The sequence below is a fragment of the Prinia subflava genome, chromosome 16 (assembly GCF_021018805.1).
Source record: "Prinia subflava isolate CZ2003 ecotype Zambia chromosome 16, Cam_Psub_1.2, whole genome shotgun sequence".
Lineage (NCBI taxonomy): Eukaryota > Metazoa > Chordata > Aves > Passeriformes > Cisticolidae > Prinia > Prinia subflava.
The window spans coordinates 9,720,668-9,864,846 of NC_086262.1; the positions used below are offsets into that span (position 1 = coordinate 9,720,668).

General features: G+C 40.7%; 1 protein-coding gene across 1 annotated transcript; it reads right to left on the minus strand.

The window, feature by feature from the left end:
- Positions 1-5,429: 5,429 nt before the first annotated feature.
- On the minus strand, positions 5,430-65,231 carry TRPC7 (transient receptor potential cation channel subfamily C member 7). Its single transcript, XM_063413701.1, has 12 exons — positions 64,461-65,231; positions 46,455-46,637; positions 32,115-32,279; positions 26,175-26,391; positions 21,149-21,382; positions 19,367-19,631; positions 13,036-13,231; positions 11,464-11,685; positions 9,342-9,422; positions 7,613-7,666; positions 6,281-6,356; positions 5,430-5,572 (listed from the first exon to the last, which is right to left on the minus strand). Exons 1-12 carry the CDS (start codon positions 65,211-65,213, stop codon positions 5,430-5,432), a joined length of 2,589 nt encoding a protein of 862 aa, XP_063269771.1. The 5' UTR covers positions 65,214-65,231.
- Positions 65,232-144,179: the final 78,948 nt, after the last annotated feature.

The following is a 144,179-nucleotide window of genomic DNA, read 5'->3' on the forward strand; positions in this document are numbered from 1 at the left end:
ACCAAACCAGCTTTTTAATTTCAGAAAGTTTTCATCTTCAGATGAAAATCTTGAGGTGAGTTACTGCCATCCCTGCTCCAGAGTCCCTGTCACCAGAAGGGATGCTGGCTGCCCTGCAGTGACCTGAGAGCCCTGCACAGTGCAGGATGCTCTCAGCTCAGGTTTCTATCAGCTTGTTTCCAAAAGCAGCTCTCTATGGAGCCTGTGAGCACCCAAGGGTGCCAAGGGAGGAACCCTCCTCCCCTCCCCGTGGCCACAGGACGTGCTGTGCTGCCAAAGCTGTGCCCAGCACAGGGGCAGCTGCTGGAGAGGAGCCTGGAGTCAGGGCAGTGGCTTCACACAGAAATTCATCTCCTCCCCAGATCCCCCATGCTCCTGCTGTGTAAGCCTGATTAAAACCTCACAGCACAATAATTGATCATTAGGAAGGGAATTAAATATTACTCCGTATCATGGTAAACATTAGTTGTATATTAACAGGATTGTCAGCTGTTCATTAACTGTTTAAGCTCTTCAAAGTTCCCTTTGTCACACTGCAGGTTTGTGTTAAATGGCTGTCTCAAATGACCTGAAGTGAGTGTCCTTTTACCTGTTGTAAAAGGCATCACAAATTCCACAACCAGTTTAGTTATTTTTCTCCTGTGGTTATAATCTCTATTTGACTTTATTTAAATTCAACAATAGTGAAGACATAGATATAGAGCCACTAAAATCTCCCAGGGATTGAAGGGAATGACTTCCCAAAATTATATATGATCACTGAGGCAATCATTCTTTTTTTTTCCTGTTGCTCTTGTGCCGCTGGCATCAGGCAGATCTTATCCCTCACTGAGGAGTATATGCCCTACAAAGATGCAGAACAGGGACTGAGAGGGCAAAGCTAATGAGTATATTTTCATTCTAATAAGATTCAGAACCACAGATCCATTTTTGGTCTCTTCCTTTCAGGTCATTAAGGCAAATCACTGAATTTCTCTGCATCTACCTTCCTCACTGGAAGCTAAGGCTATTTCATTTCCCCTGTGCAATCTTCATCCTTTCTCAATAAAATGTAAGTCCCTGAAGGCTGTAGTTTGTGCAGGTGTGGTACCTGCAGGGTTTACAGCCCAGTCACAGCCAAGGTGAAATGGGGGCAATGGGACCTGCTGCCTGCAGCATCTAACTCTGGAGTGGTGAGAGATTTGTGGCCAAAGCAAGGGCAGAACTGTTTTTCAGGTCACAAAGAAAGCATTAACAGTGTCTGGATAAAGGAAATGTCTATCCTGCCAGCCTTGCCTGTGAAGCTGTGGCTTTTCTTTCCCTGCCTGTTGGTTAGTCAGGGAACTGAGGAAAGAAATGCCCTGTTTGTCGGGCTCCTGCTTGTCCTGGCAGGCAGCAGAGGTGTTGTGTGGCAGGGAGATGCAGCCCTGCTCCTGTCCCCTCCCTCCCCACCTGCAGCCCAGGGCTGCAGCAGCAGAGATTGCTCTGAGCTGGAGATGTGTTTGGAACCCATCCACACTGCTCAGCTCCCTGCCTTTGTGTGATGGACTGTGTCCTGGCTCGTCCTTACTGAGTGATCATTCATTTCTTGTATCTTTTAATTAGGGCAATTTCTTTTGGCCTGCTGGAAATGCTTTCCTCATGTAGATTAATTAAAAATAAAGCCTAGCTCTGACAATTTAATATGAGCTCTGGTCAGGATGCAGGCAGCCTTGTAAGCCACTATCCATTACATCATTCATATTATTCTTAATATTTACTTTTAAGCCATGTTCTTCGGGAACTGAGGACAGTATTTGTTAGTCACTCTCCACAAAGTTACAGGCAGAATTAATCCAGCTGGAGAGCAAAGATGTGCATGAAGCTGCACAGCCCACCCCTTGCTGCTGAGAGCAGCAGGTGCCCTTGGGCAGCTCCTTGTGTTGGGGATTGCACCTCTGGGCAGCAGAGTTCCCTGGCTTAACACCAGGCAGTTCAGCCCCATCAAATATCAAGTCCTGTAAATGCTTCCTGCTGGTTTTTTCTGCTCTGTTAGCAGCAGCTGACTGGTTTGGCCTTTGCAAGGTGTGAAACAACTGTCTGGAGATTTGGGCAGTCAATAAATCAGTACCGGTTAGTGAATGACATTGTTCTGATCTTCCTCAGGGTGTCTGCTCAAGTTCCAGTTTGGTTGGCCTGTGGTGTTTGCAGAATTATGACAATCTCTTGGAGAATATTCACCTCTGTGTGGATGACTTCAGATTAGTTCTATTTTTATGTGACCTCTCTTATTTCCCATATAAAGTTATAATTCTGTATTTGGGTAAAGTTCCATCCCTTCACAGTATGAATTTGTCCAAGGAATACTGAAACCTACATTACAAAGCCCAAGGTCAGAGGTGTTGCAGACCAGACCCAATTCAGTGAGGTGGTTGCTGTGGCACTGCTCTGCCAGGACCTCCCCCTGCTGATGGGGAGTGGGACAGGGGACCCACAGGTCTAATCCAGTCTGGGACTCACCTGCCTTGAATTTTCCTCTTCAAACTCTTTAAGTTCTCTCAGAAAACTCTGTCAGTGAAGCTTCTTAATTTTAACTTCTTATAAACTGACCTTGGAGAACAAACCCTGCTTCTGCCAACAGCCCATTAATACACAGTGAGCAACTTCCTTGGGTGTGTTACTGGGGCCAGATGAGAAAAGTGCTCTGAGGTAGTGGGATTTGCTTGTCATGAATATTTATATAAAGTATCTGTACTTCCATACTCTCAAGAATATAAATGCAAAAAGGAAGGAAGCAGATTTTTTTAAGCAGTATTTTTAATACTTTTTTAGTCTATTTTTGAAGTCCTAGAAGATATTGTGCTCTTTCTTGGCAGGTTCCTGGGTGAGAGCACTGAGGCAGGACTGCACTGCTTCCCCTGTGCAGAGCCTGGAAGGGCAGGAGCTGATGGGCACAGCTGCCCCTCCACCTGGGACCCCAAAATTCAGCAGAGTTAGCCACAGTATGCTGTTCTTTGTGCTGGCCAGAGCAAGCATTGACTGAAATGTTTAGCAGTAAAAGAATATTCCTGTAGGTGTTGCTGTACTGTAGATCAGGCATTTTGCTGAGCTGCATTTAAATATACAAAATATAAGGGCATTGTAACAGTTCAACTAAACTCTTTTGCTGGACTTGCATTCAATATAATGAGAAATTTGAATTATGGTGGTCCTTGTAAGTTTGACCTAGAACGATTTTCCTTAAATTTCTGTAACACTAAATGGGAGGGGTGAAGGAATGCTTTGATCAGGAGCCAGGTGTAGAGCTGTAATCAGATTAAATTTTAAGACAGTGCTGTGACAACAGGGCTGGTTTTTCAAATGGAAAAAAAAATTACACAGTGGCTGGAAGGGTGGGGAGGGGGCAAGTAGTATTGCCATTAAATATATTCCTTCTTCTTCTGGGGAAAATTGAATAATATAACAACAATACCTGCTGTGGGGTGATCAGAGCAGATGCCCCCTCACTTGTCCTACCACCTAAAGCCTACAAAGCTTTCCTTACTCATTTGACTTTGATTTGCTCACTCAACACCACCAATAGGTTTGTCTGAAGCCAGCAGAGCTGAATTTCTCTTTTTAGGTGTTAATTTTACAAATGACACAATAATTTCAAATTAAGCGTAAATGAGGAGTCATTTTTGTGGACTGTTGTTGGAGCCTTTAATTCCCTAGTTTTATTAATTTTAGTTTAAGTGTTGCATTTTGTCTCTTTCAGGCTTCAGAATCCCTATGGTAAAATTGCTTCATATAGTGATGTCATTATTCACATATTGCAGAAACTAAAAAATAAAAAAAAAAAGTAAAATAATAATAATAATAAAAAAGGCTCTCTAGTAGGTAGTCAAAAGATCAAGCAAATATTTCACTCAGTGTACAACAAAATATTATGAGGTAATTTTATTTTTTTTCCCATTTTTAGGTAAAAATATTACAGTATACAAGATAATTTTATTAAAGGTAAAAATACAGGTCTTTTTTTTCTCTAAACAGATCTACGTACAGTACACTTTTTTATTTTGTTTTCTTTTATTTTTGTACAAATATATCTATTATTCTAATAGGCTATATGTATTCTCATCTGGCACTTAAGAACTGATCACAGGTCACCTTCTGGCTCTGCTTGTTTGTCTCAGCTGAAACCTAGATGTGATGTTCATTTTGTAGGTGTCTCATGTAAACAAACAGTCCAGTTCCGTGGTTCCCAAGTAGTAAGGTGTGCTTTAAGTAGTTGAAATCACATAGCCAACCATGAAAACCCAAACCATCCATACTTGCAGTTGTGGTGCACAGACTTACAACTCTCATGTTGAAAAAGTGATCCCTGTATTACCACAGCCTTAGAGCAGTTTGAATCCCTTTCTCATCCTCTGTAGGAGCCAAAAACATGACAACAGTTTCTACAATGATTTTTCCTTTATTTCCTTTTTTTTTTTTTTTGGTCAGAATGTTCAATTGAAGCCTTTTTGTGTTAATTTCAAGGCTGGAAACTACTGGGCAATGTTCTTCGTGATTGATCTCTCCCTATGGCTTGCAGTTTGACCTCTGGAATCTGAAAGCTGAGCTCAGTTGCATCTCTGTCTCTGGATTAATGCTGTTCTTTGAACTGGACACATTAGCACAAGGTATTTTATCTCTGGGTATTCCTGGGAAGTGAGTTTCACATCATTACGGAGATTTCAGTACACTGTTTCCGGAGATGGGATCAGCTAAGGATAAAAGAGAGGCTAAGTGCATACAAAGAGACCATATCCATCAGAAAACTAGCTAATACAGCTGGAAAAAGGTGGACAGGAGTGTTTGGCTGGAAATCCTTTCATCAGATTAAAGGGTAATTTACCCCACAAGCTTAATTTCATTTTTCCAATGCTGTCCATGTCTACTTGTAATTCACTGCCTTGGTCACTTCAACAGATGATTTCTCATTAGTTTTTCATTAGCCACAGTGCTGATCAGAGTTATATTCAGGGTTGCCAATGTAAACATAAAAGGAGAGAACACACCCAAGAATAGGAATTTTTAAAAATTTGCAGGGAATATGCTTGGCACATTTTTTCTTCAGACTTCATCCGTTTCTGGTCAGTACAGTCTCTGTTGGTGTTAATGAGCACAGTTACACTCTCTTCTCTGGAGTCAGATGAATGAAGATCTGGGGTTTTTTTGCCTTTAATTGGAGTTGCCTTCTCTATGGTGCATCTGTTTCTGATGTCAAGGGGCATAGATTTTTACCCCTAAGTCACTTTTGTATCAGAAAAGATTTATCTGGTCACTCATCAAGTGCAGGAGAAATGCAAAGTGCTCCAACCAACACTTGCTTGTCAGCAGAAGCTGAGTGTGCAGTACCCACTGTTCACAGGTTTTTTGCCCTCCTAAGATGCTGGTTGAGAATGAACAATGTTTAGAAAACAAGCTGTTTTTCTCAGTATTCACCATCAAATGTCCTTATTTAAGGTCTTCCCAAACTTGTCACTCAGCTGCTGTATAAGTTTTGCCAGCTCACCAGTAGCTTGGGACTTTTCCTCTAAGAGCTCATAGCGGAGACTGGAAATATCTTGTTTGATTTCTTTAAGTTCTCCTGAAAGAGGAAAATGTTCTAGTTAGCTATACTGAACCAAGTCAGTAATCCCTATGGTTCCCAGACCTGAAAGAGCAATTATTTCAGTGTGTTTGGTCAGGAATGTGTGTGGAGCTGCATTTGATCTCCCTGCATTACACACTTAATATCTGTAGTTACAGGTAATAACCTATACCTGCAGTAGTAGTACCAACAGCAAATATGTGTGGAGAGTTCATGTTTCTTTCTCAAATTTGTTCTCTCTTCTCAAACTGATCTCCACCTACACAGGGTATTTGCAGGAGGGTAGCAGTTAAGAGGTGTTAGAGGTTCTTTTCCATCTGCACACAAATCCCACGTGCCACCCCAACAATCTGAATCTGGAGCCCATTCAAAACTGTGTCCTTGGGGCAGGCTTGGGCAGTGCAGTCAGAAAATGCTTTATGCAGACCAAGGTAATGTTGGGTGTTGGCAATACCTGGTAGTTGTAGAGGAAGGAGAGTCAGAGCTACAGGGGTGAGCAGACCCTGTGAGATGTGTGTTCTGCTAAGAAAAAACAAGGACCTGGAATCTGAAGGGCACAAGGTGGCTCAGAGTCAGCTGAGTGTGAGCACAAGCAAGATCTCCCTCCACAGATGATCTTAACTAAACTCAACCCTCTTGCTGGCCAGATCAGCAGCAAAAACCAGCACATGCTCATTAGTGGATCAATTAGAAAATTCCACTTGCCTTCATTGACCTCGTCATTCTCCCGGTCAACCTGAGCCTTCAGCACATAGCGCTTAATCAGACGCTTCATTATCTTCTGAAAGGAGAGCAGAAACACTGTCTTAGTGGAGACTGCCCACATGCCAGGCTCATTATCAGCTATTCAAACATCTGGTTTCACTAGGGACAATTTATGAATATTATTTCCCATTTATTCTACATTTTATATTGTGAGCATTGTACTACAGTACTACAGTGGTTGATTGACAGCCACTCAAGCCCACCCCACACATGAAGCACTTTGGGGTACTTTGTGGGATGCATGTGAATGCAGGGCATGTCCCACAGACAGACAGAAAACACAGATGGTCCAATAGGAAGCTGAGAAAATGTGTTCCAGAGCTTCCTTTTAGCATGTTGCTGTCTAATAGTACTTCACAGGAAGAAATAAGTGGTTAATTAATGATGTTAGCAAACTCACAATGCAGCTGACCTGAGGTTCACAGACAGACTCTATTATCTTTGTCATTGGGTTTTTAAGAGAAAATAAATTTGGAGAAGGACAGAGAAAAGAGAGTCTGAACAAAGGTGGGGAACTTGGCTTAAGTGAGAAAAGTTTCTTATGGAAATGGTGGATTTTAATAAGAGACATATATGGTGAAAAATATAGAACCATGTAAACTTACAAAATGGAAGGTGATTGTTAGTAAGGAAGAGTAGGTATGGAAATAGATAATGGTCATGGATATGAGCCTGCAATGTGCTATTGTGCCAAGAATGTCTAAGTTCCATTTATCTACAAGGAAAATAACTCAGGCAGTTGTGGGCTGCACGCTGGGGTACAGCTGACAGCCTCGTCCTCACTGCACAAAAGACACCCCAGTGGGGGAAAAAATCTCGTGATAAAAACATTTAAACTATAAAAGGAATAAAAATATATAAACAAAAGTAACTGGTTTTTCAGAGACAGAAATTTAGATAAATCCTCTGCAAACACCAGAGAGCTCAGTGTCTTTGATTGACCAGATGTCCAATGTTAAGGGAGCAGCCTTTGCCAGCATGGACTCACTTCTTCACAGAACAACCACATCTCTGCTTGGAACACCACTGAAAAACGCTACAAAGAGTCTGAAATACTGATTAAGAACACAGTACACCTGCTCTTTTTTTCTGAGTAGCCAAATAAGGATTACAGCAGTGCAAAAGGCTTGTGAAGATCAAAGAAAGATCCAGTCATTTGTACATGCCATGCAGCCATGGAACATGGGGTGACTAAGACTGTCCTTGCATGTCAGAGGCGTGTGGCTAAGCAGGTGAGTCACTAAGGCAACAGAGGAGGCACAGAGCACGTACGGTGTGTTGGAGATGGCCAAGGTAGCAGAATCCAGAGGGAAGTAGGGCTGTCACCTGAGAAAACATAAATGAAGTAATGTTTGGGGAAAGTAGGGAAATCCTGGATCCAAAAATAAGTAATTTTTTCCAGAGCAGAAGTCAGAGGAATTTTAGACTAAAATAAGGAGTCAGAACACAGGCTCTTAATACCTGGAAAAAAATGATACATCACCTCTCTTTACACCAGTTCCCATATTCTCTTTGATAAAGGTATACTTTTTCTTAGACTAGTTATTCCCAGATGTGTTGACTTGTTCCTCATGCATTTCAAAATGTTGCATGTTTAAATTCTGTGTATTTTTGTTATCCCCCTAGAGCACTGTCCATATGTATTTTTAAGGACACAGACTGCACAGGCTGCAGATACATCACTCGATAAACACTGCTGGAGAAAATAGTTCAGCAAGAAGCAACTCCTTCAGAGGCTTTCTCAGATGTAGAAGAAAAGCTTGCCAGCCAGATTATCACACTGTTCCTTCTTCTTTATGTTCAGATAATCAAGACTATTACACTCTCCTTATACTATTTGGGCAATTTCCTCCTGCAGCAACCAAAATGTTCTAAGGCAGTTTGAAAACAAATCCGGCACTATTGAAACCAAGTAACAAGTACTTATCTTTTTCTATCTATTTTTCACAGTCACCTTTGGCTTTTTCAGTGTTGGAAATAAGGTTTCTAATCTACTACAAACACTAGGTGGTCTCATTGTGAAATAATAGCTACAGGAAAAGATCCAGTCAGCAGAGGCTGACACATCACCTGTGGGTCTGAACGGGTGGGAACGTGTCAGAAGAGCTGAAATGCTGCTTTGAGCAGGAGACAGTCTCTCATCCCTTTTCCTTTGATGGAATCAAGCCAGCTAACTCCAGATGCCAGAGTGATTGTATCCCATTTCTAACTTAGATTTTTAGACACACCTCCTATTGTGGCACTAAAGCATGAAAAGATTCTAAAACCAGGAGGAATTTCTTATTGTTCTGCTGAACAGCTTGGGACCCAGTTATGCTGGAAGCTGTACCAACACTAGACAAACCACTTCTAGAATTGCCATTGCACATTTTAGCCAATTTAAATATTATTTTCCTCATCTGTCTTTAATGTCTGTCCCTTCAGACACAGCACAGGCCATCAGATTCCTTTTCACTTTATGTTAAAAAAGAAGGCAAAACTCCTGCTGGGCACAGTCTGTTCACTGTATAGCCTTGGGACATATTTGCACAAGAAATAACACCTCTGCTGGCACAACACCCACGCTGGACAGACAGCTGTGGTTCCTGTGCCACCTCTGCAGGCACAGGAGGTTCTGAACCGTAGCACATTGCAGGATCAGCTTGGCAGGACAGCCACTGCCAGGGGAAGCACATGCAGATGGTGATGCAGCAGCTGGAGGGATGGCTGGGAGATGAAATGCTGTCAGTACAAGATGGGAGGAGAAAAGGTTGGATGATGTCTCGTGTATTAAGTTAAACACCCTCGAGTGGAATTAATTAGCATGATAAATGCTATCACAGTGCTTCTTTCCAGGGGTGACAGGCTGCCTTTGTCTCTGAAATTCCCCAGCCCAGCCCTGTGCCTGTGGCCCAGCCTGGCACATCCCAGCACGACTGGGAGAAGGCAAAGAGACCCTGGCAGGAGGGAGCTGGGCATGGCCAGAGCTCTCCCCTGGCTCTTGCTCTCATGCTGTGGTTACCTGGTATCTTGTGGGCTTGTTATAAGCGTTCTTCCCAGAAAAACTCTCTGTGTTTTGAATGCTAGAGTGAAAACGAACTTTCTGAAATTATAAAACATCATGATATGATTAAATCAATGATAGCTTCTCATACCCACACAGCCCCAATCTAAGCTTTAGAAAAACAGTAGGAAATGGTTCTATGTACAGTGGAGTAAAAGCCAAAACATTCAGGCCAAAAAAGGAAATTTTTGGGAGACAGAAAAGAACAAAAAATACACAAATGAATGGAAAAATCTAGATTCTAAATTATCTAGACAGAAATGGTATTCACGCACGAGGTTTAGACAACAAGGTGTTAAGAGGCACAAAATACTTTTATCTTAATGAGGTTGATGCTTATCAATTTAGAACACTACTTAAGAAATTTAACTACTTGTGTTTGGAAAGAACAAGATTGTGGTACAAAAGCAAATTCTGAAACACAATCGATTTTCACTGGTCCTTTTGAAACTAGAGGTATCCCTTGCTACTTCTGGCTCAAGAAAAAAATGTATTTTTAAACAGACCATTTTATTTTTATCAGAGGCATCACAGCTCTAGAAGCTTCCAAGGAGACTTTCTGGACACTACACACAATATTTGTTGGAGGTTTCTTTGACTGTCATTCACCTCTGAATTTTTGGTCCAACACTAACAAAAAAACAAAAAAACCAAAAAAATAAAAAACACCAAAAAACCCAAAAAAACCAACAAAAAAATCACTTTTTCAGAGGAACAAATATCATAGACTACTGCACTCATATGCAATAGTATGTAGAGGGAAGGCCCTGGATAAGGGCTTTTCTTCCCTGGTTGAACCAGAGATCCTGATTATTTTTTTTTCTTTCAAATCAGGATGTCTATAATCATTAGATTAAAAGTCTGAAGTAATAATGTAATTTAAAAAAAATTCTTTCTTACTCATCAGGTGTGTCATGAGCTTACAGAGACTCCTGAAGATGATATGTGAACAAAATCAATAGGCAAGCAAGAAATGACTGATACTCTTAATTGTTTATGCTAAAGCCATGGAAAATATGAATTTTGCATGAGTTCTATGAAAAAGGTCAAGCCAGACACTTTCACTCATCTGGCTTGGGGAAGGAGAGGCTTAGAGAAAATTTTATTACTTTGTTTTAGGCTTTGAAGCAGAAATTAAATTTCAAACAAAGGAAGCTTAGTGCGGTCTGATTCAAATAACATTTTAAAAACATTTTAAAACCATTACTTGAGGTAGTTGAAGGAGAAACACTCCTTTCATTTCAATACTCCACTGTTCTAGTGGTTCTTCCAGAAATCAATAGCAGTGTTAAATCAATTTGTAGACATGCTTGTCTATCTTGGCAGTGCTCCCCACGTTGGTAGTTAAATTATTTGATAATACAGAGTAAACCCCATGGACAGACTTCTCCCTTCAATTTAGGTGCTGGCAGAACACCAGCCCGAGCAGTTCTCTCACACTCCTGCTGGGATGATCTCTTTGAGGCCAGGGCTTTGCCTGGAGCTGCATGGCTCACCCTGGGCTGGATGGCTCACCATGAACTGGAGGCTCAGCTCTTTGCTCCTCCAGGAGATCCAGGCAGAGCTCAAAGCAGCCCACACATCCCAAAGGCAAATTCTGCAAAGCCTCCTCCAGCTTCCCTTCCCTGCTCCTCAGTCTCTCTTCCAAGGCTGCAGCTGAGGGTGGGCTGCTCCCATCTCAGTCTCTCTGTGTCACACAGAGTGTCACACATCTCTTCTGGGACAGCCTGGAACAAGGGACCTGAGCCAGACAAGCTGGGAGCCTGCTTGTGCCTCTGCCCCTCTCTTTCACCTTGCTCATATGGCCCTGGAGTGCCCTCATTCACAAAAGTTTAAAAAGTGTATGATTTATAAAATTGCCCTGGTGCCTGGTGCAGTGAGGCCACACCTTTGGCAGGACCCAAAGATTGCCCTGGTGCCACACCTTTGGCAGGACCCTCTGCTTGCAATGTGACAGGAACAGTGACAGGACCACTGACGAGGTCCTGGAGAGGCTGTGCTGTCCCTGGGTACCCCCTCCAGGAGCTCCCTGGCATGAACCCTTCCCACAAAGAAGCTGAAGAGTGCAGATAAAACATACCCGTTTTTTGGAATTCAGCATCCCCATCTCAAGGTCATTTTCACAGTTTTTGGCCTTAGATTTGCAGAGTTTTATGAGGCACATTTTTATTCTCAGTATGAGATAATAAAATGATTTAGGGCTTGGCACTAGATTAAAAGGAGCAGGTAAAGTCCTTCCTTCATCAAAGTAGGAGAGCCAGAGCTTGGCACGTGCAAACTTCCACTCCACATCCGCATCCTCCTTGGGAAGGGAGAAGGAAAAACAAATCAACACCCAAATTAGAAAATAAGAAGGAATTTAGTTGTGACCAGGACAAATATACAGGTAGGAATTAACTACAACCAGATAGGATGACACAGCATTTTGCCAAAAAAAGGCCATCACGAAGTTTAAACTGGAAAGTCAATATAGGCCTTCTATTGAGATATTTTCAGAGATCTTTTTTCTTCAAGAGCATCTCTGTCTACCACAATAAACTAGAAAATGCAGTGAGGCTGAGACTCCTTCTGAAATAAAGCTTGTTTCAGGTGATATTCAGGGAATTGCTTGATCCTAAGTGATTAGAAACCTTTGGAGAAAGGACTCTGATTTCTGCAGTCCTGAAAGATTCTGGGGCAGAGAACATATGTAAGGTCCCTCTGACATTTAGACTCAGTTACAGCACGCACAGGAGAGAGTTATATTTGTGCTACAGTTCATGGATGAATCAGACATTACAGTGAGAAAATATTTTCAGCCCTGGCCTTTTTCAATGTCAGGTTCTGAGGGGAGATTAGGACAAGTAATTAATACAAACCCAACTGCAGAAGTTTGACATTTAACAAATCAGAAGGAAAAGGTGACTCAACACGAACATTATCCAAATAATGTATTTTTTTCTGCCTTTATTTAAATTAGCAGGGAGTTGTTTATGTCCTAAGCATTTAGCAAATCCACTCTGCTAATAGGCCCCACTACTGGGCAGGGCTGGGTAAACCCTGCAAATGCCTTTCTGCAGAAACATATTCATTCCTTGAGGGCTCTGTTTATATGCCTTAAAAGATGGGGTTTGTAAATGTCCATGAAGTCATGTTTTGCAGACCCTAGAGACTCCTCAAAAAAATTGTATCAAGCTTTAGGCCTGGTAATTGGAAAATATGGAATTTCTAAACATTTTCATGAATGCACATGAGCTTCAGATCTACATGGGTTTAAGCAGTAGAGAACAGGGCAAAAAATCAGCAGAAATATTATTCTGTCATAAGCAAACAATGCAGCTAAGGCAACACACAGGGATAAATTATCATAATCAACAAAGGAAATAAAAACTATTCACAAACTACTTTCATCAAATACATGTGAAGGAAATTGAGTTTACTCACAGAGGATCATTAAGAACAAGGAAGCTGAAACAGTTATAGAAATTATGCATTGTTGAATATTAATTCAATATAATTTGGGGACAGACTCAGCCTTAACTCTTATGCTGTGTAACAAGTTTTCAGGATTCTAACTTTGGCTGTAGAGTAAGCTACAGCCTCCTTGGGTGTTCAGCATTTTCATTATCAGAAATAATTAAATACATTGAGTTTGTAATCTGATTTATCTTACCTCAATTTCCTGATAGGAGTTGTTGATCATGGCTATTAGCATATTAAGCAGCACAACCACCATAGTCACATTATATACTCCATAGAGTACATATCCAATATTCTCAATGAATTTATGGTCGTACTTCAGCACCACAGATATCACTTCAGATAAGCCAAATATTGACCAGAATAAGGTTTTAAAACTTTCTTCTACCCTAAAAATAAAGCAAACAATCAGTTTATAGAGTTGACACTGGGTTAGCCAAGCCACATGCTAATAATAAAAGCAGCAATGCACAAATATAAATATATCTTGGCACAGTTATTGTAACCCATTATCCATCACTTAGGGATGTGCCAAATCATATTTCCTGATTTGATAAAGAAAGATGATTTCTGATTAATTCTACAAAGTTACAGTGTGCCCTGATTTGCTCCATCTGTTCTTATCAGGGACACTTGGAGTTTGTGTCCCTAATAGGGATGACAAATCCATGGGCAACTTGCAGTTTGAAACTTTTTTTGTAGTTTTGGCTTTTTGCTGGCTTTTGCTTCTACTCACTCACTCTTTTCTCATCCCGAGAAGACAGAACCAAGTCTGACCTCTTTCTATGCAGTTTCCAGGGCAGAAGAGAAGCATGTCTTTTACCCAGGAGAAGGGATTGAAAAGTTCTGCTTTGTGGCATTAATATAAAGAACAGAGTGCAAATATAGCCAGATCATAGTCTGATTTTTTTTTTCCCATCCCGTTTTGGGACTGCAAACATGTCAGGCACCCAAGCATTTGTAGGAAAAAATTTGATTTAAGGTGTGGTAGAAGATGTTGTAGTGAGGCATTTTGATTTGATTATTATCCTTGCTTGAAAGCAGAAAGGAACAAGCAGAAAATTAAAAGGTTGAAAGATAGGAAAAAGGGCAATAAGCCAATGACAAAAAGAAGTGGGGCTGGAAAGAATGTGGCCAGACTAACAGGTCAAAAGGAGAGTCTGATCCAAGGAATCAGGGCTGTGACAGGGGAGGGGAGCAGCCGCAGCTGAAAAGGACAAAAGGAGGAGGAGAAGGAAGAGGAGGGATGCTGGCACATTCTGAAAGCATTTTGCCTAGTATTTAATTTAAAAGGCATTTTGCCTTTGCCCAGCAATCCTTAACCTGTTAACAGTTAATTGCCTCCTTTCTCCTCCTGCCTGCCAGGAGGTAACACCTTCAAATGAAACAATGCCATATAAAAATTATTTTGATGAAATGATTTTTAGTAGGGTGGCAGACTAATCCAGCTAAATCTGTTTATAAAAACAGCTTATAGACACAAACCACGGCATATTCAACAGAAAAAAGAAACTTTACATCAATTCCAGCATCCAGTACACCATTCATAAAAGCAAGAGAAATCAATTTCAACCCTTTGAAAGGCTGGTGCAGATTCCTGGGCATTTCCTTTCTGCTGCAGCAAGCTGGTGTTTAATTCCCATCATAATTTGTGGTACTCCATATTTCATTTACAATATTTGTAAAACTGTGGTAAAGAGTATAATGTTTACTCTGTATATTGTGGGGAGTAACCTTGAGTGATGTTTCAAATAAATATTGCACAACCTCATTGATCCCAGAGTCACTGGTACCACAGTCCCTGACCCTGTTGCTCTGTGTGGCTGCAAAGAGACCCTTGGGGGATGATCTCTGCCCGTGCCACGCTCAGGTGCCCTCACTTTTCCACCTGCTGCTCCTTCCCTCTCCTGCTTTCTCTGCTGTTTTCTCCTGCCCTCATCTGCAGCCAGGATGAGCTGCCATCAATGTGTCACATTCCCTCCACGTGCAGCAGCAATCTGGCCACTGCTTCTTCCATAGGTGTTGTACTTTCCAATAAGGAACACATATTGCACCCATGATCTCTGGCACTGAAATTCACCACCAAAGAGATTTCCCCAACCAATAAAAACCATAAACCCCAGCCTTGAGCCCAGCTGCACCCTGCTATTAACCTTCCTTTCAATTTAGAAAGTTTCCCTCAGTTTTCCACCCTGCAGGCAGATTTTAATGCAATGTGTCAGCTCTGCACCTTTTCTGCAGCTCAAACACTAACAGAGGTTAGTGCCAGCAGTGCCTGATTCTCCTTGAATGTTAATTGAGAGCTGCAAGCAGCCTTGACCCCCCTGAGACCCAGAGGTAAGGGCAGGGGTGCCAGGTTCCTCTGCAAGTCCATAAACCTTATTTCCAGTGTCACACACCAGTGCCCGTGGTGGTGGGGCTGGTGGAGAGGTTGGCCTAACCTGTAGCACCAAAACGATTCAGCAGTGCCCCCAGGCAGGTGCAGGTCTCCCTCTGTCAGAGGAAATGATTTAAGGAGACCTTGTACTGGTCCATCCCTACCCTTCAAAAAGGCTGGATGACTCTTTTCTTCTCCCTGTTAAATCACTGCCAGATTGCACGAGATTTGGCACAGGTTGCAGTTAACATCAGCTGGGTTTGTTTTTTTGTGGTTTTTTTTTTTTTTTTTTTCAAGAACATCTCACTAAAACATGAGAGGAGGACGTTGGGAGCCAAGTTCTCAAAAGCTCCAAGATGCCTCTGTGTCTCCTTGTTGCCAGATAAGCAATTTACCCCCTTCCTGCAAGGTCAGCAGGTGTTTTATCCTTCTCAAAGGCAAACAAGGGAAGGATTTAGGAATTCAGGAGTCCTGCCCAGACTGACAGCTCCTGGCAGCAGGAGGGGCTGGCAGTGACAGATTGGCTGATGCTCCTTGTGGAGGTGGGCAGGCAGCAATCACCCTCTACTGTGGTAGAACTGACTGCTGCACTGGGGAGACCACAGACGTTGTTTGTTTGTTTCATGACATTTATTTCAGTAAAACTGAAAGGGTTTGCCTCGAGGAAGGTGATGCTTCCTAACAGACCATAACTATTTATCTATTTGCAGATTTTCCTCGCTTTTTTAAACAGCAGTGTGCTGTTCATCAGGAAGGATCATGGCAAAGCTCTCATTTCATATCAGTCTTGTGCCCTCCTCTTTAAGAAAGCTTAAGGCATCCTTTCAGATTTATCTCCTTAAATGAATTGGAGAACTAACTCTGCCAAAAAAGCAACACAGTCAATGTAATCTACAAAACGATCACATTTTGACAAAACAAAACAAGTAGAAAAAAGCCTTCAAGCCTTGAAGTACTTTGGCACTGAACAGTGAGTCACTCTCTCCTTTGGGGAGAGTGAGACAGAAAACCTTGCCTTGTAGCCTTCAGCCTGATTTCTGATGCAGAAAGCAAGATGAGCACAATCAGCCTTGCCTCCATTTCGATTTTGTTTGCATAGCATGTTCTTAATTACAGGCTGTTTCAAGAGCTGTGTGCTGTACACAGCATCTGATAAACACATAAACATAGCTGGCGTGGTGGCAACTGCTGTGGAAATGATCTGCTCTTCAGCACTGAAGAACTTCCAAAAAATTTTGAAAGTATGGTTAGTTAAATAATTTCTATATTTAACTGTATGGAGTAAAGACAACTGCATCCTTATTTTCTATGCATCCAGAACATCAAAATGAAAGAAATGACGGAAACTTTGTATAATAACTCAAATCAGAGGCCACTGGGGGGCTGTGTGCTTGCTCTGTAGATGACAACAGAGGAGAAATTGAGTACACAATTTCAAAGTACAGTAGCAAGGGAGGGGGAAAGTTAAACCAAACACTCACTGTTATCATTAGAACTAAGCAAGCAATTCCCTCAGTGTACACTCTTTTTTTCTGCTTACGCACTGCCCTGGGAAGGTGTGCTTTTCTTAAATGTGGAGTTATTTTAGTGAGCAGCTGTTTGTCTAAGGTTTCCCACTGAGGCCATCCAGGGAGCTGTCAATGCTCTTTGGAACTGGCCACTGTTAATTATGTGCCCAAATCCAATGGGTGCTTTTCTGTCCCAGCTGTCCAAGTGACCTCTGAGAATCAGGTCCCACAGTTAGACAGTCACATTTCTGACTACAAAACTCACTGTAAAATTTCACCCATCCTCATCAGAATTCACAAACGTGCTCACAGGAAATGCCTTTTATGATGTTGCTGAAGTCACAGGAGGGTTATAAGGACATCAAAGCAAGCATTATCCCTTTTTGCCCCAGTGATTTTTCAGTGAATGAACAGCTGGGTTTCTTATCCAGCTCTAACACTGAAACCTTCCTCCTTTCCGTGAGTAAATTAATGGAGAAGGAGACCACCACCTTCAGTAAGACAAACAAGCAGCCACAAAAATAGAGCAGGAAGCATTTCTATTACTGGTATCTGCCCATCTGCCAAAATAACCTTGCAATTAGCCTCCTAAAATTGTTTGAGACTGTCTACCTCAGGGCTTCTAGTTTGGTGCATGGAATGTCCAACAAGGATTTTCAGAATGAATGTAAATCTATTCTCTTTGTTTCCCATCATGAAGGGACTCCTTTTCACTGATCATCATTTGCTACTCCTGTGTGTTTAAATAATCAGAATAAAGTATTTTTAAAGTCTCTTCCAAATTCTTAAAAGGAAAATTTATGCTCATGGAAAATTCACTTTATAATAACATGAAGTCCCTCCAGGGTAAGTAGTCAGCAGGCTGAAGTTAAGGAGGATCTCTCCCCAGTCCAAATATCCCTTGGACATTTAAAGCAATCTTTAGTCCAGTGAGTAGTCATCATTTTAGTGACTATTTGATCATTATTTCAATCAAAAGACAGTAACTACTGGAAGATGCACTTAGATAATGAGTGCTAATAAGAGAGCTCCTGTGCTGAATTGCACCAGCCACTGGAATTTGTCAGAGCTGCTCTCCAGGGATGTGCCTGGGGGATGCCATAAGTGAGGGCTGCTGTGCCACCAGGCAGTCAGGGATGGTTCTGACTTGATTCTCATTAAGTCTTGTGCTTCAAGGGCATCTTCTTCTTTTCGGCTCTGAAGCAAGTCACATCCCACACACTCAGTTCTCCCTAACTACTGAGCACAGAGAGATGTAAATGCATCTGGTCTCACAAATCCTTCCATTAAAATACACCCTGAGGCTCTAGGAGAGGTCTAGAAGGCAAATTTGGCTCAACGAGGGAAAATAAACATTGTGTTACAGGTTACATGTCACACAAGAGGGTGGTGTGGAAAAACTGGAAGGCAACAGCCACTTGCAGGACAGAAATTATGCTGGAAAGGTCATTTCTCCAAGAGGAGTGATGAGCTTAGCCCCAGGCTCACTGTGTAACATGTTCCAGAATTGACACATCAAATGCAGCATCAAATGTGCACACAGTAACCACTGTGGGCTCAGGCACTGTAGCTTGGGAGTTGTTTCCTGGAAGTCAGCTCACAGCAAGGGGAAAACCTCCTGCCAAGTTTCCACAGCCAGGTGTGTGGGAAGGAAGGACCTCATTGTGTCCCTAAGGCAAGTCAAGGTGGATTTGTGAGACACAAAACTGTCCCGGTGCTGTGCTGGTGCCACATTGCACTGCAAGGGAGGAGGCTTCACCTGGATGCAGGGGACACATCCCTCATACTCAGCAGGACTGTCCCCTGCTCTGGAAACTCCTTCAGGACCTCAGCTCTCCCCCACAGGACTGGGATTTGTGTTCCTGGGGTCCTGGAGAATCCAGACTGCATTTTGTCCTGCCACCAAAGGGCTGTAAGCTCAGAAACAGCCTCACTCCAAACCTCATTCCATTGGCATTTGCCAATCTCTTCCCAACATTCCTGACATTGTGAAGGAGGGACACCCAGCACAGACAGCTCTGCAGGGCTGTGAGTGCTGCCAGGTGAGCATAGCCCAGGTAGACCCAGTGGAGAGGAGCCTGGTGTGATGCTCTCTGCAATTTTCACACGGGAGAAGTTCCCAGTCAGGACTTAAACCCCACATCCCAGGCACCCAATAATCACAGCTGCACTCAGATGATGTCCTAAAACTGATCACACAATCACAGAATATTCTGAGTTGGAAGGGACCCCACAAGGACTGTCGAGTCCAGCTCTTAAACAAATGGCCCCTACAGGAACTGAACCCATGAGGCTGGCTCTTGGAGAAGCAAAAGCCTTCCTTATTTTACATACATTTCATCTTACAGATTTAAGAACTTAGGTTTAACTTTTCCACTGCTCCTCTTGACACATTTAACTGAATGTCTCACAAAGCATTTCCCTGAACTGCTATTTTGATTTCCAGAGATAACCAGTTCTGAGCTGCTCCTCTCCCTACACTCAGGTGAGAGCTGGCTGCCAGGGCTGCAGTACAAGTTTCCCTGTCAAAACCTGGGTGTGATTTCCCCACAGAGCTGCAGCAGGAACTGCCTGAGCAGCCCTTGCACCATGGGAAGGGTTGGAGCCCTGAGAGCAGCCCCTTCCCCAGGGCTACTCACGTTGTAAACGCGGGGTTGTACTTTGCACCAAGGTAGTAGGAGTAAAGGTTGAACATCCCAATCATGAAGGCTAGGAACACCATGATGAAGATGACCATGAACTTGAAGATATCCTTCACAGTCCTGCCCAGGGAGATCTGCAGGGGGCCGAAGCTTTCGTTGGCTGGAAGAATGTAAGCAATGCGGGAGAAGCTGAGTACCACAGCTATGGCATACAGGCCTTCTGAAATGATCTGAGGATCCGAGGGGAGCCACTTGTTCCTGGCTAAAACAACACAGGTACACTCGGTGTTAGTGACAAAAAGGGTTAGATGGAGGCTGCTGTGATAAATGACCCCTCCTCCAGACTCAATCTTGCATTTGGGTGGGAGTTGAAGAGAAAAAAAAAGAACTTTGGGGCAATTGTTCACTGGATCACAATGAGTTGTGCAAATGTGGTGAATTAGTTGTATTTTTAACATGGAAAAGGCAGGAAATTACCAAGTCACTGGGATTTACTGGAGCCAGTGAAAAAACCAGCAAGGCTTTAAACAACCTTGGTATTTTCTGTTTCCTAATTGAGTATCAGCTGTGCTGTGCCTTCTCCATTTGAAGCTCTTGAGATGGAGAACCAAAACCACAACAGAGTGGAGTGTAGCTGCATATTTGAATACTGTGTCAGTATTTAGAAAGGAAGCATTAGGGAGACCAAGATCTCTATCCCCACCATTAGATTAGGATTCGTTCAGATAAAGCAGGTATAAACATTGTGTACCATTTCATGTTATCTCTAAATTAAAACCAGTTTCTGAAGTCTAGTTACTCCAATATTTTTACTTTAGAAAGCTCCAGATATGCATAATTTACCTAATCTGCTCAAAATGTAAACATTCATATTAATATGGCTTGTAAGTGTCCTAGCATCAGCTGAGGTCCCTAAGACTGTGACTCACAGTTAAAACATGTGACATCTTCAGGGCCACAGAAGTAAACTTAGGCATTATTTGCAGTAATCTGAACCAAAGGAAAAGCAGCAGATGGAAGAATTCACAGGATCTCATTGGGATATTTTGTTCTGGACCCTTTGCACCTTTGTATCATGAACTCACTTTAAATGAGTGACCCTTGGTGCCCAGCTCTGGAGCTCCTGCAGCCCCCCTGGAGCAGAAATCCCCATGGGTTTTGCCCAGGGTGTCACCTAGAGCTTGCAGGGGTGTGCAAGGTCTCCAGTTCCCACACAAGTGGGAAGCTCTGTTCATTTCTGTATGGCAAAGGAAAACCATTTCAGCCATCCAAAATAACAAAATTTTCAAAGCACTGCTGCAGTTTGCATTTCCCAATGTCAGCATTTATAGATGATACAGGCTCTACAAAAATGTAGGTTCTGGCAAGCAGCAGCTTTCTGTATTGCTATTTTTATTTATTTTTATAGAGGTGTTGGATGTAACAGAAACGCAGAGTTACTGCAGCCTCAGATTCTGTGTTTGTTCACACATCTCCCTCCCCTCTCATTTGGAAAAACAAGCAGATTAATTCATCTGTAATTCTGCTCACTCTGAGTTCCTGTATCTGTTGCTCAAGCTACATTTTCAGGATGTAGCTGTAGCACAAGAGCAGAGGCTGAATGAAGTTCAGATCCTTTCTGACTGGTAAGGAAGATGGCTGGAATGGATAGATCTAGGGAAAATAATTTGGTTCATTTAGAAAAAACTATATAAATATCACAAAAAGAAAGCTGCTTTCACTAGTGCCACACATTAACCTAAAAGAACAGGAAGTATTAGACAGCAAAAAGCATCTTACCATAGGTAAAATAAGCAACTTCAGGGGGAAGGGTGACATTATTGAGGTCATCATCTTGAACGTACTGGTCTACGTACTGTTGTGCCTCAGATGCCTTAAGAAAAGCCATGAACCTGGCAGTGAAGGATGCCACGAAGATGGACAACATCCCAAAGTCCAGCAGGTTCCAGAGATGCACCACATATTCACGTGGACCCTCTTCCCAGATCTCCTTGCACTCCGACCATATCATACCTGCAGAGGGACCAGAGCATCTTTAACTGGCAAACACAGGAAATATTTTTGTACTCACACAGATCTGTTTCCTGTTTGCAGTGGCTTCTAAGACTGAAGCAAAAGACTCTTTAATTAAACAAATTTATTGAGAATGGCTTATGTCATCTTTTCTTAAAAACTGATACAGCCTTTTAGTTTGTATGTCCTTTTGTGCTTATGAAGCAGAAATCTGAAAATGCCACTATGTAAGTCAATGGAAAAGCTGATTTCTGATGATGACAGAAAAAGCACTGTTCAGAAATTCTGATGACTCTAGAAAATTCTAGTGCTGATGTAGCTGGAAAAAAGGTAGATTTCCTCTCTTGTCCCCAAAATGACCTTTCTACACCATGGCACTGAAGATGGCATTGCCCGCTCTGCTAATCTTTTCCTCCTTCCCTAAAATACTGCGAGTGTTCATTTTGAGAATGCAAACAGAACTCTTCGAAAGTAAATCCAGTATGGTTAAAAAAGTGTAAGACAGAAGTTCTGTTCTTCCAATTTCATAAAGCTTTCTGTATAAAATAATGAATTTCCATATATTAAAGTCCAATCTAGCACTTTAAAAACACTGAGTTTAGCCCTGATTTATGATTTCTGACAACAGACTTACAAATAAACGTAAATGCCAAACCCAGTGAATTCAAATATTTAACATCCATTTCCTGCTGGGAAGAGCTGGGGTGGACAAGTGAATTCAATCAAAGAGCTCAGGTCAGATTGACCAATTTGCCCAATTTTCAATCCCAGCAGGGCTCCAGGGCCGAAATCTCACTCCTGAAGAGCTAAAGAGTTGGAATATTTAACCCACTGATAAATATTTCCTGCGCTCTACCCAGTCCTGTTTCCATAGCAGCAGCAAAATTCACATTTAATCAAGACGGAGCAGCGCCTGCCAATTTCCATGTGACCTCCTGCAATCTCCTTTCTGTGCACTCCTTTCATCCTCTCTGCTGGAAGCTCTGGTGGTGTGGGGTGTAAATGCGTGTGCTGGGCTCCCTCTGAAGCTCCTGGCAGCACTGGGTGTCCCAGGGGTGCACTGGGAGCTGGATTGCAGGGAGGGAAGCAGGTCAGTGGGAATTTAGCCCGAGGCTGGAGCAGTGGAGAAGTGCTGCTGTCAGTCTTTGTGTGTGGGGAAGGATTTCAAGAGAAAAAAGGAAAGCTGAGCTATCCATAGCACCATCAGCCAAGGGCACAGCGAGCTCATGACCTCCACAGCCCTGGAATCTCCCTGGAGATATACTCTGACATAAATTATATAAATTATGCTGAGTGTAGGGCAGAGACCTGCAGAATGCTGAGCAGAGGCAGAGGCAGGGCAGGAGAGGAGCCTCCCAGCTCTCCTCCTCCACGGTGCTTGGCTGTGTAAAAGCAGGAACTTCATTCCACCCTGACACACACCATGAGTGAGATTTAATAATAAATAGCCTAAGGGAGAAGGTGGAAGAATTGGTTTCTCAGGAATTTTCCTGGAGCGAGGATGAAATATTAAAGAAACATTTCTACCTTGAAAAAAAACCATTGCAGAAATGGTGGATAGGAGCCATTAGCCCTGTGCATTACACATGTGTGCTTTATAAAGGTACTAAAGCACTTATGGAAATATCACAGTGGTAGCATTGCCCTACAAAGCACAAAGCACATAAAATTCTCAGTTTCCAGGGTTCCAACACTTGTTCACTGATGACTAGAAATGACTCCCATCCAAATTTATTTCTAATCTTGCTCACTTAATATACCTAAATCACAGATTAATGAAGTAAGAAATGTTTAAAACTGAGGAGTCTGACTAAAATTAGAATCCTTCTGTGAAAGTAATGTTCTATTGGCCTATAATTTCCACCATTCTTTTCCTCAACTTTGTGGCAATCATTTTTTAAAAATATCTATTCACGACAAGTAGAAAAGTTGCAGTAATTACTTGGTCAGTACTGCTGGGTGATTGTATATACATTGTGAGAGAGGAATTCAAAGCTTCTCCTTAGTAAAAGTATTGAGAAGAGAAAAATCAGGTAAAATTCAGGGAATGGGACATAAGATGAGATGTAAGAAATAAGGAGAAGCAGTTAGACAAAGCAGCTCTGCCAGGATGTGATTGCATTCCAGTCTGGTGTTTCTGAGGTCCCCAATGGCTCTGGCAGGGGGCATTTCCCTGAGTTTGATGCTCAGAGATGAGGGATATGAGCAGCTCCTTGGCTCCAGATTGTCTCTTGTTCCCACAGCAGGGATAATCAGAAATGTCACCTTGATGGGCAGTTCTGGTGTCAGCAGGGGCAGGAGAGTCAAGATACAAGCACAGCCCATCTGGAAGAAAAATGGGAGTGTGCAAGAAATGCTGTGCACAAAAAGGAGCAGTTTGTCAGATTTTCATCTCTTCTGGCCTGGTACATAAATCAGGAGCAGCTGATGTTGCAGAGCTGCCTTTGGGCCTTCCTGGGCCACCAAAGGCTGTTGGATTAAGAGATTAAGAGTGCACAGATTGCATCTACCCAGAGTTTAACTGCTACCCTGGCTGCTTCTGCAGCAGGGATTTAAAATAAACCCCCTTCTTTCAGTGCACATTCTGTCCAGACTGCTCACAAGGAAAATGCCAGCATTCCTCATTTGAAGGCAAGACATGGGAAGACCTGTCCACAGGGAAGGGGCAGCCAAGGTATGTAAAGAGCCCTGGATGCATGAGCCAAAATTGCTGTGCACCTGTACAAAGGGGATGCTGGTCTTGTTTAACCTCATGAAACCCCTATGACTCCTTTAAATTGTCTGGGTGATGCATCCCATCCTTCAGGTGTGTCAGCATCAGCATTTGACATCTGCCATCTCACTAAGGGTGCACTTGAACCCTCTGTCTGTGTCATTTATGCTGGTATTAAATAACGCTGGTGCCAGCACACAGAGACACCGCTGGTCACTGATGTCCATCAGTGGACTTTGAGCCACTACCCACATGACCCTCCAACAGCTTTCTTATCCATCTATCAGTCCTATCAAATCCACCTCTCTCTGATTTAGAGAGGGTGTTGTGGGGATCCATGGAAAAAGGTTTACAGAATTCCAGTTAAATGACATCTGCAGCTTGTCCTTGTGCCCTTGCACAGTCACTCCATCAGAGAAGGCCACTAGGCAGGTCTATGTTGGCCACTCTAATTATATTTCTACTTGTGTATAGGTATTTATAATACCTATAAGATTTTAGCATCAAAAGTCGTTACCCTTAGTGCTTTTACAGTCCTTAAAATTCAGAGTCACATATGGGGCTCAACAGGTGCAGATGTCTGCAGGCCAGGTGCACCAAACTTTCACCCCAGTATTGCTGAAACATTACTTGAAGCTTTATGGAGGCAGGCAGGTAAAATGGCCAGAGAAGACTGTCTGTGCAGATGTAGGCAGTCATTAGAAAATCTCATTATATTCAGGAGTCTGTACAATGAATCACCTTTCCTCTCCCAGAAAAGTGAAAACCTTCGCTTTAAATGAAATGTTTTCTTCTTCATCTCTAACTCAACAAGCAGACAGATACCTACTGCCTATCAGAAAAGAATACCTAGTTTAAAATCTAATCATCTTGTCCAACTGCTTTAATATAATTTTAAAAATATATCTTACAGTCTTATTCCATCCAGTCTGGCATCTATTCAGTATTTTCTAGCCTAATATCCTGTATGGGATTCTGATTATCTTGAGGACAGGGAACAAAGAAACACTGGCCAGGAAGTCATCAGATAGAGCAGCCATATCCTCTTTTTCAGGGGAATTTAATGCCATCAGTACTATGGAACAGTGGAATTTTTTGCTGCAAGAAAAGAATCAAAATCGTGGTGGTGAGTTAAAATAGCAACAGAAGAGGGAGACAAAGATTCTACAGAGTTGATAAGCTCAATTTCCCAATAAAATCTCCTGAGCTTGTTTAGATTAGTTGGTTCAACCTAAGTGACCTGCAAGGAGTAAATGATACCTGTAGGAAAAGTGAGATATATGAATTTGTCTGAAACTCCTTAGAAATTTAACTTGGGCGTGTGACATACTTTTGCACTCAAAGGGTTCACCCACATAAATCCTTTCTTTGTAATTGTTGAATAACTTAATTTCTTTTCTAAGATTTGAGCACTGCACTGTCCTCTCACCAGTAAAAATTTCTTACTACGAATTTCGTGAAGTCCAGTTCTTACTTGCCTAGTAGGTTTCATTACTAGATCTTGGAGTGCATTACAAAAAAAACAAATGACATTATACTCATTTTGCAGACAAAGACACAGAGGTTCAGTGAATTACAGTAGGATCCCATGGCAGGGTAATAAATCAGAGAGACTCACCACACTTCTTTCTGCTCACTTTGTCCCAGAGTGAAGCCACAAGTTTCTATTAAATTACCCTCTTTATGATGCAATGATTAAATCAACATAGGTAAATAGGCAACATCCATCATTTACAATGGAAAGTGGAAAAATCAGGTCAATGAGTATTTACAAAGCATCATTCAATGTCTTTGAACATGGTGACCAAGATCAAAGTCTTCTTTGCATCCTCTTTTAATCAAAACTCTTGACATCAACCTCTAGACTCATAGTGGGTTTTTTCAGTTTGGGGAATTTTCTTGGTTTGGGTTGTTTGTTTAGCTAGAGTTTTTGTTTGTTTGGGTTTTTTTGGTTGGGGTTTGGCTTTTTGTTGTTGTTTGTTTGTCTTAATTTTTCTTTTTGTCTTTGTCTTGTCACTATGTATCATGCTATTGAGGCTGAATTTCCACAGAGGACTTGTACATTTTGGATTTACTTACCCAATACCCACTTCATGATCAGCAGTTCTGTCCATGAGAACTGCGTTGTTTTGACTCTGAATATTTGTTTTGGATGATCTGTGATGGTCTCGTTGGGGAGATTCTTGACTCCTTCAAACCGATCCGAAGCGTTCACTACTAACAGTCCAAGGAAGATTGTGAAAGAAACTGCATGAGCCACAAACTTCATGAAAGGACTTCGGAGGGTACGTCCCAGCTGCAATGGAACAGACACAGTCAGGAGGTTTTTATTCACACACCTCCTAGGAGTTATTTCACTATAAAAATTTGAAACCTTTTGCCCGCCGTGAAAAGGATTCGGTAATTGATTCTGGATCATTAACAGAATTCCAACAAATAGGGTTCAGATTTGTTCAAGTTGTTTTTTGCTGTTACTAGACATTATGCATTGGGTGATTTTCTATGCATGGCGATGTCTTACAGTACCCCTTTAAACCCACATGTAATATTTAATTGTCCTGGCCATATGGTGAGTGGAAAATGAAGAGATAGGACATTTATATGAGAAACATATTTGTTTGTGTACGTGTTATATGAATATCAATATAAATCCTAATAATGGACACAATTCTCATCCTTAAATCATTAGGATATGTTAGAATCTTTTATTAATGGTGAATTCTTGGTTCATTATCAACATATAAGAAATAGCCTTCTGTTTAAATATTCTTTAGTAATGCTTTTCATATGCTTTGCTCTGATAGTCTTCTCTCATAATTAGTACAAAAGCTGGAGAATTACTCCCTGAACACAAGGATTTATTTCAAGTCACTAAGCCAAGAACAAGAGCAGCAGGTCTCTTCACTACAGATAATTGTTTCTCTCTTCTTGAACAGCTTTCTTTGTTAATGAATTTAAATATCACTCTTTTAATTTTATGTTTTCTGTGAACCACAAAAACATTACTCCAGAAAGATAGAAAAGAAGCATTTTAGGAACCACTAGAGCCAAAGCCTCTAGTGCTGGACACAACAGGGAGCAATGGAAGAGCTGGCCTGGATAGGGTCTTTCCAAACTCCCCTCAAAGACTGGATTTTTTTTCTGTATATTATTTATTGATTCATTACCCTTGATAACAAAGTATCATCCATTTTTTCTTAATATCCACTGATTTGATAATAAAACTTAATAAGAAAAGGGACATAAAAGGAAATTACTTGTTTTGATATTTATCTCCAATAGCAGATTAATTCCAAGGAGCCCTGGTCTCTGCTTATGGCAGAACAGGAAATATTTCAAAATCAGAGGTCCTTGTGTCTAGGGAAATTCAAAGGAAGTCCTAGGATTCTGCAGTTTATTTCCTTTATCATACCAGAGTTTTTAAAATGTCAATAAAATATTTTATAAAGTTGACAGAATAGGAACTCCTACTGGAAAATATGCATGTTTCTAAACACTGGAGATACTTGCCATTAAAGAAAATGAAAATATCTGCTCCTTCCTGAGGTCCTTATTAACATTCTCTGAGGTCAATAAGGACGTGCTTAATTGGGTAGATCTTGCACTGATTTGAAACCCAAGTTTATTTAATCTTGTCTGAGAATAATAATATGGCAGACTTTGGAGTGGATGAAGTGTGTTAAAAGCAGTCTCAACACTTGCAGTTCTGGTTCGCCTCCAGTGCTGTCACCATTGGTGTAGTTCTCAGCAGTTTTTATGGTAGATGTTCTGTAGATTTATGCTTTGTAATAGAATCTGTAATTCCAGTACTGAGCTGGTGGGGTGATGGGATAGGCCTGAAATCACACAGTAATAATCTCAGAGGTTTTCCTCCTATGACCTGAGAGAGTTCAGATTCCAAGAGTAAAGTATAAGAACAGCCGTGGATCTGTAGCAAGGAGTTTTTAAGAAAGTGCATTTGTAATCTGTATGAGACTCATTTCTACCCTGAATTCACTGAAAGAGAAAAAGCATTACCTATTGAATCACGAATCCTCTCCACATAATTAGACTTTTTCTGCTGTCTATAGAAATGTAAAAAGTAAAGACCTTAGATTAAAGTAGCATAGTCTCAGTTATCAGAGAAATAATCCTGAGTATTACAGAAGCAAATGAATTCCATGGGTAATTTCCCTTCCTTCTCTCATGATTTAACAGAAATTTTTATTTAGTTAGCATTACATCAGCCATTTGTCCCATTTATTATTGCAGAAAGCTTACCATTATTTTCTTGAGCTGATGTTTTTTATATCTTCTCAGAAATCTGACTTTTAGCTAAGAGCTACAGAAGGTGTTGACTAAAATATTCTATAAAAAGTTAATGACGTGTCCATTCCTCCAGCCAGTCTAACACTTTATGACAATAAGATTTTTCAAGCAATGTGATACAGCTAAACTCCAGGTGTGTAACTGCATGAATGTATCAATTTCTTGATTTTTTAGAAAATCAAAGTACCACCTTTCATCAAACCAAGATTGCAGGGTAATGTCTGGCTGTTACTGCTAAGATAGAAACAGTGACAGTGTGTGAATACAAAGCTTCATTCTTAAGAGAGTAGATAATTTCATGACTTGGTATCCTATCTCTATGATAGGAAAATAATGAAGCATACATTCATGTCAAAACAAAAATATATAATGTGATATCATCACAAAATTTTCCAAATGCTCGAAGAGATGGAAACAAAAATGGATAGAGTCATAAAGAAAAAATCCATTACTATGCTCAGTACTATGCACATAGCAGAAGCCTAAAGGACACCATTGTAGTGATCTCATGTGTTTTAGGGGTAAAAAGGTACAGATATGGCTCAGGCAGGGGGAACCATTAAATTCCAGTGCTTAAACAATGCAGAGTCTGTTGCAGTGGGAGCTGCAGTTCACAAATCCTCAGCACGGCTTCAGGAAAATGGGAAAGCAGCCCAGACAATGAGGGCTGTGTGTGAGTGACCTCTCAGTGCTGCAGTGTTTGAACATGCACTCCAACCAACCCAAGAAAAAAGAGAACACATCTTGAAGCTCTGCAGACAATCCAAACAGCCCCTCTTGCTATTGTCTTTACATTTTTGGGCAACAGGCAGTGCAATTTTTGTATCCATTCTCTTTTTGTCACCAATGAAAAAAATTTGGAGATCAACATATAAAGTTTATTTCAGAGTCACGGCCTCCAGGATATGGATGAGTCAGCAAGGATATTTCAGGATAGGATAGGCTTAAACTTCATGGGTCATGTCAACAGTCTGTGCATCCAGAACTGGATGAATGGCTGACTGACACTAAAACTGGTTTTAATAAAGTCAGCTCTGTGCAACAGAAGGAAAAAAAAAGTAAGGTTGAGGTACAGTCTCCAGTCAACACTATGTACCAAATTTTTGTAGGTAGTATTTGGTATGGTACATTCTAACCCCTCAGAGCTTTATTAGAGAAAATTTTCTCTTGGGGAGGACAGGCTTTAAAGTATGTTCCTAGCTAAGATACATCAGTGAAGGAATTTTGAATATGAGATCTTCTATTACCCAAAGGGAAGCTGCAGAATTTGATCATCATAAGGATGTGACACACAGTAGTGTTGCTCAGGACAGCTCCTGTTGCAGTGTTCCACTTTGGAGATTTCCTCCATTTCCTCACTGCCTTGGTCCATAAAAGAGCCCCTGACTCACGCCTGGGCACCTCTGTGTCTCTGCAGACAGGCCTGATTTAAGTTAAATATCTTAATTGATTACTACTATGGAAAAATGATTTCTTTGCCCAGTTGTGTTACATCAAGACTGCTTCCATCAGTAAAAAACAAATAGAACACCTGTAAAGCTGACCAGGACAAAACTGGGCTGCTCAGAGGGGAGATGCTGCCCGTGTAGATTTTTCTGTAAAATCCTGTGAGAGGTTACCAGGCTCTTGGATCAACCTTGAAATTAACAGTGATGATTTTGGGTGAGGTACCAATTCTTAGGGGAAAAATTGCGTTTGTTATTCAGTTATTTCTATCACAGGCCCCAATCAAAAATCAAGACTACATTGTTCTGATCAAGGCAAATCCATGCATTAAAAGACAATACCCATTTGAAAGAAATTTCAATTGGACTTTGTGCTAGAAGGTTACATGTGGTTTTTCACAGTCTAGTGGGGTGAAAAGGAAGGAGCATTTAAAAATGAGAATGCTTGAAAAGTTTAGGATAATGAAATCAAAGTTGATGAAAAGTTAAGTATCCCCCCCTTATATTTTTAAATTTTAATACACCTACCTCAAGAAATTAAAACCAAGTAACTTTCTCAATAAATTCTCACTTCTGCTGTAAAACTGTTTTAGTTTTAGGGGTGTTTTACCTCAGTTCCTTTCCCCTTAGTTTTTATGTTTTTCTTTTACATTCTCCACTTATTTCTGGTATAATTGTTCTTCCCACCTATTGCTTTATTCAAATGTGGCCTCTGTAATTCTGAGACTACACCACCAATGTTGCCATTGGCTGGTGTGCCAACTCCCAACACATTCAACAGAGGTGAAGGAAATTAAACAGCTTCATAAATCCCTGCTAGACTGGGGTCTGACGTGAGAGAATCAAGGTGGTAATTCCACACAACAATTCCCTCAGCCAAAACCACCTGCAGCAAGCCTGGCTTTCACAGGCACTTCCCTGTGGGCACCTCTGGAGTCCTGTCTGGCACCCAGGAAAAATGAGGGGCTTTGTGTTGATACAGACCTCGAGGAGATGGAGTCACATCCTCATATACTCTAACACAAAATTAACACAACTCCTCTTGGAGCTGTTTTGGAGGAGACCAAGGCTTAAACATGGAGGAGACCAAGGATTTTCTTATCTCAGACGTGCTGAAGGACTGTTTTTCTGATTGCACTAATATGTTTCAAATAATAGTCTTTCCTCAATACCAATTGATGGATCTATAATTGAGTTTGATAAATTTAGAAAGGATTCCTCACCAGTTTTTAGAGGAAATGGGAGAAGATACTTTCAAGAGTGAATACAATACCAGTGCCGGGGGTCATTTTGGACAAATTTAAGTACCTGTGACAAGCCTCCTGCAGAAGACCTTGTAAGGGATGATGCTGCTGGCTATTGCTGAATGTGAAATGATCTTCTCCCCTGCCACTGCTTTTTCTGTGGCAAGAGCAGTGACAAAGCTATTTATCACTCAGCCACACACCTATTTATCTCCACTTGTTTGAGCAGACTCTTTCAGGATGAAACCTCTACAGATTTCATACCACAAACAACTTGAGATTGTACTTAAGACAAAGATTGGCTCTGGTCCTTTGATCTCTAAGTCTCAACAAACTCTCCTCCTCCATCTGATCTGTATTTAGGTATACAGCAGGATTCCAAATTTCATAATTTTTTTGTCAAAACCATAATGATTTTATGATTAGGTCTATTCTTTGCTACAACATTAAGAAGTTTCCTGGGGCTTTCCAGAGTTTCAGACCCATGTGTCATAATAATGCTCCACTAACTAAACCCACAATAATGCTGCATTTAGTAAAACCACAATAATGTTCCTTAATTAAAACCACAAACTCAGAAAGAAGGAGAAAAGGTAACAAAGGAGCCCTGAAGAAGGGAGGAACCCACAAAGAAAAGTGCATAAAAGAACAAGAATTTAAACATCACAGTTAACTAAAACAAGAATCTTTTCCGAGTTATTTCCAGTTTTGGTGGCTCTTCTATTTTTGCTTCACTCCCATGTTGTTATCTCCTATACATTTCTTTTTCCTTTTGTTTTCTTGTCACCCACTCCTCACCCTCTTTGCCCACCACCCCACTTTTCTCCCTCTGAAGATGAATCTCAAACCACGTCAGTTCCATTTGTGTCCTTCAAGCAACACCTCAAGCTTTCTCTCCCCTGGGGCAATCTTAGAGGATACCATGGATCACTTCCCAACAGCCCCATGGAAAAACCTCGGGTTTCACTCCAGGCCCCAGGTGGGAATCCCTGTGAACCCCAGGCAGCACCAGGAGCTTGTACCTTGCTGCAGGGAGCAATCCAGTAGGCAATGGCCAGGAAGGGCAGCCCGATGGAGACCCCAAAGACAGCCAGGAACTTCACAGCGATGGATTGCTGCCGCAGCCCCGAGAGGTTCTCGTACCACATGGTGAGCAGCTGCTGCTGGCAGTTGGGGTGAGCAACAAACTGCAAGAAAAAAACCACAAACAGAGACATCAGGAGCACTGTGAGGAGGGTGAGATTTCAGGGAATAACCTTGTGAACTTGCCCGTGGAACAGGACAGGTCATGTCTTTGCTGTCCAACAAACAGAGAACTGCAAACCAGGCACACAGGACCCCCAGGTTCTGGCACAGTGTGCATTGCTTCTGCTCCTCGTCTTCTCTAGAGAAAAGCCATTTTTATGTGACTAAAAAGCAAAATGTCTGAGCCAAAATCCATTAGTGGTGAGCACTGACAACATGCCTCTGAGCAAGTTACATCGTGGGGTAAGACAGGGTACCCTGAGGTTCAGAAAAGACACAAAGGTGCTTGGAGGTCAAGCTGAAAAACACTGTGATGACTTTGCTAAGGATAGAGGACATTGACACAGCAGCCTAACACAGTGCTAATATTATATTGTTCTATTCACTTTGTAAAGACCCAGAGGGAGACATTCTGCAAGGCTCTCCTGCAAATTATGAGAGCTGGCTGGTATTTTGGTACTTTAAATGCTTCATCCCAGAGTACCTTTCAAAATATGACAGCTCATTCTTTACTGATAGGACAAAAAGACAAATTCAAAAGCAGAAGGAAAAACTGTGGTGCTCTGGTACAGAAAGTACCTGATTTGTACCCTGTAACTGAGACTCTTCTTCAGTTTACTGTTCAGAATTAAAAAAAAAAAAAAGAGGTAAAAGAAAAGGTGAGCAGCAGAAAAGTGAAAAGGGCAATTTCTTAATGGCCAAATTACAGCAACACCAGATCCTACCTAACAGTTTTATAATAAAAGATTAAACTTCTGTAGTTCTTACTGTTCTTTGAGGTGATTGAATTTAGAATGTGGCTATATTTAACCACGAAGAAGGATAATTAAAATTCAAAGTAACAGAGAGAAAAAAATGAAAAATAAATATGTTGCTGATGCAGAAATTGCATTAGTAGAACCTAGGGTTTCATTTATTAGCAAGGTGGCTGAATAAATGTTCCTAGGAAGGAAATGAAAAATGCTCTAATCTTTCAAAGAGCAGAACTTTCTGGAGGTGAAGGGGAGGATGAAGGGGGTCAAGAAAAAAAGAGAGTAGGAAAGCAGAGGCTGCTGAGGGCTTGGCAGGCACAGGTAAGGGACAGGGACCATGCCTGGCAGCTGCCCCTTGCCCTGGATCAGCCTTTAAGCCTCACCCAGCTGGAGGATTTCAGCTGTCATCTGTAGTTTTCTTGGGACTGAAAAGCAGAGAAAAATTCTAACTGTGCTTTCATCTTCACTCTGTGTGAACAGTGATCGATTTGGGAACTTAATGGACTCTTTTCGAGATGTTTGCATAACAAAACTGTTACTCTTCAGGTGGAAATACAGTTGCACAGTAATTAGGATTGCTCTGGAGCAACACTTTTCCTTCATTAATAGCACATTAGAACAAAGAAAATTGATTGGTACTTTTAACCTCCTTTGTCTTTAGAATTTTTTCCTGGAAACATTATCATTTTAATATGCTTTCTTTTAAGCTGCTTTCATGAAAAAGAAAGCTTTCATAAAAGAAGATAATTATAAATCATGAGTCCTAGACCTTCTGAGCATTTAAAGTTGAGGTGATGACAGCAGTATTACAAGGAAACAATTCCTAATGCCTGGTGTTTATGTTTGTCCTAATGCTGCTTGGGCTTGTTATCTTCCTGGCAAATGGACAGAAAAATGAAGTGGAAAGAAGCTCAGTAGAGAATTAATCCCTTTTGCAAATTTTATTTTCAGATATCATGAGTTCAACAACATTTCTAATGTCCCTGGAAAGGGAAATGACACTGGTGAATGTGCAGACTTCTGGGGTGAAGGGCCTGAGCAATCTCCAGACTTCCTCCTCCTCTTGCAATTGTTCACTACATTATGAGAATTGATTCAAACAAGGAAATTCAGTTGTCCTTGGCAATGAGACAGTCAAAGATTTCTGGTTGGCATTTCAGAGACTTCATCAGACATTTTAATCTGTCCATTTTTCCACTTTGTCTGGAAACAGTTACAACAAAAATACAAATACAGGAAAATTGAGAAGGAATTGCCATAAAACCCAGTTCAGTGGAACAATTCATTTTGTACAAGGCAATAAAGACAGGCAGAGTGCCATAGAGCCTAGATGGTGTCCATCTGTCATCTGCTTGGCCCATACCCTCCCACTCCCCACACCAGTCAGGATTTTCCATGCCTGGGTCCACTCCTGGGTCAGGGGCCTCATCAGCCCCTCTGGACACACCAGCCCTCACTCCAGACACACTGCAGACCATGTAGAGGAAGCTTACAAGGTGAAATATGAGGAAGGGGGTCACTTAAACATTCAGAGCTCTTATCTCTGTGGTTTTGAACACAGCCGCAAAAACATTCCACCACTTCTCCCCCCTTTGCTCTCAGCTCCAGGTTTAAAGGCACAAAACTTATTTCTGGGCTAAACAGACGATGGGGATACAACTCAGCATCATAAAGTCACCCCAGGGCATCATCTTACTCTATTACAAAAATGAGGGAAAAATAAGTTAAGGATGAGGAAGATCAGAGCCTGAATGAGTTTTGATCTGTTATTTGCTTACAGCAAGCAGTACAGCTTTCCTTGTTTTCTCTATCAGACATTAGTGAAACACACTGGGACCCTTTGGGCATTGCCAGCCCTCCCTCTATCAACATTTCAGAGACTGATCTTAGAGCTCCCCAGAGATGTTACAGAGCCATTTAACTTTCTCTCTTCCCTGGGAATGGGCAGTGACACCAAGTTAAAGATTACACTAATGCTTTGGTTAGTGACTTAGGCACGGAGAAGAGCAGAGCTTGAGACAAAGGCTTCAAGGCAGAATGCCTCAAAGCATAATGACAAATGGTGATGTGTGATACTGAATTTCAGAGCACTGAATGCTGCAGTGCTTTTTCAATGTTCCCATTAAACGCTATTTTGCTTTCCTCAGTGCTGGAAAATGAGGCGAGGAGCTTTTAGGGACAAGCTGTGGATGCTCCTGTGCTGCAGACAGGAAAGAGCAGTGTGACCAGGGCTGTGCAGAAGGGCAGCATGGCTCTGATTGAAATGCAAGCACTGGCAGTGCAGGGGATTTCCTGGCTCCAAAACCAACCACTTAAAAGCATTGAGTGCTTTGTCTCCTGGGCACAGGCTGTAAGGTAATGCATCAGGATCTGCGAGCTCAAGCAAAATGTTTTCCAGTGCTTCTGCCTTCAGAAAGCACAGTGGGTGGGAGCCTTGCTGCTCCCACGGCCCTGGGATCCCAGCAGATGGCAGCGGGTTTTCCTGGTACTTATTGATGTAGGAAGGAAATTGTTCTTCCCTCCAGCCTGTCAGTCACACAGATTTTTAAGTTAAAAAAGGCTAAACAAGCCCATAATAAAATCACATATCAATCGGCTCAAAAAATGGAGCCACTATTTCTGAGAGGAGGTGAAAGACTCAGGAAAATATTGACACCTCCAAAAGCCCCTGTCCTGTGCTACAGGGGATTAAATGAGAGACATGAATATTTATCTGGAATATGGAAAAAAGTTTCTTGAAGACTTCAGTGGGAATTGAATAGACCCAAAAGAAGAGTTTTACATATAGGAATAAAGAGGGTGTTTCAGAGACCACTGTGAATAACACACTGAGTGATCACTTTTCCACATTTCTATCTAACTTGACAGCTCTTTCTAGTAGCTCTACATGTTGTATGCATTGTGGGGAAACTCTGAGAGCTCTTACAACAGAATGAGAGCTTTTCCTCAGTACAGTTGTTCATAAAAGCAGGAGTTTCACTCCAGATGATAAAGTACCTTTATATTTTTTAAACATATAGAAAGTTACTTCTGATAGAAAACACTGTAATAGACTTCTATTTTTTATTTTCTATTATATTGAACAGAGAAAGAGCCTGGGAGAGGAGAGGAGAGGAGAGGAGAGGAGAGGAGAGGAGAGGAGAGGAGAGGAGAGGAGAGGAGAGGAGAGGAGAGGAGAGGAGAGGAGAGGAGAGGAGAGGAGAGGAGAGGAGAGGAGAGGAGAGGAGAGGAGAGGAGAGGAGAGGAGAGGAGAGGAGAGGAGAGGAGAGGAGAGGAGAGGAGAGGAGAGGAGAGGAGAGGAGAGGAGAGGAGAGGAGAGGAGAGGAGAGGAGAGGAGAGGAGAGGAGAGGAGAGGAGAGGATCTTGGATAGAAAAATGGTATCAGCAGAAATAAAACTCACAGCAAGGCAGCTGAGAGACAGAGGTCAACCTCAGATGATTGGAATTAATGGTGCAGAAAGAAACCAGTATCTCTTTTATTACTGAAATAATTCCATTTCCCTCAAAACTACAGAAATCTACCACTGAGGCAAAAGAATTACCCACTCAGACAGGATCATCTCACTTTGCTAATGTACCCTACACTGAATAGCCAGGGGCTGTGGTAGGAAGGCAAAACTCATCAGTGGAGCAGTGAAAGCAGATAAAACCCTGCATATCAGAGCAAACACCATGAACCTGTGACTACAAAGTCCTGAGGTCCTCTCAGCTTGTGCCTTCCCTGCCAGCCTTATGGCAAACTCGAGTGTTTTTAATCACTGAGTGTGAGCTGAAAAGGAGCTGCATAAATAGACTTTCAGGAGAACATTGGAGGTGTCAAGAGACACTGGCAGGGATGAGCAATTTCTCTTTCCATCATGTAGCTGCATTCATGTCCTTGGAACAACCTTTCTGGGTTCATTATGAAGCATTTACCTTTTGATGTAGCTCTTTGCTTCTGCACACCTACATTTATTAACACATTTTAGGCTGCAGCACCTGCTCACAGGAACCCTGGGCTGGGTGTGTAATGCTTCAAATGCCAGGAATCTGAGGGAAAATGCTGACTCAAATGAGTCATCCAAAGGTTTCAATTGTCCCCTTGTGCCCCTGAATTACAAGTGAAAAAGAAAGGGGCAGCAAATGGGTTGCATACGTGGCTTTTCCCATTTTGCCAGCCCTGCCCATGGCAGGAGGGTTGGACCTGGGTGATCTTTAAGGTCTCTTTCCAACCTGAACCATTCTTGATTGTGTGTTGTGAGGACCAGAGGAGCAGTGCTCCTGCAGGGATGCACACATTGGAAAAAGCAGGTGGGATCTGAACCACACACACTGTGTGCTCTGGAAAGTTAAAAGTACATCAGAATTATAATGAAGATTTCCTGACACCTCACAGAAAAACACAGCCTGAGCTGAGCTTGCCATGCTCATGTTCCCAGCAGGACCAAAGCCAGGGCTGGTCTGGAAGGGGAATTGAGGTTTCCTTGGCAGCTTTGCTGTGCTTGAGCAAAACCAGAGGGAGGGGGGGAGGGAGGGAGAGCTGGGCTTGCTGCACAGGCAGCGCTGTGTTTCTCCAGGCAAAGCCTCCACCAAAGGAGGAATGAAATCACCCCTTTTCAGCAGGTCACTGAAGACTGTGGGAGAATCAGCAAACATTGGCAGGGGTGGAAAAGCTCCGGGAAAGGTCAAAGCAGGATATTGCTGCTCTTGCCCTGAAGGGTGAAAAATACACTGCCATTTCACCAAAGGGGATCAGGTGAATTAAGAGGTAAACATGTGCCCACATGCAAATGACAGGGAAAAAAAAAAATCAATGAATGTATTAAAACAAAATATAGTTTCTCTGCTTTTATAACACTTTTTCCTTTTGAAGATTCCTTTTGTATTTTAGGCATTTTTAAGACTTGAAGGCTAAATAAAGGGTCTGCATTTACACTGAATAAAATACTTTTCTTGAACTGAAACATACATTTTTGGGGGCGGGATAAAAAGGTGGAAAATGTGTCAAAACATTTTTTTTTTTATCCAGTAAAAGACCCATTAAGGAGCCGTTTCACTTGATGCAGAGCAGAAGATTACAGAGCTCAGTGAGAATTACTGAAGTTTGCTGAAAACACACAATGCAGGGAAAGACCAGCACAGGCAGAAGCCTTTCCTTATCTCCACGGTGTACTCTGCTCTGGGAACCTCCAAGTGAACAAAGAGCCCTTTGTTTTGTAGAAACTATTCTGAGACCTTAGCAGAAGCAGGTGGGATATTCTAGATTATATTATGCATTTATTTTGTGCTCTGGAATGTGAAAAAATTTGCTTTTAGCAAATGCATGTGCTGTTGAATTCTGAAAGCTGAAAATGCGGGAGGGTAAACATGGCTGGAACTTGGTTCACTCTTTGCTGTTATGGTTGCAAGAGAGGCAAATAAAACTGCAAAAGTTTAAGAAAGAAACAGAAAAGTACATGTTCTACTGCAAATTAATTAAAAATAATAAAGCTCCGTTCTGAAGATCCATGTTGTGACACTGGGACCTTTTCTCAAAAACAGACCTGCTCTGATTCTAGTTAAATTCCGTCCATGGCTACTGGCCCTGTTCTAAAAACACTTTGCACCAAACTACCTTACAAGAGAGATAAAACCAGGTCCAAATTCCATTGTCCATATGCAAAAGAAAGATTTTCATGGATGAAAGAAAATTCAGCTGATCAAGCCTGGTTTCAATGGGATCTGACCACAGCATAAAAGGAAATACTACGTGACAAAAGCTCCTCTGAGATATTGCTGCAGACACCCAGAGAACAGGGAAATGTCCCTGCCCTGAGGATTGCTGCAGCTTTCCCAATGTCCCTGGGGTTCATTTGACTCTCTAATGGCATCACACAAATATTCATGAGGTTCTTGCTCATCCTGCAGATGGGCCTTGCGACAGGCTTGGTGAATATTCAGGCCTGCTATCTGGAGTCTAACTTCAGTGTTTTCAATCCTGTAGCAAAGGGAAAAGATTTGTATTTGTAAGCAAGGCCCAGATGAGCCAGGATTATCAATAAAAAAACCATCCCAAACCAACTAATTGTGCAGCTTCAGTCTCTGAGTTACTTTTATGGCATAAACCCACAAGTACGTAGTAAGAAATTGCACCTTTCACAAAACCTTTCACATAGTTTCCTTTTGAACTAAAATATCTTTCTTATTAGAGCCATTTGGCAGAGGGCAAACCCATCAAACCCCAGGATACTCTCACATTCCCCAGTTTTATTGAAATCCAATCTTTGGATCCACTTGCTGGTTGACCCGTGTTATCCAGTACAAAATGATAATTTTGAGCACTCAAAACCTTCCCATAGCTCCAGTTTACATCTCCTTGCTGTGACCCGTTCTGCTCTGTGAAAGCAGGAGTGTTTGGGGCAGACCTGCTCCCTGTTCTTCAGTGAGTGCATGAACAGGGCTGGGATCTCCCTTTGCAGAGGGGACAGGGGACACAACGGGGCAGTTCAGGTCATCCCAGTGCTGCTGTGACTGCCCCAAAGCCCCGTGGGCTCAGCTCTGCACAGGGCATGGCACGATCCTGCCAGGATGAGGGACGTGGGTGGAAACAGGCTTTGACCAGGCACAGCTTAAAACCCAGTAAAAACAAATTAGTCTACTAGAAAACAAAAATAATGGCGTAAACAAAACTGCCAAGACCACTGCAAATGCAGCTTGCCCATTGACACTAATGTTCTTCAGTGCTGACTGGAAAAATTACTATTAATGGTGGAAGGGTCTCCTGTTGTTCTCCTGTTAATTTTATACCTTTTGAAATGAAAAGGCAAGTCTGATATGTTTGATATGTGTAACTGCAAAATGTAGAGTTTACACAAATTCTTTGATTAGTTCAGTTTAAACCTTGCTTTGGCTTAAGTTTCTTTATAATCTGACTTTCCTGGGACAAAGATAGGGCTTTTTTGGGCTCAGCATTCTTCTCTAGGGTAGGGAATAATGTGGTTGAATGTTTGGAAAACTTCAGTTTCTTCTTCTAGTGTGCTGCATGTTTTCTGAAGAGATTTATTGTCACTGTCTGATTTCTCCTTTTTTTTACATATATGAATAAATCTTATCCCTGAATTATTTATCTGAAAACATGAAACTTTAACATTCCAGGATTTTCATATCTGTGCAAAATCAAAACCACTTGAAAATCCTTATTGCTGAATTATTCATCTGAAAACATGCCACAATAGAAAGCTGCCAAACAACAATGTCCCTTTGGTATGTAAAAAAGCAGCCACAGAGGGCACAGAAGGAGACATTAACAGTGCCATAGCCTCTTCCTCCCCCAGGAGAGCCAGGAGCTATTTTCCCTTGGCCAGATAGTGAAGAAACTGGGCTGGTGCTCGAGCTCAGCTGTCTCTAGTGCAGATGGATTTATTCCCAGCAGGGCTGAGGGGAGACAGACTTGCCCATAGCATGAGACTTCTCTCTGCATCACGTATGGAGTCCCAAAAATGTGTCCTAGTCCAGACATCTACAGGTGTGTGACAAGGAGCTCACACAGGAGAGCCTCACCCTGGGACAGCATCCGTGCACATCCACATCTGAATAGCACTGGGGAAAAGACCCTCAGCAACTTGAAATACTGATTTATTTATATTTATTTTAAGGGTTCTACTCATCCATATCTGACTTTCCACCCCAAATGCACCTTTACAGGTTTATTGCCTATGGAGAATTAAGCAAAGTTAAAATTCGACTCAGGTGAGGTCAGGTTTTCAGCAAACCATATTAATTGCTTTTTTCCATGGGAATTTTATTATTAATTATTAATAAAGGTAATTTTAAGCCCTTCCATCTGGGCTGTACATCCATACAATTATTTTGATGTGTTCCTGTGCTTACTTGTCTGTATCTTGATGGGCATTTAAGACCCTGTGACACTTTGCAAATGAAAATAATTAAGTCTGCATATTACAGTAAACTGGGAATACTGCAGACAATATTCAGGATGGAGAAATGATTCATTGAAACCTTAAGAGGATGGATGGATGTGCAGGAAATAACAAAATGAGATTCATCAAGGAAAAGAAAAGAAATTAAAACATCTGGGAAAAAGGAAATAATCAGAGTCACAGATTTTAGTGGGAGGAAGGATCCTTGCTAATGAAATACTCAGATATAGAAATGCATTTTGTGAGGAAGGGAAGTACCTCCTTTCCTTTCCAACCTCTATCAAAACATCTGCAATATGTAATTAAAAATGTAAAAAGAACGATCACATGGATAAGCTTTAGAGTCCAGAATGACCACAGTGTTTCCACTGATATTAAATTACATTTTACAGTATTCACTGTCTCTCCCTTGACAGAAACAAGAGATACTTTTCTTCCCACCACCACTCTCCAAGCTATCAATGACTTTGCAAGACCTCAGTTAAATATTCCTGAAACCAAGAAGTGGGGAAAAAAATGAGATATTGCAGAAACAAAAATGCAACTTTCTGAAATCTCTTTTGATTGAGGAGTTCTTCTCCTTGAGGCTTCTCATGAGATGGTAAAAGATAACCTATCCTGTTCCTGTGTGTGTTCCAGCCATGGGGGCACTGAAAGATCAGTGTTTGTCCTATGAGAAATCCCTGAACTAAAGTTGTGGATGTGAATAATTTCATTTGGGCTACCCAAATGTGGTTTTCCATTGGTGTTAGGGTTGGTGTGCAGGGTCTGGTGTGTCCTCTCCCCTTTCCCCTGCAGCAGTCCCTCCCAGCACTCTGCAGGACACCTGCAAGTGGAGATCACACAGATCTCACCCACCAAGGCACGTGGCACAGATACACTCCTTGCTCTCCTAGGGGCAGAACTTCTTCTCACTTCTGGGTTTCTCCTGCCCTCTGTTCTCCAGCTGATTTTCCTGTGCGTCCTGGGCAGAACCCAAGCTGTCCCAGGTAACCTTCCTAAGGATGCTCTGGTGGAGCTCTGCTTGGGGCAGTGTCTGTTACTGCACATTTTGGGGGGCAAAACTCTCTTCAGCACAGGCAGGGCTGCTTCTCTTGCCCATCCAGGCACTGAACTTCTCCAGCTCCCATTCAGGCTGCTGCAGCAGTTAATGAGAGCTGGGACTTCCCATGCCCTCAAGTATCTGAGTTGTGTGACCAAGGCAGTGAAAAGTTATAATCTAATGCAGCCAGGAGTATTCTGTTCAGAGCATCCTCCATATGTTAATTATTAATAATACAGTTATGAAAAAAGTTCCTGTTCCAGCTCTCTCTTAAATAGAATTTACACAGCCATCTGGTGTTCTGTTTAATTCTTTTTTTTTCCCCCAAGCCAATTTATGTGTCTTACTGTTAATTAAGTTAAACTCGTGAAAGAGAAAGGTGCTCTTGCTTTGTGGTGGTTATGAACAGAGCTGCTGAGAAGACAGAGATGGGCACTCAATGTTTGCAATTAAAAGAATAGAGCAACAATAATTTTGCCATTGGGAGAGAAGGGAAATGAATGTCACCTCCTACAAGAAGAGCAACAGCTTTACTCCTACAGAGAAGCCACAGCTTTACACCTAAAGGTAAATGTTGACACAAGTCCTCTGCCAACATTAAAGAGAAACAAGAAATGAGCGTATCACAGACTAAATGAGAACATAAAATATCTGTGCAGCTGATACACAGCAGCAAAGGGGTTTTGTTGTGAGACATCAAAACTCTAATTTCCTCACCATTGGCTGTCCAGGGGTAGTTCCAACCTCTGCACCTCTGGCTTAGTCAGAAATGAGCTCACACACAGAAAAAATGTGTGCAACCCTTACATTTCAAGCACCTGTGTGAAAACAAATCTATTTGAATTTATGGGATTGTTGCAAATTTGCCATTGTCTCCCCTGGTTTATTTAGTGATGCTTTGCACTTGCACCCTTCAGCCAATAAGAGATTTCCCTCTCTTCCAGCAGTGCAGGGTGTGGGGCACAGGGGTGGGGAGGGCTGGGTGCAGGAGGAGCAGCCAAGCACCCTGGTGATGCTGCAGCCAGACTGTGCAGGTCCACCTGGGCACTGGAGCAGAGGCTGGGAACCCTCTCAGTGAGAGCAGACTCTGGTGGGGTCTCAACAAGAAGAGACAAAAATATTACCATAAAATTTTCAGTCAAGAACACAGTGAGCTTTCAGAAGTTGTAAACCTGCACGAGGAGCAGTTGAGGTATCCATGGCCCACAGAGCTCATGGTCCTTGGGCTCAGAGCTTAGCAACTCAAGCCACTTTTAGTTATAACCCACCAAAACCACCTGTTCCACCTTCATGCTGCTTTTTATTTTATTTTTCACCTCTGTGAGTAGCTACTGGACCCACCAGGGTTTGCTCTCACTGAGAGAGACAATGGCAAATTTGCAACAATCCCATAAGTTGGCTAGAAGTTCAGTTCTTGGAAAGAATCCAGGACTCAGTAAATGTTTAAGTGTTTGAAAATTGTTTGTTTTGCTCTTGACAAACTGTTTCCATTTTAATAATTTTCAAGGCATCATTAAGACAGATGATCTAAATGGAAAATTGCCTCTGGAAAACTTGGGCAGAGGACATTTAATTGTAAATTAGTTGTTTCTGTGAAAATAAGTGTAGAAATGGGCTGGGTGGGAAACCCTTAAGAGATGGATTTCAGGACAGAGAGAAGTAAACATCAGAGTACCTGTGAATGTTTGCAGGTCTTATGCAGTGATATTCTCCTATAGTGGAGGCAGCTCAAGTTGAAAAAATATATAACCTTAATTAAGTGCTCTGTCATTTTTGTATATCCCACTTAAAAGCTCAAAATTGAGAACCAGTTCACATTTTTCTCTCTCCTTCTGGTTTTAATTAACTGTGTGAAGACAATGAAGTAACAAAGAAATTTGGAAGAGCAAGGAAGATTTTAAAAGATTTTGTGAAGACCTGATGAAACTCTGAAGATGCAATTTCTCTTCTGTCTGAGGGTGGGAGTCCCTGACATCTTTCCCAGACTCTAGAAATAAAAATGTGATGAAATACTGACTGCATCATCAGCTGTAAAAGTAAAATAATGGATATTAAATAATAATTTTCAATGTATTTCATGGATCTCTGCAGTTTTTCATCAAAGAAAGCCTATTGTAGGTACTTGGTATTAATATGGAAATGTGAATTAAGAAGCTAAGGGTAGAAACAGATTTTTGAAACATCAAATATTTCTTAAAATTTCCTGTGCAAGTGCAAATATTTAGTCTGGATATGAACTTAATGAAAAAATAACTCATAACCACTAACACCTTTTTTTTTTTTTCTTTTTCAGACTATTTTGAAGTTCTTGAAGTCATTTTGTATAAAACTCCTGCGCAAGCAGGGTCATCCCAGAGCACAGGGGGCAGGATTATGTTTGGACAGCTCTTAAATATCCCCAGTGAGGGAGACTCCACATTCTCTGGGCAATCTGTCCCAGTGCTTGGTCACATGAACAATAAAGAAATTCTTCCTCATATGCAGGGGGAACTTCCTGGGCATCAGCTCCTGTCTGATGTCTCCTGTGCTGTTACCTGGAGCACTGAGCAGAGGCTGCTCCATCCTCCCTGCAGACACTGATGAGGAATCCTCTCAGGTCTCTTCTCATGTTTGAACAGGCCCAGCTCCCTCAGCCTTTCCTCATAGGAAAGATGCTCCAGTCCCCAAATTATCTGTGCTCCCTCCTGGACCTGTTACAGGAGCTGCACATCTCTCTCGAACTGAGGAGCCCAGAAGTGGGCAAGGTCTAGTCAGGATGAGTCACTACCTTTGAAAAAGTGACTTGAAATCTGAAGAATCTGTCCAAGAAGCAGTTTATTAAATATGCATAATACTTCACCCTCCCTCTGACCCCTCTCTATTATAGGATTTCCTTAAAATGAGAGTGGATTTCAAAGCACAGCATTTGTAGACATAAACCTAAATATCTCTCAACTGAATAGAAAGCTTGCACCTGAAATGCACTGACTCTTAAGGAATTAATTACCCTGTTACCATAACACACTTTGTTCAGCAAGTGTGACCAATGTCAGTCTATTATCACATCACCACCAAAAGCCCAAAGCCATTTATCTGAGTGCGCCTCTGTCCCCCACTGATTGAAGTGCCTTCTTTTTGAGTTAGCAGTTAAATACTCATCTTACACACAGACACACCCCGGCTGGTGAAGAGAGTGTGCTCAAAAGTGCTGGCCTGAGAGTCACCACGAGCCTGCTGAATGCTCCTGTCCATATCCTGTAATTAGTTTAACAGTAATTAGCAGTGTGCAACAAGTTGCTGTGATCCAGAAAGGATTCTCAGCTTTCCTGGGCTTAGGAAGATATTTATACATGAGAAGATCAACTGTACACGACCCCCCACGGGGGCTTTAGGTCAATGTTCATGCATTGTGAAAAGCTGCACTTATGGACAGGGTAAGAGGTGGGGAATGTCCCTCTGGAGCCAGGTAAGCCAGGGTGGAAGTGCTCAGAGGGGCACAGCCACTCCAGCTCGAGGTCTTGGCACCAAAAGGATGACACTAATTTTTAGAGGGATAAGTGAGCAAAGTAACACAGGAGAATTCACACATTGAAAAGACTCGAGGTTCTGACAAAGGTCCCTGCCACTCCCAATGTTCTGTGTTTCTGTGACTGATGGCTGTCAGACCATGGATCACAGGGCACCGCTCCATGATGAGGCACTATTGATGTCTTTTAGATTAATTCCTTTTCAGAAAGAGCACCAGAGCAAGTTTGGCCTCCTGTGACTAAAGCAACAGCTTCAACAACTAAACTTGACCCAGCTTGTTGAACATCTGACTGAGAGTGAACTGAGATGTCCAGCTTGGTTTTGGTGATGGAACAGAGCAGAGACACAACATCCTAGGAGGAAATATTTGGCTCCATACTATGTGCTCCTGCATGAAAGCATTTAATTTCAAATATGTTTTAAGATTCTCTTTAATTAATGGCTTTCATAACAGGAAAAGACTTTCTCCAGCCAGCACAGTAGCACAGTCAAGAGGCAAAATGAAGCAGGTGGTGGGCTTGGGAGGGGAAAGAGAGAGCAGATGTTGGCTTTAAAATTTGGAACACTCTTCAAGTCCTGTAGCAGGAGCCCAGTTTCCATCAATGCATATTGTAGGAGCAATTAATTGGGACCACCCAGGCCTAGAATTTGCCAGAATAACATTTTTTATTCACATAACACACTTCTGTAAGGCTGAATCGTTGTTTCAAATACTGCTGGAAGAATTTATTTTTCACTTTGCAGATAACCTCAGTATTAAAGGATGTGAGAAACTGCAAATCAAACCACAAGTTGCTAAAATTCTAGAGAAGTCCTGGTTCCACTGAAATCTACCTTTTGTTTATTTTTCAGCTGGCATCAAGGAAGCACAATTAAATGTGAAGATGTGTTTCCCAGGGGCCCAAAGGAAGAGCTTACCTTCTTGACCTCGTATTTAATCGCGAGTTTAATCCTGCTGAGGCTGGGCCGGTGGTGCTCAGGGCACAGGTGGATGTTCACATCTCCATTCAGAATAGCTTCCACCTCCTCAGTGTCTCTGCACAGGTCCAACACCCCCACCACAAAGTCCTTGCATTGCATAGATAACTTCCTATAGTCGTTCTGAGGGAAAACAGGAAAAAAAAGGGATTTAATTATGCAAGGGAAGCTGGGCTGCAAACAGGCAAATAAAAAAAACCAAGAAAGAACAACTCTGAGCGAGGTTACTTCTGCAAAACTACTGTCTGGAAGGGTAAGAAAGCATTTGATTTACACAGTGTATTGATGGCTTTTCACAGAAGTACAGGAACTCCTCCAGACTTCATTAGCAATGTCTCTATCAGCAGTAGAGTTTTCATGACAATAGAACGAGTTTTAGAGAACAAGTAAATAATTTCTAGGGAAATCTTGATTTTAAGCAGCCAGTTGGTCTCTGCTCTCTGTGTGGCATATGTCTAGGAATGTAAAAATATGACCAAAAAAAAAATGTCCTGCTAACTGGTTAAATATGCAGCAAATTTTTCAGTTTAGGTTCTTTCCTAGTAACTCTTTCTTTTGTAACTTTCAAGAAGTTTCAGACTGGTACAACAGGCTGGAGCATCACACATAGATATGTTCAGATGAATTATATAGTAATATTATATTGTAATTATAATTATTATATTGTAATACCAACTTCAGCCTCAAACATCAGAATTTAGTTAAACATTCCTGAATCAGCATCCAGAGGATCATTGTCTCAATACCTCTCCAAGAAATGGAACTTCAGAAACTCAGCATGATATCCTGTGATATAGTTTCACTTTGCAAACCCAAATTACACTTGTGGGGAAAGAGATAAACTGTACTTGACTTGACAGAGGGTTAGAAGAGCAATTTCCCTGCCTTAAATTAAATTGTGATTGATTTTCACATACTTGACACTTAAAAAATGAGGAAAGTGCCATCATCTGAGTAAATGTAAATTAGAACACAATTAAGGCTATCATTAATATCATAACAAAATGGTGATATTAAAGGCTTGATGCAACAAATAGGAATAATAAGCATAAGACAAGCTCTAACTGACTTGGGAGACCTTCTCAAATTAGGTTTGATAAATTAATTAAACTTAATACCTTATCTAATTAGGCTAGCAGCCAAAAGAAGATAGTTAAACCTGGCTTTGATGAAATGATAAGGGTAACCTGGCTTTGTGCTTCTGTATTTTCTAAATTATCAATTCTATCATTTACACACAGCAATGATAGCCTTCCTTGTTACACAAAGATCTCAAAGCACTGTACAAACATTCACTAATTAGTTAGAACAGCATTGTCTAAAATATGTAATTAGAGGTGGCTTAACTCCTTTGGTCAGTTTTTCCCCTTCAGAATTGAGATGTTACCCTTCAGAATTGAGCTGTTAATGAGTTTTAAATCAGTTGGTTTAATGATTTTGTCATAGGTTTGAGGTTACTTCTACCGTGAATGTGTGTGCATGTCCCAACTCTGCTTTTCATGCATGAGGAGCTGGGCAGAGCACAGAATAACTGAATAATCACAGAGAGCCAGAAAGCCCCTCAGGGCTGCATTTTCACAGGAGAGGGAAGGACCCATTTCTGATCCGTGTTAAGGAGAAGGGGCTGAAGACAGCTGGGGAATAGCAGGGATTTTACTGCTGACACCTCCTGCAAGGGGAAACCTCTATGTTTACATCCTCTTATGTTCAAAAAAGGTTTAGATCTCAGTTCCTCTTTTTGTCCTTGAGTGCTGTAATCAGACCAGGTGTTCTAATTGTGTTGTTAATGGAGAGGAGCAAAAACTCCAAATCTTCATTAAGAGGAGGCATGAGAGAACAACAAGCAGATCTTTGTCTGGGTAAGTGCCCCATTACAGAAGCTGGGGCACCAAGACTTCCATAAATGTGCCAAGCTAGAGCACTAAGATTTAAGATGTCTTTATGTCTTGGGCAGAAAATGATGGTCCACTTACATCTAAATCTAGTACCTGAGCATTTTGTGGAGATAGATAGGATTTGTGGAGTAAATGTTTTCAAATACAGGGTGAGGTAAGGTCTGAAATGTAAATGAAAGACAGATTGTACTTTATGGCTTCAAAGCACTCCTCTCAAATCAATTCCACGCTTTAATCTTCCCCACAACGAGATGAATTTCAATAAATTGAAAGGTTGCCTCTTCGCTGAGAGAATAGATGGCCAAACAAAAATATCAGCCTCAAAATAACTACAGAAATAGTGAAGGACAGCAAATATAGATAGATCTGAAAACATGTGTAGGGTGGGAATGAAATGCCTTGCTCCCACAGGTAATGGAGATGCTTAATTAGCTCACCAGTTTTTAAAAAAAACAAGGGTGAGAACTCTGTTGAGCTTTAATACCATTCTCTGTGTACTGTTTGCAAAGTTCTCAAGCTTATCCCTTAACCAGCACATTTTAGATAATTCTCATCACCACTTCCACATCATCTGAACAACTAGTTTGTATTAAATTAGATTCTTTTCCTTCTTCTCCTTTCTTTAAGGAAAGATGTTTAGTAGCTACCAGGAAAATGCTTCCAAAGCCTCTGCAAATGGCAGGTTCCCAGCTGGCAAACTCTGTCAAGACCCAACTTTGTGCACATCTCCAAGCTTAATGTTTTTTACTGGTTCTGTACATTTGTAGAAGCTATGGATGATTTCCTCATTCAAAGTGTTTTACTCTGATTTTTAAGTAGGCAGAAGCAGCCATACATCCTATCCAAGATACAGGCTGTAGAAAGAATAAATAAAATAAAATAAAATAAAATAAAATAAAATAAAATAAAATAAAATAAAATAAAATAAAATAAAATAAAATAAAATAAAATAAAATAAAATAAAATAAAATAAAATAAATAAACTCCCTCCCAGCAATTCTGCAGCCAGGCAGGAGGGCAGATTACATCTCTCAGGAGACTGCTCATCTGTTAAGACAAGTCTCAAAGATCACTGAACCTGCTGTGTCTTCTGATGATCCCTTTTACAAAACCATTTTTCATCTTTGTTCTGCCTTCCTTAATGCTCAGTCATCACAGAAAATCCTGATCACCCTGATGGTGAGAACACACTCAATGACTCTCCTCATGTCAGGGTATTTCTCTCAAGCACACATTATTCCTGACTTAAAAACTGAGATTAACAGAGGTCTGACAGCCAAACCTCTCCTGATCCTGGCTTGCAAAGCAGAGTTCTGGTGACGCAAGCAGAATTCTGTACCTGCCTCTAAAATCCTGATTGTGAGTTCTGACGCACGGGAAAAATCCCAAGGAAGCCAAGAAGATTTATTTACAAGCTCAGTGGGTGTTTGTGCCAGCACAGTGTGTTTCACACATTTGCCTGTGTTTCCCACATTTGGAAGCAAATCCTGCTGCTTTCCCTGCAGGAGGGAGTGCTGGGACAGTGGATGGGAGGCTGCAGCCCCAGGCAGAGATTAGTGAGGGGTGGGAGGAAGAGGTGAAGGAGAACAAGGAGGCACTTCCAGATACTTCCAGATACTTCCAGACACTGGTGAGCAGTCACAGAGCTTGAGGAAACGGCCTGAAGCTGTGTCAGGAGAGGTTTGGGTTGGGTATTAGCAAAATATTCTTCACCCACAGAGTGGCTGGGCACTGGAAAAGGCTCCCCAGGGCAGTGGTCACAGCACCAAACCTGACAGAGCTCAAGGAGCTCAACACTCTCAGGAACTTGATGGGATTATTTGGGCTCCTCTGTGCAGGGCCAGGAGCTGGACTTTGGTGATCTGTGTGGGTCCCTCCAAACTCAGAGTGTTCTGTGATTCTTTGAGATTCTTGTTACTCCAAGGTTTTTGAAGATCATAGCCCTGAGGGCTCCTGTGACTCTGCCAGGACACAGAGGGGCAGATGGCCACTGCGTCTTGGGGTGCAAAGGGTCAGCCCTCACCTCACCACTGCCCTGCCCGCCAGGTTCAGCCCCTAAACCAGGCACTTTGTGGCCCTCCTGTCTAAATAAACATTGTGCAGAACCATCCTGGCTGCAAGCCTGGACAGGCAGTGGGCAGCAGGTGGGGTCAGGCTTGTACCACAACAAGAAACTCAGGGTGAGACACAAAATGCAGCTCAGTTGTCCTGGCAGTGCAGCAGAGGCAGACCCAGACAATGACAATAACCCAAACCCTCCCAAGCACCCCAGTTAGGTGCTGTGTTATGGATGTCTGAGGATTATGAGGCTCATGGACCAGATGGATTTTCACAGTAATGAAAATTGCAAATCACACATGAGAGATGTTGAGGCCTCATCCTGACAGGCTGAGTGCTGTCAAGCCTCAGGGAGGAAGATGAGGGATACAACTAAGTAGGCAAGAGAGCCAGTCTGTTTCAAATAACACATGGAAGAGAATTTTATTTCCAATAGCAGCAGCGAGCAGAGAAGGATCAGGATAATGCCTGAGAATGTTACAATATCATTTTTTAAAAACTAGAATGTAATAGAAGGATTCCAAATTAGTCATTTCCTGCTTCTTCTAACACTGTTGTGCATGTGGAGTTAAAAATGTCTAATTTTGCTGTTTTGAAAAGGCTGATGGTACTTGTCATTCACTGCAATTTCTCTGAGTACCCTGTCATTATCTGTTGATTATGTTCGAAATGAACTCTGTCATGTCTCCACATCTGTTCAAAACCAACCAGATTTTTTTCAGAAAAGAGCTGTTTCAGGTCAGAGGGGTGGAGTTTGAGTAAAAATTAAGTGAAATGAGAAAAACTAAGACTAGGAACCTATCTGGCATTTCTAGGTAGCATTAAATTTTCTGTGCACATGAAAGCTGTAGGCACATTGCACAGAGTCTCTTTTTATGTTTCTTTCAGCTCTTGGCTCTTTGTATTTAATCTACATCACACATACACATATATCAAGGAGAGAAATATTGCATTGCTTAGATTAGCATTTTGAGAAGAGACAGCAGAAAAAAATGGAGAGGTAATTCTGTAAATATGAGCAGAAAACTCCCTCAAGTAAAAATCATTGTAGAAAGAACACAAAGCTGAGAGAAAAGAGGGGGACAAAAAGCAGAAATACTTCATGCAAGATTTGAAATGAAATTGTTAAATAAACCATCATGTCAAATATTCAAAATGCTTATAAATATTTACCAATTAGGTGGCACATGAAATATGCACAAGCTTGCATAGAAAAGCTGTGGGGCAGATTTCCTTCTGGGTATTTACAGTGTCTTTGGCTGGCCATATGTTTGGGAGTGAAAAGAGGCACAAGGCCTGTGGGATGGAAGGGGATGAGAGAAGGTGCTGAGGAGGGCCCTGCACTCATCCTGACCATGTAACTTTGTTATCCTCTAAAGGCACTGAGCACCCCTCCCAAAGAGCTTTGCCAGCTGCTGACACTTTTGAATACAGTTGAGTGCACTCTTATTGTTTCCAGTCTAAATGCCTACATGCACAGCCTGTGCCAAGGCTGTACAGTTAATTTTCCAGAAAGCACATCCAGTTGGTTTATGTTCTCTTGCTGCTTAAGTGGCAGCACATCAGAGAATTATTGGAGCTCTGGGTGTATTTTGCCATACCCATGGGCATGTCTCTGAATTTAAAGCTCACTGCTCGTTTGCTCTAGGCTTTCCTTACTCAGGGCACAGGTTCCCTACTCAGTTGCAGGTTGCTAAATGTTTCTAGAGGTAGGAACAGATGTCCCAGTTCATTTTTAAAATGATCCAGACCTTGACTTCTTAATCTCCAGTGAGCATAATATAATATGCAATCTGTTCATACACATGAGTATGACATTTCAGAAGTGTGACTCTGTTGCTTTCCAAGCAGTTTGGACCCTTCTAAATGGAGCAGACAAACAGGGCTGTGGTTTTTCCTCTGAGCAGAGCCAGGCTGCAGCGTGGAAGAGCAGAGGGGCCTCCAGGCAAAGGGGGATTTTAGATTCACACTGAGAGATGTGGCCAGTATAAGAGCCCAAGGACAAACCAGAGTGCTGTCTGTTGGCATTATTCTTCTCCAAAGAAACCCAGAAAGCAAAAGGATCAGTTGACTGAGGACCGAAACTTTTCTGACTTCCAACAATCCATGGAAATACTATCCCTTGCATCATTACAAGGATTTCAATGGCAGTCACACTGACTGATTTACAATCAGACCATTTTTTTTCTGTGTCTCTTTATTCTCCTCAGTTTTCTAGCTGCAATTCATCTCTTCATATGCACTGCAGAAGCTCATCTCTAAGGGAGCATACACCTCCACCAAGGGGATAGAGCAGTAAGGAATCAGTCAAACCACTTTGGATTTCACCTTATACCTATTGATTGGTAAATACATCAAATCCTTTAAAGAACCTCAACAAGATGGTGGTAATGATTCGAGGTGTGGAGTTGAAAATCCCTTAGAATTTGTTACCATGCTTTTGCAGCACCATTTACAGGTCCAGGTATATGTTTAATCTTCAACAATAACATTCCAAGAACTTTAAAATGTAAACTGTCAAAAGCAGCAGAAAGGACAGGTTTGCACCTCCCTGTTTTGTTTCCACTCTTTTGCACTTTAGCTCTTTTCTGCTCTAGGTCTTATGAATTTACCAACTCTACCAATAATTTCTTCTGGGAAATTATTCATATTTTTGATAAATGTACCTTATGTGGGACCAGAACTAATGAATAAATTTTGGAAGCGGTTTCTCCATCAATAAAAACATTAAAGAAGGAATAATATTTTACTTTGACTTCCCCTTGGAACAATTCCTTTAAAAGGTGTCTGGGTTTTTTTTTTTAATCTAAAATTAGTGGATGGATTATTTGGGGAAGCAAAGGTAGGAATTGAACTTAATCCTTAAAGAAAGTTAAGGACTGAGACTGAGCACGATTCCTGAGTCTTCAACCAAAGTTTTATATTCCCTAGCATAAGAAATTTCAGAATCAGTCCACTCTCAGCCTTTTTTATTAATTCTATTGATTTTCTTTACTATACGAAACTTAAAATAAGTTTCCTATACATGTGAACTCCCTCTACACTGAACTTAATGGATGGCTTGACTTATCCAAAGTTCTCACCCTGAGCAGAATACAGTCTTTCTTTTCATGCCTAATGACTTGCCAGAAGAACACCTCCATCTCCTCTACTCCTTTTTCCCAAAGTCACCTTCAGCCTGACAGGTAGCATTAGTGAGCATCCCTGTGCAGGAACATCAGTGCTGTTCAGCAGAGAGCTGCCACCCCATTCCAAATCTCTGAAAATATTTAATTAACCCAGAACAGAAATGACATTGGTTTATAATTTTTTTTAATGAGAACATTTAAAGTCTCAAGGTTGGCATAGCAACTTTTCAACATAAGATAGCATTTGATGCTTGATGTACTTCTCTTTCCTATCACCTCAGCTCATTTTCAAACTCATGTCACAAATAAGCCACAGCTTTTCATTCCTCAACTAAGGGAAAGGTGTTTTTTTTTTTCTTGCAGATTTTCCCTAGCTCATTTGAATGTTTATGCTGAAACACCTGTTTCCAGAAGATAAACTACCAAGTCCCTGGATGTCACATAAACAGGACAAGCTAGACAGAGGTATTAATGAAAAGTGCATGCCAAATGTGGGGAATACACAAATTCAGCCAAGGAGAGGGTCTGTCTCCTGTGTCCTGTCAACAGCTTCTCTTCAAATGCAAGCTATGCATTTCAAATTTATACTCTGATAATTTTCTGGTTGAAGAGGAGTTTAGGATCTGTTCACATCAGCAGTAAAATCAAGGTCATGATGATGCAGTGCAATGCTCCAAATCCCTCTCCATGACATTCAAATATTTATTTGTTTGCTCCTTGTGGGGATATGACACTGAGAATCACTGTTTACCTGGGAGAAAAGGCCAACCCCACCTCACCACAACCTCCTTTCAAGTCATTCTGCAGCTCTGGTGTGACAGATTTACCAAAGCACAAAGTTACCTCTGGGCCAAGCTTCTCATTCCTCATGCCATCCACACTTTTCCTCTCTGACATTTTCCCATGTATATTACATTCCTGATCTCCTTGTTGCAAGCTTCATTGGGGAAGATTTCTATTTCCTATACAATTTGAGATGGAATAAATTCCTTGCACTGAGAGAATTCGATGCTCTCCCTCAACTGTGTCTCTTTTCAGCTCAGCTGCTTAAAATCTCTGTGTTTCCCCAAAATCAGATGGGAAAAAATCCAGGAGAAAATAGTGGATTTAAATTCAAAGTAATTGTTTGCTCAAGACAGTTTCATTTATCCCTCATGCTGAGGTAAATTGTCACCTTCAACTTACTTAAGGAACACACATGTTCAAAGGTGCTATGAGTCCCTCCTCTCACAGGAATTTTGGCTACAAGCAGCACATGCATATCAGAAAAAATACTCCTCTGAATCCATCCTTCAAGTGAATGTTGGCTTAACTGTGAGCCACGATGCAAGTGATATTAGTAATTAAAATAACCTGGTGTTTCCCAGGTCTCAAACAGCCAACAACCACTGTTATAAATGTCAGTAAGGAGAGCTTCTCATAAAACTGGTCACAAGCATCAGTGGATGAAATTCTGGTTCCCACAGCACATAAGCAGCAAGCAAACTTTGATAAAATGTGATCCCAGCTGCTGAGTCCTGGCACAGAGGACTCTTGACCATATGGAAATTGTCCTCTCTCCAAGAAGAGCAGACTTAGAAGTCATACTGCACAACCTTCTTGAGCAGAAATATGAATATAAGAAGTGCATAAATATATCTCCTTGTTCTGAAATGAGTTCAGCTCCTGGGGTTTGGACAGAATGAAATGACACCCAGTGGACAAGGAGCTGTTTCCATGCTGCGCTGGTGACAATTTGCCTGCAACAAATTATATTCCAGAAAATTGCCATTTTTGATCATGTAAATGCCAAAACCCCACAGTTACTACAGTACCTAGCACCATGTTAAAGCACTGTGAAATTGTTTGTATACCATTACTGTTTATCCACAATTCTCTGAATAGTCTGCCTGGACTCAGTGAGGATAAGTTCATCATAATTATCTACAATAACCACAATTAACAACATAATGAGGGATAAACTAAACCACTTCCCATCTGCATTCTATTTGATGTCGGACTGGAAATCCTCAGAATGTGTTACTTAGTTTATATTCATTAATATGATATTGATTCCCCACAGTGCCGTGGATAAACGTACCTGACTCCATTCTCCCATCTGCTGATCTAACATCATTATTCTATTCGGAGCAATCATCCTAATTATGCTCATTTGTAGTTCCAGTAGATATCCCTTCCCAACGTGAATAATGAGCAGCACTCTTTGGAAAGCAGTCATCTCCTCATAATAAACCTCCCTGCTCCTAACTATTCCCAAACCCCCAGTGCTGATGCCAGCTGAATGGCTGGCCATTTGGTGGTACTAATTAAATGCAAAGCTTACCAGTGTTATATTGGACTGATATTACAGTGGTGATCACAGCCTTTTCTGTTTTCCTCAACAAGAACTAGATTTTGGCTTTCTGAAAAACATCTCCACCTTTGGTGCTCTAAGCTGGGCCCCTCTTGGTACCAGTCACTGCTGAGGGGAGGAAGAAGGGAATTGTGTTGCTGTGTCATTTTATATCAGTAGATGCAGTAAACTCTCTTAGATGGATGGTGAGTGTGTAAGGGCAAATTCAAAGCCAGATGAGCTCCTGCAGAGGACCCAGTGACTGGGATGGGCAGGCCCAGTGAGCCTTTCCTTTCCAGCAGCCAGCCCAGGGCTGCAGGAGCCCTCCTTGCTGCTCTGCCATCGAGCGCAGGCACTAATTTGGGCACCACGACTCATTTTGTCTTCCACGCTTGGTGGGCAAGAAAGGCAAACACTCTGTCACTGTTAACTAAACACAGGCAAGTGGCCAAAACGTTCTCCCTACTGAGCAGAGCTCTCTGAGCAGCTGGCAGCAGGGCTGGCAGGGAAAGGCGGGATGCTCCGCTCTGGAACAGCAGCGAGGACCACGGCACTGGGACAGGGCAGCCAAGGGAGCAGCAGGAGGTGGCACAGAGGAGTTTGTCTCACCTTTATTGCTTAGAGACTGGGGAGACAAATGTCCATTCTGTGGGAGAATCCAGATCACTGGGAGAGGTTGTGGTAGGGATAAATCCCGCCTGCTGATGCCCAGCCAATCGCACCGTGCTGTGATGGACCTGAGATTTGTCTAAATCTCTAAATGTCACACTGGCAGTCCCAGTCCAACCCTTTTATTGGAAGGCTGAAGTTTCAGAAGTTTAACCTCAGATGTTTCTGGCAGGGGAGAAACAAACACACTTATATTGCTGGATTTCTCTCCCCTTTTTTTTTACACTTTTATCTCTGGATTATTTATGTGTAAGGGACTTGACTCTGCTCACCACCCTTACCAGCTGCTGCTTTTCAGGTCCCTTAAAAATATATCCATTAATAGGGATTTTCAAGCTCCTCAGAAACTTACTCATGATGGAGGATGGGTTGATAATTTGTAGGAAAACACTGAAACCCTAGGAGGAAAATTACCCTAAAGCAATATCAACTGGTTCCAGACTATACACTTATCTCTCTACCTGGTTAAAGCATCACAGTGATTGGCTTAAAAGTTTTATATATAAAAATGCTTCTAAATTGCTCAGCAGTGGTGAGGCAACTGCTGTGCTACTTCCTTATGTGACACTTTTCTAGTGCTCTCTACTTCCCAGATGTTTTCTGCCATTAATGATTATAAGAGGATTCCCTGTTATTTTATATTTTTATGATCATGTCTGCTGCTCACCTAAACTACAATCCTGCTCCAGGGACGTGTTCAATCAAGCTGGAAGCAGTAAGATGTAAGTGCAATGTTGCAGTGTTGCTCATCCTTAACTGAGTAGGACTAAAAATGACTTCCCAGGGAGCTGTAAAGGACAATAAACATTGCACTGATGGTGTGCACACTGACATTGCCAAGAATCTCACTTGCAGTAGCATCCCAGGAAACAAAAGTATCCCAGCTATACTCTCTGGGAGAGTCAAATATTTCCAGGGTTGCATCTGTCTTGTCATCCTCAAATGTTGAAAGTTTCCTTCAATTTTTGGAGTTTTTTAGAGGAACAAAACCACTGAGGCATTACTTCAAATATTACATTTTCTTGCACTGGTGCATTGTCTATGCTTTGATGTGTAGAAAGAGTCTTTTTTCCCCTTTCCAAAAGGGAGAATGGGCTGGTTGCTCAGGAGAGTGAAGAAACCATTTTTCTCCATATAAAGTATTTTGATAACTTTAAAGAGGTTTTCTTTCAGCTGGGAGATCTTAACAACAATGTCACTCCTAAGGAAGGTGAAATAGCCTTGTGGGCAGGGGACATTATCCAATTTTATGTGACTGCTCAGTGGCTTGGGTTGCCAACAGAGTTACAACTTCCATGAAAAATGGTCTTAATTTTTCCAGGTACAGGTGTGGGTTGTAGATGACTGTGTTATACCCTTCACTGTGAATCACAGCACCTACTACTCTGCTTGACTGTGAGCAGACATAGACAGATGCTAACACACCTTCACACACAGAGATATAAATCTGGATTTCTCAAGACAGCTCCAGATATTACAGCTTTGGCAGAGGTTCTACACCCCTACGAAAAGCTTTGGAGGTTTTCTTCTCATGCAACATTTTAAAACCATTTTTCTTGGGCAATGTGCCAGACAGAAAATTATTTCATCACAGAACCTAAAACGAGCACTTACCATAACAGCTCTCAAAATATAAAGGATATTTCTTAATTTGTAATTATTTAAAGAAAGCAACACGAGTCACAAATTTGGTGGGTTTTAAAGGCAGAAAGACTATAGATATTCTTTTGCCACAGTGTCTGCTACATATCCATGGAAAAATGTGACCACGATTAATTAATTTAGCTCTCAAGACAAAGCTGGTGTAGCATCTATTATTAGTGAGTTTGTCTCTGAAAAAGAACTGCATAGGGAATGAGTTCCTTCTGCACAGAACAAGTCTCATTCAGTGAGCCAAACTCTAATTTTACTACCAGGCTTAAATATATTCTCCTTCTCCCAGGCTATTTCCATTATTGCTTTTGCTTTCCTCTCTTATTTTAATACCTAATTTGTTCCAACAAGAAGTTAAACTTCTAACAATAGGAAATTTGTTTTCCTGCTTTACTGGGACTTGATTCTTTCCTGTATTATGAGTTGGGTAATTGGTTGTACCTGTTTATGCATTTGCTTTGCACAAGTGAAAATAAAAATAAAAAAATGACAGGTTCTAATTGTGCATGTTTGCATGGCATTGGGGAAAATTGGCTTATAGGTGAGAGGGGGAAAAAAGGATCAGTTCTTTTTAAAGGTTAAAAACCACCAAACCACATCCTTGACCCCATCCCTAAGAAGAAATAATATTCTCACTAAATATTGACCTGGAAAAATTAATATCCAAAAAACAATCACTTGGGAGTAGTGACTGTTCATATACTCATAAGTATTTGTTTGGGTGATGCTTAATGTTCAGGCACTAGGTAGGATTGAAAGCTGTGCAAGAGTAAATAAAAACAGTAGTAAAAGGCAATGAGTACATTCTGCCTACCAGACCAAATTTCTGAAGTTCCCGTCTGCCTTCTCTTCTTAAATGCAGCAAAGTGAAACATAAGGAAAAAAATGAAAGCTGCTTGAGTAAAAAGTACATCTCTTTAAAATATGCAAATCCTGTCTGGGAGAAAAATAAAGAAAAGAACAGAATGTCTGAAAAATTAAATGAAAACTTAAATAAGTGCCATATAAACACATTAATCCTTTAAGAGCAGCTTGCTGAAATAATAAATATGAGTCATAAAAAGTATTCCCAAACAACAGAAGCAAGATGTCTGCCAGAGAATATGATGAGGGCAGAGATTAAAAAAAGATTAAAAGATCACTCAAGGAAGAATGGGTCAGAGAGGAAATATTAAATGATGGATTTATGAGAATGTTCATGAGGCTAATTAGGGAGGTTCCCATGCCAGTTTCTGGTTTCAGTGAGAGATGAGTTGCAGGCACCAGCTCCCATCAGTCCTGAGAGCAAACAAATCCAAAAGTCTGTTCAGTCTGGGTAGGAAATAGAGAATTTAAGTGCAGCCTTGCTGGTTTACAGTCTGAAGGCTTTCAAGTATTTTTCTTTTTCCAAGTTCACTGCTATCCTCCAGTCTCTCAAAGTATTTCCCCTTCCTACTATTTTAATCTTCCTTTTATGCTATTTTCTGTTTTTTTATTACTCATTTTGAAAGACCAAGAGTTTAATAAGGATTTTTTTATCTCCCTGCAGCACGGAGCCAGAAATACCAAGAAAATGGACAAAGTAATTTCTCTTAAGAAATTTAAGTTGAGCATATCCTGTGAAGTTGACAATTTATAGTTAGGTAGAACAAAAGCTGGAGCTGACTTCCTGAGGCAAGAGGAATGCCAGATCATCCCTAACAGCCACAAGTCATTGAGCCTCAAGGGCTGTTTTGTTTCTCTTTGAGCATCATTAGAGTGGAGGGATTTGATCCTCAGCTGCTTTGCCTCCCTGCATCCCCAGTGGGACAAGAGGCAGTTCCAGCAGCTCGTCCCTGCAGGATCCACACTCCTGACTTGCTGCCCCAGCAGCCACCCATCCCACAGCCAGCTGAGCCTGGGCGTGATGCTCACCTGCACAGGAGAGCAGCTCACTGCCAGCACCTGCTTTTGGAACCTAACAGCTTTTAGAGAGAGTGTTTTAGAGGAAAACAGCCAGCAAGAAACATATAAGTGAGAAACAAACATAGTATGCTGTAGTAAATGCACTGACAGTGTTGGTGGGAGCAGTAAACAAAGACCAACCACCATATGTCTTCCAGGTGGTGATTTTGATCTTGCTTTTAGTAACATTTTAATCAAGAGGAGCTGAGATCTGATTTACTGCTTGTGGTTGGTGAGATATTTTCTAAGCCTCCTTTGTGAGTCTCTAATTTGATTTGTCTGGATTGCTAAATGGAATGATTTGCCTGATTTACTTCATTGCAAGGATGCTTCCTGACATACACAAGCAGGTGGTCTAATTGGAGAGCATGCAAGGCTGTAAAACAGTCCTGGCTGTGGAGTGGGATCTCACCAGAAAAAGGAGTACACAGTCCCTGCTTTAGGAAAAATAAACAGAGCAATTACTCTGGTTCCACTCAGTTTCCACAATGTGGACAGTAATATTAAACTGATGCTGCTATTAAAGACAGCTGCAAAGGCATTTCCTGCAGGCTGTTTGCTGGAAATTCAATCTCCTAAGGCTTTTGATGGACATATAAAAACGATTCTGTTGACTCTGCTTTTAATATTCCAGTCTTAGAAATGAGTCACCTGGCTGTGAACAGCTGGTAACTGTGCAGATATCTGCATATGCCTTCACACCAAGCTGCCACCAGGGAGATTGATTTCTCTGGACCAAAGAGGAGAGAAACTCTCATCAGCCCCCAGTCTGTACTGCCTTTGCTCCAGTGGATGTTGGTTTGGTTTTTAAAACACAAAATTAAAACCAGAAAAAGAGAGAAAATCATGAACTGGTTCTCAATTTTGAGATTTCATTTTTGTATACAAAAATGACAGAGCACTTAATCAAGGCTATTTTTTTTTCAACTTGGGCTGCCTCCACTAGAGGAGAATATCACTGCATAAAGACCTGCAAACATTCACAGGGACTCTGATGTTTACTTCTCTTTTTCCTGAAATCCATCTCTTAAAAGTTTCCCACCCAGCCCATTTCTACATGTATTTTCACAGAAACAACTGGTTCCATATTTTTCATTTTACTTTGGGGAAGAGGTCTTATTTATTTCTAGACTAATGGACTACAAATTTCATAACATTTTTTCCTACATTAATAAGAAAACTTTCTTTTTGGCACCATTTTTCAAAGCTGTTTCACCAGATTTGCAGCATATTACTGAATCTTAGCAATTTAAAGTGATAAAAAAATCTATTCAGCTTCTGCCACAGTAAAAACCACCTGAAAGAATGGATAAACTGGCCTAGCACAGGTAACACAAGTTTTCTTCTTTGAAGTGGTCCATGTGGCTTTTTTGTTTCACATTTCTCTGCACAAAGAGGCAACTTCCTTAAAAAATGTTCCCTAAAAAAATAACACCTGTATTGGCTTCTCATTTTGATGTGCTGAAAGCTGCTGTTGCATAAGAGATTTGGGGCAGCAAGCAGCAGGCAAGAGGCACTGCATTTATATTTTAATTAGCTCATGCTAGCAGTTTTTTCAGAGGTTACTAAATTACTATTTGTCCACCTACATTATTAAAATTTCTGTCTTTCCATTTCAAGGATTCTTTGTACCTCCTTAAACCTGTATTTCTGCAATTGTGCATAACTTTTAAATAATGTTCTTAAATAATCTCAACTGATAATTTTATAAATCTCTTGAGTGCCAATTTTAATTATAGAACTTTAGGAATCTGATTGTGGGAAAAGTCTTAATTTAGTGACAAAAAACCCTCTCCAGAACTTGTCTAATTTCATAAATTTTCTTCATTTGTGGACTTCTTAAATATCTTTTCAGCAATTGTGTTCATTTCTCAAAATAAGTTCTTAAATTGTCATGTTCTGTGAAAACCCCCCCACTGTTTTATTAATACCCTATTTCACATCACACTGATTATGTTAATAAGAATAAATATTTTTACATAAATACATACCTCTGGGTTTTTTTATTGCTACAGTGAGAATACATTAGACTCTTGAGAAGTTTCTTATTTCTGGAAGAATTAATATACCAAAGGAATGTGAAATCTTTGAAGCAAACTAATGGTATGGGTAGGCACTTCACTAACACATACGGATGTGTGCTGTACTGTCTCTTCCAATAAGACAATGAACTTGGAAAACCTGGAAATGCAGTCATTTGGCAAATGGTTTCTAATGTTTTGGGGTTTTCCTGGTATTGATTTACTCCCATTCATTTGCCAGTGCAGAGATATAACCACCATGAAACTCTTCAATATTTGGGTGTTGGTTTGCTCCTGGAGGATTGCTGTACCTGCCAGTGCCAGCATAGACCCTGCTGGCAGCTCCAGGAGCAAAAGGAAGGGTTCTGTATAAATATATTTACTCTTCTGCAGCAAGATACTTATCAGGACTGACAGGCATGCAGTGCTGAGGCTGCTCATGCTCCTCTCAATATACAGTTTTCTATGAAAAGAAGCTGGAGCATTAATAAGATATTAATGTTAGGTGTGGGCAAGAGCCTCCAGTGCATTCACACTGGAGCAACCCTCACTCCAGCAGTCTGATTCACTGACCCCAAGGAGGTTGTTTCAGTCAGACTGAATCCAGATAAAACTTCCCCTTCAAATTATTGTGTCCTTGAATTCTGATGCATATGGGGAGAAAGCGTTTGCAAAATTTTGTGCTGAGTTTATTGCCCAAAAGATCTCAGCAGTTTGGGATTTTTCTCCTGTTAGAGTTACTAAAGGGTTGCAAAGCCTGAGAATATATTTTCTTCTTATTTTTAAATTGGAGAGCATAGATTCATAGAACCATTAGGTCAGAAAAGGCCTCTAAGATCCAGCTTTAAACCCAGCACTGCCAAGGCCACCACTAAACCATGTCCCCAAGTGACACATCTACACATCTCTTAAATCCCTTCAGGGGTGGTGGCACAGTCACTTCTCTGGGGAACCTCTTCCAGGGCTTGACCCCCTTCTCTGTGAAGAGATTTTTCCTAATATCCTACCTAAACCTCCCCTGGCACATCTTGTGTTTCCTGTTGCTTGTCATCTGGGAGAAAAGATCAACCCACACCTGGCTACAAGCCCCCCTCAGGGACCTGGAGAGAGTGAGAAGGTTCCCCCTGGGCATCCTTTCCTCAAGGTCCAGCCCCATCATCTGCCTCAGCTGCTCCTCATCACACTGCCATCCCAGACCCTTCCCAGCTCTGTTGCCCTTCTCTGGACCTGCTCTAGAACCTCAATGTCTGTCTTGGAGTGAGGGACTCAAAACTGAACCTGGACTTCAAGGCAGCCTCACCAGTGCCCGGTGCAGAGGGATGATTTCCTCCCTAGTCCTTTGCAGCACAGAGCTACAAATCCTGAAAGAGATGCTTTAACGCATGAATAGTTTTCTAAATTAGAAATAATGGATTCCAGGTGAGCATCCTACCCCAGTGTACTCACAACTTGGACTTTATTACCCCAGAGTCACTGACCATGGTTGTAGCTGTACAATAGCCATAAGTCAGAAAAAAGTCTTATGTTGATGGCTGAGCCACTGAAAATGAGGGGTTCAATGACTAATTTATGTTAGAAAGGGAGACAATGCTCTTTATGTCATGTAAATGACTTTGAGAAATACTGCAAATGGCGTTGGACATTTACAAACTCATTATGATAATGGAAATCTCAAATAACTTGTAAGAGAGTTCCACAAGTTCTATTCTTACATTTGGCATGATGATAAACTTCATAACAATTTATTGATTGTCTCTCTTTTCCTTTTTCATGAAATTCATCATGTATAGATGCAGCACCAAACCATTAAGATGCAATGCAGTTTAAATTATTTTGCAGAGAACCAAAATTTCTTGATTTATACCTTTTCTCATTGTAGCAGAACTAGATGTACTGGATTCTTAAAACAGCCTCTAGAATTCTGCCTCTAAAATAGATGGCTCAATTAAAAGACTTACCTTTCTTACAAAAAATGAGTCTCCATTTTTGAATAATCTAATTTTTATTCCTGCTGCAAACTAGAGATTCTAAGCAATCACAGTGTGCAACACAGAAACTTAAGCTTCTGCTGTAATATGCAATGTTCAGTTGCAAGCTTTTATTAATTGGAGTATGACAGTGATCTGAATCTATGCACACCTAACACATCTGGCAGTCTCTGCCAGTCTTTCTCCTCCACCCCTCAAACAGCAACCCAAAATTTGATCAAACATGTAAGCTACACAATAACATTCTCAGCCCAAGGAAAAAGGCACAATGTGAGTTACCTTAAATTCAGTTTCAATGTTGGCTAGCCTGGCCAATTCATTGCTAAGCTCTAGAGCAGTAAGGACAGGGTCTTCACTGGACAGAGACAAATAAGCAGCACTGGCTAATCCTTTGTAGGCGTTCATTCTTGAGCGAGAGTGGCTAAAGGAGTCCTTCCTCTGCTTTTCCATACATTCATTGCACTTGCAAAAATAGTCATGTGGCCTTTCAATCCGTGCCCCTTTTAGAAGTAAGATGTGAACAATTTCATACTCCTGGCAGTGGGCAGCAAGTATGATGGGGGTAATGTCATGGGAGAACCGAGTTCCATCTTCGTCATAAGCATAAAAATCATCATCCCTCAGTTCCTGCTCGAGAGGGCTGAGTGTGAGACGCTGCCCTTGTGCGAAGGCCGGGTGGTTCAATATTGCTTCCACAATGCGCACGTATCCTTTGCTGATGGCTAACAAAAGAGCATCCCCAACTCGAGCGAGATTCTCCTTCTTGAGGAGCAGCTCTGTCACTTCCAGGTGCTCGTTCCCCACCGCCAGCTGGAGAGCGTTTTGTCCCATGTAATCGACACAATTGAAGTTCAAGGTTTTGGACTCCTCCAGCATTTTTCGCACCACAGGGATGTTTCCATATTCTGCAGAGTCGAGGAAGTGCTCCTCCTCTGCAGTGAGGCTGGTGCCCTTCTCGTTGAACATGTAGGCAGGGCCGCGGATGGCCTGGCGCCGGCCCTTCTCCCGAAGGGTGGCGTGCCTCCGATGCATGTCTTTAGAATTGCTGTGTCTCAACCTGCAGAAAACCAGAAAGGAACGTTGGTTATATCCCAGCAGAGCCATCATTTCACAGAACCTGAAATAAGGTTGAAAGTGTGTCATTATGACCAGATCTGGCTAGCTTTTTATGGCCTGAGCCAGTTACTTAAAATCATTTGGAGTAAAGATTAGCTTCTGAACAAAAGACAAGCTCTCCTGTGATTTGTTCACCCTTCCTCATTGCAGCAAGGATGCTCAGCACATTCTTGACTTGACAAATAGAAAAAGTAATGCACGTACACATAATTTTCCATTTGTTTTGTTTAGAAGATCATTACATTGTATTTAGAATTAAAATACACAAGACAATATTTCTCTCAGCTACTTTTCTTGACATTTGTTCTCGAGGGCAGGAGCCCTAAAGAAAGTTAGCAGGACTCTCCCTTGTCAATAGACCTTGGACCAGGCCAATAAGCAACGTTCCATAAGGTTGAAAACTATGTTTAAAATTTTAAACACATGATAACAAGGATAATTATATTGCATATTCTACTAAGATTAAGCTGGTATAAGCAAACCACCTATTAATTCCCTGCTTTTTTTCAAGGTACATAATACCATTTTTCTGCTTACTGATCCAGAGCAGTTTAATAGTGAACTAACTCCTTACTGAAACACAATTGGTGGTTACTCCAAATTCAAGTATCCAAGTCCAGAGGAGAGTTTAGAAAAACACAGGAATAACTCCTGATACAGTGTCATGTCAGTCCCCAGGAAACATCTTTTAGAGAGGTAATGCAGAAAGACAAGACGCAGGTCTCTCACCACAAAGAGAGAGCAGGAAAAAAAGGGTCATAAATTTCCCCACTGATTATGTGTCTGAAAAGTCCTTCACTTGGACCTGATGAGATGAAGATAAGCTATTCTTATTCCACCTTCTCTGTGAGCCCCAAAGCAAGCTATGCTGTGTGCAGTTGGTCTCATGGGTAAGAAAATGCACTGTTGTATGAAATAAATGGAAGTCCTAAATGTATCTGCCCTTAAAACATTCACATATTCCATTCAGAGCTGTCTCAATTTTGCTCTTTTAAAAATTTTTATTGCAGCAGCATTTCAACACATTCATAGTGCCTTTTAGAGTCTAAGCATGTGGAGTTAATTGCCATCCAAATCTCACAGAATATGCAGCCTGAGTAAAAAGATGAAAACAACACCTCTTTCACAGGCAGCATTTGCACTCAGCCCAACAGCAAGTCCTAAATCACTTGAGTAAATCCTTCAGGAGGGTCTGAGCTGCAGTGGACAGATGTAAGGAATAAGCAGGTGTTAATGCTCTGTGGGTGGCAAAGGTTCATCCTTCCACACTCCATCTGTTCTCCAAGTGGGTTATGACCTTCAGTCAATGAGAAGTTCATGTGTTCTCTGAAAAATACTACAGAAGTTGGAAAGGGCTGGAGTGAGTGATGAGAGGGAACTGTGCCAGGAGACAAAGTGGAGTAGGCACGCTGCCTTCAAGAATAGGTAACAAAGGAGTAAAGGAATCAGCAAGAACCCAGTAAAACAGAGGGTTAACAGAAACCCAAAATACCTAAAGATCCAGGGCACCAAAATTCTCAAGCTAGTTGTTCTTATGGAACTAACATATATGTATGTCTCTACAATTTTAATTCATCACTTTTGTGCTGATCTGCACTGAAGAGTTTCAAACAATTTTTACAGCAATTTTTTAAAAGCTCCATTAAAATTTAAACAAATTCTATGAAACCAATTTTGTGACCACACAAGGTTGAAACAAAGGTTCATAATAGAGAACATCTCCCCCTAAGCTTTGATGCATCACTGTAACAACTCAATAAAAGCTAGTAGGAACTAAACATATCATCCCAAGCTCCACTGAGAGATAAAGTGCTGTATGAATCTTAAAACTATTTCCTTCCAGCATGGTTTGAAGTTGAAGAAGTAAACAGAGATGAGGGATACAAGAATAATGAAGGAGATATGGTTAAGTGAATTATTTGTCTAGACTGCATGAAGTTTACTATAAAAGAAAACAATAACAACTAAATAAATAAAAAATGCAATTAACATATCTGACAAGCATATAGAGGTCTCTAAAGCTGAAAAATGCCTGGGGTAAAATTGGGGGCTCTTTGAAGACAACATCATAAATTTCATTGATTTCAGTGGAGTCCAAATTTTGGAAACATATATGCATACACACATATATTTTCCTCAGCAATTAGCTTTCATCTCCGAAGCAGTTCCAGCGAGGCCAGGATGAGTAACATGTGGTTAAAATGAAGTGATTAACCATGTGCCCAAATACTTTTCTAAACTAGAGCTCCTCTCCTTAGCTATTCAGGACAGCATTTATGTCTTAAACATGTAGTGAAACCTTACTGAGTTCAAGCAAGGACTACACAGGCAAATGAACTCTTCTGAACTGTGACTTCGTTAAGTGGGAAGTTATAGAACAAGAAAGCACTCTAAAAATTTACAGCCTTGGGAGTTCCTGAGTGGTGAATTAAATCTCTTAAAATGTTAAGCAACTTGAAAGGACAAGCTGGTGATGACTTAAGCCATCATTGCTGGGATCAGGTGGAAAACAGTGCAGCTCAGGGAGGTGCTCAGCAATCATCCATGAGTGCAGCAGGATTGCACATGCCTGGATATTTTAGGACAATTAATTTTATTGGCTGCTTCAAGCTGAACAAATTCCACTGGGCTCTTTTGATATTTAAACCCCATGTATGGTAAGACATTTGGCAACCTTATATTTGTTGTTATATTAAACTGTCAGCACTGGAAGGAACTCAGAAATATCTATAATTCCCAACAGCAAGGAATCTATTAGATATTTTTCCTGATGTAGAAGTACAGTTCTTGATATTTTACTTTTTTTTGTTAGAAAAACTTTTCTCTTCAGGTATATTATTACCTCTAGAGGATAACCCAGATAGATGGGACAGATAACCTTATAATCACACCCAAAGTAAACATAAACCCACATAAAATATTACTGTTGGCCTAGTTAAGAATTTCACCTGAAAAAGAGGTTAGAGTTTGGCCTAGAGCTAATTCACACCTGTTTGTTGTATATGTAATAACATGCCAGAAAAAAAGGACCTTCATTTCACTTTCTTCAATTCGGAGAGAACACTGCTTTCATACACAATTTCTAACAGCAGAAATTGCATCAGAAAAAGAGGAAACAGGAAAGAACACCTGCTCTCCAAAGAGATAATGACTATCCAATATTTCTCTTGCAATAAATGTTCTGCAGGATGTTCCTACAGCACAGAGCTGATCTCCACTCCCTGCAGATATGGGCAAGAACACCATCATTCAGAGGGCTTCACCTCAAATGAATTATGACTCCCCCTGCCCCCTTGGTCATCAGCAGAGAAGATCAATATCTCAGTTATCACACTTTATCATTTTTACAGAGAAGTAGAGATGAATAAAAATTACACTTTTAACTTTAAATAATTTCATTAGACATGCTTAGCTGTCAAACCCCCTTCTGAAAAAAAAAAAAAGATTATAATTATGCTTGACCTGAGCACTGAATCATGACAAGAGAAGCAGTAGTGCAAGGAGGAATGTATGCAGTAGCTGGAGCTCTTGGAAGCTGAACCCTACTGCAATGTCACGACTGTACTTGACACCTTGTTCTATTCTGCTTTTCAGTTATGTGCAGACAGATTTAGAACTAATCATATTTACTTAGTGTGTGTGATGTGCTTGCTTAATAAAAGTAATTGTGACTTGATTGCATTTATCTTACCATCTTTCAAATGCTTTGGATTGAAATGACTCTGTATTTGCATAGTTTATTGAGACAGCTAGTGATCAAAGTCATCAGGCACCGCAGTTAAATACTGTGTTTTTCTAGGAAAGGATGTCCATGCATGCAGTGCTCTTGGAGAAAAAAAGGTCCAGGAAAAGAAAATTAAAAATTTCAGGGCCTGGGTACTGCTTGCAGCAAAGCAGATCCAGCTTTTCATGGCTGAGGGAGCCACAAGATGTCTGGACTCCTGTGGGGAGTGAAGAAGAATAGCTTTCTCTGAAAGGTGATTTAGCTCATAACAAATCTTCCTCTGGGAGCATTTCAGTTTCTAATTAAAGTGACTAAGAGCAGGTCCTTGCAATTGGCTCTGACGGTGCTGAGACACTCAGTGTCTGAGAGTGGAACATGGCATAACATGAGATTTGTTCTCAATTTGGTGGCATTAGAAACACACTGAAGCTGAAACTCTCATTTTATTTCACACCACACTCTCTTAACTGATCTGAGTGCTGAAATGTAGGACAGAATGGACATAAGAAAGAAGCTGAGCTGCTTCACATTGAGCTTATTCCAGCAAATGGCCTCTCCTTGACCTTCCTTTCCACAGTGCTCCAGACTCTGCCATTCAAGACCTGCTGCCTCTCTAGTCCACACAAAAACCTATGGAAGGGCAGGGCTACCACCTGGAGCTGGGGCTTGGAGAAAATATTCAAAGAGACCCAAGTGCCTTAAAAGGTTGAGTTGGAGTTTTCACCCGTGACTTTGAACCAGAGCTCTAAAACTGTGTAGGAGAGGCTGAATAGTACCTGCTTGAGGTTTTAAAACATCTGAAGTCTATAAAAGGTATTGAAATCAATAGGCATTAGGAACTGCAGCAATTCTGGAATTCTCAGGTGATGTCAGCCTTTACCTGTCTTTAAGCCTAAAAATTGAGCAGAACATTTACAAAGGCAGCTTTAGGAACACACGGTCTCTGAGTGCACTTTGGGTTTGCTTTCACTGAGTGGGGAGAGGTTGGCAGGAGTCTCCCTGTGCCCTTTCAATGGCCCCCTTTGTCCAGAAACTACAGAAGAGACTTTGGATATGTAACTATTTCTATGCTCTATAAGCTCTATAAGCACCCATCAGAGCAGGTTTTGATGAGACGTTGACTCTGCCTTGTTGAAAAGAAAATTTCAGTTTCTGAAAGCCATTTTGAAAGCACTGCCCTCAATTCCTGCAGAGCCTCAGAAACTGTCAAATTGGCACTTTACTTATTATTTTTCTTTCTACCTACATCAATACTTCTGAAAAGAATCAGGGCACATAAAGGCTGCAGACTCCCTGAGGCCTCTTTGGAATTGACACAGCTCTTATATATCAAAGGACCATTTTTCTCTGTTAACCCTTGGTTCCACACAGAAAACCTGCCCCGCCAAGACATGCTATAAACATGAACAAAAAAGAAGGAAATTGGGTTCTAAAAGCAAACACAAACTGATATAGAAATCAATCAACTTAAAAGAATAATTCAAATTGTTTGGAGTAAAAATAGTAGGATGTTTAATATTTTAATTAAAAATTGCAACTTATTTTGAAGTATACTCCAGACTTCAGGCAAGGAGCACAAACTGAACGCAACTGCATACATCTATTATCCTGTATACAATAGGCTGCTTTGGCATTCCAAATGCTGCACAGTCTCCTATTGCCAGAGTCCTCTGATATCCTCTTTTTTCCTGGAATTTATCTTAATCGGGCTTCTAAATCTCACCTTAAGTCAAGCTTTTTTCCCTGTAGGACAAGACTTTTAAGTATCCCTTTACACATATTGCTGATTTATTATGTAAACAGACTCAGTATAATTTGGGATGGCTGTCTTGACTGACAGTAGCTTATTCTGAAGTTTTCTGTGCTTTGAAAAGCTGAAGTGCCACTTCATTTATTCTTGGATTGTGACCAACATTAAAACCCCAATTCAATACTGTCAGTAGTGTGGTCATTTTCGTACATGAAAAGTTGAGTACATGACTAGGATGTATTATTAGATTTTTTTATTAATAGATTTTCAGATGTAATTAATAGAAATCTTCAGCCTATGAAGGCAGATATTCAGTAGCCCTACAAACCAGATGCAGGAAGTAATATCCCCTCCCCATCATTTCCACTGCTCATACAGATAAAAGAAACATTTGGAATGAGCTCTCTCTCCTTGTGAAATTACAGGAACAGCCAACAAAACCACACCTTTTCAAATCTTTTTAGGGAATGGCATCATGAGAATGTTCAGGAAGACAAACCAGGCCTCTGGTGCCATTAAAAAATGCTGATCAATGGCACACATGAACACTTAACATCTTCATGACGTGAAGGATAAAGGCTGAGGACAATAGCCTAGAAACATTTAGGACAGACCACCAAATCTTTAATACCATCTACATTTTCAAATCCTCCCTGGTCTCTGTTAGAAAGGAGGCAGCTCTGTCTTGTGGTTAAAAAAAATTAAAAAATGGAAATGGAATTTGGCTTTCTACCAGCTATCTTGCAGAAAAAAATCCACTGCTTTTCAGCTGTCTCACTCTCCTATTTCTTATAAACTAATCATCAGCACTTTCTTTCCCATCCCATAGAAATGTCACGCACCAGTACAAGACTTTTACAGCAGGAGACACTGACAAATAATCACCTTTGTTCTTTTATTCAAATTCATCTTATGTTATAAAATAAGTACTAGGTTACTTTTTTACCCCTTCCTTTCCTTGTTTCACCTTAATCTCTGGTTGTGAAGTTGGCTAATTATTACAAATTTATCACAGAACACATGAGATAGACATACCAAAATTAAGGCTATTTTTGCATTTTCTCCTGTTGTTCATTCATTAATATGTTTGACCACGAAATGAACTCTCACAAGAAGAATGAGTTCTACTTTCCTTTTTTTTTTTTTTTTTTGGCTTTGGTAACTAGGAATAATTCACCCTCACTGTTGAAGCACTTCAAAACTCAGGCTTGGATCATACTAGAGAACACAACAGAGAAATACCTGTTCATTCATAAATTTTTACTAGAGATGAGAGCAACGAAAAATCTCTAATTGTTCAAGCAGGGGGCAGTGTAACGCTGATTTTCAACAAGCAGTTCTATTAAAAAGAGAAAGAAAAGCTTTGAAAAGAACTAGTAATCTCTGTTCTGGCTGTATTTAATTTTCGTCTGCTGATGCACCCTTTTCATGCTCACTTCATAGTTATCTCAAGACAGGAAACAACGTGGAGAGAAGGACTCCTGACAACCATTAGTCCTTGCAAGCTGTAACAGGCACTATACAGTGTCCCCTTTCACTTTTTAATTTTTTTTTTTAATTTTTTTTTCATTTCACCTTGCCCACACTGCTATCATGAAAAAGAAACCCTTAAACATTTCACCCAGCTACGAAAGAAGACAGCAGCGTGGCTCCAAGCCATGTGGCTGGTAACAAACAATAAGCCCTCTGCATCACACTAAAACCAAGCCCAAATTCCAAGGGTAAAAAGCCAAACCACTTTCACCCGCAGCCAACCCGCCTCACTCTCACCAGCCCATCCCAGGCTTGCAGGAGACCGTGTAGCCCAAGACCTCTCCAACCCCCACAAAACTTCCCAATGCCTAAGACAGGAGCGGCATTACAGCCAGGGCGCTTCTCAGAGGAGCTGAGAGGAGCAGAGGCACCATCCCCGGGTCAGCATCTTACATGTGCGCGTCGGGGCCGGCTCCGCTTCAGTGCCGGGGCGCGGGGAGGGCGCGGCAGCGCATGGCCGCGGTGCTGGACGGGCCGGGCGGGCCGGGCGCTGTCCCCGGGGCTGGACGGGCCGGGCGCTGTCCCCGGGGCAGGACGGGCCGGGCGCTGTCCCCGGGGCAGGACGGGCCGGGCGCTGTCCCCGGTGCTGGACGGGCCGGGCGCTGTCCGCGGTGCTGGAGGCGCTCAGCGCGGCAGGACGGGCCGGGCGCTGTCCGCGGTGCTGGAGGCGCTCAGCGCGGCAGGACGGGCCGGGCGCTGTCCGCGGTGCTGCAGCCGCCGCCGGCGCGGCTGAGGAGGAGTCTCATCCTTATCCCCTCGGCGCTGCCGGGGCAGAGCTCCCCGGGAGCGCCCGGGATTCGCTTCCTGGAGGCAGAGCCGGCTGCGAGGTTGGCATGAGAGTTGCGCTGTCCTCCTCGTCTTCCCTCCCCCTCTTCCCACGCCGTTGTCCTCCCGTAGGTGTGGATTCGATGCTGTTTTGGGCGCGCCCCCTTCTCAGCCGGAGGTGGGCGAGTACCCCGGAGCCCTCCCAAGGGCTGCCCCGGAGCAGGCGTGGCGAGAGAACCTTCCCGGAGAGGGCAGGGCTGCCTGCGGGCTGCCCAGCGGGCGGGGGGCTCCGTCGGGGGCTTTTCCCCTCACATGCCACACTCCTGCCTCAGCCAGCTGTGCCACCCCGCTGCTGGGAGTGGTTGGAGTCGCTTCTCCCTGTCTGCCATGCCCAGGTTGAGATTGTTTGATCCCTTACCTAGGAAATCTTCTCTTTTAGGAAGTAGCAGAGAAGGGCTGTGTGTATGTGTGTGCTAGGAGTGGAGGGAAAGGGAGAGTGAAACCAACATGCAAAATGATCAGTCAGTTCAATCAATCCCCTCCCTTTTGTGGCAGACGAGAGCTGCCAGAACAACTTCAAGCTCTATCCAAGAGCCCTGGGGCGTCATTCTGCACCCCATTCCAAATGATAAGAGCAGGTGCTCTTCCCCACATCACCCCCCAGGATGCTCCCCCCACCTCCCACACAGCCCCAGTCACACAGGGTTCTCCAAGTCCTTGACCTTCCATGTCCTTCCCCACGGGTGCAAGTTCCCTGCCCACCTGCTTTGCCTTACCTGCATGCAGGGATCCCCACCTAATCATGCCCCCCATTGCAATCACCGAATAATGCCACCGCACCTCACATGCCGTGTCTCTGGGAGTTTAAGCCTGGAGGAACCCCTCTGCCTGGAGAGATGATGGTGGGATGCAGTCCAGGGCTCTCCAAACAGCACACATGGGAGGATGGCATAATGACGATTTGCCCCAAGTTCTCTTTCTGCATCTCTTTCCCCAGCACTGCATGAAGAGAGAGCACTGATTAGGAAGAGATTTTTCACCATCTTTCAGTCTCAGATCTATGTAATCAGCTGAGGATGTTATTTGATTGAAACACCGGAGGGCACTGACCATTTTGGCAAGGACCACGGAGAGCTCGGTGTGGCTTCTGCAATGGCACTAGAAAAGCATCCCTTTCAGAAACCTTAAAGGTGGCTGGTGCAGGACTTTCATCTCACATCTTTGGGCAATGAAGTTATTTCACCAGCCTGAGCTGTACTGACTGTGAGGAGGGGAAATTTTCTCTTACTGAGAGGTCTTGTCTTGAATAAGGGGAGAGAGTATTAACCTGTAGTGATCATGGGCAGCAGCCAGACCTGCAGGATTCACTGCACTCTGTTTTGACACTGTCAGCACCTCCTGTTCTGTAAAAATGCACCAATTGCTCTGGCCTTGCCCCATTTAGGGCTTCTTGAAGTTCACTTAGATATTAATGAGGGCCCATATTGGCAAACACATGAGAAGGATGTGGATGTTACCAGGCTCATGAGAGAACAGCATTGTGTGGGAAGAGACAACCTGTGCAGATTGGAAAATAAAATGAAAGAAAACAAAAGAAAGACTCCACTGCTCCATGTGTATGGTTGCAATTACATCTCCTGATCCTTTCGAGTTGTAACTTTACTGGAAAACATTCACCATTTCTATTTTTGTGCTCATATCTTTTTTTCTCCCTTTATTTAAAAAACCCAAAACCCAACCATAAACCCCTAAAGCCCCAGCAGTATCTAGTACTCAGATATCAGGAGGACCTTTTTCATAATCTTAATAATCAACAGCTTATCCACTCCATACATCTGCAGCTGATAAAATACTGACAGCACTCCCAATTGCAATTAATTATGCCAGCTTAACATGCAAAGCAAAAAAAGTGAGAGGGGAAAAAGGGTACTGAGGATGTCTATAGTTTGTTATTATCAATGGACATTAAAAGTGTACAAAGTACTGTTGTAGGTTTCTGGTAAGCCCAGCTCAGAATCAGTGGAAATCCACAGCTTCAGAACCAAGAAATCTTACACTTGGTTCTTTTAAAAGGCATTTAGCAGAAGGTTTTGAACTTCTGCAAGTTGCCTTTCATCATGATTAACTTTGCATTTTGCTATTGCAACAGTTTCATATGAAAAGAGCGTGCTGAGAAATCTATTTCTAATATTATACAAAACTCTTTTGACTAAAGTTGTATTGACTAAAGAATCATAGAAAACATGAGGGTTTTTTCCTGCAGATCATCAAATATTTGCACTCTTGTAGAGTGCACCAAAAATGCTCTTGCCTCACTGGGGCGAGAACAAAGCTTTTATGAAAGAATCAAGTTGTTGGTTTTTTCATCTCACCTGTGCCTTTAACTAAGGAAAATCCGTGGTAAGTGCTGAATCCTACAAAAACCAAACAAGTGTATTCTCTGCAGAATCAAAAACATGGAAACAATTAAACAATTTTAGAAGTCATGGAATTGTATAATTATGTCATGACATTGAACGAATATTGAGACTTCAAATTTTCTCTCAAGATCTGTAGTTTTGAAATTTTTTTCAGTTTTTATTGGGTTCAGTATTCTTTACCCTTAAATATTTATTGTATTCCCAGACATATTGAAGAAAGAGAACTGCAACTTCTTAACATATTCATGTTAAACAAAACTCTACTTTTGTTTGCTTATGTCTGTTGTTTCAAGCAGCTATTTGTCCACCACCACAAAAAGACTGAAGGATGTTTTCTGGGGAGAAAGTTTAAATTAAAGGAAAAAAACCACAAAGTTTAGAAATCGTGATATTAAACTTTTTATTGATTTAGGAGTAGTTAATTGCCCAGTTACTCATCAGAGCAATTTCTCCTATCTCTTAATAATTTCCACCCCTTAATTGCTGTCACAACCAGACAAAACAAGATGACAAATGGAAGTTCAATGATTTGTTGGGAGAACTTTTGCTTCTGCTGATAAACATTTTGTCATTACCATTGATAAACCATTTTGTCCAGACACCGCTGTATTGTTTAGTCACTGGCAAACTTGATTTGGTCCTTCCTTCAAACACATGCATGTATTAAGCACCAACATTTCAAACCACTTCAGCTAAAATATAAACAATAAAGAAAAAAACCTCAAGAGTAAGAACAAGGTTGGTAGGATTCCATCTCTTCCCCCCCCTTTTTTACACTGTTCCCTGCTCCAGTTCCCCAGACCTGAAAAAACAACCAAAGGACCAGGGGAGAAGCCGCAGGGTTCTGCTGAGCTTTTGGAGAAGCCAATGAAGAAAGGAGGAAGAGGAGGAAGGGCTCAAAGTCATCGGTACTTTTAACACATTAAAAGCACAGGCAAGCAAAAGCACATTGAATTTTCTACCAAGCCCACACACAACCAGCTGTACCAGCATCCTACTACTAATACTCCTCTAGATATTAGTACATAGACCCATCTTGCATAATTTTTTTAAAATTCAAGAAGATAATTCCAACCTAAAGGTACTCCTAATTATTTCTGAAATGGTACCCACTGAAATCCAGCTTTGACCCAGGATTGAGGGGCAAAATATTGCTTTACATCTTTAGATTACTTCCACCATCTCATGAATTTTTTGTTCTCCAGAGCTATTGGCTGTGATGACTGGCAGCTTACAAGGGTGTCTATGAATAGTAACCCCGTTGGAAGTACAATCTCATCTAATATCCTTCCACATTAAAAAAAATGAAATAAATGCCAAAGTCTCCTCACATTAGAAAACATAATAAGCAGAATGCATTTTTATTACTCACTCTCTGTATAGCTGTGAACATTTATATTGAAGACAGTTTTATTCACTTCCGTGCCTTTTTTTCTCTTGGAACTCTTTTTACTGACCTAACAGCTTCAGGATAACTTTACTAAGACTAACAGCAGTCTACCCCCAACAACAAAACAATTGATCATAAAAAAGTGATAACCCCCAGATAAAAGAAGCAGCAGGAGAACAAATGTGATGAGTTCATTAAAGATACTAACAGATATTTGATTGGTCTGGCAAGAACTTATTTCTTTTAACCCATTTTATTTCAAGAACAATTTATATGGTAATCAGACCTGGTGCAATTTTTTGTCATTATAAGGGCATGATCCTTACATATATAAAAAATTCTTCTGTTAATAAATTGGACAGTTAACACTTGAACCAGAAGAATACAAGTAAATGTTTAATTTCCTATAGAACCTCATTGGCATTATAAAGTTACAAAAAAAAAAAAAAAAAAAAAAAAAAAAAAAAAAAAAAAAAAAAAAAAGAGTATTTATAAGTTAAAAAGCTGGAGAAGTTTAAACTGGAAAGAGAAATTCTGCTCCTTTCTTTTAATAAACATAGCCATTTCCTTCCTTATATTAAAGACTGCTTTCCTTCTAAAAGCTATGAGTAGGTTTTGTCAGGGCCAAAGACCCTGAAACCCTGGGCCAAATACAATGATGTTTCTAATCCTGTCTTCTGTACATATGTTGGATGCAGAGGCCATTGTAAATGTATTTTTTGATGCCATTTTAACAACAGTGACAGTTCTTTATTTTCTGTGTGAGACCTTACTGGCTGTGTTTTCTTTGCTGTTTATAGGAGTGTATGTGCAGGTTTTTGAGGTTTTGCTGCTGTTTCCCACCAAACGGTTGGATGGTGAACAGTTGCCAACCTCAGATATTTATTTTTAAAAAATGCTTTAGGTAGCCTTTCTGCTCACCTCAGGTTTTACTGCTTTTTCACAACCCTTGCCAATGATTTCTAGAGCTTTTATAATTTTCTTTATCCCATTTCTCTCTTTCAAGTGTTTAATTATTTTTGCTCATCTTTTCTACTCATCGTAGTTTCCTTTCTCCTGAGGGCACAGGTTAGGGATGAGTTGCCAGATGGCCACTCTTACACTTGAGCATATATTAATTAGCCCTAAACTCTTCCTATTTCCCTTCTGAATCCTTTCCCTCTGCTGTCTTTTGTAATCAGATTTTATGCAACACTTCCTGCACACTTCCCAAACACATTTGGTTGCAGACCCCATGGTCATTTCCCCCCATGATACTTTCAATTTCTGAATCCCACTCTAATTGCATTTAAATGTCAGAGCATATGTATTGCTCTCATGATGTTGTCCATCCACTCTCAACATTTCTACTGATGCGGTTTGAATTACTTATGTTTGAAATAAATATTACTGCCTCCAGAAGTACCATAGAACAGAACAGATCTGGAAGGATTTAGTCAAGTGAAGTTTTTCTGGAAGAAGGAAGATAGAGAAACTGAGGAGCAACATATCTCTCACCAGTATTAAATAAAATATTCTGTGTACAGGTAGAGCTTATTATGTGTTTCATCATTTTTTTTTCTCTCAGACCTTCTCAGGATTTTTTATAATGTTCAGCTCATTCTTTTCTTCCTCTGTTCACAATATTGTAAATTGGCAGAATTTCAAGGAAAAAGGATTTTATTCTAATTGCATAGCACAGAACATTTACATCTGTTAATGCCAAATCTTCCTCCATGCTGAAATGAAATAACTGCTTAAGGGAAAAGAAACCCACAAGGCACAAAATTGCATACAATTGTGTGATTACTAGAGAGAATTCACAGAATTGTGATTCTTCAATATTTTCATTTTTTTAAAAGTATTCCCAGGGCAAAATTATTGATAAAATTCTTCACTAAAATATTATACATACAGAAAAAAACAAGGCTTATTGCTAATTCATTTTCATGGGAATCAATGCACATGAACACCTGAAACAAGAGACTCCCAAAAGATGAGTATGTTTTTTGTTGTTTGGAATAAAAAAATCTCTATGTAATAAATACTTACAATGAGAATGTGGAAAGACATAAAATAAACCAAAATATTCCATTTAAGGATCAGAACACAATGGGAAATTCTCTTTTCAGATTTTTTTTTGGGGGGGGGGGGGCAGCAAAACAAACCTGGAAAATTACAAAATCACAAATTATTTTTACATTACATTAATTATAAGTCAAAGAGATATTTTTGCTTTTTCCATGTAAAGCGTTTGATACCTATTTTCACTATCTGATTCTAGAGTATAATCTGTAAACATGGCATCATTTTAAAGTCGAAAAATGCAAAATATTGATATTTTCTTATGTTTTTAAAGCAAATGTTTAATTACATACTGAGAAATGGCCTCTTCATGGAAAATGTTATGTTAACACTAAGTTCTCAGTTCTAGTACAAATTTTAAGCACAAAAACCTTTCTCACCCTTCACTCCCCAGAAATACACACTGTTCCTGCCCTCTCAAAACTGTTCTTTTGTTATGTCTTAGGGAATGAACACAGACTCTACCAATGGCAGTCCAAACCTCAGCTGTCCCGTGTTTATGCTGTTTCTGAAACAATCAAATTAATAATATTATCAGACATAATATCAAAGCTGGTTTTCTCTCACCCATTTTTCATCAGGGATAATTTGAACAGTTTTGTCCTCTAGGATACTCGAGATTTGCTCTGAAGCCCCATGGGGACCTTCACCAAGGCCTTCTGGCCCGTGTGGTCCTGATGAGAGTTGTGCATCAACAATGTCCCAGGAGCCCAGCTACACTTCCCAATTCCTCTCCTTCACAGCTGAAAACTCCTCTGTTTCACAGCAGAAATTAGATAACACTTTAGGATAACTTTTCCATTTCTTCAAGCATTTGAAGAAGCTGAGAAGCAGAAACCAGATTAACTGTTTGTGTCTAAAAGGTTTTCCACCTAAATGTTTGTGCACAGGAAACCATAAATAACATGGGACAGATGATTATCTGCTTCATTCAAGTTTACTCTAGGTGAGAAGACCATGACGTACAAGCTACAAAATTAAAACCTTGTCCTTTGAAACCAGGGTTTCCATTAAATTTGCACTTCAGTCCTTGCAAACACTGAGAGCTCAGACTGTGCTGGTGGCAGCGACATTGGCACATCACCAATGCTGTGAATTTTTGTAGTCAGTAACCTGTCTGTCCTAAAGCATCCTGCTATGTGTCCTGGGCCTGAAAGTCAGCATCTCAAAACCTTGTTCTGAATCTGGCTTGGTTTTGGCCTTCCTTCCTCTCTGAAGCATTATTGTAAACAGTGTTATCACCAGACCAAGTTTGTCTAAAACTCACGGGTGCTGATGTGATGCCAGCGCTCCTGGAGTTATCAGCTAAAGCAAACTGGCTCAAGGTGAACTCTCCAGCAGTACTTAAAAAACTTTAAATCTCAAAACAAACAAACAAACAAACAAACAAACAAACAAACAAACAAACAAATCAGAACTAACCATTTGAGATATTTCAGAACCAAGGAAGTTTTTTGAAACCACTCACAAGCAGTTGCTTTTAGAAATAGCACAGTGTGACCAGCAGTATTTGAGAGTAAGGCCACACAATTGCCTTTTTTTGTCTTTGAGACGGTGACAGGGATGAAGATTTGGCCAAGCACAGATCAATCTCTCTATCTGAAGGAAACAGATTTTGAAATAACTTACAATTTCATACAGGAGAATAAAGTCCCTCTCAGCAGCCTCTAGAGTCAACAAGAGAAGGTAAAACAATCCAGATTAACCACTGAAAGCTGATGAGTGAAAGGTTTATTAACTGCATCAAACTAAGCCTGGAGGAATCCCATGCATTTGTTTGATATAATATGTCCACACATTGATTGAACAAAAGAGAAAATTAGCAGAGATGACAGCTTAGTTCATAAAACCACTACTGAATTTCTTTTCCACAGGATATTGAATGAAATCAACCGACTCCAGACAGTGTATTTATTTAATTTGTTCCTTTTTTGATCTTCCATCCTAAATACTTTAATCCCTAACAGTTTTTCTTTCCTTAAATGAATCCACAAGAAAAAGGCTATTCTGTATAACATTGGACTGTGTCCATCTTGAGGCTTAGATGTGTGGGTACCTCAAATTCTTCTGTGCATTTTTGGCACAGAAGAAAAGAGGAAGAAGAAACCTCTGAAACAACCAAATATCTTTGTGTGTGTGTGACTTAGTGCCATTTAGCAAAATCTGTGTTAATGTCATCTTTGTTGTGCTGTGAAATGTGATTGGCACAGTAGAATTAAAAACAAAACACCCAAGAAACTAAAACTAGATCTCAACAGCATTTAAAAGAGTGCCCCAGTTTGATACTTGCTTAAAATGAACTTAATAATAGAAAACAAATGGCAAAGTGGAACCTGCCTGTGGATGAACCCAAATAAAGTCTTTTGAGTGTCTTCCAAGTAACCAGTGGTGAGAAATTGTTCCCAGAAAATAGACAATTTCTAAGCCTTCAGAAATACTTTAATAAAGAATATCCATGTCACGCCAGCCAGACTGTGAGCTTCAGATGTGCCTAAAAAAGTTTCTACTTTCAGTGATAAAAAATCATGAGCAACACATTACATAGATAAGGATCTTTCTGGGCATATTTTCTAATTCAGTAAAGTCTGGTTTTCTTCCAAGGACAAGTTTATTTGTTCAGCAAGATAACCTCATATCTGTTCAAAAAAGTACCCACAGAATGAAGGTATTACATAAACATTCACCTGGAGACTAATTGAAATAGTTATCAGTATTGGATACATGATACCTCTCTTCCAACATTAAACTCTATTATATGCTGTAAGTAGAATATGACAGATAATAAAGCCACATCAGATCCTCTTTGAAGGCTAGCAGTCAATTACTTGCTTAAAATGCCTATTACCAGTTTGGCCACTGCCTTTGCTTCCTCTTGGATAAGAAAAAATCAAGAAAAAAAATGGAGCTTTTATTCCTTTACCTCATCTTTCATAATGTACACCAATACTTCAATTATTTGAGGTTTCTCTTATCACTCTCAGTGCAGTCCCTGACATATGAAGTGAGCTCAGAGACAGGAGTTTTAAGCTGACAGTGAGTTTTGATATTTGGATTAAGATGTTGCAGTCCTAATCAGAACATCTTTTCTCCGGCCTTTGCAAACCAGGCCTGCACCCAGCGATGCCATGGCCTGCAGTATTGATATTTCCATCTCCTTTTCTCATCACTGGTGCATTCAGCACAGGCAACAGGCAGGATGAACTTGGAGCACAAATCCCAGTCTGGCTCAGGAGATGGGAAGTGGCAGACCCAGCACGGGGAGTTATTTAACTCGACCTTAACACAACAGTTCAGACACTGTGTGGAACTTCTCGAGTCAGGAATATTAGATGTGGCATTTTACAATTCTAAAGAGTCAGGATCAGCTACACACTGGTATTTTCGCTGGGATTGTTGCATGGTACCCGAGCAAATCAAAGACATAACAGCCTCTCAGCATCTATTTAGCAACTTTGCAACTGAGAGGTTCAACTCTGCAGATTCCTTCACCCTCAGTTCAAAAGGGGACAGATGTAACCCCAGTACTATTGCAGTAAATCAGTGTGTGCCAACTGTCTTCAAATACATTTCTATTGCATTAAACTACCCCAAACTACTTTGTTTTCTTCATGTACCAAGAGTGTGTATTTCTTGCTCTTTACTATACTGAAAAATTAGGTTTTTTTTGGTTACTCCCTCAGAGCATTTGATATGCACTTCATTTTAAAGGCAGCAGCATTTGAGCATTCTTGAAACCATGTACTTGTTTCATGATGAAAACAAAATGTCAGTAGTGTCATTGAAAGGCAGGGAAACAGATCTTTTATTCCACCTTGTTGAGTACATCTGTAAGTCATTTAAAGTTACACTTGACATGCTCCTATTTTGCAAGAAAACAGGATTTATGAACAATAGATACATGATACATTATCACAAGAAAGCAGTAAAAACTTCACATATCTTTCAAACAATGTTGAAAGGCTTGGAAATCTCTCCTGCCTTTTACATTCTGAATTTCATGCCAAATCTTTTTGAATCTAACTAGTATGATAAACACCTCATGTTTATATTCTGATTTTAATCTATGTAATAATCAATAGTGACATTTAAGACTTTTGCATGAGGTGGCTGAGTTTTGAGTAATTTAGACTCCATTATTGAGAGATAAAAAAAATACAAATATTTGAGCAGAAGAGGATCAACTAAGACAATAAAATTTTTTTCAAACATTATTACTAAACCCTATTGCATTCTGCATATAAGGCAATATAAAATAGTACACACTGAACCTGCAGAGCCAGTTTCTTTCTGGAACACATCTGTGGTTATTTAATCTTTGCTCCACATAACCTTCCCTGCCCTTCAGAAAGGGGTGGGACCAGCTAAGGGACACTGGTAGGAGAACATTCTCCTCTTTTTTTGATTGGAAATTCACTTGGGAGGAAAAAATATGATCAATGAAAATGTGGTGAAAAGTAGGTTACTCTTTTCTCCTTTCTCATACTGCTCAGCTTTGACTCAGGGATCAGATAACTATTTATTCCTCAAACAGAGCCACAACTACCCAGGTAGGTTAGAGGATGGAACCACACGTCGTAAGAGCAGGAAAAATGAAAGAAGATTCTTTTTACTCAAACACAGGTTGGGCAAATGACAGTCTGACAAAGTATGCACTGGTTTTTCAGGGAAAACTTGAAATTATGCTTTTTTAAAAAATGCCAGTCATTGTTTTTAGCCAGTTTGGCTTATATTCCTCTAACCTTCTTTGTTTTAATTATATTAAAGGATTTAATTTTGCCCCAAATTAAAGCAAAGCTCAAGGAGTGGAATAAATGGCATCACACATACTTCATCTGCACAGTACTCTTTCCAAACCTCAACATGACAGCCTGGGAGCATTCTTATGCTGTATATTATTTTCAAAACCCTTCAGATCACATTTTAGGCATAATTTTTATCTTCTCTTTGTGCTTAAAAACAAAAGGTCTCCTGAGCAAGCCTTTCCTAATCGTTGTGGGGAACAGTGGTGGTAAGAATCCCCTTTCCTCCCCAGCCTGGTGCCACTGCTGGCTGCAGTTCCTGCACAATTCACACTCATTAATGTGAACAGCCTACTTACCTGGCAAAGTTTGTACTATTTGCCTCCCTCCTCTATTTACTGTTCAAGAGAAGCAATCAAGGGAAGCTATGAATGATGAGGTTTAATTAAGCTGCAACTCCATTAACTGAGATCCCCCAGGAATTACCCAGCAATTATTCACCTGCAGCAGGTCATCCTTCCTTCTGTCATTTCACCCAGTGGAGGGAGCTTCCACTGATCCCCCACAGCTCAGCCTCAGCTTTGCCTTTCCACAGGTTTCCTTCTCCATGAGAAGCTTGTTTCTGCAGCAAATCTCTGCCTCCTTTCTGTACCTCCTGGGGGTGGGATCCATCTTACCTGACCTTAGGGGTTTATGGAGAGAGGAGGTAATGGCAGTCTGAGCTGGATATACAATCTCCCTTTGCTGTCAGAGGAAATGGGCTTTGTTTAGATGCCTTAAGTCTATTCCCAGCATACCTCTTCTCCCCCTGAAAAGACATTAATGTACACAATGATTTAAGGTATAGTTACAGACATCTGAGTCGAAAAGGACAAATCTCACTTCTAAAGAATCAAGTTACTGTTTATGAAACACCTAAACCGTAGTAGGTGAGGCTCAGACTGAACACTTGCCACAAGAGGATTGTCCTGTGTGCATTCATCCAGCAAAGGAAAGTAATCCTGAATTTGGAAAGTTAACTGACTAATTAAAGTTAATTGACTAATTTTAGAAATGAATTTATTCACCAGATAAGGACTTCTTTCATCTTCCTTAACTTCAGAACACAATATTTAGGGGTTTTGCATAATTTATATATTTCTTTCAAAAAAAGGGCTAGATAATTTACAGTCTGCCTAGCCTATTGACCCAAATCAAGCCTGACAGCTCATTTTTGCCTTGGCTTTTGTTCCAAAACTGTATATTTGTTTAGAAGCCTTTCCCTGAAATATTATCACCCTAACTCCTCTGCCCTGATACTGCACTTCAAACCTCAAACTGATTTCAGTCCTTCTTGTTGGAGCCAGCAGTCAATGACCCATCACTTTTAAATTCTTCTTTCAAGCTCAGCCAAAAAAATTGCTGTCTCAGCTCTAGAAAAGTGAGACCAAACTGCATGAGCATAAACCCTGATTGTTCTAACTCTCCTTTTATGCCAATCAGCAACAAGTCAGTATTTTGCAAATAAATTGTCTGGATAGATGTCTGCTGTGCAAAATATTTCCTGAAAAAATTACCCAAATGTAATTATTGTGGATTTTGCACTTGCAGTTGAGCTTGCTCAGCTTAATGAATGACATATGGTGGCTGATGCTTTATTTATTATCATGATTTCACAGTGGTGATTGGAATAAAGGTTATTTAATGAAAATCCTTTTTATAATGATCATTTAAACAAATAGGTCAGATCTTCTTGATCTTTACAAGTCTTGTTTGTGCTTTGTCTGGAATCAGCAGGAGTTTTGTGACAAAATTCCTGAGACTTAGCAAAGGTTCAAATGAAGGCAGATTAGGATTTTGTTATCTTCTGATAGTCACACACCAGCTGGGCATTATTGGGGTGGCACCCATAGCCTGATGGTGGAGCACATCCTCCAGCCTGGCACACACTAACACTCCACTGTACAGACAAGGGCCAATGCTTCCTGGAGGAAACAAAATGACTCTGTGATGCTCTTGGAGTCATCTCCACAGACCTGGACTGACCATCCCTGGAAAACAGTGCCAACCATGTCAGCAACACCACCACAAAATGCTGATTTCATCAGTGGTGTAACTTTCAACTCACCTCAGCCTTTAGGAGGTGTTTCATTGTACTAAGACAAGTTTGTGGTCAAGACTCATAAAATGTATTTTATTTAATAAATCATCTTTCTATGATCAGTTTTATTTGTTAGCATCTGTGCATCTTAAAGCAGTGGAAAAAGAATGTTCTGTAAACTTTTGCCATATGCATTCTGTCCACAACCAGCTTTGATAGCCAGATAAAGAGCCCTTATCTCCCCAAAACACAAGTGGACAGTCTTGTCAATAAAAGTTGATTCATGAAAGCCATTTGCCTTATGCTGTTCTTCAGAGAAACTTGGAAGGGTGAGAAGGTGCATCTTACAGAGATTTATCAGGGTGATAACAGGAGAGAAGTCTTTCTTTTTCAAAGTTTTAATGGAAATCCAGCACCATTTCCTCCACCAGTTCAGAATTTTAAGAGAATACTCCAGGGAAGACTGGTGGGTTTATCCATCTGTGCAGTGCACACTGTAAATAGGAACCCGGGGGTCTATTTACAGAATCTCTGGCTCAGTGGCACCAGTAAATGACCAAGGGTCTAAAACAAAACTAAACCCAGTAAGCAGAAAGAGCACTGAGTTTGCCAGGCTGCCCTTGAGGCTGATTACCCACAGCACATCCAGATGTTCTGAATTATGCTCCTCCTGAAGCTTTCCTGTCCATCTTTTTCTCATAAATAAAGATGCTGAGGTGATAACTGGAGACAGATTTATGTATTTTGGTTCACAATTATGACAAGTGCAAAAATGTTTTTAATGTTTTTTCGTGTTTATTTTGAAAAAGCCTAACCATGGTCAGAGCCTAATTCTTCCTCTGCTGAGAGGTTTCCATGGAAAGATTTAGAAGGTAGCACTGAAGGTCCTGTTCAGGCTCACATCAAGGAAATGCCTTTTCAAAACTCTTTTCTAAAGGGTTTTCTTCCAGGAAATGAGAGTGTTTTTAGCTAAACCAACCTGAGTAATTTGTACAGACAGAGGTCACTGTGGCCACTTTATGCTTTCAGATTTATTTCAGTTTTGAGAAACTGTGCACACCACCTGCTTCTCCAGTCTGCAGCTTTAATGATGAGAAGGTGATCATCTTTTATCTTTACTCATTTCAAACTTTGAATTAAACAAGGAAAATCTACCTGCTTCATGCACAATTTGTCTCAAATATTACCTTTTGAACTGCAGAAATAAAGAACAGAAATTATTCCTTACAAAAATGCAGAGACTATAAAATTGTTTTAGTCTGTCCAAACCTAAATTTAAAATTTCAAAGAGAAATGTTTTTGCAGCATAGGCAAAACCCTTGTTACATCAGAGTCCATTGGCTGTGAGGTGGCTGCCAAGCCAGTTCCTGTCTTTAAGCAGAAATCCTGAGCAAACACCCCAAGCAGGTCGTGTGTGTGTGCTTCATCTTCTTACACAGAACAGGGAATCCAACAGATCAATTCTGCAGCCTCGTTATTCCTGGGGCCAAGATCAGAGCACTGCAGTGCTCACCATGCTGGGTACAGAACCTTCTGTTCCACTAAAGCAAGTGATGCTTTGGAGAGACTAACTAGAACAGAGGCTAGCCAAGGTTAAGAGAATAAAGTGGGTATTTGTTAAAGCCCTTCAATAGATTCACCTTGGGCAGTCAGGAGCCTCCCAGAGGCTGCACCCAAGCTGGACAATGCTCACGAGTTTTTCAGACAGATCTAAGTTTGGTCTATTTGCATATCAGGGGTTCATCCTCCAATTCCAGCTCCAGGTAATGAAGTCATATTCCCCCAGTTCACTCCCCCCTAATTCCCTTGTGTTTCTAATTTTTGGGGCCTGAGGCTGTAGGGTGTCCTTGAGTCCCAGGCCTAGAGAGGGATTGTTCTGTCTGACCAAAATGTGAAGAAAGTTAACTAACACTCAATATGGAGCTTAGAGTTATGCACTAATGCAGTGCAGGATTGGAAACATATAAAGGCTAAAATCTAAAGGCATCACAAGAACAGCAGAGTATTTGCCACAAGACTGGAGCCAACCCTGTGCAGGCACATAAACATCAGAATGCCGTTTTCAGATATGGCAACTTGGTGATATTTTGCTTTGAACTGATTTTCTAAAATGACCAGAAAGCAAATCCAACAGGAGGGTTGGTTTGCTGGTGGTTTTTTAAATTTTTTATTTTATTTTTGTGAGATTGAAGGGAAAGATACAGCTGCAGCCCCTTTTAAGCCTAATGGGAAAACAAGTTCCATATGAACTGAAAAGTGGATAATTATGTGTTGCCTAAGAAAAAGAAAACTGCTCCCTCCTAGAGCTTATTTTGTTTTGAACTTAAGTACTGCTGGTGGATTTCTATTGAGGCTAAGTGATGGGAACAGGAGGAAACTGGGCAGGAGAAGCTACACAGGGCTTTGTATATAAGAACAAGAAAATGCCAAATTAATTTCATAGAATCATAAAATGTTTTGAGTTAGAAGGGACCTTACAGATCCCCTAGTTCCAGCCTCCCTGCTATGGGCAGTAAATCTGTCTTTTTTGTGTTAAAGCAGATATTTTGGAGATGATGATGTAGTTATTTAACGAAAGAAAAAGTAATATTCCTATTAAAGAGGGATTTAGAGTGATACAGGAGAGTTGATGGATTTCTTAAGGGGAAAAATCTAAGTGCTTTAGGAGAAAAAACAGTTTCCTAATCATGTTTCAGTAGATAAATACATGGATCATAGAAGGCCACAGTTGTTCCCATAAACCAACAGTAGCAGACACAGAGAGATGAGGCAAAACTGCAGGGGGCTCCTTAATGGTGCTTGAAACTAAGAAAAAGAAAAAAAAACCCAGCAAAACAAAAAGAAAAAAAAATCTATTTGAAAGCATGCAGAGACTGGAAAGAATATGAAAATCAGATTCCTCTTGAGCTGTGATTACAGTGATGAGAGGGTTTTCCAGGACACGCTCCTCTGCTCTGGAGGCAGCCAGGAGCACACGAGGCAGGCAGAGTCACGCTGAGGACAAAACCAAGCTGCCTTCAGGTCTGAAAACAGCTCAGGGCAGACGACTCACAGAAAGAGTTCAGCACCAGCCTGGGTGGAAGGTAAAGGAATTTCTTGGCTGAACAAAAAGTGAGGCAAGACACAAACCCAAGGGAGTCTGGTCATGATGGCGATGCGATTAATGAAAGAAATTTTAACGAGGACTGCTGTGCTCGTTTGAGGTCACACATTTTGAATTCATAGAATAAAGGGCTGGCTGAGGTTAGAAGGGACATCTGGAGCTCAGATGGTCCAAGTCCCTACTTGAACAGGGCCACCCAGAGCCAGCTGTGCCCAGGACTGTGTCCAGACAGCCTCCCAGGATCTCTAAGGGCGCAGAGCCCCCGATTCTCTGTGAAACCTGTGCCAGTGCTCAGTCACCTTCACAGCAAAATTCATTTCCTTGTGCATTACAGCCCTTCTAGATGGTTTAGCACTGGACATGTCTTTAATTCCAGTGGTGTGAAATATTACCTTCAATCAACTCACCATGCCTTTTCCTTCCAGAGCTGAGTTGTTTTTACACCTGTAAATCTCAGCAGTGAGATCCTACACACAGCTTTAGAATTGAGTAGTGAGTATACTGCTTTTAATTCTCTTTTAGCCTTTGCTGAACTGCTTCCTTTAAACTGGTGCCAGGTTCACTTAATTTTCCTCTCCAGCATTACCATTTGGTGGGACTTTATTTTGCTTGCATGTTTTGGCTTTTTTTGTTTGTTTGTTTGTTTAGGAGTTAGTGTTTGGGGGTTTATTGTAACTGAATTGTTCTCTTTTGAATGGTGGAAGGAAACACCCACACCACAGTGATGCAGCACAAATGATGGGCACTGGCCTTGAGGATCTCCTGGGCCAGGACAGACATAAGGAAGTTGGTAGCACAGCTAATGGCACAAAATCAGCTCTCTGCCCCAGAAAAATGAGCTTTCTCACAGGACAGGCAAATGCAGCACGCTGGGAAGTTGCGTGTGAGGACTTGTGCTTTACAGATAAGGAGCAGAGCCACGGCAGAGCTGACCTACATTTCCAGCTGAAGAGGTAGAGCTGACCCACAGGGAGCTGCAGCTAACCTGCCAACACAGAGGGAGTGCTGCTCAAATGGACTGTGCCTCTCAAAGGGCCAAAGGAGGCTGGGGCAGCTGCATGGGGACAGCCTTTGTTCCTCCTGCCATACTTAAAAACCAAACGAGATCAATACTTAATTAGCAAGCATTATCTGTAGTTGACAATACCCTTTATGTAAGAGGAAATTTGCACAGTTTCCAGTGCAACACACACTCCTCAGCTACTAATGAAGTTTTTTTCCTTTCCCAATCTCATTTAAGCAATGCCAGCTCCACTTCTGTCCTGGTTCCCAGCAAATGGATCAGCTGCTCCAAGGTAAAAATTCTGTTCAGAACAAAAAAAGCTCTGCTCTATTCACAATTCAAGGCAAGACTGTTTTCATAAACACCAGGCTTGTCTGTTTAGAGGTTTGATGTGTTATTGACAGCCATACAAGTCAGGTTATGCAGATGGAAGAGATGTTGCCTTTTTTAGGTACAATTAGCATTTCATTTCCTATCAAACAATTTCCCCATCATATTGAGCACCACCAGAGCAATGGGAATATTCAAAAGAATGCTTCATTGCAGATTTTTGCTATTAAAACCCCCTAACCAACAAACAGAAACACCTATGCAATTTCTGAACTAAGGGGTGTTTGAGGTCTTTTGTTGTTGTTTTTGTTGTTATTGTGGGTTTTTTGTGTGCAGTAATTAATTCAGTAATTCCTGAATTAATGCCAGGTACCACATCTAAAGCTTTAGGAAAGTTTGAACTCTTTATATTTTCTAGTGTTATTTAATTTCTCTCATGGACTTAAAAACTTCTCCTTATAAAACTCTTCTTGCAGAAGGGAAGTTTGTAGTGAATAACATAACAGAAAGGAGACCAGCAATCTCCTTGGCTTTTCCCAAACCACTAGGGATGATTTCCCTTTCTCCCCAGCTCCTTGCTGCGTGTGTGCAGCTGCACTGTTGAGTTTCTGAGGGGCAAGAAGGGGAGAGGAGCCTCCTGTTAGACCCATGCCAGGCTGTGTTGGGATTTGGGTGGGCTGCTGAGGAAAGGGCTGAGGGTCAGCAGCTCATCAGGTCATAAATCCAACCCCGAGAGTCTGAATCTCTCACACATCTCTTGTAGGGAACTGTGAGCCACATCTCCTTCTTTTGAGAAAATTTCCAAGGGAATTCCTGTCAAAATTGATGCATCTCTGTAAGAAGTTTGGGATTTTGTAGGAGGTTTTCTCCCAGCTGATCCCTCCTCTGTGAGCTGAGGCCCTGCAGGCTCTGGGTGATAACAGACAGAAGGTGACACCTTCCTGTCACAAGGCTGTGTGATCATTTTGGTGCTTTTCTGATTCCTGGGGGGCTCCCTGAGGATGTAAAAGGACAAACAGCCTGATGCCTGCTGAATCCCAGCCCAAAATTCATGATCCATGGGATGTTTTAGCATGATAAAAGAGACCAACACCTGGCATTGTCATTTACAACGCTTCTTCCTGACAGGATTTAACCACAGTTTACCACTGACATCAGCTACTGCTTTAATAGACTTGATGTGCCATTTGTGCTGCTCTTGCCTCCCACACGATTTCTGCAAATCATGAGCAGTGCTCATTTTGCAGTTCAGTGGCAGCAGAATGCCCCAGCCTCACTGTGTGCCGTGTGTCAGCCCAGCCAGGGTGGGAAATACACCCAGAAAAGCAGGCTGGAGGTGTGCAGTCTGTACTGGGGACATTTGGTGCTTGGCAGAGGTGGGTCAGCATGCAGGGGAATTACAGGATCCTCACTGTCATGGCAACTGAAATAGTAAACTGTAAAACACAGTGGTGCTTCCTGTGCTAAAGCAAAAGTTTCTAAAAAGTTATCATGCAACCTTGACTGTCCTATGCAGAGGGAATCCAGGATAAAAAGAACAAATATCTATTGCCTCTAAGCATAGTATTTCTACTTTTTAAATGCATTAACCCCTTTGCAGTTTAGGTTTTCTGGTCATGCCTTGATTAGAATAGAGGGGCAGCTGTCCCCTGGCAAACAGAAATGTCCACACCCGATGTCCACCACAGGGCAGTTTTAATACCCTGTACAGAGTGGATGAGAATCTGCAAGAAATGAGCTATAATTACTGTCCTGTAGTTGAAAATGGCTTTAGAAGGTTTGCAGAGTGACTAGGTACTTTCTGCTTTAGTAATATTACTGACTTTGTACTACTGTGGGCTCTCAGGCCATGGTGTGATTCCTGGGCTGGTCCTGTCCAGGAGCTGGGTTTCAGTGGTCCTTGGGGGTTCCTTCCAGCTCAGGATATTCTGTCATTCTGTGTTTGTGTGTGAGCACTGCAAAGAAGTTTTAAAGAGACAATTTAATAATACTTGAAGAACAAGAGTTCATAGTGTATTAAGTTGAAAAATGAGCTGTGAAAGCTTCTAACAGCATGGGTTTGATTTCCATGGTAATTGGAGGTACACAATAGGATTGAACTTCTTTAAGAAATTATCTGTAAGATTGTGGTTTCTGCGTTAGCTACATCCCTGAGACTCATGTAACCATCCTTAAGAAAAAGAACAAAAAAACCTCAGAGGATTTTCAGTCTTATTTGCCACCTTGAGATAAATACCAAAACTCAAGTAATTTCAAAGGGAGCTTGAAAAATACAGCAATAAAATGGGAAGTATTGGGCATTCATATTTATTGAAAGCATAAAAAGATTTACTTTCTGTATAATCAAATCCACACTTAAATATCTGTTTCTACTATTGTATTCCAATAAAAGTAAATTAAATGATATCAGAATTGATGGCTTTTCCTTGTGAAACAGATAACAGCCACAAATAAGTCTATGGAAAGGAATCAAACTATGGGTTGAATTCCTATTGTTTAAAGAGAATAGGAAAATCAAGCAGCCATGTAAGGACAGACTGTGATGGTAACTTTCGTTTATTCCTTTTACACTAAAAATTCTTTAATTACCTTCTTTAGGGGTTTTTTTCTGAGTCTTGTAAGATTAGGAGTGATAATGTAAGCCAGTGGCAGCCAAAGAAAAGAGAGGAAAAAAACCTCTTGTGGAGGGAAAGTTTCAGACATTGACAAATCTCCATCAGCTCCACATATGAAAGCATTTTTAATCTGGGCTGTTTCTTTGTGCTGCCCTGCCAGATGAGTCACGGATAGATGGAAGAGTTTGTGGTGCAGCAGACATCAGAACGGTTCCTTATAAACCAATATAGGAAATTGCACACAGAAATACTTTATTTAAAAGCAGACACAAAAGAGTTGCAAGAAGCTGTTCCTGCAATCTCACTTCAGCCTCCACAGGCTCAGACACTCCTGCACTCCTGGCAGCACCCCAGTGCTGCCCTGACACAGCCAGCACAGGGACCTCCTTGGGGTTCTGCTCCCAGTGACTGAATCCAGAGAAAAGGCTTTGTTTTCCCTTTTTAAACATTTCTGCCTCATTACTATTCAGCTTGTGCATGAAAGGAGACAGTGGCATCCCTCAGATGTCTCTGGGCTTGCACAGAATATGGCTTTGTCTTCTGGCATTTACTAAACTTGTTGCTTGACTTTGCAACCAAATGTTCTCAGACTGGAAGTTAAGCATTCCTGCATCTTTTTTTTTCTTTTTTCAAAGAGAAAAAGGTTTCCCCTTCTTAGCATGTGTGGCCCAGTCAGGTTCCCAATCATTGGCTTCATAAGATGAGGTTCAAGCTCTAATCAAGTCAGCAACAGACCTCTCTTGACTCAGCAAAGTCAGGTTTTACTTTGGACCCCAGTTCAAGGTCCATCACTGCATGAGGGTTGAAGGAGCAGGTGGCAACAATGATTTGGAACTTGGGACTCCAGACCACAGTGATCCAGAAGATTCTGTTCCAAGCACCTGTCCTTGATATTTGGCTCAATAGAGTGTCCTGCAAAGGGCACAGAAGGAGAAGTTGTCTGGAAGAACCAGGGTGGGATGGAAGCCCTGGGAGAGGGATGAGAGACAAGAGCTGCCACTGGCTGCCTCTGTCACTGCTGGACCCCAGCAGGAAGAGGGAAAACAAGACCACTGAGACAAATATTTGACAAGTTAGAATAAGTTAAAAGATCATCATTATTGCTGTTATTTTCAGAAGGACTTGGCCCTTGTGCAAAATGAGTTGACTTAATGTAAAGCAGGAGGTTATGTTGTATTTCTGTTCTCCTGCTTGGTGCTGGGAATTAGAGGCAGGAAAGGCACAGGGGATCTCTCAGTTCTCCCAAGGTGGCTCAAATGACCTCAGAGTTCTGCTACAAGGACACTGCTTATATTTTGATCAGATTAGGCCTGCATGATTACCCTTTTTAAACAAATTTTTTAATTTAGAAATACATCAGCATTTGTTTACCCTGTCCATGACCTCTAATACAGAAGAAATTCTGACAATTCTGTTCTAGCTGTCAGACAGCAGCAACAGCAAAAGCTGAAATTGAAGTTAGAAGCCAAGCAAAACCCAGTATTTTTATGCAATGCCAAAATGTCTCCTGAAATTTTTAAATCTTTCCATTGTCATGTTGGAAGCTAACGCTGAATACAATAAAACAAACCAACCTACAGTAAATTACTGCAAATGAAAGTTCCAAAGTATTTTTTCTCCCCAGCAAAAGCTAATAAATGGAGCAGCTGCACTAAGTAATAAATAAAAAATATTTCTAATTTATGGAATGTTAAAAAAGCTATATTCATCCAGTACTCTGGGGAAATGGATTGTAGTAATAAATATTCTTTAAATATAGCCAGGAAGGAAATAGAAACTGACTTAAAATAGAAAACCTCACTATATAAACATTGCTGAATGACAGTGTCTAGATCCAAAACAAAAGGTTCCAGTCCCCATGAGACAAATGTGAGACTGACTCATCCAAGCCACTGATGTAAGAACAGCTCCATGCCACACATGGGAGAACACCACAGCATTGTGCAGTCCCCACCTATAATGCATTTCTGAATGTTTAAGATGTCACACACGTCTCTCTTCCTTTAGTACTTTTATTAATACAAAATGTTACTTGAAGTATTTTTGACATTTGACTAACAAGACAAAGAGACATTGCCCAAGTCACAACCCAACTCTGGCAGAGGTAGAAATAAAAAAGTCACACTTTACACATAATCCCCACATCAGCAGAGCTTTCTGACTGAGCTGGTCCTTCTCAAGGACACCAAAGCTTTCAGCTCCTGAACAATTTGAAGTGCATGGCTTGAGTCCTCAGCAAGAGCTGCTTCACTGAGAGATGTGTCCTTGTAGACCTCTTAATGCAGGATCACAGAATCTCTTCCTAAGCTGGAGACAAGGAGTTCATTCTATGAAAAACAAAACTAGAGTGAATAAGTTACTATTCATTTCTCATCCCTTCTCTGACCATGAGAACCCTTCTGCAAAGCCTGGTGATGTTTTGAGACAGAGACACACACACATTGTTTTACACTGTAAGAGAAAACCCATTGGGATAGCTTGTAGGCAGTAACCTTAAATAACCTAGAGGCTTTGAATAGTTTTGGAAATTATTCTGCATAGGTAAATGTAGGGAGAGAAAGGACCATGGAATTAAAGAAGAGAGAGCAGTGGAATAGAGGAATGAAAGGACAAGGAAGTAGAATTTATCCATAGGTTTGCCATTTATATACACAAACAAAATTTGACTTTTAATAATAACAGAAATTTAATATAACTTTAGGTCCTTAAACAGTAACACAAATGGATTTTCCTGTTCATCAAGCAAGGCAGCACATTGTACATATGAAATAGGAACTTGTAGACAGAAAGTTGATTCAGTTCCCAAAAATGAGAAAATTCAGCTGTTTAACTAATTGTCATTTCCCTAAATAAACATAATGACCTTTATAGAGTCTTCCTTTGATGGCTTTTACCCACTGTTTCAAGTATAGCTAAATCCAGGAATTTCCATAATCTTCCCAAATCTTCTCTCACTGTAGACAACAGTCATCCAGTCCTACTTCCCAGGCAATACCTTCATTTCCCCTTCTAGGTCACAGAGATTCTTATGCACCCTAATTTCAAAACTAAAAGTTTTTCAGAAAATAGGGCTTTTCCTAGATTTCCTGAGACAAAAAGCCCTTTTTCAAGTTTTCATCTCTTTTCTACCATTTTTTCCCCTTTCTTCACTCTGACATCTGCTGCAAGATCATTTTCCTTGCATGGACTGTTGGTGTGACATCTCTACTCCCAAATGTTTCTCTGCCTTCCCCACTACAATCTCTGCTGGCATGAACTGAGTGTCCAGCCTTTCCTGGTCCTTCCCAAGCCAGCTCACCCCCAGCACGGAGCACTTGGCACAGCTCTGACCCATCCACAAGCCCTCCCTCCACCTGCAGGTCAGATTTCCAAACACACATCACCGTCTTGCCTACCATCCTTCTGCCTTACTGAGCTCCCCAAGACTTTTCTAGGTCACCTCATTGTTTATTTTCAACCCCCCCATTTTTACCACTCATAGAGATCCAAGATTTTTTGCTCTTGATAGGAGTCTGCCTTGGGCATGAGAAGATCAGCCCCTGTCATACTGACAAATGTTTTTCTATTACCTTGTTTACTCTCATCTATCTGTCAACATCCATCATATCCAGCACTCATATTCTTGGAATATTATATTTTTCAGCAGGCATTGTCTTTTTCTGTTCAAGAGACCAGTGCAGCTGAGAATTTTAGGTGTTCCTCCTCTTCCCAAAAGAGCTGGGTGAGTTCACAGTAGGTCACATAAGTTGAATTTAATTTCTCTCATTAGGAAAGAGACCAAGGAGCTTTAATGCAGGATTTTATCAACTGAGGACACAGAAACAGGGATAAGAAAAATGTAAGAGAAATTGAAAAACTATTTATGTTAACTATTGATTTATTTTATCATCTGAAAGCAAAATGCATTTGTTTAGGTCAAAAAAAAAGATGGCCAGGCTGGACAGGCTTGGAGCAAACTGGTGTAGAGGAAGATGTCCCTTCCTATGGCACGGGGGTGGAACTGGATGAGCTGTCAGTCCATTCCAACCAAAACCATTCTGTGATCCCGTGGAAGGAGGAGGAACATGGTTTAGTTCAGAGCAGAGGGGCATGGACTGCTCTTGTACCAGGAAATCTCATGTCAGCCCAGTGCCACTTCCAGCAGGGAAACACAGACCAGGCATAACCTGCACCTTCATGTGCATGGCTTCCCTTGAACCTTTACCCATAGTATGCAATTAACATTTCAAGCTAGACAAAGCATTGTCATTTTGATAAGAAGGCTAGATAAAAGGGATAGAATATGTATTTTAATTCTGGGTTTTCTTCAAGTTCTGTTTTTATTCGTGACTTGTGTTTTTTAATTACTTTGGATTACTATGTCAAGCAAATGTCATACATCAATCCCTAGAGTCTTCCAGCTAGAAATCCGAGGGTGTATCTCTAAAGGCAAAGAACTGAAATACACATTTGCTGTACTATGCTCTGTTCAAGATTCACACTGAAGAAAAACAGTCAAACAAAGACCCTGCTCGTAAAGGGGCAGAAAATCATGTATTCCCAAAAGAACAGGAATAGTAACTCAAAACTGAGCTTCCTCTGGCAGCAATTTCCTAGGAGGTATTTCCTAAAACATCCTAGAACTCTCCATCTCTGTAAACTCACGGGAGGTCACCATCAGGTACAGGCTGCAGAACTAAACCTGTGCATTGTAGTCTTAAGGAGTACAAAACCACAGTGAGATGCCAGTTCTTTCCAAATGCAATCCCTCCATACAGCCAGCTGTGTGAGAAACCCTCACTTTATGGAATTTAGAGTGCTCTTTGTGCTCTTCATGAAGATCCAGCAGAGAAAGGCACACTCAGGACTAAATTACTGAAACCAAGTGCTGAAAATACATATTTTTCAGTAGATGAGAATTAAGAACAACTGTATTTGTTGCACAATAATATTTGTCCAGGAGACCTCTAACACCTATATTTAATCTTTTTCATGTATGTATAAAGCTATAAAGCTCCTTAGTAGTTATAGTCAAAACTACACACAAAATACTAACCATGGAAATCACTTTCATTTTCCAACTAGATATTATTTCCATACTTCACTATGAGATGTTTTAACTGAATAGAAATTCTTCATCTCCTCTCCAGGTCTAAGTAGTAGATATGAATCCCCTCACAAAGCTCCAGGGACATAATTCATTTTATAAGAAAGGAAGCAATAATACAAGTAATAGAACCATTAGTGAGAGAAAAGGAACATTGTAATTATCGTTTGCAATATAGGTGTTCTTCACACACTGGAGTCCCCTCAACTTCTCTACAAAGAGAGCTACTTTTTATTCTTTGCTTTTGAGAAAATATTGACTTGATTGCATAAATGTAATGTTCAGGTTTTGCAAGTACTTGTTTGGATTTTGAAGAGATGGGAAGCAAAAAAAGACAGGAACTCCTGGGAAAAAGCACAGCTTGAGACCTGATTTTTTAAACATATCAAAAACATTGTGGTAACAAAATGTGTGGGGAAAGAGACCCGCGACTAGCAGCAAATGCTGTCCACAAATCCTGACTTGCTCAAAACTTATCTAGAATTTTAAGAGACCTATTAATATGTTTGGTAAAACACTCATATGACTTTTCCAAGCACTTTGTTACCAGATAGTTTCACTGAATATTGAAGATGTTCTGTGCACTTACCAGTTGAATCTCTTGGTAACATGATGCTCAATTACTCCTACCAGTGATCTTCTGTCTCCCACTTCTACATCAGGCCTCCCACACAGACATTCCCAAAACAAGCTAATAATGCAACAAAGAAGATCACATTATGCCTTTGTATTTGTGTGTTACTTTGATTGCACACAGCAGAATGTTTAGCCCCAGATCTTAGGGATTTTATATCCACTAAAGGCATTCTATTCAGTGCAGATGGAACTTCTCACCTGAACCAGACAGGTCCTGCACAACGTTACAGAACTGAACCCTTGCACAGTGTGTGTGTGTGGGAACAACACTGAAAACCATTTTTCCTGCAAGGGCTCTCTCCCAGCCCTTTCCTGCACTCTCTGGAGAAGGCACAGCCACTGCAATAAGGCTGCCCTGACAGCTCCTGCCAGGTGAGAGAACACTTAGGAAGGAAAGAGTTCATATTCAAACACCTTCTACAGATTTCATCTGGAAATATACCATCCAGCCCAAACAACTGGATTGTTCATTAAAATCATCTGATTGCAAGCACTTATCTTTGTGTTCCCAACAAAAGAGAGAGAAAGGAAGAAGAGCTGGTTTTTTTCAGTCCTTTGTACCATCATCTCTTTCTATTAGAGTCTGCCTATTGCACAGAGGTTTTACCATGATTGGTTTCTTTGACATGTATTTCTATTGCTTTTCATTTGAAAGGAGAAGGTGACTAAAAATTAAATGAATTGTTCATTTAATAGTTGCCCCTGCTTTGATCCTTTCTTTGGATTCTCTGATGCTATGTTAACGATGCCTTTTCTTCTACAGGTTTTGTGATAAAAGGCAAGCTCTCAGAGAAAAAATTGGAAAATAAACCTTCTCCAGTCCACCCCTCCCATGATGGTAATTTAAGAGATAACTGTTTTCCAGATAAAGCTGATTTCTGATAACAAAAGACCCACTGTTTAAAATTGGAGTCTGAAACTCTTAGCGGATGATTGACAAGAAAAATGGTCCAGTAGAAGGATTGGTCATATTGGCTGATGAGGACATACAACAATGAAAAATAAAGTAGCAATCACAAATGAAAATTACTCCACTAAACTCTTTCTGGGCTAGAACCATGTTTTCTTTGTTTGTATTTCATTTTAACTGTTGGTGCATTTAGAAACAGGAGGAATGTAGGTCATCTCATATGAAATTGCATCCTAAAGAGAGAAAAAAAAAAATCAGCCAGCTCCAGCTTCCATCCTCTGTCTGTTTGTAGTGCAGATATTGAGTTCTGGTGTGTGAGTTATGTGGGTTGTGGGTGGTTTTCCCCTCTCTTATCTTCCATCTATTACAGCTAATAGAATCAAGTTTACTTGTTCTTAAAAGAAAAGAAATGAGAGAAATGTAAAAAGGACCACAAAAATAAAGATATGTTTGGGATTAGCATTTAGTATTTCTTGAATATTTCCTTGTTCAGGAATATGTTTATAAGAATTTGTAGGTCAAAGTCCAAGAACAATGTTTTAGATTCTTCTTTTCTTTTGCTAAGGGATGCTTTTATACTCAACAAATTACAGAGTAATTGCAAATTACAAATTTGTAATTTTTTGTAATTAAAAATTACAAAAAATTATCTAACAACTCAAAGGTTTCAGCACCTACAACCTCCTGGCAGATGTAGGAAAATGATGCACAATTAAGTCCCTTGCCTAGAGAGAAAGGACATATGCTAGTTGCTTTTTTAATTATTCTGCAGCATTGTTCACCAACTATGAATATATTGATCAGAAAAGAGGCAATAAATGTCACCCAAAGTCCCCCATTAGTTATCATTGTTCTTTCTCTACTCTGCTGCTATTATCCTCAAAACATTTATATCCTGCATGCATACCCTACCAGAGTATGGTGGGTGGAAGGGTACTGAGTAAAGGAGATTGGAAATAGGTGAAAAATCAACCAAAGAAGTCAGACATGGCCAGGAGGTGTTAATACCAACAGGCAAGAGGCTCTGGAAAAGTCTCTTCAAGTGGAGTTTGTGTGCAGAGCAGCAGCAGCACACTCAGAATTACACATCAGATAAGGGGCCTCCAATCTGCTGCCTGGGGAGAAACCCTTGCATCAACTCCATTCCAACTATGTTTGCTTTTCTGCTAATAAATGAATGTTTGGATGGATTCACCACAGATTTCGAAAGGAAAGGAATATCTTCATTTTAGGAGGTAAAATCACCGTTTTATAGTTCTGTATATGATTAACCCCTAGAAAATTTCCCTCAAAAATGCTTATGGGTGGAAATCAACAAGGATTGAAGAATGATGTGGTGTTCAGTCACTGTCCCATCAGCCCACAACTGAATATATAACTATATATAGCTATATAACCAGCTCTCAGTTCTGAGACCTCTACTTGCTCAGTGGTGATCAGTGTGTACCTTGTGTTCAGGCTCTTAAGGACACTCAGAGAAATGTCTCTCCTTTGGCAGGACCTTCCAGAGTGTCCCAATGACAGCAGGAGAACAATGACTTCAAGCCAGCACCAGGTCAAACTCCGGGGCACATTTTTCTTTTTATCAACTCCCTCTTCCCCAGGAGCTGAGCAAAGCTGGGTGCTGCTCCACACGTACTTCTGAGTCTCAGGGACATCTGCAGAGCACATCTGTTGCAGAAGACAGGAACAGCTGGGTCTCTGCAGCACACTGGAGTGAGGAGTGCCCCAGAGGTCTCCAATCAGTGTTGAAAAGCAGACCAGAAACTCCAGTTCTCAGGGGGTCCATATGCCAGGGTCACAGGGGACAGGAGCAGCAGATGTTTCTCATGCTCCTTTGGGACCTCCCTGTCCTTCTTTCTCTCCTCTATTCCAAACTACTGGCACTGCTGGAGCGACAGGAATCTGCAGCTGGATGCTGTCCTGGAATTTGTGTTTGGACAATCAACACTCTCTGACTTTTTCCTCCCATCTCAGTTGGTCACCCCGTTCTGATCATCCTTTCCTCCACCCTGCCAAGGGTGCTGACACTGTCAGGATTGCCTGGAAGGTGCTGGTCCTTCCTGGGCCAGCTGGAGCCCTTACAGTTTTCAGAAGGGCTGGACACACTTCCAGTGCCTGTCCTGAGCTGTGAGCCCAGACACCTCACACACGCTCCTGTAGGATTATTGAATTCTAGATAGGTCTGGAAGGCTATAGCTTCAACAGAAACCTGACATTTAATTCTGAGAGCTGTTCACAGAAATAATCAACAAATGTAACAACTTTTTTCCATAGCAGAAGAAGGAAATAAGCATTCCATTTCACCCAGTTTTAACAAAGAGTTAAAGTCGCAATTGTTTGAAAATTATTGTTTCATCTTTCTCAGTTCTTTAAAATTAAAATGAAAAGGGTGGATGACTGTAGGAGCAGAAAACATGACCTACAGCAGATCTGAAGTAATTGAAATCATCTAGCCTTGAATATAAGAGACTTGAAGGAAAACAATAATAGCTCTAAGATAAAAAAAGCAAATTATACACCATGACATGCTCCACAGCCATAATATATGTGTTGTTTTGACAAAGATTTTTTTCTCTGTGATTACAGTGACTTTTATTAAAATGAAAAAAACTACCATTTGGGAGGGAAGAAGGGAAGAAATTGATTAACTGTATCTCATTTTCTCCCAAATATCTGGATTTAAGAATCAGAAGCTGCATATAGCGCAATGCAGACACATTTGTTTGGAAGTTTTTTCATAATGGCTTATCTCACCTCAGGTGGAGAAGGGATAGATTTTGTCATAGTTGTATGTATGAAACATCACTCAAAACACACCTGTTCTAGTGGTTTACAGTGGTACCTCTTTAGAAGTGAATAAAATCTCACTAACACAAGTAGGGTGTTCCATGGGACTATTACTCAACGTGTCACTACTTTTTTTTCTATTCAATTGCCATCATTTTTAGAAAAGCCTTGAAGAGGGAAGCAAAAAAAAAAGAAAAAAAAAAAAGAAGAAAAAAAGAAGACTAAAATTCAATATATTCACTGTTAATCTGTATGTCATGCACATCTAGGCACCTTCACCTCCCTATAAAGGTACATTTTTATTACATTGTTTGCCATTCTAAGGAATCATAGAGAAATATGATCATTAATCAACTGAGGATACACCTTCCATTTGAGACAGACATACAACAATCCTTCTTCAAGCCAAGCCGTGATATTTTATCACTTTATCAATAAAGTACTTCCTTATTCCCACAAAGTTTTTAAACAATTCTATTTCTTAGCACTTTTCCCCAAGTATTCTTTCAATGGATAAATTTAACTGCAAAACTTAAATAAGAAGACAGCTTACTGCTAGGAAATCTGTGAGCTTGGTTTTGTTGTTTAAAAACCAATCCTCAATTAGTATTTGAAAACCAAGAGAAGCTGAGTTAATATCACCACTGCAACTACAGAAATATTTAGTAGTTTTATACTTCCACCTGTAAAAAAACTGAAGGAACAAAGAAAGTGAGAGTGAACCAGTCTTTTGAGATCCAAAATGGAAAATTTAGGAATAAAATCTGCACCCTTGTACATGTCAATCAAGCTCCAGCACCTGGAAGAAAAAAGGCCACAGTGTGGCCTTTCTCAAAACACTTGCAAAGAAAAGTAAGGATAATATTCATTGCTATAAAACCAGCAGCTTTTCAGCTACTTAGAAAATACTAGCACAGGTAAAGGCAGCTAAATAACAATTAGTGAGAACCAGAGAAGTAGCTGGGTTCCACACCCCTCTTTTGTTCACTAAGGTGAAGTTCAATTAAAGTAGGGGAGAATTAATTTTCCTGAAGCCAAGAATCCATGGGAGGAGTAACCAGGCTTCTCCTTGACTTCCATCAGCCCTGGCAAAGCACAAAACCAGCATTTTAGGAGGGACATGTTGCCTCATTGTCTCTGAAGCATCAATAAGAAAGGCAGAAGATTTCTCTGCTCTAAAAATCCAAAAAAACCCCAAAGAAACAAAACACACAAAGCTGAACATCCCTAAATATAAGAAGGTGATGGTGTCTGCTGTATTTGAGGCAGGAACCAAGGCTGAATGCCCCAGCTGGCATTCCTGGAGCTCCCCTGGTGATTGTCCTGCCTGCAGCTGCAGAGTGATGCCTGCAGGATCCCAACATTTCTGTCCTTACCTGGCAGCTGTCAGCGTGTGACAGACATAAATTGGCTCACAGGGCACTTTATCTTATTTTTCCATACATGGAAAGCTCAATCACCTCCTGTTCTCAGCAACAGCAATATTTTCATGCAGCATTTGCCAAAGGACATTGCCACAGACATTTGCACGTGAGCACAAAGCCTCTCAGCTGCTCTCTCAAATGCACCAGCCCTTCCCCTCGCTCTGGGTGACAGATGCAGTGCAATCTTTGTTCCCCCCAGTGTGTTGCACAGGGCAGGGAAAATGCAGGAAAGGGGATGATACTCACTCAGCAGCCCAAGGTGGATTGTATTTTTATAACTGATTAGTATTGCTGTGCCATTGCACTTCTCATTAAAATCCCTTTCTTGAAACTAAGTACAATTTGCACCATGTTTTCCACTTGTTTGAGCTTTGAGCTGTCGCTCAAAAAATTAATTTTAGCTGGGTTCATCTTTCCATCACAATTTTTTTGTCACAGTGGTTGATTAATTCTATGTCATTGTTTGCTCTTTTGCAAGATTAATTGCAGGATGAGAGAATAGATGACTTTCTGGTGAGGCAATATATGAAGTTATTGTAATACCATAATGCTGGAAAGCAACTTTTTTCTCCATCTGACTTCAGGCAGCAAGCAAATGATGTAATGAAACTGGTTTGGTCTGCTATGGATCAATAAGTGAAACAAGGAAAGACTTTGTTGAGTTTTTTGGTTAAGTTCCATTAAAGTCTCCAAGCCCTAAAAATCTGAAAAATAAATCCTGAGCCTGGAAGGAGACAAGTCATATTCCCAGCCCAGACAGACTGACCAAAGATGGGCAGGTTTAGCATTTCAACAAGTATTTCCTCTGGAATTGTGTAACAATTTATGGTAGGAAACACTCTGACAGAAGTTTTTCCCAGAATGGGGCTTGTGCCACTCCAGCCCAGGTGAGCTGGCACCTCCAGTTGAAATACACTTAGGACACAGTAGATTTATCTGAAGTAAGGACAGGAAGGGAGCTTTGGGATGCTTTTTTCAGTCTGTAAGGACATTATTTTGTCCTTACATTGTTTTGTATTCAGTCAACCTTTCATTGGCTCCCTTTAGTATACATTTATTTCCCCACAGAGCTGCTTGGCAGAGCACATCTTCAATGCTGTATGATACCCTCACGGTGTTCTTTTCTATACAAACCTCATTTATTCAGCTCTTACTCCATTTATTCTGCTTACTGATCCTTTGCAAAAAATACTACCCACTTCTTAGACAAATGAATTGATATTTCTCTACTGCTTTTTCATTTAAGTTTGAACATAGTCTTTCTGGTCCTCATTTACCCCATTGTATAGAGCAATAAAAGGTTTTCCAGAAATGTCTTTGCTCCCCAGATGTATAACATTGCAATTTTTTGTCCTCTCCTGCTCTGAAGGCAAGGAGAATATTCCTGCAGTTTCTATGAGAGTAAGTTTAGGCACTGCTTGTATAAATTAATTTCATGAATAACGAAGAATGAATTGCTTTGCATCATAAGACATCCGACCCAAAAATTCATGGTGCTGCATAAATGCAATAACATTGTCCATAATCTGTCAGATTTTTACTATTTGAATTAAATCTATAAATACAGATTGAAAGTGGGTTTTCAGTGTTCAGCACAACTGTGTAAAAAAGGAAAATGCTTGATATTTTAAATTTTTGTTGATTTTCCCCAATCAGCTCTAGTTTTTTGCATGCACAAAGTTGGGTGTGCATTGGCAGGAATTTTACTCTTTTTTGTCCCATGACACTTGTGAGCAAATACTGGGTACAATTCTGGTAAGAGAAGGAATAAAGTGCATCACTTCACTGGTGTTAAACCCTCTAACAGAAGTTACAAACCACCTGGAAACAGCATCTACTCAAAACTGCCTTGAGCTGCACGAATATATGAATATAACCTGAATGTTAATCTGAATTTTGCAACTCTCATCAAAACAGATCATGAACATTAAAAATTCTAACCCCTCTGCAAGGAGATAACTACAGCTTTGTTTATATTAATTCTCCTTTTTTTCTGAATCTAACCAGAAAAAAATTAAAGTTTTTTTTAAAAATGCATTTCAATGGAATATTTTCAATTTTTAGTCTTTGAATGCTGAGCTGAACATTTTATCCTGAAAAAGACCCTCACTCTAGTTTATCCAAGAAAAATACTCTTCAATGTTGGAAGCATGTACTAGTCTATCGTAGTAAAAGCTGACTGTAAACAAAATCCACCTCTCCCCAGAGTACAAACACAATAAAATATTTAGAGTTTCTGTAAACAGCATCAAGCTACTCATGCAGCAATGAGGGAAAAGCACTGGGGTGACTGGATTGAGCTGCTGGAACAAGTGTTCTGGTGGCTGCTTGTATTGGCTGTGTCAAAAGTCTTCCCTCCATGAATCCTGCTGGGGAGGAGCCCTGTGCACAGAGGAATGAGATTTGAAAGACTTGTGTGCCTGGAACACAGGGGGGAAATAAAATCCTAGAAATAAATATTGCAAAAGTGTTTTCACCTCCAGAGCATGCAACTGTTTTTGATTTCTGTGTTGGGATTGCTTTAGGAATGGGGAGTGCGAGCCCCAGACCAAAACCCAGCAGCCTGTCCAGTTTATTTGGTTTACTGTTTTCCATATTCAAACTTTTCCAGTGTGTCCTGTCATATCTTGTGAGACAAATCTGCCTCCTAAAATGCAGCCCATAGAGGAAAGTAAACCTGATTTGACTTTTCCAGGTAATAAAAATCTGTGTTCTGTGGGGAACTGAGGTACCCAATGGAGTGAAATCTTGACCATTACAGCATCAAGCCTGTGGTTATGAAAGCCTGGCTCTGGGGACTTACTTCAGAATTTAAAAGGAGCTACATGACTCAATCCCATCAGGAAAATCCTATGAGTAACTGGAAACTGTATTAAAATTGAAATTCAATGAAATACTGTGGGAGAAATCTCTATGTCCATTATGTCCAGGTAGCAATGGTGAAATCACGTCCTGTGGGAAGAGGCCAAAGAATTATGTGAGATGTTGTAACTCACAAAGAATACTCTTTTTAAAGCTGTTTTACCCACAGGAATATTTAATACATCCCTCTCCACCATGAGCACTCCAGTGCCACACTGTGAGTTCAAGGAGGCTGAGTAATTTCTGCAGCTCCTCTTCAGTCTCAGCTCTTTCAGCTTTCCACACCACAGCATCATGTTTGGGGGAGAATTCGCAATTTCTTGTCAAAGGCAGCATCTGATAATCAAAATGTCATCAGTGCTGTAGCCAGCAAGTCAGGAGATGAATTAATGGGCCACAACATATACATAAACAAGAATGCACAGTTTTAAAAAACTCAGGATTTTCTCTTTCAATGAAAAGTTTTAAGTGTTTATCAAGGCATCAGGATTTCAAGAGAATTACTCAGAAGTTTAAAACTTGTTATTTGTTTAAATGTCTCATAGCACAACGAAACTAAACTTAATGAGCAAATTTTGCTTGTTCACAATATGCAATTTTTTTCTAGTCTTGGGAGTCTTGGGCATTATAGTGAACAGTGTTAGAAAGCAGTAATAATTGGGTAGAATTGCATCCAGAAAGTAAATCTGGATATATATAGCAGTGTAGGATTTTACAGGACTTTCCCCCTCCCTCTAGGCTGTGGTACTCATTTAGTAAAAATGCAAAAGAAAAATATCCATCAGTAAATGAACAAAGTCTCAAAACAATTTACATTTTTACATACCTCTGAGGAAGTAGGACAGCTTTATTAGCTACTGTAAGATAGCACAAATAACTGCAGATTCAACTGCCTGGTTTTCTGAAACTTGTCAAAGAGCTTAATAGAAAGATAAATGAGAACTTCAAGCTTTCGCCTTCAAATCCTTGGGATATGTCAAACTACAGCTTTAATACTAAACTTCATCCCTAATACAGTCTCCAAATTCAAAATGAAGCTATAAAATGAGATTAAAGGCTTTTATTTTGCATCCTAAATTCAATTCTGGTGTTCTGCTCAACATACTTGATTTTTGGGAAGTCCTTTGGGCTTTGAAATAATATTGCACCTCATATCAGACCAACCTACCTTACTTCTCCCAAAAATGTTTCTAATTTTTTTTTGCAGCAGAATGGTGCTGACATTTCATAGTTTTCTTTCATGCCAGGAATTGGGATGACCAGATTATTTTCCTTCTTCTGAAAAGGGCTGTTTGGAGATTTTAATTCCTCCCTTGGCTCATTTATCACGGGAGGCTTCACCTTCTTCAGCCTGCAGGACTGTGATCTCACACCAGAACTGAGGATGGGAGGTACCTGATTTGTTTGCAGACCCCAAATTCTTGTCCCTGCAGCTAACACTGGAATGACATAAACAACATGGATATATTAGTTTTCCCTCAAGAAGGCAGTGTGTACACTAATACACCCACCCACACACACATTTATCCCCGTGTTATCCGAACTTGCTGCTAGAATGAGAATTTTGCATCTGTGTAATTGAATTTTCAAAAAGACCAATGTCTAAGCAAGAAAGCAGAGATCTGCAGCAACCCAGCTCTTGCTCTGCATGACCACAATATTTGAAGCCACTGCAGCATACATTTTCAAATATCCCATTATCCAGGAAATTGCTCTTTGACTTATAAGCTTTTAATCACAGCATTTTTTCCATCAGAAAAAGCCACCACAGTTTGCTGCTTAAAAGAAAAAGATTCCCAAGCTGAGTTGAACACCTTAAAAATAACCATGAACCCCTGGCATTTCAGGGAAAGAAAAGAAGACAGGTCTGAGACAGAATATCAAGATTTCAAGTTTTAAAAATAATTTTGAAATACTCTCTCCATAATTTATTTTTGAAATGCCAAAAATCCCAAGTAAAAACTGGTTTACATGTATTAGTAGATACATACATATTTGTGTCAACTTTTTAGTGCTATATTTTGGTTCATCCAGAATATATCCTTTCCTTACAGCCTTCATTTCCCTGTTAAGATCATATTCAGTGCACACCTTCTTTTTGTGGAAGAAATGAGGACTCCAGACTTCTCTAATCCTGCATGTGTGATCCAGGAGTTGTTTTTCCCCTGCAGGTAGCAATAATTGGTAGCTGTGATTTGGTTTTCTTGGAAAAATAACAACTCAAACAGCTCTTTATCAAGGCTGTTAAGAGCAAGGCTTTTTTTCTCCAAACCTTTTGCTTTTTCCTACCTGTGTATAATTATCCACACACTCAGATCAATTTATTACCCCATGCATGAGCACGTTCACTCTCATTTTCCTTGCCCTTGGGACCTTTACATTAAGATGAGGACTCAGGCTGCTCAAACAGCCCAGTTGCAAATGCCCTTTGATCAAATGGTGACTCAAGGAGACTCACAGATTGCTCCTGCAGGGAAAGTCAAGGCAAATTGATCAGGGCTGTCACTGGAAAGCAACAGCTCCTGAAGGACTAGATTTAAAATGCATTATCTTTAATGTAATCAAAGGAGCATTTAATTCAATTTTAAAATGCCTTGCAATATTTGTTAGTGCTATCATTTCAGGGTGTTGCAGGGACAAAAGTTAATCACGCTGACTAGACAAACATCAATTTGTTTAATTAAGGCTATCCTGCTTTCTTTGTGTATTATTTTTCCAACTTGGTCTGCCCATACATTATTTTTGAAATAATTGGAGCAATTGTAAATAAGCAAAAGATGTAAATAATCTTTCCTGGTAGAGCTGCTGAGCCTAATGAGATATGAGGGAGAAACTAATGGAAAGTAAAGAAAGTAAAGAATAGAAAGATCTTTTTCTTACCACCTCATGAAACATTTTAGATTTAAATGAGAGGATACTAAACATGTCCATGGCATGGATTTTCCAGAAGTAGATCCTAATTCCACCATGGATTTTCCCAGAAGAGAAAGAGATGGAGTCTGGAGAGCTTCTGTACTGTCCAGAAATCACAAACATTAGACATAAATCAGGAACCAACCACAACCTGGAGAAAAGATCAGAATAATGATAAACCAGGATTCTCCTCTATAATTTCCTCACCTAAGAAAATATGAATCAAACAGGAGGGAGCCCTGACTGATGAAGCCAGGCCAGCTGGCTGCAAACCAGGTGAGGACACACCTTCCCTGCCCATCTGTGGGGTACTAGAAAAATCATTTGCCCCTGTATTCTGCCTTTCAGTGCAAGAACATGGTGTCCCCTGTGCACAAGTAAAACCAGAATGAGCACAGGGAGCTTTGCAGGGTGGTTTTAGTTTTACAGTTGTTACATAAAAGAAAAATCTGTGTGATTTTTCTCCACCCGTATTTTTCAGATGCAATTTTTTGTTCAAGAAGCTTCATTGTCAGAAATTTCTTTGTACTACTCTGACTTAAAACAAGTTCTACAGCAAGAAAATTTTGTTTAGAGCCAGCCTTTACTCTTTTATTTACTTTCTGTGAAATCTACACTGCAGACTTAAACACAGTAAATTTTAGTGAAAAAAATGGCTGTCAAGTAAAGCATTTATTCACTAGCATAGCATTATCAAACCATTGGCAAGACCCAAGATTTAAGAGACCACTGTAAACATTTTCTGATATTCATCTGTCTGCTTCCCTACCACAATATTGTGTTTGAAAGTTTTCTCTCCAGTAGCATGGACACAGAAGCAGCTCTTTTTCCAGGATGTCAGTCCTTGTTCCACCACTGCTCACCTTCACACCAGTCATCTTCTCAGTCAAGCAGAAAAGTGAAAATGGAAGCAACACTTTGAGTCAAGAAAATAATAAAAAAAGTTATCTGAACATGACAATTTGGATAAAAGCATTTCTGTGCATCCTCCCTCTTTGTTGCAGAAACAAGAAAAGAGGACGTGTTTGCTCTTCATTCAGAGCTCCAGCTGTGGGTACAGCTGCCAGAGCTGCTCCCAGAAAAAGCACTGGCACAGGATGAAGAGTTCATAAATTCCTAAAAATGCAGAATCAGACTCTGGGATATGTGGAGTACTAGTGCCCCAGGTATGGTTGACTTCCAAGAAATATTTATTCCACTCCCAGAATCTGTTACAGAGAAATGTTGGGTTTTTTCTCTGATTCACCTAAATTTAGCTCTAAATTTTTCTCAGGAATTTCAGCTATAATGGATCTCTTCTGTCAAAAAGCACTAAAAAGGTTCAACCTGAACTGGCTCTTTGGGTCACTGAGGTGGAAAAAGCACAGACTACCCCAATTTGTTTGGGTTTTATTATGGGTTTGTAGCTGGTCATGTCACTCACTTGACTTGCAATGCTGTTTCCTTTCACCACACAGAGTCTGAGTAATGAAAAAGGATTCAATCTCCCTATTTCAAACAATTGCATAATACTATGAGAAAATCTGGTTTGTACAAAAAAAAAAAAAAAAAAAAAAAAAAAAAAAGAAGGCAGGTTTTCACTAATTTTCCTTCAAGATTTCATTAAATTAGACAACAGCAGCTGCATTTCCAAACTCCCTTTGCCAGGACAGTCACTCCAGACCAGTCTATGGACTTACAGCTCAGCATCACAATCATTTTGAATAAAATGATTTTAAGGCTCCTCTCCTTGGCTTGGAAGGAAAATAAAAAGAAATAACTTATATAAACAGCCATTTTTTTTCTCCCTTTTATATTCAATAAAACATCTTAACTCTTACCCTGATATTTGTGAATATCTTGTATATGATGTCACAAAAAAAAAAGTGAAAAAAGATTCACTCTGTACAGGCAAGTAATACACAACAAAGTTGCAGGATTTATTTGCAATAATCCTGGTTCCACACCATTAACCACCAAAAAAACCCTCTCCACAAAAAACCCTAACAACCCAAAATGCTATCTGAAGTCTGTATTTCATGTACTCAAAGCAAGGACATTGCAGCTGATAAGCTGAGAGGAGCAGAGGAAATGATTTCTGGAGGCTGGTGATTTACAGGTGAGCAGCAGCAGGGCCATTCAGGGAGTGGAAACGAGAAATGTGGAGAGGACTTTGAGGCAGAGAAATGAAAAGGTTAGAAGAGGAAAACAGAATATATCCTCAGTGGGAACAGAGTCTCAGCCAAAGTGGTCTCCTGTGTGCCAGTGGGAAAAGACCTTGTCAGAGTGAAGCAACAAGACCTCAAGGCATATAAATTTCTGGCCTCAATTTGATGGCAAACTCCCTCCACAGCCTGGAGCAAGTCACTCCAGAGGAGGAGAGGTTCAAATGACACCTTGGCAGAAAGCCTAAAAACTGTGCAGGCTCCCACTGGATCATTTCTCCTGCTTCTTATGGAAAGTTTTCAGCCCAGCCCACAACCAGATTTAATGTTCAAGTTAGCTGATTGTGACTTATTGTCCCCATCACAGAGCAGGTCCCCCCAGCTGGCAGTGCCATGAGATGCTTTGGAAAAATGAGATGGATGGCAGCAGCAGGAGCAGGAGAGCAAGCTCTGAGCCAGGAGTAAAAGCAGAGCTCATTTAAGTCTCTCTTGCACTGTGCTGCAAAAGTTTGGGAGGGAAGAACAGAAGGGGTAATGGTTTAAAGCAATATCAATTTATATTGAACAGAAGGAAGAATTTTTCACAGTGGGGATGGTAAAACACTGGCACCTGGAGAGGTGGTGGGTGCTGCATCCCTGGAAACATTCAAGGTCAGGTTGGACATGGATCTGACAACCTGACTGAGCTGGAAATGTCCCTGCTCTTTGCAGGGGGATTGGTCCAGGTGAGGACACTTCCAAACCAAGCTATTCTGTGATTGCATGATCAACTTTCCCTCAGAAGAATTTACAGAGGTCAGATTGAAGGAACTTAGAACTCTCCCTAAATAAAGGTATGTTATGGTTTAAAAAAACCCCAGTCAAACAGAAAATCATGGGACAAAGGGAACGGTGGAAAAGGAGTTTAAGAATATCCCAGGCAAGCAAAATATTACTTCTGTATTGGACCATACCCTTTTTTTTTGTACTACACTCTTTTGGGCTGTACTAAAGATCCCTGGCTGTGCTAATTAGAAGAGCCTCTAAAAGTCCAGAAAATTTGCCTCTATATGCAATGTAGAATAGAAACCTTCCTTTGGATAGGTAAATATTTTTCCATTTAATGTAACTGATAATCTTCCAGCAGCCCTCATGGAAGAACATTTCTATCACAAACAAATCATTGAAACAAGGGATTATTTCCATATGGACTGGTCCCTTTTGCATGGGACCAGTTCCAGTTTAGGGTTAAAAGCAGAACATCTGTTGAAGCTTTTTCCTCTTGCTTTACAAACATTTTCTACCACAACAGCGTGAAGATTTAGGATGCTTGATGTTTATTCCAGCTTTAATTTTCTTCACAAATTCTTCATCTCTGTGGCAAATTAAAGGAGCAGATGCATCCCTGGGAAGGTTTCCAGACTGATTTTGAAGAAAGTGAGACATCCAATACTTGCTGAGCTGAGCTGGGGTTTCTGATCAATGGTAATTCCACACACAGGATCAAAGAAGAGCTTGCAGTAAATAACTGATGTGTAGAGTTGTATTACATGCTTAGGGTGCAGATGGTTTCTGTACCTCCCCATGGACTGCTGCTGAAGATATAAACTGCTGATCCCCATCTTTGATTATCACTCAGATCATCTATATTGCCTTATCTTTTGATGCAGCTGAATACTCTCTTTTATTAGATGGGTAAATGATGAAAGCCCTTCCAAAAAATAAATACACCTGTAAATGTTGCTTGTACAATATTATTAAAATACTGTGTTATAATGCAAAGTCTTTTCTACAAAGAAATGATTTTTATTTCAGATTTATGGCATGCAAATAACAAATCCCAGTAATTCCATTCTGCTTCCCTGGGCACTGCAAATAAAAAGGAAAATATCAGCTGTTTATTTTGCTTTTAGTGCAGGTCCAAACTAAGTGTTGCAGAGCATTTTAAACACTGTAATATTCATCTATTCAGCTTATTGTAGGTGAACTCCCACTGATTTTCACGAGGTAATGAGCATAAATAATGCATTTGAGAAAATTCAGTTAGAAAACTAAACTGATCATTGTTCATCTGATGAAATAAATTCTATCCCTTAAGCACAGGCAAACGAGGTTTGGGAGTGTGGTTTAATCTCAGAGGGGCCATGTGAGAGCTGATGGAGATGGCACAGTTTTTCTGCATAATCATGGTTTTCAGAACAAAGCTGAGTTTTATTGGGTGCATCAGGTAGAACTACAAATAGATGCTTCAAATGCTATTAAATGACCATTTAACTAACACAAACAAGCTTCTTTGTAATAAGAAGCCAAAAAGCCTGTTATATCTAATACCAACAGAAATGTCTTACTTCGGTGGCCAATTGCCCTTCTCATCACATGAATCCTTGCTATTTTTTGTAAAAAGAATTTCTTGAGGAGACGGTTTTGGTTTTAATCATGTGGGCAAAGCCTGAGGGGAAATCGTAATATAAGTCATAATTCAGTCATTTTCTTTCAGCTCTAGAATTTGTTCTGGTGTGAGATTGGCCAAGAGAGCTTTTGTTTCATCCTCTTAACTTTATATTTCCTTTAGTTGGAGTAAAGAGACATTTATTTTGTTGCTCTTGTTGAAGTTATTATTCCCATGTTAAGATCAAAATTGCAAATATGAAGAGAATGGTTTCATTTATAATAAATGAAACATAAAAAATTTCTATGAATTATTATGTTTGAAATGTGTATTTGTTCTCTCAGAAATACAGTTCATTACACAATATGAAGCAGGAATACTGAATTGCATAGCTAGGGCCATCAGCAGAACCCTAAAGGCCAGAATTTGCAGTTCTACCGTGTGTTGCTGTATTAAAAAAAATGAAAGGAAAAGAAAAAAGAAAAAAACCATAACCTGCAATGTTATTAGGAAAAAGGAGAAGGGATTGCCAGACTCCTGTGCACTACACTTACACCCAGAAAGTGCAATTCACACCCAGGGAAACACTTTCAGTGGTGGCTTTCAGAAAGAACTGGCTGATAAATTCAATGTGCAGAGGTGAGAGCTCTCATACCTTCTGAGGAGAGCTCTGCTGATCATGGAATTGGAGATCCATAATTTAATGTGAAAAGGAATTTCAACATAACCAGGTTTCCCAATTAACAAAATAGATTGTCATTTTTTATTTTTATTTTATTTTTATCTACCAAACTCAAGTGGTTTTTTCAGTTTTATTTCCTCTTGCACCCATTTTTCATTTGGCATCTGAACTGACACATTTGTGTCAGGAGAGAGTACAGGGAGAGAGTAAAAGGTGGGGATGGATGAGGAGCAGAAGGACACAGCACAGCCAAGAAATCCCATCACTTTTTTGACACACACTGATGCCAAGGTGGAAAAGAATCTATCCAGCAATAAATCTCTGTCTGTCTTGTCAGCTGTAAAATACTTCTTAAAACATTATCACTGCCACTGCCACACTGTACTGCAGGGCTTGGGATAATCAAGGGAATGTGAGTGTTAAAGGAGAGTGAAATTATGGCATCCTCACGCAGCTCATTTTATGCATTATTTGAGGGAAAACTTAATGAAGGGCTTTCTATCAACTCAGAAGACCAGGAGGTACTTTCAGAAGTGCACTTCATTCCTGAATGTGCTGAGCCCCAGGATCAGATATTTCACAAGATTAGCACTAAGTGGCTACACCTACCTTCATCTTCGTGGCATTCCTAATGGGACTGGAGCTATTTGTCAAGCCCTGGTGCAGCAGCACTCCCGTGTGTGTCACCCCAAGGGATTCTGGCTCTGGGGACTCTGTCTCACGCTGCCTCTCCCTTGCTCACCAGGGAGTCACTGCCTTTCCCAGAGCTCAGCCATCTGCTCTCCCACTGCTCCAGCAGCAGTGGAAAATTCCTTTCTGTCTGAAAGGGGAGCTGCGTGGTAAATCTCAGTGACAGGATCAGGAAACGTCTAAACCAAATTAGCAAGAAGCAAAGCAGAGTGAACAAGTTATAAATTGTATTACCCATCCTAAGTGTCCCTCTGGTCTCAGCTCTTGCTCTTTGCTTTTAATCTTACAAAGGAATAGTTTGTGCTATTGGTTTCCTAAGGCTTCTTCTGCTCCTTTTAGGAGGAGAAATTTAGAAGGAGTGGAATTGTAAGGAGTGGTGTCTCCAACCAGACACAATGGCATGACCTATTCCAAACTGCAGTACAACCCTCAGCATTGAAATTATTAGCAGAAATAAATCAATTAAATACCGTCACCAACCCTGGGTAGCAATTTCTTCCAGAAAACACATGCCCACCTGCCAGGAGATAGATATCAAGCCCTTTGCAAACCTAGAGGAACAAGAACATGAGCCCACTAAGGAGCTACAGCTCTTTCAAACACGTGTGTGATTTTGCTCCTACTTGCTGCAGGATCTCTTCCTTTCTTCCCTTCCCCTAACTACTTTTCCTCCTTAATTTGTTAGACACAAACCTCCTTCCCAATATATTTTAAATACTGAAAGACCCACCACAGATTGAATGATGTATCCAATACAGTGTGATGACACAAAGGCAAGAACTACATTTACAATCACTGCTCAGCACCCAACCATCAAGACAACAGCAGGACAGTGCAACACAATGAAATCCGTGATAATTAACTGGAATCTGGTAGTTTGATCTTTCACTGCCATCCTGAACACAAGACAGGATGATTTTTTGAGATTCTCCCTGTCCTGGGACTGCTGAGGCACTTTTGGATTCTCTCCTCCCTGTCCAACTCAAGCATTACTGAAACAAGAATAATTTTGAAAAGGTTGAAAGATACTTCTTGTCACTTGAGCTTAACTTGTACTTTCTCAGCAGCCATATAAAGGCATCAAAGACACTTTGTTCATGAAAAACGTCATCCCAAACTGCATCTATCAGTGTATTTGAAATTTTCTGTTGTTCAGCCTGAAATCCTATTTTCAACTAACTTTTAAAGGGTGTTCTCCCTAATGTTCTCCAAGCTATAAAGTCTTGATAACTCAAAGAGAAGATTCTTGGCAATCTGAGGAACACAAAAATGGTGCTACACAGACAAAACTTTCCATGTTAAATCGATGATGGAAAATGCTCACCTCCTGCTCCTATCCTAATTGTCAGCTGTGAATAGTGGTGGGAATAACAAACAAGAGGCACAATTGGCTGGATTTTCTTTTTAAGGATCAACCTGTTCCTTCCCCAAAAGGCATCCAAGCATTTCTGCTTGCAGTGCAGAATTATTCCAAGTTTGGGAGTAAACATTATAAGTAGGGACAGCTCAGAAGGACTTTGAAATAATTTTAAACACTTTACAACTAATATGAGATGGAAGATGCAGCAAGAGCAGCATTGAGAAAGGGGAAGCTTTTGGTGTGGATCAGAGGAACGAGTTAGGGAGTGCCAGGTCACACTTAAAGTCCACAAAAACAGGGGCTCCAAAATGCACAATCTGACACTGCTCAGGATTGTTAATGAGAAATTTTGTCCATAAGAAACACATTATTAGTTTAACTTCCCTACACCCACAGTTCAGCTGAGCCCAATTACTGAGGCAGTGAATTAATCTCCTTATGGACTATTTGCCTTACTCCTGTAAAAACTGGCTTAGAATTTAATGTTTAAGACAAAATTTCTCTTTTCAGAAACACCCACCCACCACACACTAAGTCTGTCAACTATTAACCAGGCAATCTGTCTGTAAAATAGCTAAATATGTTCTAAAGAGAAAATAAATCTTTCTATTTAAATAAAAAAATTACAGAACTAAACAGCATGATTTTTTTCCATGAGCCATTTTTTGTCTTGTGTGTACCAATTATGTGAAAGTTGTGGCTAAGACTCAACAGCAAAGAGCTTGATCTCACAGTTTCTCTGATATCTTGCTCAAATTAATATTCTTTTCAAAAATTGCTCAGCAAGGCTGAACAGCCTCATGCTTCTGTGGACAGCAACCTGAAATGTGAGCTTTCAAGTTTGGATCTGTGGCTTTTTAATCCTGTCCATTCACTTTGGTGTCAATCTCCCAAATACTTAATTTCAAGAGTTGATTAAAATTAATTCATAAAATTAAAATTAAATTCCATCTCGCTCATCAGCTATCATGCAAACAGAGCCAAGACAATTCCCTCAGTAGTTTCTGCATTACACATTTCATCTGCAGCACAGCTACAGAGAAAGCAGCTGATGGATCCACACCACATTTCAGGAGGTAATGCCACACAGGACGTTGTTTGCAGAATACAAATATCTTTACATCTTACTGTAAACTTGTCACCATGGCTGCTCTATTTTGGGTTGTTCTTGAATTGAATTTCTTCAACTTCTTTTTTTGACATTTTCACTTCTTAAAACTATGCCTGAATAAATCTTCGTGCCCTTTCCACTTGCTGCAATTAATCACCTTCCCGAAAAACCGTGGAAGAGAGCTTGAAAGTGTTGAAAAATCTTCCAAACATTTTGTGAATACCAAAGTTTGAAAGAAGAAGCAACAAACCAAAAAAAGCCCCAGCTGAACATGTTTGCAATTCTGTGCTGTAGATATCCTGGGATGAAGGGCTGGGTCCCTGGAGGTGCTGAGTGTGTTGGCCATAAATCAGCATTTCACAGCCTCAGGGTTCAGCAGATAAACAGCCAGAGTTCAGTCTCACTCGTCCCCAAACAGGTTGCTCAGGAAGTGAGGTGGATTGGAATGAGATTACAGAATTGTTATGCACTTCAGCAAAACTGGCTCAAATTATGGTTAAAAAGAGCATAAAGCAGAGATCATAATTTTTTAGCAGCTCTCAGATTTGTAATGGTGTAAAAATCAGCCTAAACTTTCTAGCATACAAATTGTATCTTTTTTCATCTTGGACACCTCAGAATTTCTTCAATTAAAATGCATTTCTATGTTTATTTAAATTCCTGAATTATTGACAGGTGTTGTATTCAAAGAATTTTTTATTTCTGCAGCAGCACAGCATATGTGCACAAATCTGCAAGACAGATGATGCCTGAAACATTGCCAAGCAGAATTTTGCCTGGTACAGCACATTTTATTTTTGAAGAGTGAAATGTACTGGTCTAAGAGAAGATCAGTTCCAAAATTTAGAATAACACCACATTGTATATTAATGATCCATCATAACATATCATGGATGCTTCATTTTTCATCTTTCTCCCTCTACATATCTATCTGGTTAAAAAAAAACTGAAAGAAGAAAAAAATGCAAGCTGAGAGTTGTGTGGTTTGACAAGATGTCATGACCACTCCCACTGAAATTTACATACAAATGTTTCCAAGACTTTTTTATTAATTGACAAAATGAGTTAATGTTTTCCCAGGAAATATAATTTTTCTGGGGAGCATGACCCCAAAGAAAGGAAAAAAAAAAGAAAACCCCACTGTTAAAATTATATTATGAAAATTACATTTGGAATGCAATTTTCATTTCTGTAGTTTAGCCTATCTGAAAGGAAGACCTTACATAAACACAGACAACACAAGCAACAAGACAAAGAGATGTAAATTCATGTACAGCAGAGGTTTCCATTAAGGCATCTAAATTCTGAATTAAGCCAACCTGCACATCCTAGGAGCAGGGAAATATTGTACAAATCTCAGAGTGAAATGATGGAAAAGCAGTGAGGCAAAGGCTGTCCAGCCCCAGTTTGATCTATCTCTCAGAAAACTTAAATGCTTTAGGTAATTCAGATACCGTTTAATATCACATAACATTTTTTTGCCTCGAGGGCTTGGGTTTCCTTTCAAGCCACGTTGATATCACATTTAAACATTTTAAACCTCATCCAGGTGTGAAAGCTTTTCCATTGTTGTTGCAAACCATTTCAAACGAGGCAGCCTGAGCCAGCAGCACTGCCTGCTCAGGTAGGCACAGTGAGCCCCCTGCTCACTCTGCAGCCCAGCAAAGGGGCTGGGGGCTGCCCAGGGACCCACCCTGGGCTGATCCAGGATTCCTGCTCCCAGGGGGAACAGAGCTGTGGTAACTCTGTGTGGCTCCCACCAAATCCACTCAGGGTTCTCATTTCCAGCACCCCGCTCCTCCCCAGGCACTGCTGGGATCACACGCCAGAAGAATTTGCTTTCCACCAGTGCCTGCTTCCCCGTATCCCCACCAAAACAGCCTCCAGTAAAAGGCACAGTGGTCTCATTCTTGGTGAAAGAAGTGGTGTTCTTAGTGTAACAGGCTCCCAGTTGTTACAAACCAGAGCAATCCTCTGGAGCCAGGGGAGATGAGTGTCCTCACACCACCTGCACTGCTGCTGAGGCACTGCAGATCCACACTGAGCACTGCCAGCACTGCCCTGCCGCCCCACAGCTGGAGCATCCCTGCTGGGCCTTTTCCTGTTTCTGTTTGGATCTGGTTTGGTTTTGTAAAGACAGTGTTCTTTAAATCTCTACATCCTCATGCCTGAAGAGATTAAAAATTTCTCAGCTAGGTGCAAAAAACACTGATCTGCTTCATGTTTGTGCCAGCTCCATCCTACCAAGAGCCATGCAAAGCATGTGGGAAGGAGAAAGCTCTAGTGGAGAAATGAGCAACTTCCATATTGATTGAATGTGTCTCACAATAGTTATCAAAGAGATTGCTCATCACTTTGCTTTTCCTGGAACACCCAGATCCTTTAAATCCTCCACAATCTAGATTTATGTGTGTCCTGATTACCTTCTCAAGTTCTAAGAAAAAAAATCTACAGTTTGATGAATTTTAGCTCAGCCTGAGGATTTTCAAGAGGTTTGGTGAATTATCAGTGCCTTGATTTCCTCTGTCTCTGATGCCAATAGGAGGCAAGAGGGTTTAAGCAGCCAGAGGTACTTGATTTCTGCAGAGCACACGCCACTAATGTGCCCCTCTCACAGGCAGTGCAGTGAAACTCGATTACCATCCATGCACATTGCTTTAGGAGCACGAGGTGCAAGTGCCTTTGATCAAAAATGCAGTCAGAGTAGGATTTTCAAAATATTCAACTCCCTCTGAAATCCAAACTCTACCCACTAGCTTTAAAGAAAACAGATTTAGGCCAGAACTGAACACCTTTGAAAATCCAAACCTGAAGTAGAAGAACTCCATGTGGTCACCACTCCCTAAAGCAAAGAGATGCAGGTAAACCAGGTCTGAGTAAATGTGGAACTGGTGGAATTTACCTAAAACCATGCTTGAATCTTTGCTGAGTTTCGAACAGTTTGTTTGCAATTAATTTGTGATCTTTCCTTACTTCCCAAATGATGATTTCTGGAAGCAGCTGGGAGTTGGACTGTCATAAGTGTTGTTTCCATAGCATTTCCAGTCTGAATGGAAGCCAAAAACATTAGAAAGCTCATGAGACAGCCTTGTTTTCAAGAGTTCTCAAGCAAATTTTGGCTGAGCCACTATGTTTTGATGACTTCAGAAAAGCATCCAAACTGAGGCATATCTCACAGCCAAGCTAAGACCAACTCTGGAGAAATTTGACTGCAACAAGATGTGATTTGAGAAAGAAAAGGATGGCCAAATGTTTTCTGTGGTTTATCAGAAGCATTTAAAGGCAGGCAGAAGAGAAATAAATAACAAAGAGAGATCATGAAATATAAGGTTGACCAACTGTTTTCCAGTTCAAGCATTCAAACATTACCAAAATCCAGCCCCCTTGCCACATAACAACACTTCTTTGGGCAAAATTAATTTAGGTAGGGTTTGAAGATGGGGAACTGTGTGCTGGGATCTCTGCTCTGGACAGGACATGCTAAAGAATATACAACAGAAGAAAAAATGCTGTTTTCCCCATTTTACCCCAGGAAAGAGTGGACTCCAAGTTCCTGACACAATACCAATAGCATAGAAAAGGCTTTTCCAGCCATGTGCTAGCAAGAGCAAAGTTGGAAATCTGTACTCTGGCTTTGTATCAGTAATTCTCATTTTCATTCCAGTGACTGAGCCTTTCCTTCAGCAAGTTGGATATTAGCTTGTTATCAGGATTTCCTTGAGTGCCAAATTGAAACCACACAAAAATAATAGTTCATTCCTGCAGAACCCTCCTAGCCAAGGTGTCAAGTGAAGAGATATTTGTGAGGGTGAGAGCTTGCAGCTTGAGCAGTCAGGGAAGGAATGGATTTTCCTGCAGCTGTAATGATACCAAAGACCTGACCAGAGAGATGAGCTGAGAGAAAATGACAAGTTCAGCCTATCTTTGGTGTTTGTGAAGCCCTTCTGCTTTTTGGAAACAGTTAAAAGCCCCAGCTCTTTCTCTGCCAGCCAGAGGAGAATATGGAAACTGCTCCTTTCTTTCCTCACCTCTGTCATGGTCAGACTCACAGAGCCCTCCTTCAGCAGCACCTGCTGAGAGCCCAGGTCCATCAGAGGGGTCAGAGGACACTCCTGGACAGGAGCTGCCTCCAGCTTTATCTCCCTGCTCTCCCTGGTGCCCGGCCAGGACACGTGGAGGGCTGGCAAGAGCCTCCAGCTCCTGCCCAAATCCCCAAAACACCTGGCCTGCAGTGGGATGTGTGCCCTCCTTTCCAGACCCCCAAGACGGCTTCCTCTCCTTGTGGAAGATGAGCAGAAAGGACACGGCTTCCAAGAGAGACCTTGCTGCATGTTCTTGGTGGAAGCAGAGCTGCCTGCTATAGCTGGTGCCTCAATAAACAGAGGGGGAAAAGCTACAAACAAATGACAAACTAAATGCATTAATTAACCACGCTCTGCATGAAGTACTGAGTGCATCATTTTCTGTAAATCAAAGAGAAGATGAATGCTAAGTGTGATTCCAACTTCTCAGCGCAGATATAACAAACTATTTCCTGGCTCCAAACCTCAACCAGCCACCATGCAAGAAAATACATATGCATGTCAGTATTTCTTGTTTGATCAGTGTCAAGATTGCTTCCATTTTTTTTTATATCTAAAGAAAATAAGAAAATTCATTTTTAAAATTCACTGCCAAGCATAGATTCAGTTAGAAGATCAAACTCCCAATTGATTGCATCCTTCACGGTCACTGCAGCAAATTCAGGGTACCAGCTGTGTTCATCACCCTCTCAGAAAGCAGCCACGGTGTATTAGCACATCTTTAGTTTTATTAGCTGCACCACAGGTCCCAAAGAGACCTCAGCTCAGTTTGTTTTTCTTTCTGCCTCTGGCTTCTGCTGTATGTGCTACTTCACTGTGCATTTGAATTCCTTATTTTAAGTTCAGAAATGTGACACTCATTCCCCCAAATGGACTTCAAAGCTCGCAAAACAGGCCAATCCTTGCACATAAACATATTGATTTAAGAGCACACTTGCATTTAGGAAGAACATTTTGGCTTTGCAGCAACATTCCCTGCTAATGTCTCACAATCCAAGTAGTGACAGGAATTTTTCTCAGCCGAGTGTGTGGTTACTCATCACAAGGTGTAGCTGCAAATTTCACACAGCAGGACTCCTTTGTCAAAACAATCCTCTGCTGCAGAAGTCTCTTCTGTGGGAACTCCACGGGGCTCTGAGTACTCTGACATTTCAATCAAATTCTCTCAGCTCACAACTCATTTTCAGCTCTCTGTGCTGAGCAGATTTGCCCTGGAATGGCACAAGGAGAAGGCTCCTCACTGCTCCAGCAGCTCTCACGGACTGCTGCTCTCAATTCCCCATCAATACACTCCATGGAAAGCAGCAAGGAGATCAGTACACATCCAAAGGCAGCTTGGAAAATATTTCAAAGAAATAATTCAACGTTTTGCCTGAGCCTACTTGCTTTTCTTCGAATATAAAATAAATACATAAAGTGCATTCAGTGATTTGTAACCTGTGTGCAAGAATTACTGAGAAAACACATTTTCAGCCTGAAATCAAGGTAATTCCTCAGTTTCACAGAGTTTCATTGCTATTTATACTTTCTTTGCTCCCTTCTGTTATCAAGTCCTAAACTGGATGAACTAACGACATGTTTCTTAATTTTATTTAAAGCTATATTTAATACCATGTCAAACTAGAGTCTGGCTGCCACCAGACTGGTTAAAACCCTGGAAAATCCTCTCTCAATCTATTTAATTGAGTCTTCCTTTTCTTGTCCCTGCAGACCAGAGGTATTTCTAGCACAGTTTTTTGACTTTGCAAACTGATTGAAGCAGCATAAAAAATGAGAGTGCAGTTGCCAGTTCTGTGACTTGCTACAGAGCCATGGTTGTGGAAACAAGCCACAATCAAAAACTGAGACTGGGGCTACTGACTGAATTTAGTCCTGAACACTGAATTTTTGCTTTTAGTTTTTAGATACAGAAGGAACTATAACAAGTTATTTTTACAAGGAAAAGAGAAAAGTCTTTAATCTCATAGGTATACACAGGAGTGTAGCAGAATAAGGCTAGAAACAAAGATTAATACCTGGAAAATGTAACCCAACAAGTTTCTTTTGGGGAGGAGAGATTACTGGAAGTGACAGTGAGATGTTGTATTATTTCAACAGAAAAATGTGGGGAATAATGAAGAGGAAAGGAACCCAAACTTTGCCCATGAAAACAACCTGTTATGTGGTTTTTAACAAAAAGAACAGCTGAGCCAAATACCAGAAGGTCACATACCATGTTTTAAGGGAAAATAAAATTCAATTTCATTTTTCAAAGCTTAAAAAAAAAAAAAAAAGTGTTACCACAAAATGGATGAAAGTTACATCAGACCCAGAGATTTTCTTGTAATCACTGGAGATTTTGTATGAGAAAGCAATACAGCAACAGTAGCATGGATTTGGGTGGAGAAAATCCCAATGAAAATTGACCATGAGCAAGGGACTTGAGATGAAAACACCTGATTATTTTAGAAGAAATGGCTCATTACAAATATAATTTCTGAAAGCTCATTGAGTTATCCAATTGCTTCAATGGATATTTCTTTATTCGAAAACATTAAGCACTTGAGAGGCATAATAATTAAACAACAACCAGCACAAATTAATCTAATTATCAGGTTGTCTAGCAACATAGTGACACGTGGAGGTAAAATGGATGAACAATATTTTTTTTTGAGATGAATTTACAAGATGAGTGGAAAGGTCACTGCAAAAGTAAGAGTTCTTTAAATATATAAAGTGCAGCACTTCACCTGAGGTCACAGTTTATAACTGAAGGCTGAAAATCATATAATATTAAATACTTTGGAGTCTTCTATCAGTATCTTGCCTTTCTTTGTTACTACTTTGGTCAAGCTGGATTCTTAATGTAGTATTTTACAATAGCTGAGCAAATACAGACAGGTAATAAAGTAAATTAATTTGGTAATAAGGTTTTTTCGATTTTCAGCATTGATTATTCAGCACTATCATTAGCAAGCACTTGTTTTTCCTCACTAAAACGATCATGCAACTCACTGTGTTAAACATAATTTTGTTCCAGTTATTCAATTAATGTCTGCACATATGCAAGGATTAGAACTTCAGACTAATCCACTTTACTGTAAGATTTTCCTCTTTTCATCCATCACTAGCAAAATAAGAATCCATACATATCCCATGCCTTCTAAGTAAAATAAATGTACTTGAAAGTTAATTCAGTTACTAGAGCTGAGTCTTCACTCACACTTAGTGATAACACCAGACCAAACAGCTCTGTACTTGAAGCCACTTGTGTTTCCCTTCCAGACCCTCATCATCCTCAGACACAGCTCCTGGAACCCTCAAATAAACATTTGGAGGTGGGGTCACTCCTTACCTGAGCCAGCACAGGCTCCTGTGCAGTGCAGGGCGTTTATTGCTCAGCACTTGGTGGTTGGAGGGGGAACCAGGTGCCAAGGAACAGGGATGGATGGACCCTCAAGGGCATCCACAGGTCTTGGAAGATCAAAGCTCGTCCAGGCTTGCTGCACCACAGCTGTCAGTCACTCCACACCTTCCAGGGGCATTCAGATTTGCATTCTAGGATAATGTAGTAAGAATTTGTTTTAAGGTTCAAACACATGTCTACTTGAAATCTGAAGATAGGGGAGCTTGCCCAAAATCTACTGGGTTTTTTTTTTCCTGGATGAAAAACAGAGCAAAACTCACAGCAGTCTCTCTGTTAAAATTAAATTAACCAAACTCACATTCCAAAAACTGATACTGAAAGCTTTAATTTGAATTTCTCCTTAAGAAATTATCCTTTTCTGATAATGGAAGCCCATTTGTGAATAAATAACTCCTTTTCAGTTTCTTCTGTAGAACTCAAGCATTAACGGTTCTTGAGCATATCTTTTAAATAATGGGGATATATATTTTGTATATATAAGTTCTAGATTTATTTATATGAACAGACACGTATGAAATGAGATTGAGAAACAAATGAAAGATGGAGAAAAGGAGCTATTGGTACAAAGCCTCCTGCAGCCTTCATTTCCTTTTAATTTTCTGTGGGTACAATAGCTGCATCCTCTGTTTGTGTTTTTCTCTGCTTTCTACTCCCACTTTATCACATTCTGCACAATAATGTGAGAGTTTTTGTCTTAACTGTGCTCTGAGAGAGCTGACAGCATGGCAAGAAGATTCCAAAATGCAATGAGTTTGAATATTGGAACATGAGATGATTTCAAAAGAAAGAAATAGGATTATTTTTCTTCTCCCCTCTGACCATTGCTTGTTTTTCACTGCCAGCCTTGGGGTGAGGCTTCTGAATGGAAAATCCCTAGCTCATGTGACGATCCATTTTCCACTCTTTGCCTTGTTTGTCAAAGTCCTGAGTGTTTTGCAGTGTAATGTCTCTTTCATTTAAGATCTGGGATGTCCTTAAGTAAGACAGATAGTCTGTTTTCAGTGCTGTGGCATGTGTCTGTTTATGAATAATGAGTATGACAGACAGACTGATTAATAGGCATTTTCTATGTGGGAAGAGGCTGGAAAGGAGGACATTGTGTGGAATAATTATTAATGAATTACAATCAGCACCATGCAATGGATAAGGGTTGTGTGGGGGAGAAAGGGGGGAACATAAAGGGAAAACTGCCCAAAACCTCCAGGAAGACTGGAAAGTAGGAGAACAGCACAGAAGAGGAATAACATGAATGGAAGGCAGTGAAAAGTGAGCCAGAGTCACAGAAACTTAATTCATGAACACAAAGAGCCTCTGTTTGATTCTCTAATGCAGGTAAACGACAGAGATAATCACAGCAGTACCTCACTGGCAAAATTGTAATTTCTGTTTTATCCTGACTGAATTAATGAGCACAGAGTGTATCAGTGTCAGCAGAGCCACAGCCTGAGTCTCATTCCATCACTTAAGTCTGCCACTCAAACTCTAAATTGCAGTTCTCAGATTAAAGATCTGCCCAAATGAGCACCTGCTGGCATTTCCCCACTGCTGGTATCAGCATCTCCCAGAACCTGCCAAAAAGTGCCAGCCTGAACTACCCTGTCTCAGACACACCAGACAGGAACTCCAATAACTGTAGCTGGAGAAGATAAATTTGCAGCTTACCAGCAGGAACATTTCTGTCAATATAACCATTCTTGACAAAGAAAATGGAAGAAGTTTTAAAGATTCAAAATATCCCTAAGTCGGGTTTGCATCACCTGACTCTTGTTTTTTCATGTTTAAGAAGCAGAGCAGGCAGTAGTTCACCTCCAGGGACAAACACTTGTCATGGTCATGTTTTAGTCATTCATTAACAGCTTCTAAAATTGTCAGTAAAGCAAAGAGGGGAGGGGAGGGGAAGGGGAAGGGGAAGAGGGAAGGGGAAGGGGAAGGGGGAAGGGGAAGGGGAAGGGGAAGGGGAAGGGGAAGGGGAAGGGGAAGGGGAAGGGGAAGAGAAGAGAAGAGAAGAGAAGAGAAGAGAAGAGAAGAGAAGAGAAGAGAAGAGAAGAGAAGAGAAGAGAAGAGAAGAGAAGAGAAGAGAAGAGAAGAGAAGAGAAGAGAAGAGAAGAGAAGAGAAGAGAAGAGAAGAGAAGAGAAGAGAAGAGAAGAGAAGAGAAGAGAAGAGAAGAGAAGAGAAGAGAAGAGAAGAGAAGAGAAGAGAAGAGAAGAGAAGAGCATGCATATTTTAAAGCAAGTTTGAGAGTAATTATAACAGAGAGGAGGAAAAGACTCAAAACATACCTATTATGCTCACAAAATAAACCCTGTCACCTGTATAGCTTGTGCAGTGGTCCTTCACCAAAGCAAGTAAACAAAAAAATTGTTACATAATTAAAATAAGTAAAATCTGCTTTTATTTTTCCCACTAGTTTCCTACTAGTTATTATTCCCACTGTAGTTTTCCAGAAATAGAAGAAATAACATTGGTATGTTTTTATTTTAAAAATGAGAAGTTGCTCTGTATGTCCATGTCCATGGACAATCATCCATGGCTAATATTTTTCATTACTGATCTTTATTAACAAGTAGCACTTTCACCCTCTAAAGAGGCTGCAAATTAATCTGAAAATAAGGTTATGTAATGCCTCATTTTTAACAATTTTCAATTTTTATTCTCCTGAAATAATAACTTTTCAGTGAAACACTAGAATCCCCTGTGAATGCCCACTGTGTTAAGCAGAGACTCAGAACCACCATGAGACCTCCAGCTCCTATTCCCAGTCATAGGGAATTTTAAAGTCCCTTTTCTATCATCTCTTAGGAAAACTGCAGCTTTTTCTCCCCTGTTACCCCACTTAGTCATAAAAAATGAGTATATTTGCAATCCTGCTTTATTATTTTTTTTCTCCAAACCCTCCTCTTCCTCACTGAAGATACAATAGAGAAATATTGTTATTATGGCTAATTGTGGTGGCTATTGTGACCACGAGACCCCCAGAGCTCTGTGAGGGGCTTTGAGCCCCCACTGCCCTGGCACCCTGAGCCCCCTGGCACAGCCAGCCCAGGTCAGTCCAGCAGTGCCAGGACACCCAGGGTGTTTGATGGCAGCTGCTAAAAGGGCATCTTTTTATTCAAAATGCATGAATACCTGAAAAGAACCTGTAGGCAGGTTTACTCGATGTAACATCAGGGTCATAAATAAAAGATGGCTGGAGAATGGGATTTTTTAGAGAGCAGGGAGCTAAGTGCCCTGCCACTAACCTCTTTCAGCATTTCTCTGTAATTTCCAGTTCCTTCGGTTATCAGAAACCCTCTTTGTTTTCATGTTGAAGAGGAGATTTCAGTGCCCAGTGCAGTTTGATCCTTTGAGATCTGATTTGGTTTGAATTTTCTTTATCTGGTTGGATGCAGTTGGAACTGGTTTGAAGTGGTTTGCTCTGGTTTTATCCAGTTTGAGCCAGCTGGAATGTGTTGCCTGTATATTGATCCTCACTCTAAGGAGATCTGCAGAGCTCAGCTGGAAAGAGCTGCAATGGATTTTACCCATCTGTTTTCAAAGTTATTTGTTGTGCTGCTTACATTGCTCACAGGTTTTTCTGTTCCATTTCCTCTTGGTCTCCATGCCCAAACTCTAGGATTATTTTGTTTAATTCAATGAATACCTGCCTCAGTGATATGTGGAGCCAGGCAAAAACTTCATTTGCAGGATGTAATTTCTGTTTCCAGTGCCCAGTCCTGTCAATCAGCTGGTCTCAGAATTCCATGAAACTGTGCCAGATGATACATTTTTCATGCTATCCTCTCTGATCAATGTGAAAGGAAAAAGAATTTTATTTCATCCCCAGTAGCTCCATATTAAATAAAAAGTTTATTAAACTTCGCTGAGATTCAGCAGGCACAGATAAGACAAAGCCTTAATTAATTTTTCAGCATCAAGTCTTTCTACATCAGATTTATTTTAACCCTTTAGCAGTTGGAAACTACCAAGGCAGATGATGAACGAGGCCATAATGCAGTGACTGGCCCTACAAGCAGGTGAAATATGATGGGAGCAAAGGAAAATATTCTCCCTCCTTCTCCTGTCCCTCCTTCTCCAGACCAAGCTGTTTGGTCCTTTATGCAATAAAGGATGCTCTTCCTGAGAAATTTCTCACATTCAGCCCCTGATTCTTGTGAAGACTTTTCCTTTCCCAGGTAAGGAACTTCCCTCCTGCAATGCAGAACACTTAATACGATTTTTGGAAGATGCCCTGATTTAGTCAATTACAGCTCAAGTTTTCTTTGTTAGATACAGAAAGTTGCCCAATTTAGGGTACCCTTAGGAAGGCCCATGTGACCCCAGAGTGGGAATGGGAAAGGAATGAAATAGAATCAACAAAGAGCCATAAAATGCTCCCTCCTGGAGTCATTCCCCAGGACCTGGATGTGCTGCTTGAGCACATGAGGCCCCAGTGCTTGTGAGGTATGAACCAAACCTGCTCTTGATGTTTCTGCCCCTTTCTTCCTCTTTTTTTTTTTTTTTTTTTTTTTTTTTTTTGCATTTATTTCATCGTGTATATAAAGTGAAACAATGAAATTCAGTTGTTTAAAGGGCAAAAAGCTGGAAACCCCATTGATTTGGGGTTGTTTATTTTAGTTTATTTGTGAGAACAAATTCCTGTCTGTGAGAAGGGGGTATGTGGATAAGGATGATGGCATGTTCTTTGGAATAACACAGCCTGCTCAGAAACATGGAGTATTCACTGTTTGTATTTCATGTGTATATCAAAGTCATACAGTAACTCCCTTCTAGACTTTCTTACCATTTCTTATCATTCTGCCCATTTCAATTTATATCTTTGTCCTATAATATGTAAAAGCTCCTGAAAATTGCTTGGAAAGGGACCCTATTACAAATAAAAACATCACAACACAAGATGAGCTGTATTTCTTATTAACAGCTCATCATCAGTTCTCTCTAGAGAATACTTGTGTCTCCGGAAAGAAAAATACTTTAGCTGAAATAATTCCTTAGATTTTTAATTAGTACATTTGTCTTCAGGAGTCATCTTTTAATTGCTAATTCCTTCACCTGCCTCTCTTTCTTAATTCTTGAAAACAATCCCCTCAGAAGTTCCAGCAGTGATGTGTTTTTCTCAATGACATTTAAAGATAAATCATAAAAGAAATAATAAAACTGACCAGCTCAGAGATTGATTTCAGAATTAATATCAAATAAATCCCAGCTACTTTTTAGCTCTAAATGTATTTATGTTAATGCAAGCAGAAAAGAATAGACAAAATATTTCCCTGCAACATAGAATCCCAAGGGACTTTGAAGGGACTTCATTTTAAGTCATCATTCGGGAAACCTGAGAAAATTGAGTTAGAACAATATTAATATTTTATGTCATATAATGATTCCAGTTCAACACTGGAGATGTCTCAACCCCTCTTCACACTGTGCCTTCAAATCTACAAGCAAAACAGTAAAGAGCTCTTACACACAAACATACATGTGGTGTTTGAGTAAATATTCTGTTTTGAAGGTATGAGAACTGTAAGTAGCAGGAAAAATAAATTACTTGGAGAAAATGCATGTTCCTCTTTTAAACTCCTATATAGGCAGTGTCCAAGGCCAGGCTGGATGAGGTTTGGAGCAGCCTGGGACAGTGGAAGGTGTCCCTGGCCATGGCAGGGGTTGGATCTGGATGACTTTTTAAGGTTTCTTCTCACTTAAACCACTCTGATTGTGTGATTCTAGAGAAGAGCACATTGTCAGGCTTCAGCTCCAGGACACAGCTTTGTTTTTAGGACCAGGACAACTTCACTGACTTCACCAATTTTCATCTGAGGCACAGAATCTCACATCAGGAAATCTGGATCATCAGCCTCATTTAATGGTATAGAAGGACTTTCAAGCAGAGTGATTCATCACAGGGACTGATTCCCAGGGCTCTGCTATGTGAAAGGCTTGGCTGGATATGTGCCAGAAGAGAGCAGGAGACAAAAAATAGTAGGCAAATTCAGCCAGCAACCTTTTCTTTTTTAAGTCACCAATAAACACAATATTTATGCTAAAATGATGTTTTAACAGCTTCTGAAAAATGAGAAAATCCCAGTGTTGGGTAACAGCTGACTGCTTCAAATTTACCACAGCTGATCAAGTAGATGAAATTGAAGAACACCGTGAAAATTGGTCTCAAAGTCACACACATTAAAAAAAAAAAAAAAAAAAAAAAAAAAAAAAAAAAAAAAAAAAAGACTGTGGAGGAGAATTTCTGACAAAGAACTTTTGATTTTGAGAGGATAGAAAAAGAAATAGCTTCTTAAAACACCCCTTTCCTGCAAAGAGGTGACAGCAAATCAAGTGCCTGGTTGATGAAAAATTTGCTGTAGATGGAAGGGGTGAGTGGAAGGTGTGGATTTGTCTGTAACTGCTGATGGAATTTGGTCACAGGAGCCTTTGGTGGTTCAGGGTGGGCAGGAAGGGATCAGTGAGGATCAGAGACACGACCAAGGGCAGGGGATCAGTGAGGCTGCAGGGTGGTGGATGTGGGTGAGATTGGATCTCAGGGCACAGATCTTCAAGGGTGGCTGCAACAGTGAAACAGCTCCTCACATCCTGAAAACTAAATTTTTAACTTTTCTTCAGGCTCTGTGCTCCCAAAGAGCCAGCAACACTGGTAACATCCAAGACATTTCCATATACCACAACTAAGGAATTAACCCTACTCAGTAAAAGTTATTTTTTTGAAAACTACCTTTATTTTTCTACTTCTGCTTGACATGGAGCCAAATAGCTCAGTGTCTAATAAAATAGAAGCTCTGTAACTTCATATAGTTGAAAGACTTAAAAAAAATAGTTTAAAAATGTATCAGTAGAGATTTTTAGCTCTGCTTTTGGAAGTAAAGCTTTTACATTAATTAGTACATGCTTACAGATTTGGAGGTGTCCCAGAAAAGAGTTTCTAGGGATTGGAAGCCTCTGGCAGACTTCAGCAAAATACAATAGGTCAGAGTAGAAAATTCCATTAATACTCTGCCCATCCCATTGTGAAAAGAAAAATGGCTTCTGTAAATGAATATTAAATCAAGACCCTAAGCAAGGGAAAAATTGCATTACTTTCTGATTTCAAGTCTTTGTAAACAACATAGAAAGAAGGATGACCAACCTCTTTGGCTCAGAGGCATCTCACTCCCTTTCAAACCTTCAAATTTGCATTTTCTAGGCAGGAACCCTTGCACTTCAGTGGCTTCCACAGAGCAAGTGAACCTGGGAGCTGACATACAGTAAGTTACATCTGATTACGAGGAAAAACTTCTTTACAGTGAGGTGACAGAGCACTGGAAGAGGCTGAGCAGAAGGACTGTGGTTTCCTTCCATGGAGATATTCAGGAGCCATGTGGGGATGATCCTGGGCACCCTGTGAAGGTGAACCTGCCTCAGCAGTGGGGTTGGGCTGGAGGGTCTCCAGAGGTCCCTTCCAGCTCCAGCTCTCCTGTGATTAAGGGATTTAAGAAGCTGGCAGGATCAGGACACCTTGGGGCAGTGGGTTCAGCTTATTACTGTTTTCCAAGTATTTCTTTTCAAAGCCTGTGGTGACCATTCTGCTATAGCAGAGGTTTTGAAGAGATTAATGTTTCCTCTTCACACTGGAAGGAATATATTTTTCCATTTCTGAAACCACACTGATTGCATATTAAAGCCTCTAGTATTTAATACTTCATCTGAAAATTTCTTAGCTTTAAAAATCACCTTGCAAGTGTCCTCTTATATTCAAGACATGCCTCTACTAAAAAAATTAAAAATAAAAAAAATGGTGTTAGTCCAGAGGGAATTTTGGACCTTTGATTCAAATGAAATAGATTTTTTGCCATATTTTTTATGAAGACATAAAATACTGGCTTGCTACCCTCCACTGTACCTCAGGTGGAAATGAAATTCAGAAAATAATCAAGTACATGGAGACTAATCATCAAGTAAAAGGAAAAGGATAACTAGACAAACCAAAGTGCTCTGGGGCAGGACAAGATAAACATTTGTTCCCAGGGAGATGACAAGTTGTACTTTGCTTGGCAGCCCGGAAAAATTCCCAATATACACCAGAGGAAAGAGCCCAATTAAAGCAATTAAGGAAACACTGATCAGGAGTTGACTAAGTTGAAAGCTTTTCAAAATGCAAACAGTTTTGTTCATGATTGATGACATTCCTGTGTGCTGGGTATTTCATACATTTTCTGTCTTGATACAGCTCCTCTTTGATCAGTCAGGGAATGGTATTTAAGCATAAATGTTGCTGTAATATACTTCATACTCCATTACAAGTTAGACAAGAATTTCGACAGTGAATTTGGGTTAAGAGAATAAGTTAGAATCATATTTCTGTGTCTTGTACCTTTCTTGGTAACAATTTGACGGTTTTGTGACTAAAACTATAAATCTGGTTGAGTTTGTCATAAAGGCAATGTGAGAAAAGCAAAACTAACTGCTCTCTCAGCTTTGAATTATTTTTAATTTAGGAGAAAGAATTACTCCCCTGCCCAGAAACAGGGCTGGGTGGATTACCTGTGCTTGCCTCGGGGTGACAGCCTAGGTGCAGTCACAACGAGAAAACTCTCGAAAACTCCGCGAACGAGCCCGATTTTGCAACATTCCAGTTTTCCCTTTTGCTTCTGCAGGCAGAAGCAAAACTTAGCTTGGATGGAAGTTGTTTACATCTTATCCCAGCACATTTTCCGTGGCACAGCCATCTGTTCCCAGCCTGCTGGCTCTGATGGTGCACCAGGCCAGCCTGGCCCGTGTGCTCCCTGTGCTGCTGGAGCTTTACTGCCCTGCCAGAGCTGGAGGGACACACTGTGAAAAAGCACAGAACTGAACATCCTGCCTTGCTTCAATAAGTAAGGAAAGAGAAGTCAGTATTAAAGACTCTAAACATGCCATAAACGCAGCGGGAAAAACCTTTTGGATGATTTCCCAGGAGGTACGGAAAGGTTAATGCAATTATTCTCTTATATGCCTTTATGGCAGCTTCCCATTCACCTCCTGACTCCACCAAACCTTTCTCTAGCCCAGCAAGAGCCAGCCCCAAACCTATAACAAATTCTTTAACCTATAACAAATTCTTTAACCTATAAAAAATTCTTTACATCACACCACTGTTTTTAGAGAGACAGAGTCAGGCATCCCAAATTAGACAACAGAATCCTTGAGCACATGCTTAATTAAAACACTGAGTACTGGGAGTTAAATATGTCTTTAAATGCTTTGTTCAGTTGTGCCATAAAGCAGAATGTCACTTTCCAGACCAAATTTCAGCTATCATTTTCTTCCCTCCAGCCTTGTGAGCAGTCTCCAGCCAAGCTGCTACACGGGTTCCTTAAAGCACATCAGGGCTTGATTCCCTGCCAGCTGCAGCTGCTGCAGCTTGGAAAATGCCTCTGACTCACATGGCAGCCCCAGACAGCTTTTCCTGCCCCAGGGCCCTCTTCCACTAATAAACAGAAATTGCCTTTATGTTTAAATTTTCCTTATCAGCCTTAAGGAATCGTAGAAACAATATCTAAAATTTCAGTTTTGGATAGTCCTTGTCAAGGTGGAGGTGTTTCTCTATCAAACATTGTGCCATGGAGTTTTCAAAGTTAAACAGTGCCAGTTTTTGTTACAAATTTATATGCTTGAATGTTTTAGTGTAAATTTCCCTTAAAGCACCAGCCCACCTGCAGATTACTTGGGTTTTAACCATCTCTCAGAGTACCAGTGGATAGTTCTGTTCTTCTTAACCCTACTGCAGCTCCAGTACCAGGGAAAGGAGGAGTAAACTGTCCAATATTTGACAGTTTGGGGGTTTCTTTTTCCCTTGAAAGAGCAAGGGGAAAAGGTTATTTTTTAAAATAGCCACTCTGCCCTATCCTTGTGCTTGACAAACCCTCTGCAGCCTCAGCGTGAGCAGACTGAGAAGCACAGCTGTGTCCTCTCCCCTGCACACATGGCACAGGCACTGCCAAGTTTTGTTTCAATAACAATGCACAAGGCAAATTCCAGTATTTCTCTGAATATGCTACACACAGCCCTCAAGGATTTCCATTAAGACCATCTAGCAAGAAACAATCTACAAAAAAACAGTCACCCACAGGAAAAAAACCCACCAAAATCAACATAAATACATTGCAGAAAGCATAATACTGCAATATGCTTTTTAATATTCTGAATCAGAAGTTTTAAAAAGGAAAAAAAAAAAACCAAAACAAAAACAAACCACTAAATGAACAACAGAAAAAAAGAAAAGCCACACAAAAATGAGTCAGAAAATGTCCTTTAGCTGTTAAGAACAACCTGTGTTAATTCTGGCAAGGCAGGTGTCCTGGGGAGGGCTTGGGGGATTTTTCTGGTTGCTGGCAGCTCTGTGATGGTGCTTTAGGTGGTTCAGGATGGGATTGGGCTCAGCACCCCCTTGGGTGCTCAGCATGGCACAAAGCCTGCAGGCACTGCCCTGGATGAGGTGAGCAGGCTGAAGTTGGTTGGGAGCCCTTTTACTTCTGATTTAGACACTCTTGAGTTTCCTCTACTTCAAAAGTGAATTATCCTGATTTGTATTCTAATAAAGCCTTGGTTTATTCTGAGAGAATGTTGATCTTTGCAGGGAGCTGCTGCTGCACAGGGCAGAGTGCTGGCCTGGGGTCTGCTCCCATCAGGGAGCAGTGATTGAGTGAGGGTTGCTTTTACACAAATGTTGTACTAAACCTGATTTAAAATGTTGTGGGAGGACAGTAAGTAATGTGATCCTGTAATATGACAAATTTTCAAACTAAATACAGAATTCTTAGCTCTGCGGGTTTTCTTGGGTGTTTATGTATTTTATGTTCTAGAACTGCAATGTTTCTGAATTATTGCAAGTGCCAACAGGAGAACAAAAGTAATTTTCATGCAAAAAAAAATTACTTTGTTTGGTCAGCACTTTGCTCCTTTTCCTGTCATTTGGAAATGATAGTCATGCTGAAAACTGCCACAAATTAATGCATATTTCCAAGGTGGATGCGTGTTTTTAACCATAACAAGAGATGCTGATTAGTTATTAAAAAGGAGGTTTAGCAAACTTTATTATATTCAGTATATTTAGTCTGTGTGAATGTTTGAGTTTCTTAAGGGAGTGAATGAAGAAACTGGAAGGGGACCTAATTTTAGTGTTTTACTCTGTTTCCTTTACTAAAAATGTAACTTTAAAAAAGCAAAGAGTAGTGTTAGGGAAGAACGTGGCAGCAAAGGCATCTGCAGAGCTGCACCTCTGTGCCTGAGCCCTTGGAAGCTGCTGCTGAACAAGCAGAGGTTGGATGGCTCCAGATCAGCTCCAGCTTTGACCTGAGGGAAGGGCTGGAAGGAGGAGGAGGATGCTGCCTTCCTCCTCTGAGCCATGGCAGGAACCTTCCTTGGAGCTCACAGCAGATTGTCCAGCACTTAAAGGGAATTTGGGGTTTTTGAAGAAAACCTCAAAGAAAGAAGAAATATGTTTTGGGGAATGAGGTTCTGGAATTATGCTCTCCAACTGAAATTTTAATGTCAGTTTAATTTACAGAAGCAGTAACACAAGTTGGCTGCTGAGGCTTGGATTCCAGGACCTTGGAGGTACCACTTGGTCCTGTGTTCCCATCTTGCTTTTCCAGGTGCAGGGGAAAGAAAGATCCTGGCTACAGCAAAATAGGGAAAAAATTAAATGGAATAGTATTCCTGTACTTGCTTATTTTAACTGGCTCATGTAAAACGAGAGTTACAAAAGCCATTGTTTGCTTTTTTTCTTACAAACTTTCTGGGATCAGAGTGGGAATTATTCATAATCAAAGATTAATTTATTAAATCCTCGAAGTAATATATTGCAGCATTCATTGATGATGCTCAGATGAGTAAGTAAATCAGAGGGTTAACAGCCTGAGAAGAGTTACAGCGTTTGCAATGCATAGCTGGTTCTAAAAGCTACTTCACAAAGCAGCTGGTGATGATACAATGATGCTGCACAAGGAAAAGATTGTTATCCAGCTGTCAACTGCCTTGCATGTTTTCATCCATCAAGTGCTTTAAAGGGGCACCTTCCTACACTGCTGTAATTTAAGCCTCATGGCTGTGACACCCTAGGTCCATTTTATGCAAATATGAATTATCTGTATGCCAAAAACCCCTCTTGATCTCCCTGGTGTGATCTTGAAAATTGAAAATTTCAATAGATCTTTCCACCCCAGCTACACAGATGTATACAGGAGAGCATTTCCTGGCTAAGGGTTTCCCCTGAGTAGTAAATATCTATCCTTCTTTTCTTGAGTTTTGTTCCTTGCTTTTGCTGTTATGGATTTTATCACAGTTCTTACAATAAATCTTGTGTGCATTTGCAACAATAGCTCTGTAGACAGATTGGTTGTTCCCTCCTTTCCAGCTATTCCAATACTCATGATTAAATTGTTCACATTAAAGAATAAGACCACAGACACATAAAATATTATTTCTTATTTTTCCTACTGTTGCTGTCATTAAAAATTCTTCCTGTTTTATCTTCTCGAAGCTTATCTCTGAAAGGAGTACTTTTAAGAGTATGTATCTACTTTCATTAAAACATTGCAGTTAAACATAAATCTGGAAGTCTGAAAAGATCAGACTCTAAAGATTCACAGAGCTTGTTTTATCTCCCATGGCTTGTGATGTTCAGTTAACCTGCAAATGCTTCAATAGCAACCAGGGAATAGTCCTAAGCCAGTTTTTGACTACTCTTGTAAGTGTTTTTAGCTATATTTAAGTATTTGGATGATTTAATATGTGAAGTCTAACAGCTATAATATCTGACTGAGGCCTGCCAAATATCCATTGAACTTACTGACTTCTTTGATAGTAAATATTCATGAAGTAGTGGTAACTTGGATTCATGTTCTAAGATGAAAATGAGTTTTAAAAGCCAGATGTTGCCTTGCACTGAGCTGTTCTCTGCACCTTCCATGGAGAGCAGTGGAGCAGAGCCAAGGCAGCAGGAGCAGGGCTGATCTCTGCTCTGGCATTTTGAAGCTCCTGTCATGAGTCTGGATGGCATTTTCAAACATGAATTAGCTGCAGGAACACGAGCTGGATTGGGAATAAGTGTGTAACGCAAGTTAAATGCCATTGCCACTGCATTCCTAGCCTTTCTGCTGAGGCTTTTCTGGGATGTGCTGGATCTCTGCCACTCTTGGGTTTATTGGGGCCCTTGGCTGGAAAGGAAGGAGCAGGAGGTGCTCCCAGCCCATCCTGGCTTGTTGGGGTGGTGATGTCCATGCCAGTGTGCACAGGGGCTCCACCCAGCCTCTCAGTCTTCTGTGGCTTAGCCTGATGTCCACAGGAGCTGGAATGCTGAGATAAGCACTGAACTCTGGCTTCTGGTCAGCCCTGATAATTGACTTCATTCTGAAGGGCTGTGGTAAATACTAGTGAGTGTATTAGTATTGACCTGGCTGCAGGATCAGTGCCTCATTCAGCTGGGAATGGATTTGAACAAATCTGTGTGGTGGCCCTGCATGTATTTTATAATACTGTGTTTAATGAGCTGTTCATTCTGTTTGTTGCAACTGTATAAAACAGATAAAACAAAACCTATCCTCTGCTCCCAGAACAGATAAATCCTGGTGCTGTTTCTCTACTTAGTTGACACTGCCTAATAGCAACACTCTGCCCTTGCTGTCAGGGTGTGTGTAGGAGTCTTTCAGCCTCATTTTGCATTCTGTTAACACCATGTTTTTTTCTATATTTCCTCTCATTTTTGCAGCTAATGTTTTGTAGACTTGTGTCCATGTTGGTACACTCGGTGCAAGGAACACCAATTTACCTCTGCTTTGCTGTTCATTATTTTCTAGCTCTCTACTGCAATTCACAAACCCATGCCAGTGCCACTTTTCCACAGCCTGTACTTCCCAGGATCTCCTGCCACTTAATTGGAAGCACTCTTGACAGGAGTGACAGAAATGCCTGAGGAAGAAGCAGTGTCTAGGGGAGAGTGTTCAGATAAAGCTGAAATTAATAAGCAGATGAGTTTATGATGATGCTCTTGAATAAAGTGGCTAATCAATAAAGCACACTTTAACAAAAACACTCATCCTTTATAAGTGCAGGGACTTGTCTGGAAGAGAGAAAATGTGAAAAACTTGCTTTTGTGGTTTTAACAGTGCTCTTACAGTTAAACTCAAGGTTTTAAAGCAATCTCTGAGTTGTATTTTGCAGAAATGTGTTGTAAATATTTTGTAGTTAGAACAAGAAAAATAAGTAGGGATGGTTATAGGATGTGTTGTTGGAAGAATGATTCTTTTCCACTACTGGTGTGGTGTATTTTTATGCTTTGTTTTTTTTTTGTTTTATGCAAAACAGCCTAAAGGGCCACAGCTGCTACCAATTTACCAATTGGACAGGCTGGCATTAGGAAGGGTACAATGCTACAATAACTTTCCTTTTTCTTTTTTTCTCTCTCCTTTTTAAAATAAATATATTTTTCTGATTCTACATTCAATACCATTTCTGAGACCCCCAAGCAGTCTCTTTCTCCATGCAGAGGCTTCCTTACAGCTGTCCTATCAAAGAAAAATGTGACTTCTTCAGTGTTCATCAAGTGCAGTGGATGTGAGTCCACACAGGCTGGGCCATAACTCTTAAATTCCATTTTGCAGTCTTTTTCTCTCCTGGTATTTATATTCTAATGGTTTTATTCCTTGCAGCCAAGCGGGGCAGGTTACTTGTTATTCCAAAGTTATGAAGAAACTAACTCCTTCTGTGTATCTATCCTTCATTCTGTCTGTCCCGGGTTTTTCTTTGCAATGAGGCAGATTCTGTTCCCTTTTTACATTCTTGGCTTTGTTACTGGCTGTGAGATTCAACCCCAAACTGCAGATAGCCACTGTAAAATAATCTCCTTAAGCAGCTGTAAACAAAGTGGGATTTTCATTGCTTGCCTGTGGTGCATGCTGCTCTCCCCATGGGGTTTTCCTGCTATTGAGGGAAAGTTCTCTCACAGAAATGAATTTCCTTGGGAATTTCCTTGACCATTCACTCACAGCCATGGACTGTTCAGGTTGGAAGAGATCTCTGAGATCCTCAAGTCCAACCATTAACCCAGCACTGCTAGGTGCAGCACTAACCCATGTCCCTGACACAAAATTCACTTGTTTTTTAAGTCCCTCCAGGAATGGTGACCCCAGCACTGCCCTGGGCAGCCTGTTGAAATGCTTGACCTCACTTGCAGTGAAGAAATGTTTCCTAATATCCAATCTAAACCTCCCCTGCTGCAACATGAGGCTGTGTCCTCTTGTCCTATGAATACCCAGTCGTTCAAACCCCAGTTTTTATTAAACTACAAGGGTAAACCATGCAGAGTCAATTGCATGTGTTGTTCAGTGATAACTTCTGCCAGGAGACATATTCTCCATTATTTATTGGTTTTAATTTCCATATATTCCTGAAGTGGGCTCTTTTTCAAGTGTGGAGGTTCTGTGTCAACAGCTCCAAAGTGGGATTCATGGTAGCAAGGACAGAGTTTTTAAACTGCATACTGGACATGCTCTTAGCAGAGTGGCCATGGCAAGCAGGATGTTTGGGATTTGGACAAGCAGTGCTGTGAGTTTTCCACTTGCCTTTCACTTCTGATCTTCCTGTCTAATCAATATCATGGCCTGCAACTCTGAAATCAACATTCCCAGGAAGGAGTTCTCTTCACTGAGGCATCTGGTGGTTTTTATCTGCAAGCAGGAACCTGGCCAAACTCATAAAGCATCTGCCTTGTTAGTCCTGCTCCCCTGCCTCCATGGTTAGATTTATAGCTGCCTGATGCCTTTCCAGATTGGTTTAAATCTAAAATATTACACGGAACACGTTTCAAAACAGGATTAAAATGACAGTATGGTTTGGACTCCATTCTAAAAATACTTGTTTTCCCTGCTCCTTTAGGACACAGGCTCTGCTCTGATTTGTTTGCTGCCCTGGCTTTCAGATCCAACCTGGGCATGAGAACACCTCATGGATACAACCCAGCATAGGAAATCCCTCTAGGCTGAGACAATTTGGCCCCAAAGTAACATGAGGCAATGCAGAACCAAAGCTGGAACACAGTTTTTGTCACAATATGTGTATTTTGCTGTACCCTTTGTTTATTCTTTCAACAATAAACCAGCAATAACAGCCAGATGGGGGAAGCTGCTGAGCCTTCTGGACCTGTTTTCCTCTCCCACTTTCCTGATCATAATGAACATTATCCAAGGAGTTTTTAATCCTGTGGGAAATATTTAATTTCTCATTTATGACTTGGGGACATAGTCAAAGTGGAAAGAAGTGGAAAAACTTCCCCAGTGCCTCCCCAAACTACATAGGTGTTCATTTGTGCCTCAGTGGAATAGTGTAAATATTTGAGTGACCTTGTTTTTTCTTTATATTGTTAAGGGAGTGGATCCCTGCAACAGTATGAGTGTTGTTCCACAAACCCTGCCTGTGGGAAAGACCCATTAGAAAAATCTGTGTAAACCTAGGAAATTTTGAAGCAAGGGAATAAAAGTGACTGCAGTAGTGTCAGATGGGAAAACTCCCATTGTTTCAGTAGGATCAGTATTTCAGTAATTGATCCTGCTTCCCCATACAATGAGAAAGGAGGGAAAACATGCCCATGTGAGAGAAGTGGTATATATACATAATATAAGTGGCACTTATCAAATTTATTTAAAATTTCTGATGAGCATCTTCTTATTCCCAAAATTGTTGTCCTGATGAAAGTGGGAGTTTTTGCAGGAATTTTCTCATTTTTATTATGTGTTTTAACTTGACATTATCAAAACATGTAATTTCTAGTATTTTTCAAGTTGTGTGGGAGCATAAGCTCAGCAAATCTGCATGATGTTAACATTTTATACACATAATTTTTATATGCTGAAAGATGGAGATTTAAATTTATTGCTGCTATTTCAGTGTTTGAGATTTTATTTTTTATTAAGTGCAGCCAATCTGAGGTTCCCTTGGACGGACTAAACTAATTCCACTTGTTTTGCTGCTGGGACTGAGAGGGAGACCCATGGGGCTGGTGCAGTCAAGCCTGTCTCTGTGCACTTGCCTCCCCAGCCCCTGCTGACAAAGGGAACATTTTTTCCTGTGCTGCAACGTCTAAAATGGCTTTTCTCAGCCTCTTGTAAAAGGAGCAGGCTTTTATCACATCTCCCCTTGACCCTGCACATTGCCACAGGGGTGCAGCTTCTTCTCATGGATGGATAAAATCACACGTGGCCACGCTCTGCCACCACAGCAATCTGTGTCTCCACCATGGGATGCCCTCACATGAGACTGGCAAATTTCTACTAAATCACCTCCTCTGCTTAAACCCAGCCTGTTTCCAATTCCAGTAATTAATGTGTGTGCACTGAGCTGAGCAATCCAGGGGGCTGTAAATGAATGTAAGTAGTTTGCAGGGCACCCACTCCAGCAGGTTAAATGGAATGTGTGTAGGAAATATTCCCTTACACCTGCTGCATGGGAATGAGGTGTTCAGGCAGATAAAGCAGGCAGGCTGCAATCACCCCTGGGACTGCCAGGAGCATGTTATGGATGGATTCTGTCTCGGGGGTTTAATTGCAAAAATGAGCCCGAGTTTTGTGGCTATTGATTTTGCTATTTGCTCCACCAGTCATTTAAATGAGTGTGGAAGGGAACTCTTGGGTGTTACGCTGCTGAGAAATAATTTCCATAAAGTAATTGTGGTTTGTGTCTTTACTAGGGATCCTGACTGCATTTCCTGCATGGGAATTCAGGACAGGGAGAGATACAGGATCAGTTTGCTTATTAACCTTCTGGCTTTCTAGTCTATTATTTCCTGAACACTGTTTTATAACATACTTTATGTAATTAGTGCAAATCCTCTTACAAAGGCAGCTCTCCTTGCAACAAGATAATCTGAGCCTGGAAGAAGCAGTCTGGGTTTCGGTTTCTCAAAATGTCACTCCTTGCATAAAGAAATTGCTGGAATTTGACAGGTCCAACTGCAGCTGATGACAAACATCCCTTGGAGTGCATCAACAGGGCCTTCAATTCTCTTCCTTTTTTCCCCTCTTCATAAGAATTATTTTACTTTACCACCTGAGCAGGGTTTGAGATATTTGATCACACCTGGCTTTTCTGAAGCTTGTGTCAGGAAAAAGGTCTGCCACTGTAAAAAACATGAATTTTCAGGATCTGTGCTAAGGCTAAATCTTTCACAAAGAAAAACCTCTCTCCCTGCCTGATGATGTGCAGCAAAGAAAACAGAAATGACACAGATGAGACTCTGAAGAACAAACCTGCTGAGAAATAGAAGTACTGAGAACTTTGGCAGAAATCTTCTCTGTCCCTGTAGGTCACAGTGCACTTGTGGAGCTTGTAGTGTGCAGAAACAAACAAAAACAACAAAAACCCTGAAACTTCTTAATCTTCCCACTCCCTCAAAAAAAATCCTCCTCAACCAAAACTTTCTACAACTCTGAGGCAACTGGAGAATATTTTCACCTATTCAGTAAAAGACTAATTTAATTATTTTCGTAAGTGGGTGTTTTCTTCATATCTGTGTAGAATGAAAGGATACCTTGGCTCAGGTTGGTATGGCAACAGCAAAAAAGCATGTGTTTATTTACTCTTTAAAAATGCTGGCAGGGATTTTAAGTTCAAAGATTCTGTCCCTTGTGCCTCCATCTTTAAAAGAGCATTAAATTAAATTGTCTTGAAAACATGTAATTGCAGTTTCTGGACTAGTTTTCAGGTCTTTTTAAGATCAGAAGGATTCAAAGAAGTACCTAGAATGTTAATTTTCCTATTACCTGGGGAGCTGCAACAAGGCCACATTGGGAGATGGATAATTTAAGTGCATCAGAGGCTCTTTATGAACATTTTTCATTGATTTTTAGCTACATATTCAAATATATTAAAATTACTATCCTGGACT

Bases quoted from the DNA above. Each gene is read 5' to 3' on its own strand.
- TRPC7 (XM_063413701.1), bottom strand. From the start codon at position 65,213: ATGCATCGGAGGCACGCCACCCTTCGGGAGAAGGGCCGGCGCCAGGCC. The intron at 46,638-64,460 runs GTAACTCACATT...GTTTTCCCTCAG, and splicing joins ACATTGAAACTGAATTTAAG to AACGACTATAGGAAGTTATC. The intron at 6,357-7,612 runs GTACGTGCTCTG...CTCTCCTTTCAG, and splicing joins TTGGCCATCTCCAACACACC to AAGATAATGAAGCGTCTGAT.